Here is a 141,274-nt window from a genome sequence, read left to right as displayed (position 1 = left end):
TGGAAGTACTTAAGCCGGCGCTCGTGGTTAAAGTAGCACTGTCGGCTTAAGTCACACGCGGGCAGAAAAGATTTATCGTGTTATCACCCAAGTAACATTTTTTCCCAGGAGTTCTACAAGAGCTCTTCAAGATAGCTACAGCATAGCAGTTTGGACCGCGGTAGGATAAAATTCTCTTCAAGTACTCTTCCAAACTCCTGAAGAAGTTTTGAAGAGAATTTTATCCTACCGCGGTCCAAACTGCTATGCTGTAGCTATCTTGAAGAGCTCTTGTAGAACTCCTGGGAAAAAATGTTACTTGGGCATTATGGTTTGGGAAAAGGGGAGGTGGAAAAGTGAAAACAAACAGCCTCTTACCGGTGCGGCGCGTAGTCACGTAAACCGTCGGAAGTGGTTATCATCTGGGGCTTAACCGAGATGATAACTTCTTGCTGGAGTGGCACGCGAAAGTACTGCTTGGATACCTGCGGGTACTCGCTGGAAGTATGCAGCAGTACTTTGAAACCCACCACGGGTCCCTTGAAGAAAAAAGAAGCTTACTAAGATTGGTACTCATGGACTACCGCGCCGGATTCACTCATGCCGCCAACGAAGTGTCCCGCTGCCTGGCCTCCACCTCCGGAGTCGACATCAAGCTCGGAACCAAGCTAATGACCCACCTCGGACACCGCCTGAACGATCTGGACAAAGTTAGCCCGCTGTCCGTCCAGTGCGAACAGAACCTCCAGAGCCCGCCGATCTCGCCCTTCTCCAGCTCATCCTCGTCCGCTTCCGCTGCCGATCTGCAGTCCTACCAGATGCCTCTGACCCCGCAGTCGTTCCGTTCCGGCAGTGGCAACCCCAACAGCCCGTCGCCCAACCCCAGCGAGTGCTCGTCCACCGGCAGCGAGTCCCAACAATCCCTGCTCAAGATTCAGGAATCCGTCTGGAGGCCGTGGTAAATCTGAAACTCCACCGTGAAACCGGTACCAGTGAAGCAAGACTTATCACTCAACGCAACCAAATTCCTCAATCCAGAGATCTCAAGAGACAACAAGACAACAAATCAACTTTTTAAACAAAAAATCAACACAATATATCAATCGTATCGTATGGGTATAGCTTTAATAGCAAGTAGGACACTTTTGCACGCGCACTTCAAATGTGCGCGCTAGAGAGTTTGTGATATTAAACGTTCTTTAGGGAATAGGCCTTAAGCATTTTTGTTAGTACTTTTTCGCGCGCTGAAAAAGCCTTTTTATTTCTGCATTTAGCTCAGAAAATTTTAGCCTCTAAGAAACCTAGATGTTTGTTCGAATAAGACTTAAGATTGTTTACAAATTGCGCAGTTTGCGCAATTTCTGTGATTATATAAGCAAAAAAGACAAAACAAAATCAAAAAATCACTTGAAAATACAATCAAACATTTCATAAAACAAAAAACCTTCCTCTCTTATCATTCTCACGATCCGAAACAATTTCCCCCTTGACCTTGAGCATTCTCCACCCAACTCTTCACTTTGCTCTTGAAAAAAGCTCCTCGGCGATCCTCGAAACAAAAAAAAAAAAAAGATCGGTAGCGAAAATGTTGTTTTTCCGCCCAATCTCCTCCGCGCACTCACCAAACGTCAAAAAATCGCGAAAAAAGAGCATTCGCAAAAAACCGGCAGCTGTTATTAATTCCAATTAGAACGCTGGAGGGCGCACATGCTACAAAACTCCCAACCAACCCTCTTCACGCGTTTCGCGCTCCACGAAGCCCCTTTCCGGCTACACATACACACACACACACACACATAGTAGGCCGAGAGCGGTAATGGCAGCAAGCTGTTCGCATTTTTCGAAACCATGAGAAAAATATTTTTTCCCACGATCCGAGCCAAAGCAAGCTGCGCGCCGAGCTGGAACCCGTAAGTCCTGCTTTTATGCTTCTTTCTCTTCGCCTTCTTCGTCTTCTTCTTCGTGTCTGTGTGCTTCTGGCTTCGGATTGTGCTTCGATTGCGCGTTTGGGTTCGCCGGGGAGAGATAGGGGAAAGAGAGAGAGTCAGCCTACTGTGACGCGCGTGTGTGAGAGTGTGTGCGCCGTAATTGAAGACACACATCAAATCGTGTCGTTTGGCGGTCGGTCGGTGGTCGTCGGGTCACAGCGAAAAAAAAAATGCCTAAAAAGACGCGATTGGACTGGAATCAAACCCATGCCATTTGTTGGGAAAATCGCGTGCGCTAGCAGGATGTGCTATACGCGCATTTTAAACGTTTCTCATTTTATAAGTCATTTAAAAGTTTTTAAAACTCACAATTTTTAACAGTGCCGTAGGGCACGGTCGGGCGCACATAATAGTCGCATGCATGTCGCATGGTCGGCAACCGACATAGGGGTGTGGGTCCACGTGAGGTCGCCAAAGACCCTCCTGAGTGCAGTGTAATAATGGGAAGAAGCATCAGAGCCGCGCGCGTCAACAGTTTGAACGGCGGGAATAAATATGTATGAAGAGTTAGGAGAGGGGGACAACAAGACCACAACCTCCAAGAAGCCTCGAAGAAAAACGTGAGAGGACTGATTTATATTGCGCACAAAAATAACAAGTACAGAAGAAATTGAAAAAAGTAAAACGGGAGAATCGAGCAAGAATGCGGGTTATTTTTTCTTGAACGATTGTTAAAAGTTTTTTTTCTGGCTCGACCTTCTTCGGACCCTCGGCGAGGGGAAGAATTCTGGGATCACTCTCTATTTTTTTTTGTTTCGATATGACCGGATGTGCCATTTTCATCGTGGTCGTGATCGAGACAAGAGCCGTAAGTCACGGCTAACGTGATTAGGGGATTCGAGCAAGAGGAAACAACAAAAAAAGGGATGATGTGACAAGTTGGTAACGGCTGACGATGTTCTGGACGTTGTTGGCAGCGTATCGGAATGAATCATCCATCGTAGGAGGCCGCCTTGGCGGTTGGAGATTGCGACGATGCTGGGTGCGAAATTTGACCGGCGGGGAATTTTTCGTTGTCGGGTTTTGTGTTTGAGAGATTTGGATGCTGTGCGAGGAGGGAACCGGTGACAGCCGGAAGTGATTAACGGTTATGAATCATTAACATGAAGTAACGTCATGATTCGAATTCCCGGACGCTTCGAAACCCGGACACTTCATCTTGTTTTATCAATTATTAGGATATAAGTTCACATTATGAATTTCAAAACTGTGTTATATGATGAATTCCAACATCAACTTTTATTTAAAGTTTATTTGAACGCTGTAGTTAATGCAAAAACAATAAAATACAATAAAATTATAAGTTTACCAAAAATGCGAAACATTTCACTTGAAATATTTCATAGGCGTTCGTTGCACCGGGAAGGCAAAGCAGAAATTTATGGTTTCGATTTTCTTAAATTCTAGCAAATTTTTATATAAAATATCAATTGTTTTGATGTTAACAACTTATTTGAGACCTAAAGAATGCCTTTCACTAACATTTCAGGCCAAATTTGTGCGATTCATAAGTAAAATCGAGTGTCCGGAATTCGAAGCAAAAGTGTCCGGATTTCGAATCAGCTTTTATCAGTGTCCGGGATTCGAAGCACAACAAGTCATTTTAATTTTAAAATTCTGATGAAAAATTGTTAGAAAAGACATATTTTGCATGCATTTTCTTGAAAGTGACTGTTTCTACTACATCCTGATGATATTTCTACATTTCCAACTTATTACATGATTTTTTGCCAGCTATAACAAAAATGATATGCTACTAAGTGTCCGGATTTCGAATCATGACGTTATATGGTTGATCAATATTGTTTTTTTAGATGTTCTAGTTTGTTTTCTGTATTAATTTAAATGACCCTTAATGATATTTGTTAAATGTCGAATTAAAGATTTTTTGTTTGCAAATTTTAAATACTTTGTGAAGCAAAAATCAACATTTAGATATTTTTTTCAGAAATTAACTTAACTTGCAAAATCAATTTAATAGTAAAAATATTTTTTTTCATAATTGTTTATTGTCACTTAGCGATTCAACAGCAAAGCAGAATGTAAATTGCCATATCAACTCGAAACGAAACGAAACTATTGGCACTACGCCCCCCGGGGCATGGCCTTCCTCTAACGTGGGATTTCTGCTCCAGCGCCTCTGACGAGACAGGAGAAACCGGGACCGACGTTTTACTTCACCATCCGATAGAAGCTCAGTGGATAAGGCGGGAATCGAACCCGCGTCTCATAGCATCATCGGGATCGGCAGCCGAAGCCGCTACCCCTGCGCCACGAGACCCACATATCAACTCAAATTTGGTAAATAAATTAACTTGAAGGTACATGTTAATCATGCATAATTAAATTTGATGTGTCATTTGTGGAGACGCATGGTACTCTAGGATAGTTTGAAAACTTAAGTTCATATGGACAAGAAATATAGATAATCACTTAAATATTAGACCTTCCTACATTTTGTCAATTTTATTTTGTGTATACATTTTATTTTACCTTTGACCTGAAGGCACAAGAAAAACTGTTTTGGAATGATATTTTTTTTAAATTTTGTATAGATCAAGCTTTTATAATAATACAAAATAAAAGCTTTCATTTGATCGAAAAATAACTCATGCTGGTATCAAAAAATATTACAAGAAATCCAATAACAAAGAAAAAAATGTTCCTGCTCTTGATATTGCTTTTGATTATTACATATTAGCTCACTATATTTACTTAAATATTTACTAAATTTATTACTACATTTTTTCGAATGCTGGACAAAATCAGTAAACAATGGAAGACTGCTTACAAACTTTTTTCATCATTTGAAAAATGTACAATTTAAAAGAAAGCAGACAAGTAAATCAAAATTGTAAATTTAAAATACATTTAATTTTTCCCAAAATTTTATCATTATAAAAAATAATTTTCGAACAAAATATTGAAAAACTTGAAGGGTATAACAATGACACAAAAAAATCAGCTTTGATTTTTTTATGAAAGTATAATTTTAGGTTCTTAAGACCAAATTATATGGCCAAAATAATGCCCATGGAAAAAAAATTCCATAGTTCCAGTCATGCCTTTCAGAATTTAAAATAAATATAACAAATCGGATTACGGATACTTAGAATCAATCAATCTTATCAATCAACGGATGCTTAGAATCTTCAATCAATAATTAAAAAAAAAACTTTAAAATTTTATTAAGGTTACGTTTATAGACCACGTGGCCACATTTATGTTCTTGACAAAATTGGTCAAAACTGTCCAATAGTTTTTCCCATATTTACCTAAATAAAAACCCGATTTAATATCACCAGAGGTGAAATAGAACCTTTCTTACAAAATGATGAAACTCCGAAAAATATATTGGTGCAATTAATTTTTCAGAAATATAATGATACCACACAGTGAGAATTTCACCTTAAGCTTCGAATCTTTTTATCTCCCGGGAATTCCCGGGAAATTTGAAATTTAACCAACATTATTCTGATCCTGTTTCTGATCAATATTTTGCAACGCAATTGTATAGAACAGCAACCTTAATGTTAATGGTCAAAATAGGTCAAAATAAGTGTGATGATCAATTAATGGCTTGAATGCTTGTAAAAAAACATCCAACTTTTAGAAAATATAAAAAAAATATGCTGACTTTAAATCGTAGTAAATAAAAAAAAATAGTATTTGTTTAATCAAAGTGTCTGAACAGTGTAAATCTATGCTCCACAACCATAAAAGTGTTTTAAATTTGTCTTAGTGACCATAAAGTTAAACGAAAAAAAAAATCTTGCAGAAATAATATCATGGCAAATCATTAAATTTGCCTTAAAACTCTAATTTGCAGCGCTTTTTTACTTGAAACACTATTCAATGAAATCACAACTCAAAATATATGAAGCGAGTTTTTGAAATATGGTTGCATTCTTTGGGTAAATTTCATATTATACGAAGTTGTTTTCTAACGATTTTCATGGTTTCATTTATGATATGATTTTAGGTATATTAAATATTTTCAAAGTGTAGAAGTGGTTGAAAATACACAATATTTTTTTCATATATAACCCTCTTACGCCCTTGGTAGCTCACGTGCTTCATAAATCTATAACTTCAAACTGTACTTTTGAACTTTTTTTAAGTTTCATTATATCAATGCAATTTCGATCCATTTTGGTTAAGGTAATCAAAATTGTTGAACAAATATCAAATTTAATCTTGGCCGGAAAAGGTAACTATCTTATTTTAAAATTATATAACAAGAAAATCGTTTAAATAGGTTGTCAAAAATAAAATAGTTAATATTCATTTCATAATATCGTATGTTTTGTTGCCCAACATGTAAGCAAACAGTATTCCTAGTTGCGAATGCTCCAAAATAAATAATATCTGAATCAAACCTTGATATGCAATTTATAGACAAGCTTATTAGTTCATTATGAATAGTCGATTGAAATTAATAAAATCAAATAAGGTTCTCTCATTAATTTTTCTTGTATATTTTCAAAATATTGGTGCCAAAAAGTTAGGAAAATGTATACTTCCGCTTGAATTTCGGGAATTCCCGGGAAATTTACAAATTTCCCGGGAAACGGGAAATATTTTTTTCCGGGAAATCCCGGGAATTCCCGGGAAATTTTTTCCCGGGACGGGAAATTGGACGCTCTATATTTAATTCAGATTTTATTTTTTATTCACATTATTAGAAAAAAAATAAAGGGTACTCAGTCTTTAATGTTAGTCTATGATTAACTTTAAAAAATATGTATCGATATTGCACTTTGTCGATCTAATATGAGAAGCTAGAAATAACACTTTCCGCGCAGCGTAAAACGCGCAAGCGTAAATGTGCTGGCGTTTATGCTTCGACTTGACGACTTGTCAATCTTTCTAGTGAAAACGAGCCGGGACTTTGAATTTGATGTTCAGAATATGATTTTGTATAAAACCAAAAATTTAATGGGAAAAATAGGGTAAAAATAAGACGAAAAACACTAATATGGCTACATCTATGGAAATACATTTTGGAAAAGCTTCAAATTTTGGGCCCAAGCAGTTTATGGCGCATGTTTTCGAATGGATTTTTGTTTGAAACTGAATTCTTTCAATTTGACAGTGTTATCTGTAAAATAGTCCAAAAAATACCTCTAAAAATGGCTTTGACCACATTTACTGGTCAAAAATTGTGAATCGAAAAATAAAATGTTCGTCTCCGACCCCACGGCTACAGATCTGAAATATAAAAATTGTGGGTTTTACGAGCGGTTTTTCAGTGATGGAAGACACAAATTTTTAAGAGCGGATACAGACATCGCTCAAGTATTTCAGAAAAAGAGCTCTCAAAAATCAGACCAAAATTCAATCGAAAGAGCGCATCTAAACCTTCAAATTAGACATAGGATTTTTTTCTGGGACGACCCCTCACCGTGCACGATTTTTTTTAAAGATTTCTGAGAAAAGCGTTTTTCCAAAAGCAAACCTTAAACCTTTCTTTTGTAAGAAAGGCAAAAGTAATAACAAATTGGGTTGCAGACACCTAGAAAATGTTCGGAAAATTAAACGAATTTAACTATTATTTTTTTTACAGATTTCCCAAGTGCCGTAACTTGAGTTTTCATTGCCTACTATTTTGAATTCTGTTATACATAAGATGCTGCTCAATAACAATTTTTAGCTCATGTTTTGGGGATGTTGTTATTTTTTCATCTTAATACCGATGAACATGATTTTCTAACAACAAGATCAGAATTTTTTACAGAACTTGCTACTGAAATGACTTCTGTTTTGTTATTACCACCTGTCCGGAAAGAACCGTTTCGTTACCAACTGATGCTAATTTTATGTTTTTATTTCAATGGTATTTTTTCTAGCTAGACTTTGCTACAGTTCTACTACATGATTTCGCTTAAAATAATTTGTAATTATGATAAATTGTAACGGTGTTCTGTTTATTTACCTGATAAGAACATATTTTGCCAAAAATAATCTAATGTTTCATAATGAGGCTTGTTTGGGAATGAGTTTTTTTTATGGTTCATAAGTTTTCAAATTATTTTATTTTAAAGCTAACGCATGTAGGTTATTAGAGGGCTCTTTAGAAAAAAAGTACTTGTAAAATTTGATTCATGATCATATAATATTCAACTTTTTCAAAACATGTTATTCCATGAACTCAAAATAACTACTACCTTTAAAAAGTTTAAATTAACAATCGCCATAATTCATGATAAACTACCCATCGGCAAATGCATGTCTAATTTTATATATTTGGTGATAAACACAAAAATTCGTTTTTTGTGCTCGAGTTGGTATGAAAACCAGATTTTTATATAGTTTGTTATAGTTAATAAATTTAATCTATGGATTAATTTTCCAAAAAATATCCCGTTGGACATAATTAATTATCGTTGAACTTTTCTCTATCAATTAATCACACTATAGCAGATGATTTATAGCCGAGGACATCGCACATCCCAAAGCGTGCGCGCGTGCTCCTGCTGATGTAACCCAGGGAATTCCAACAAAGCAAGCCGCATAAAACGCACCCACCCTTGGAATCCCGTCAATGAACTTCCATTGCTGGGCGGCGGTTGCTGCGACGCCTTTGACGTCTCTGGTGATTAGCGATTTGATGGGTTAATTAAATTAGCTGTACCAAAATTTGATGACCTTCTGTATACACTGAATTGAAATTGTTGATTTTTGTTAAAATTAACATAACTATTTTAAAGTAAGGATATGAAAGGAAAATAACGATCGAATTTTTGATCTTTCTGGAAAGCAGTTTGACGGAAACTTTGTTAGTTTTTATGAGTGTACTAACAGACATGCAAATTACTGGGTTTACCACGTTCACCTGTGGGGAATTTACACACTCGTTACATTTCGGTGAGACGTCCCGTGGCGCGTGCTTACGGATAAAAAGAGAGTCCTTTCGCCGACCTCAGTTGGTGCGTTCGCGGCACCGCCAGTGGACGCAAAATGTTCAACGTTACGCCCCAGCACGGCACGGATTCGCGCTCGGTGAGCAACTTTGAGCTGAAGGCGATCAACGCGATCGACAATCGGAAGATCTGCCGTGGGTTCAAGAGTTTGTTCCTGGAGTACTGCTCGAACAGTACGATCCACGGGATCAAGTATTTTGGCTGCAAGCGACGAACCCTTTACGAGAAGTATGGGCAGGTGTGTTTTGTTGGGTGGATAGTGGATTTATGGACTTTGAAATCTTTGCAGAATTTGGTGGATTGTGGTGTTCTTACTGTCGGTTTACGGTTGTGGTCGATTGATTCAGAATATCTACCGAAAATGGGACCAAACGCCGGTGATTGTGAGCTTCAACGAGAAGAGCACTCCGGTGTGGCAGATTCCGTTTCCGGCGGTGACGATCTGTCCGGAGACGAAGATGAAGTTACAGTATTTGAACTTTACCGCATCGTATCATATGCTGTTGAACGACACGGATGACGAAGCCATGGATGAGGATAGGTGATTTTATGAAGATATTTTTAAAATTTAATTTTTGGAGTTTCATTTGAACGTTTACAGTTTTAATCGACTTCGGGCGGTGGCCCAGGTTTGTGATGCGCACGTTCTTCAAGGAATTCCGTTGAATCAAACGTACGACAGTGCGTGTGTAGATTATCTCCGGAATATGTCGGTATCGCTGGACGAGATGCTAATGTATTGCAAGTGGCGAAACGATATGGACTTTTGTAACAACATTTTTACGGAGACTCTGACGGAAGAAGGACTTTGCTTTACGTTCAATGGGATAGCCGCGGATGACATGTTGAGGAAGGAGGAGTTGCACAAGGATTATGCTTACACGACGGAAAATAGGTCATCTATCCAGTGGACTCTGGAGAGTGGTTATCGGGAGGATGCAGCAATTGATACATATCCGTTGAGGGTTCTGGGAGCTGGGGCCAGGGCTGGGTTGAATATTTTGCTTCGATTGTACGAATACGATTTGGACTACTTGTGCAGGGTGAGTTAAGCCATCAAGTAGTCCATGAGTACCAATCTTAGTAAGCTTCTTTTTTCTTCAAGGGACCCGTGGTGGGTTTCAAAGTACTGCTGCATACTTCCAGCGAGTACCCGCAGGTATCCAAGCAGTACTTTCGCGTGCCACTCCAGCAAGAAGTTATCATCTCGGTTAAGCCCCAGATGATAACCACTTCCGACGGTTTACGTGACTACGCGCCGCACCGGTAAGAGGCTGTTTGTTTTCACTTTTCCACCTCCCCTTTTCCCAAACCATAATGCCCAAGTAACATTTTTTCCCAGGAGTTCTACAAGAGCTCTTCAAGATAGCTACAGCATAGCAGTTTGGACCGCGGTAGGATAAAATTCTCTTCAAGTACTCTTCCAAACTCCTGAAGAAGTTTTGAAGAGAATTTTATCCTACCGCGGTCCAAACTGCTATGCTGTAGCTATCTTGAAGAGCTCTTGTAGAACTCCTGGGAAAAAATGTTACTTGGGCATTATGGTTTGGGAAAAGGGGAGGTGGAAAAGTGAAAACAAACAGCCTCTTACCGGTGCGGCGCGTAGTCACGTAAACCGTCGGAAGTGGTTATCATCTGGGGCTTAACCGAGATGATAACTTCTTGCTGGAGTGGCACGCGAAAGTACTGCTTGGATACCTGCGGGTACTCGCTGGAAGTATGCAGCAGTACTTTGAAACCCACCACGGGTCCCTTGAAGAAAAAAGAAGCTTACTAAGATTGGTACTCATGGACTACTTGATGGCTTAACTCACCCTGCACAAGTAGTCCAAATCGTATTCGTACAATCGAAGCAAAATATTCAACCCGGCCCTGGCCCCAGCTCCCAGAACCCTCAACGGATATGTATCAATTGCTGCATCCTCCCGATAACCACTCTCCAGAGTCCACTGGATAGATGACCTATTTTCCGTCGTGTAAGCATAATCCTTGTGCAACTCCTCCTTCCTCAACATGTCATCCGCGGCTATCCCATTGAACGTAAAGCAAAGTCCTTCTTCCGTCAGAGTCTCCGTAAAAATGTTGTTACAAAAGTCCATATCGTTTCGCCACTTGCAATACATTAGCATCTCGTCCAGCGATACCGACATATTCCGGAGATAATCTACACACGCACTGTCGTACGTTTGATTCAACGGAATTCCTTGAAGAACGTGCGCATCACAAACCTGGGCCACCGCCCGAAGTCGATTAAAACTGTAAAAACGTTCAAATGAAACTCCAAAAATTAAATTTTAAAAATATCTTCATAAAATCACCTATCCTCATCCATGGCTTCGTCATCCGTGTCGTTCAACAGCATATGATACGATGCGGTAAAGTTCAAATACTGTAACTTCATCTTCGTCTCCGGACAGATCGTCACCGCCGGAAACGGAATCTGCCACACCGGAGTGCTCTTCTCGTTGAAGCTCACAATCACCGGCGTTTGGTCCCATTTTCGGTAGATATTCTGAATCAATCGACCACAACCGTAAACTGACAGTAAGAACACCACAATCCACCAAATTCTGCAAAGATTTCAAAGTCCATAATTCCACCTTCCATCATAGAATCACACCTGCCCATACTTCTCGTAAAGGGTTCGTCGCTTGCAGCCAAAATACTTGATCCCGTGGATCGTACTGTTCGAGCAGTACTCCAGGAACAAACTCTTGAACCCACGGCAGAGCTTCCGATTGTCGATCGCGTTGATCGCCTTCAGCTCAAAGTTGCTCACCGAGCGCGAATCCGTGCCGTGCTGGGGCGTAACGTTGAACATTTTGCGTCCACTGGCGGTGTCGCGAACGCACCAACTGAGGTCGGCGAAAGGACTCTCTTTTTATCCGTAAGCACGCGCCACGGGACGTCTCACCGAAATGTAACGGGTGTGTAAATTCCTCACAGGTAAACGTGGTAAACCCAGTAATTTGTATATCTGTTATTACACTCATAAAATCTAACAAAGTTTTTGTCCAACTGCTTTCCAGAAAGATCAAAAATTCAGTCGTTATTTTCCTTTCATATCCTTACTTTAAAATAGTTATGTTAATTTTAACAAAAATCAACAATTTCAATTAAGTGTGTACAGAAGGTCATCATATTTTGGTACAGCTAATTTAATTAACCCATCAAATCGCTAATCACCAGAGACGTCAAAGGCGTCGCAGCAACCGCCGCCCAGCAATGGAAGTTCATTGACGGGATTCCAAGGGTGGGTGCGTTTTATGTGGCTTGCTTTGTTGGAATTCCCTGGGTTACATCAGCAGGAGCACGCGCGCACGCTTTGGGATGTGCGATGTCCTCGGCTATAAATCATCTGCTATAGTGTGATTAATTGATAGAGAAATGTTGAACGATGACAAATTATGTCCAACGGGATATTTTTTGGAAAATTAATCCATAGATTAAATTTATTAACTATAACAAACTATATAAAAATCTGGTTTTCATACCAACTCGAGCACAAAAAACGAATTTTTGTGTTTATCACCAAATATATAAAATTAGACATGCATTTGCCGATGGGTAGTTTATCATGAATTATGGCGATTGTTAATTTAAACTTTTTAAAGGTAGTAGTTATTTTGAGTTCATGGAATAACATGTTTTGAAAAAGTTGAATATTATATGATCATGAATCAAATTTTACAAGTACTTTTTTTCTAAAGAGCCCTCTAATAACCTACATGCGTTAGCTTTAAAATAAAATAATTTGAAAACTTATGAACCATAAAAAAAACTCATTCCCAAACAAGCCTCATTATGAAACATTAGATTATTTTTGGCAAAATATGTTCTTATCAGGTAAATAAACAGAACACCGTTACAATTTATCATAATTACAAATTATTTTAAGCGAAATCATGTAGTAGAACTGTAGCAAAGTCTAGCTAGAAAAAATACCATTGAAATAAAAACATAAAATTAGCATCAGTTGGTAACGAAACGGTTCTTTCCGGACAGGTGGTAATAACAAAACAGAAGTCATTTCAGTAGCAAGTTCTGTAAAAAATTCTGATCTTGTTGTTAGAAAATCATGTTCATCGGTATTAAGATGAAAAAATAACAACATCCCCAAAACATGAGCTAAAAATTGTTATTGAGCAGCATCTTATGTATAACAGAATTCAAAATAGTAGGCAATGAAAACTCAAGTTACGGCACTTGGGAAATCTGTAAAAAAAATAATAGTTAAATTCGTTTAATTTTCCGAACATTTTCTAGGTGTCTGCAACCCAATTTGTTATTACTTTTGCCTTTCTTACAAAAGAAAGGTTTAAGGTTTGCTTTTGGAAAAACGCTTTTCTCAGAAATCTTTAAAAAAAATCGTGCACGGTGAGGGGTCGTCCCAGAAAAAAATCCTATGTCTAATTTGAAGGTTTAGATGCGCTCTTTCGATTGAATTTTGGTCTGATTTTTGAGAGCTCTTTTTCTGAAATACTTGAGCGATGTCTGTATCCGCTCTTAAAAATTTGTGTCTTCCATCACTGAAAAACCGCTCGTAAAACCCACAATTTTTATATTTCAGATCTGTAGCCGTGGGGTCGGAGACGAACATTTTATTTTTCGATTCACAATTTTTGACCAGTAAATGTGGTCAAAGCCATTTTTAGAGGTATTTTTTGGACTATTTTACAGATAACACTGTCAAATTGAAAGAATTCAGTTTCAAACAAAAATCCATTCGAAAACATGCGCCATAAACTGCTTGGGCCCAAAATTTGAAGCTTTTCCAAAATGTATTTCCATAGATGTAGCCATATTAGTGTTTTTCGTCTTATTTTTACCCTATTTTTCCCATTAAATTTTTGGTTTTATACAAAATCATATTCTGAACATCAAATTCAAAGTCCCGGCTCGTTTTCACTAGAAAGATTGACAAGTCGTCAAGTCGAAGCATAAACGCCAGCACATTTACGCTTGCGCGTTTTACGCTGCGCGGAAAGTGTTATTTCTAGCTTCTCATATTAGATCGACAAAGTGCAATATCGATACATATTTTTTAAAGTTAATCATAGACTAACATTAAAGACTGAGTACCCTTTATTTTTTTTCTAATAATGTGAATAAAAAATAAAATCTGAATTAAATATAGAGCGTCCAATTTCCCGTCCCGGGAAAAAATTTCCCGGGAATTCCCGGGATTTCCCGGAAAAAAATATTTCCCGTTTCCCGGGAAATTTGTAAATTTCCCGGGAATTCCCGAAATTCAAGCGGAAGTATACATTTTCCTAACTTTTTGGCACCAATATTTTGAAAATATACAAGAAAAATTAATGAGAGAACCTTATTTGATTTTATTCATTTCAATCGACTGTTCATAATGAACTAATAAGCTTGTCTATAAATTGCATATCAAGGTTTGATTCAGATATTATTTATTTTGGAGCATTCGCAACTAGGAATACTGTTTGCTTACATGTTGGGCAACAAAACATACGATATTATGAAATGAATATTAACTATTTTATTTTTGACAACCTATTTAAACGATTTTCTTGTTATATAATTTTAAAATAAGATAGTTACCTTTTCCGGCCAAGATTAAATTTGATATTTGTTCAACAATTTTGATTACCTTAACCAAAATGGATCGAAATTGCATTGATATAATGAAACTTAAAAAAAGTTCAAAAGTACAGTTTGAAGTTATAGATTTATGAAGCACGTGAGCTACCAAGGGCGTAAGAGGGTTATATATGAAAAAAATATTGTGTATTTTCAACCACTTCTACACTTTGAAAATATTTAATATACCTAAAATCATATCATAAATGAAACCATGAAAATCGTTAGAAAACAACTTCGTATAATATGAAATTTACCCAAAGAATGCAACCATATTTCAAAAACTCGCTTCATATATTTTGAGTTGTGATTTCATTGAATAGTGTTTCAAGTAAAAAAGCGCTGCAAATTAGAGTTTTAAGGCAAATTTAATGATTTGCCATGATATTATTTCTGCAAGATTTTTTTTTTCGTTTAACTTTATGGTCACTAAGACAAATTTAAAACACTTTTATGGTTGTGGAGCATAGATTTACACTGTTCAGACACTTTGATTAAACAAATACTATTTTTTTTTATTTACTACGATTTAAAGTCAGCATATTTTTTTTATATTTTCTAAAAGTTGGATGTTTTTTTACAAGCATTCAAGCCATTAATTGATCATCACACTTATTTTGACCTATTTTGACCATTAACATTAAGGTTGCTGTTCTATACAATTGCGTTGCAAAATATTGATCAGAAACAGGATCAGAATAATGTTGGTTAAATTTCAAATTTCCCGGGAATTCCCGGGAGATAAAAAGATTCGAAGCTTAAGGTGAAATTCTCACTGTGTGGTATCATTATATTTCTGAAAAATTAATTGCACCAATATATTTTTCGGAGTTTCATCATTTTGTAAGAAAGGTTCTATTTCACCTCTGGTGATATTAAATCGGGTTTTTATTTAGGTAAATATGGGAAAAACTATTGGACAGTTTTGACCAATTTTGTCAAGAACATAAATGTGGCCACGTGGTCTATAAACGTAACCTTAATAAAATTTTAAAGTTTTTTTTTTAATTATTGATTGAAGATTCTAAGCATCCGTTGATTGATAAGATTGATTGATTCTAAGTATCCGTAATCCGATTTGTTATATTTATTTTAAATTCTGAAAGGCATGACTGGAACTATGGAATTTTTTTTCCATGGGCATTATTTTGGCCATATAATTTGGTCTTAAGAACCTAAAATTATACTTTCATAAAAAAATCAAAGCTGATTTTTTTGTGTCATTGTTATACCCTTCAAGTTTTTCAATATTTTGTTCGAAAATTATTTTTTATAATGATAAAATTTTGGGAAAAATTAAATGTATTTTAAATTTACAATTTTGATTTACTTGTCTGCTTTCTTTTAAATTGTACATTTTTCAAATGATGAAAAAAGTTTGTAAGCAGTCTTCCATTGTTTACTGATTTTGTCCAGCATTCGAAAAAATGTAGTAATAAATTTAGTAAATATTTAAGTAAATATAGTGAGCTAATATGTAATAATCAAAAGCAATATCAAGAGCAGGAACATTTTTTTCTTTGTTATTGGATTTCTTGTAATATTTTTTGATACCAGCATGAGTTATTTTTCGATCAAATGAAAGCTTTTATTTTGTATTATTATAAAAACTTGATCTATACATAGTTAAAAAAAAATATCATTCCAAAAAAGTTTGTCTTGTGCCTTCAGGTCAAAGGTAAAATAAAATGTATACAAAAAATGAAATTGACAAAATGTGGGAAGGTCTAATATTTAAGTGATTATTTATAGTCTTGACTTTATGAACTTTAGTTTTGAAACTATCCTAGAGTACCATGCGTCTCCACAAATGACACATCAAATTTAATTATGCATGATTAACATGTACCTTCAAGTTAATTTATTTACCAAATTTGAGTTGATATGTGGGTCTCGTGGCGCAGGGGTAGCGGCTTCGGCTGCCGATCCCGATGATGCTATGAGACGCGGGTTCGATTCCCGCCTTATCCACTGAGCTTCTATCGGATGGTGAAGTAAAACGTCGGTCCCGGTTTCTCCTGTCTCGTCAGAGGCGCTGGAGCAGAAATCCCACGTTAGAGGAAGGCCATGCCCCGGGGGGCGTAGTGCCAATAGTTTCGTTTCGTTTCGAGTTGATATGGCAATTTACATTCTGCTTTGCTGTTGAATCGCTGAGTGACAATGAACAATTATGAAAAAAAAATATTTTTACTATTAAATTGATTTTGCAAGTTAAGTTAATTTCTGAAAAAATAAATATCTTAATGTTGATTTTTGCTGCACAAAGTTTTTAAAATTTGCAAACAAAAAAATTCGACATTTAACAAATATCATTAAGGGTCATTTAAATTAATACAGAAAACGAACTAGAACATCTAAAAAAAAATATTGATCAACCATATAACGTCATGATTCGAAATCCGGACACTTAGTAGCATATCATTTTTGTTATAGCTGGCAAAAAATCATGTAATAAGTTGGAAATGTAGAAATATCATCAGGATGTAGTAGAAACAGTCACTTTCAAGAAAATGCATGCAAAATATGTCTTTTCTAACAATTTTTCATCAGAATTTTAAAATTAAAATGACTTGTTGTGCTTCGAATCCCGGACACTGATAAAAGCTGATTCGAAATCCGGACACTTTTGCTTCGAATTCCGGACACTCGATTTTACTTATGAATCGCACAAATTTGGCCTGAAATGTTAGTGAAAGGCATTCTTTAGGTCTCAAATAAGTTGTTAACATCAAAACAATTGATATTTTATATAAAAATTTGCTAGAATTTAAGAAAATCGAAACCATAAATTTCTGCTTTGCCTTCCCGGTGCATCGAACGCCTATGAAATATTTCAAGTGAAATGTTTCGCATTTTTGGTAAACTTATAATTTTATTGTATTTTATTGTTTTTGCATTAACTACAGCGTTCAAATAAACTTTAAATAAAAGTTGATGTTGGAATTCATCATATAACACAGTTTTGAAATTCATAATGTGAACTTATATCCTAATAATTGATAAAACAAGATGAAGTGTCCGGGTTTCGAAGCGTCCGGGAATTCGAATCATGACGTTACTTCATGTTAATGATTCATAACCGTTAATCACTTCCGGCTGTCACCGGTTCGCTCCTCGCACAGCATCCAAATCTCCCAAACACAAAACCCGACACCAAAAAAATCCCCGCCGGTCAAATTTCGCACCCAGCATCGTCGCAATCTCCAACCGCCAAGGCGGCCTCCTACGATGGATGATTCATTCCGATACGCTGCCAACAACGTCCAGAACATCGTCAGCCGTTACCAACTTGTCACATCATCCCTTTTTTTGTTGTTTCCTCTTGCTCGAATCCCCTAATCACGTTAGCCGTGACTTACGGCTCTTGTCTCGATCACGACCACGATGAAAATGGCACATCCGGTCATATCGAAACAAAAAAAAATAGAGAGTGATCCCAGAATTCTTCCCCTCGCCGAGGGTCCGAAGAAGGTCGAGCCAGAAAAAAAAACTTTTAACAATCGTTCAAAAAAAAAATAACCCGCATTCTTGCTCGATTCTCCCGTTTTACTTTTTTCAATTTCTTCTGTACTTGTTGTTTTTGTGCGCAATATAAATCAGTCCTCTCACGTTTTTCTTCGAGGCTTCTTGGAGGTCGTTGTCTTGTTGTCCCCCTCCTCTAACTCTTCATACATATTTATTCCCGCCGTTCAAACTGTTGACGCGCGCGGCTCTGATGCTTCTTCCCATTATTACACTGCACACATGAGGGTCTTTGGCGACCTCACGTGGACCCACACCCCTATGTCGGTTGCCGACCATGCGACATGCATGCGACTATGTGCGCCCGACCGTGCCCTACGGCACTGTTAAAAATTGTGAGTTTTAAAAACTTTTAAATGACTTATAAAATGAGAAACGTTTAAAATGCGCGCATAGCTCATCCTGCAAGCGCGCGCGATTTTCCCAACAAATGGCAAGGGTTTGTTTCCAGTCCAATCGCAACTTTTTTGCCATTTTTTTTCGCTGTGACCCGACGACCACCGACCGACCGCCAAACGACACGATTTGATGTGTGTCTTCAATTACGGCGCACACACTCTCTCATACACGCGCGTCACAGTAGGCTGACTCTCTCTCTTTCCCCTATCTCTCCCCGCCGAACCCAAACGCGCAATCGAAGCACAATCCGAAGCCAGAAGCACACAGACACGAAGAAGAAGACGAAGAAGGCGAAGAGAAAGAAGCATAAAAGCAGGACTTACGGGTTCCAGCTCGGCGCGCAGCTTGCTTTGGCTCGGATCGTGGGAAAAAATATTTTTCTCATGGTTTCGAAAAATGCGAACAGCTTGCTGCCATTACCGCTCTCGGCCTACTATATGTGTGTGTGTATGTGTAGCCGGAAAGGGGCTTCGTGGAGCGCGAAGCGCGGAGAGGGTTGGTTGGGAGCATTTTGTAGCATGTGCGCTCGCCAGCGTTCTAATTGGAATTAATAACAGCTGCCGGTTTTTTGCGAATGCTCTTTTTTTCGCGATTTTTTGACGTTTGGTGAGTGCGCGGAGGAGATTGGGCGGAAAAACAACATTTTCGCTACCGATCTTTTTTTTTTGTTTCGAGGATCGCCGAGGAGCTTTTTTCAAGAGCAAAGTGAAGAGTTGGGGGGAGAACGCTCAAGGTCAAGGGGGAAATTGTTTCGGATCGTGAGAATGATAAGAGAGGAAGGTTTTTTGTTTTATGAAATGTTTGATTGTATTTTCAAGTGATTTTTTGATTTTGTTTTGTCTTTTTTGCTTATATAATCACAGAAATTGCGCAAACTGCGCAATTTGTAAACAATCTTAAGTCTTATTCGAACAAACATCTAGGTTTCTTAGAGGCTAAAATTTTCTGAGCTAAATGCAGAAATAAAAAGGCTTTTTCAGCGCGCGAAAAAGTACTAACAAAAATGCTTAAGGCCTATTCCCTAAAGAACGTTTAATATCACAAACTCTCTAGCGCGCACATTTGAAGTGCGCGTGCAAAAGTGTCCTACTTGCTATTAAAGCTATACCCATACGATACGATTGATATATTGTGTTGATTTTTTGTTTAAAAAGTTGATTTGTTGTCTTGTTGTCTCTTGAGATCTCTGGATTGAGGAATTTGGTTGCGTTGAGTGATAAGTCTTGCTTCACTGGTACCGGTTTCACGGTGGAGTTTCAGATTTACCACGGCCTCCAGACGGATTCCTGAATCTTGAGCAGGGATTGTTGGGACTCGCTGCCGGTGGACGAGCACTCGCTGGGGTTGGGCGACGGGCTGTTGGGGTTGCCACTGCCGGAACGGAACGACTGCGGGGTCAGAGGCATCTGGTAGGACTGCAGATCGGCAGCGGAAGCAGACGAGGACGAGCTGGAGAAGGGCGAGATCGGCGGGCTCTGGAGGTTCTGTTCGCACTGGACGGACAGCGGGCTAACTTTGTCCAGATCGTTCAGGCGGTGTCCGAGGTGGGTCATGAGCTTGGTTCCGAGCTTGATGTCGACTCCGGAGGTGGAGGCCAGGCAGCGGGACACTTCGTTGGCGGCGTGAGTGAATCCGGCGCGGAAGCGGTCGGCATCGATGACTGGGTTGACGGCGAGTCTCTGCTGGCGGCGGAGCTTGTGCAAGTGGCGCACGGTCAGCTCCAGGATGTCGGCCTTCTCCAACTTGGACACATTTTCACCCTCATTCTGCAGGGCAGACACCATCAGCTCCTTCAGCTCATCCAGGCAACGGTTGATCCGGGCACGACGCTTGCGCTCCAGCATCGGCTTCATCACTTTGCGGTACTGGTATGTCCGCGACACCGGTTCCAGCGAACTGGGCTGTGCAATTTTGCCACCCATCACCGGCTCAGCAATCATATTTCCGTAAACCATTGTGTTGTGTTGTGGTTTGTTTTGGTTCGTCACTTGAACTGTTCGTTTTTGGCTTTCGCACACGTGCTTGTTATCACTTCACTCTTCCTTCACGAGGAACGTCCTTTTTTGTTTTGCTTTCTTAAAATCTCACTCTCACTGATCTTCGTGTTTTTCTCCAATGTGTACTCCTTCAGCGAACTTCACTGAACTGATACGACAATGTTGACGATGTTGATATTCCGAAAAGACGAGTGCGTCTTGTACGAAACGAACGAAACTGAGCGTACGTTGTGAACGGTACGAGAACAAGATGTGTAATGATACCAAAAATCACCCCAACTCCGGCTTTTATACTCCGGCCAGCTCCGAGCGAGTCGTGGGAACCTAAACTCAACTGTATTTCCCACACGAGTTTACCACCTGCAAATGTATATACGAGATCGTAACCATCTGTCGCTTTTATGTTTTCTCTCTCTCATGCGCTCTCTTCGTATTCTCCTCGTCGTCGTCGTCGCTTCGTCGTTCCTGTGTGCGCGTTTCGTTCTACCCTCGTCGTCCCTCTCTCGCCCGGCCTACTACGTGCGGCTGGCTACCACACACTTTCCCCCTTCGCGTCCTCCTCCCTCCTCTTCTCTTCCCGGGTCCTCGTCATGGCCTACTGGGCGATAGCTCGAGCCGGGAACGAGGCCCGTGGTACGTGTGTGTGTCGATGCGCCCAGCACCATCCAAGCAGGCCCCGGTATAACGATATTTTTTGTTTAACTTCTTTATTATATGAAAATATCAGTTTAACTTTTTTCGTTCCTTCGAGCCTCTTCCCTTCTGGTTTAATACGACTAGTTTTTAACACATTGAAGAGCGAGAGAAGCCTCTAGGATCGATAGGGCACCATTAGCAGCGCTGGGCCAGTAGCCTCGGCGCGCGGAGGAGCGGTGGAAGCAGGAAGGAAAGAGAGCATTGTAATCTCGTTCGGAAAACAAATGCCCGCGCGCTTAGCACACGTTATTTTTTCCGAAACTTTCTCACGCTCGGGCTCCGGCTGCGGCTGGCCGACGATCTATTTGGCCAGAGTTGTTGATTTTTATTCACTTCTCTCTCGCTCTGTTGTGTGCGCGCTCTTCCGAGGCCTGCTTGATGGGCTGATTTGACGCGCGCGCGAGCGAACGATCGTGGCAAGCGGCGACGCGGATCACACTTTTGCCACGAGCAGCTTTTTCGGACCCGACTGCGTGGTGCTGGGCGCGCGAGATGGCATTAGGACGGGCATTATGAGCTTCATTGATATATCAATAAATGACGGAGGCTGGGCACGAGACATATTCAAATGAGCCCGTTGGGAGACTTTGTGGGGTTTGTGGGGATGTCACGACTGCTAATTTTTTAAACAGCAAAAAATCTTACGAAGTTGAATAATTTATAAATTGACTAAGTTTGACATCACATTGTTGCTCAATTTGTCCAAACTACAAATTTCAGATTGTTCCAGAAAACCTCGATAAGTTAAAATTCTTGAACTATAACATTTCCAAAGTTGTCACCCCTGCCCCCACTGAACTAAGCCGCCCCGCAACTAATTGAATACACAAAGTCCCACCAAAACGGGTTTCGCGCGCCCTCGTCATCCCGGCCAACTTCCCCACTTTGGAGTTTCTCGCAACTCCGAGAGCAACTCCGAGTGGTCCGCGCAGCAGGCCACGAAAGGAAAGATAATCGTGGCCGCAGTCCCGCCAACGGATTGAGCAAGAGTCAATTTGGCACGAGCTAAGCACACTTCGAGCTACTCGGCCGCGGCGATCATCGGAGGGGGACCGGTTATCTTGGAGGGAGCTTGCTTGGGGACCGGATACTCGATCACGACGACGTCGCCGCACGCGCACCAACTCTAAGCAGGCGTGGACTGTGATTGTGATAAACGGACTCTGGCCTGGCCCGGGACGGAGTGTGGGAAAATTTCTGCGGTTTAGGCCAACTGGGATTGAGCGTTATCATGGCGTTGGAGTGCACACTGAAAAACTTTCTTTAAGTTGATTTGAAAATAAGAATAATTCGTTACATTTAAGTCATATTGCTGGCAATTAGTAGATTTTGCACCCAAAATTTTCGAATTTTTATCAGTGCCAAAATTAACAAGTAGCAACTACTGCCCGGGAGAAGTGCTAATAAAGTGAGTGATAAAGTGACGAGCTGACGGGTGGATGTGGCCGGGTGGTTTTGTTGATAAATAATGTGAACTCGGCGTTTGAATCGGGATTGAAGCGGTAGTGGTTTGCGCAGAAGTGGTATCAGTACAAGTACTAACCATAAATGGGAGAGCTATTTTCTGATTACAGCAGCCTACTTGGACAAATGAATAAGTGTTGCAATCAACGCCCCAGCTTGGGTGATATCCTTTGTTCAAACGTGTGTGGTTATTCAATTCGTTATTTATAAACATTTCAATTTTGATATAATCAGTCACTTTTCTATGTTACCTAACTTAATCAAGATTTTCAGAAGCTCATGCTCCCTGAAAACTCACAATGTTTGTTTGGAAAATATCAATTCCGTCATGCCACATAATTGGAAAAGCCAAAAATTTGAAACACTTTTGTGGCTATTTGTTAAAAGGATGCAAAATGCAACTTTTCTTTCGATCCTTGTATTTTTAGGACCTTTTTTATGTCATTCTCTTGATATTTGACTAGAAAAAGTTGATTATTTCAAACAAAATACAAAACAAAATATTTCATAAAGAGCAGAAAAACGCTGCTTCCAATTTGGCTGTTTCTTTATTGTGAGATGTTGTTGTACCTCCCACAAATACGAAACACCTCATTTGAACTGACAATTCCACAATGAAATTATCAGACTCTTAATAAAACCATAGTTTACCTTAGAATTTGTTGGTATTAGCGTTTGTTGTGATAACGTTGTTGAAAATATGCACTTCTGGAGAAAACCCAAGTTTGTTTACATCCTACAAACAATACAAACAAAATCGAAAAAAACGAATTTCAATTTCAAAAATTTTAGATGCAGTTATATATACAAAATGGACTTCTTAACAGAAGACTGTTAACCTGACTGTTAACCAAACACTTTTTTTAAACACTCTTCAAATTATTATTTCTTAAATTAGTAGAACATCTCATTCATATTTGGAATTCAGCAATTCCAAAAATACTTTTATATCCGTGGAATAAAATTTTATGTTCAACAAAAACGCCTCAATCATCACATTTAAAAGCAGAGAAAAGACTAAAATATCAATCAATCTAACTCTTTCTACAATTTGGTAAAGTTAGAGTTTTGAAATTAACAAATGTAATCACTTGACCCCATTCTACATTTACCTTTTTTTTAGAGTCAGATTTGCCGAATTTTTCAGTTGACGTAGTTATATCAAATTCAGAAACAAAACCCATTGATTTACACAAATATTTCATATTTTCGCATCGAGATTTAATCCGGCAACCTCTGGCTTGTTAGTGTAGTACGCCTTCCGGTAAATCAACACAGGAAAACATCCTCAAGCGACCTGTATCTAAATAATTAGTAAGTTTGTTTAAAGAACCTATATGGAGAGGCGAAATGTTATTTTGGAGGTTCCAATTGAGCTGTCAAATCAGGGTTTCAATCAAGCGACAAGACCTTTCAAGAACAAGGTTGGAATCAATTTAAAATACTGTTGAGCAACTCTCTACGAAATCGGCCGATTTCGACCATTTTTATTTTTTGTATTTTTTTATTTGACTCAAACTTTGTGGGGGTCTTCCCTATGACCAAATAAGCTATTTTGTGTCATTGTTTCACCCATACAAGTCTCCATACAATTTTGGCTGCTGTCCATACAAAAATGGTATGTAAATATTCAAACAGCTGTAACTTTTGAGTGAATTTTCTGATCAATTTGGTGTCTTCGGCAAAGTTGTAGGTATTGTTGAGGACTTTTGAGAAAAAAATAGGTACACGGAAAAAAAATTTGCAGATTTTTTTATCAACTTTATTTTCACTAAAACTCAATTTCCCTAAATATGTATTTTTTGATTTTCGAGATTTTTTTATATGTTTTAGGGGACTAAAATCCGCAACTTTTGAGCTATAGAGAAACATGGTCAAAAAATCTGCCGCCAAGTTATGAATTTTTGAAAAAATAGTGATTTTTGGAAAAAATCGAAATTTCATGCAAAAACAAATTTGAAGTTATTTTTTAATGCAAAATTGAATTTGCAATCGAAAACTACTTTACAATTTTTTTGATAAAGGGCTTCGAATTACTCTGTTGATAAAAAACGAGATTTTGAAAATTGAAAATTTAATTATTATTAGTTTTATTAAAGACACTTTACCATTGCTATGGCATTCGTGTCGTAATGAAAATTTAAAGAAACTGTTGTTTTTAATTATTTTTTTCTGGAATGGAATGTATAATTTGACAGCTCGATTGGAACCACAAAAGTAAGTTTGAAGGTACGTTAAATGTATACCAAATTTCATTTCAAAGCAAACTGGCAATTTATTACTTTGTGCTCATTCAAATGTTTAAAAATAATGATTCAGCTTTTTGCAGATTGTGAGCCATTAAAAAGCCATTAAAATTTTAAGGTTAAAAATTTACAATATTACGAAACAGCGACAAAATATTAAACCTACTTTAAGTTTATGTCAAAAATAAGATTGAAATATCAAATGACTATCAGTTTTATTATTGCCTGAGCTGTTTGAAACCATTTACTGGCCATAAATGCACTGTTGTCTCATGTAGAATTTTCAAATTTTATGGTTATTAGACCAATTTACTTCATGTATCATAAAGTTTTGATTAAAACCTTCAGAATTGTCCTATTATTTTATAGATTCCAAAATTAAATATTGAGATAATGTCGCCAAATCATTCCAAGCTAAAGTTGCATTGCATACAGTTTTGAAAGTGGGACAAGTACGCGTTTAAATAAATTATTAGCTGATTTGCTTATAAATGCCCATTTTACAGATATGTTCTCCTGAAATAAAATGCATGAAAACACTTGTAACATAACAGTAAGAACTGATAGTAACTTTATTAGGCCCCTAGAAATGGTATTTGAGGAAAAAAGATGTTTGATATTGATGATACAGAAGATTTCAAAATCGCACCAAATGCAACTGAGTAAAATTGTCCAATGAAATTGTGCAACAGCTGCAACTATATCTTCGAACCATCAAATTTTTCAAACATACAACTTTTAAAGTGTGCCCAACACGTCCAAATCTTGGCATCTGCCAAGTTCCTTATGGATTGGCCACGGGTCCCCTATGTAAAACCGACCCCTCGTGCCTTAGACTTGTGTCGCAATTCCGGCACGAGATTCCCCTGCAGCGGACTCTATTTCTTTCTAATAGTTAAAAGTGCACCCCAGCCCAGCCACCAAATTTGCAACTAGTTTTTCCCTTCAAAGTAAATGACGCTAAGACTTAAGACATAGGGGTTCGCTTCAAGAAAAATGCGTCACAATCTTCCCAATTCTTCCCGATTAGAGGGATAAAATAATGGAAATTACCCTCATGTGGCACGCTCGAAGCTTACTTTCAGAACAATACAGAAAGGGTCCTAGGCGCGCGAGCGCGCGATCGAAATAAATCGAAAGAAAAGGGCAGGGAGGACCCTCTGGCAAGGAAGAAGGAAGCCAAGGGACAGCAGCAGAAGAAGAAGCAAAAAAACATGTTGACTTCCAGCTGAGCCCCGAGTGCGTCGTCGTCGGGCGATGAAGACCGTGGGAACGCACGTTGCAAAGCAGCAGACACGACACGACGATGTGTGATGTGTGTGCATCAGTAAATTGAAGGGTCCCAGGGAAGCAACAAAAAAAATATATGAAAGAAAGGAGGGTTGCACAAGGAGCAAGAAGTAGGGCAGGGGCGCGGGACCATTAGGGCAGGAAAGGAGGAACATATGACGACAAAACGCACGCGGACACGAGGTTTGAAAATAAGACTGGGTTTTGGCGGTAAATGTTGGTCCTATTGGAATTTTGATATTTTTTTGTTGTTTACCAAGAAGGGTTGTGCAATGGCTTTGCTGCAATTCAGTAACAACATTTCAAAAGGGCGAAACCTACGATCCTGCCGTTTCGGGAAAATCAACATTCAAAATTTTGCAATTTCGATCAATTCCTATTTCCACAAAAAAAGCATGAAAACCATCAATTTTGTCAAAACGTAATAGAAAATAGCAATAATTTCATCATAGAGAGCAATTTGAAATTAATTAAGGTGTTTTTGCTATTAAAAATTGAGAAAAAGAAATTACGCCTTTTTGAAGAGCGTGCCTACATTTTCGCCCCACCGTATTCGCCACCCACTCAACCAAAACAACGGATTAGCCCGTCAGGTTACGCCACAAAGCAGAAGTAAACAACAGATTCGCCCTTTTGTTTTTTGTTCATTTTTCGGGTTTTTAAAGAAAAAAGTGGTGAAACAACTATTTTATCATTGTGAAACATTAAAGTCAGTGATAATACAGTGATATTTGCAACCTCAGTGATAAAAAATTGGTCTAGAAAGCGATCATAAGGAGTCCGATTCAGGCCAAGACTCGTTGAGCCAGTAAGTAGCAAGTTGGTTTGACGATGTGGTCTATATTGAAGTGACGTTCCTTGGGGTGTCCCCGCCGGAAGTGGGGGACATTGCACCTGACGACTAGGCCACCCCGGTGCCTTCTCAATCTTTGCATAGCTTCAATGGTTACGGAGGCGATGATTTTGTACGGCATTCCTCCTAAACCTCCCTACACGAACTTTTTGTCCTGCAATTGCTCGACCCAGAATCCCCGGATGTTCCAAGAACCGTTAAATTATGGACCTTCATATTTAGATTGTGAATCCAGACCAGATCCGATACTACAATAATTGAAATTAAAAAATTATGTATTAAGGATCATTCAAATCTGCGTTTGTTGTGGAATTGTGGTTAGAGACATCAGAAACATACATTTTTATCCATTTTGAGGATTTTCAGGTTAAAATTCATTATATTATAACGAAAATTTAGTGTTTCAAAATATACGTCGGAACTTGCAGAAAACTCTACATTCGCCCCTCGTGATTGGGTGAAAACACAAGGGCGGAAACTCAATTTGGTTTGTTTTGATTGATGTTGTTGATTAGCCCTTTTGTTTTTTGCTTGTAAAAATACGTATTTTCGAAATTTTGAGATGATGGAGGGTGTTTTAGAATCAGTTTTGTTCGCTTTATATGATTCTGACAAAAACTCAGTTTGTTTACATCTGAGGGTTTCGCCCTTTTGAAAAGTTGTTACTGAATTGATAGCAATTTCAGTTATTCTTCAGAACTGTGTAATGTTACTAGCTTTTATATTGATTTCTCTAGAAAAAATGTTACAAAAAAGAAGGCTCGTTTCAAATTTTAAACAGATTTCAAAACACACATTCTATTGGTGCTCATTCAAATTCAAAAATTCATTATGGTTTCTAAAATATTGTTTTCTCTAACATGCTCTGTATTTAGTATAATTTTACGAATTTTTGTACAAAAATGAATCAGCGTATGCCGGTTGTACCCTTCTTGAAGGCACTGACATAATTTTTGATTTAAACCAAATGTGTTTCAAAAGTTGATTCCCAGGTTGACAACCATTGAATAATGATGATTTTCATATCTTACCAAGGAAAAGTAAAATCGTTACCAAAAACTATTCTTAACAACTTGTAGAAGGAATTTGGTGAAAATAGTGTAAACCAAGCAAAATTTATATCGTCTAACAAAAAATCATGGCAAGTCAACACCTTATATTGTAATATATTATATTTATAATTAATGTAAAATTTGTCATAATTGCCATCAATATTTTTTTGCAATTATTCCAAAAGTGAATGATTTTCTAAACAAAATAAAAAAACTCTTCATTGCACAACTGGTCGTACAGATACATAAAAAACGAAACTATTGGCACTACGCCCCCCGGGGCATGGCCTTCCTCTAACGTGGGATTTCTGCTCCAGCGCCTCTGACGAGACAGGAGAAACCGGGACCGACGTTTTACTTCACCATCCGATAGAAGCTCAGTGGATAAGGCGGGAATCGAACCCGCGTCTCATAGCATCATCGGGATCGGCAGCCGGAGCCGCTACCCCTGCGTCACGAGACCCACACAGATACATAATTGTACATTAGAAAAAAAATCAAAAAACTACCATGAGATCTTGGAAACAAATTAAATCCTCTTGCCATTTTGGCATTTATAGACTTTATTAACATTCCAACGCCCAAGGCTCCAAAAAAGTTGGAACGGTAACTTCAACTCAATGGATCTCGGGCATAACTCAACCAATCAAGATGATTCTTCTTTTCAGTGATTTGTTAGGATGTCTAGATGATTCTAGAACTTTGCAGAACTTAATTTGATCAAATCTGTAATTTTTGCGACTAAAAACATCGTTCCAACTTTTTTTTTCGCGTACAAAAAAAAATTCGCCAAAAATTCCGCGGAGGTAGTCGTTTTGAAAAAAGGTGGAACGATGTTTTCGGTCGCAGAAATTACAGATTTGATCAAATTAAGTTCTGCAAAGTTCTAGGATCATCTAGACATTCTTACAAATTACTGGAAACAAGAATCGTCCCGATTGGTTGAGTTATGCCCGAGAACCAGCGAGTTGAAGTTACCGTTCCAACTTTTTTGGGAGGCTTGGGCGTCCGTGTAAGTTGGACATGCGTTGGGCGTTCCAGTGTTAATTAAATCAGAATGTAGAAAAAAAATCGAATTTTCAAGCGAATCTTCTCGGTTTTAGTCAGTTTTTTTTTCAAATAATTCATAAAAGCTTTATTTAAAAAAAAACATAAAAAACACAACATTCTTTTAAAAAGCCCTTTTCAACAAAATTTTGAAAAAGACAAAAAGAGCCGTTCAAAAGAGCCGCTCATTTTAAAAGCGAGTCCACGAGCAAAGTATACCCATCTCGTAACGACCTTACCAATCTGTCTGAAATTTTCAGGGGTTGTTTGTACATATAAAACTAGCATCTGGCCAAAATATGAGCACTCTAGGTAAACGGGAAGTTGGGCAAATCGGGACACAAAGTTTGAAGGTTTAAAAACGTCAAAATTTTTAAAAAATACTGTAACTTAGTCAAAATTCAATTTAATTTCAAAATTCAAAATGCATCTGAAAAGGCTAAAAAAACGCAACAAAGTGCAGGGTGATGCATTCCAATTGGTTAAATCTAAAGGGAGTTATTGGCATTTTAGTGAAAAAAATAGCAACATTTCAATCTCAAATAAAAAAGTGTTCAATCGAGCGCGAGCGAAAATGAGCGGCAACAAAAAAAGGGGATTTGCCCATATAAATTTACAGAACCAAATAGAAATTTAAATTTTTCGGTGACCAAGTGCTCCAATTTGTAAGATATTTTGAGTTTTAAGAGCAAAAAAGCCGTTCAAAAGAGTCGATCATTTGAATGAGCGAGCATAAATGAGCGGCCAAAATATAACATTTTTGGCTATTCCAAAAAACTTCATTTGAATTGATTTTTCCAATGAAACATGTTTACTTACAATAACTTTAAACCAAAAAATCACTATGTTAATCCTCAACATGAAAGAAATAATCATTATACTTGTCAAAATTATTTTTATATGATCCAAATTTCAAACCTTCAGAAAATTAAAAATCCATCGCACTGAAAAGTAACAGTATGAATTTCTCCAAAATTTGCAATACGTATTTTTTTCGATCATTTTTAGAATATGTAATATGTAAAAATAATGACATCTTTCAATTTTTCAACAAACAATTTAATTAGGAAAAATGCAATGCAAATCTAAATTACCGTCCATCTCCTTCCAATGATGATATTTGAAACCATTTGATGGAGGCGCATGGCTGTTTAATCGAATTGTTTTCAAATATTACTTTACCTATTTAGTTTTTAAAAGAGCAACTTCACAAACTATAATTTCAACTGATTGAAAATAGTAGTTTATGCAACAAGTTGCAAAAAGAGGATTTTTTCAGCACGAGTCGTACATTTATCCAACGAGGTTCACCGAGTTGGATAAATACGACGAGTGCTGAAAAAATCAAGTTTTGCAACGAGTTCCATACAACATTTTTTGTAATTTCGAAAACACCCATCGAGTGAAATTTTAAGTTGAATTTTCATGTATTTTGTCAATAAATCGTTTAAATCAAAAAAATGTTGAAAAGTGTTACTTTTCGAAACAAGTGCTGAAAAGTTCAACTTTTCAGCACCCATTTCAGTGCTGAAAAGTAGAACTTTTCAGCATTTATTTTGAAAAGTGTTGTTATTCGATTCTGTTATTTTTGGTACAGAAAAGTAGGCTATTTCGTCGTTCAAGAATGACAGAAAAGTAAGTAGTTTCATGACGGAATTGCAAAAATGTATTTTGTCATTAAAGTATAGACTCGATTATCCGATGTTCTCAGGAAATTTCACTTTATGCAATTGAATCAGAAAATAATTTTCGTCGTACTGCTCTGTGTCGTTGATCATAATTATGACCCAAAATATGCTCTAATGTGATTAGGATATTGAAAATCTGAGATCGTGCACAGAAAAAAAATGATGGTAATATTCACCAGGAAAGGGTGACAGATTTTCCAAATTTTCAACATTCCAAAACTCAACTTTTTTTTCTGTGTGGTTTGGTTATAAATTATTGCGATTTTTTTTTGAAATGTATCAGGCAACCAACAACTCAAATTTTAGTTTAATGTGGTCGCAGAACTTGAATTTGATATTAAAAGTGAGTAAATAAAAAAATATATTGTTATGTCCCTGATTCGATTATTCGAAATTCCTACACAGAAAAAAAAATGATGGTAATATTCATCAGGAAATGGTGACAGATTTTGTGGCAAAATAAATGATAAATTTTACCCCAGAAAATGATGAATTTTCATCAGTTTTTGATGAATATTCATCAGGTTCACATTTTTACATATTTTTTATGTAATATTACACAAATAAAGAGGTAATATTCAACCTACCAAATTTTCAACATTCCAAAATTCAACTTTTTTTTCTGTGTAGGAAACCACGGGATAATCGAGATTGGAATGAATTCAATTTTTTGTTATAATATCAGAAAAACATTAAATTTCTATAATTTTTAAGCTAATAAAAAAGTTGGTTCGGTGCTTCTTAGATAAATGTATGAAAATAAAGAAACAAAATGAATCTATTCCTAGAATTCCTTAACAGAATCAACTGAAGTGACGAAATGCATATTGCGCAAATTCTTCCACAAAAGCCCATTTAAAAACTCGTAAAACTCTTCCTCACCCAACAAGTCAGGTTCACGAGTTCAGCAACCGCCAATTTCGTTTCCCCCAGAAGATTTTCGCACCCTTCCGTTGAACCGGCAACCCAAGACCCGACCGACCGTGATGGCCATTGTTCCGCTTCCCCAGTCAAATGAGTCGTCGTCGTCGGGTCGGCCACATTTCTGTCACACGCTCCGGAGGCACGTTCAACAACACGAGAAGAACCCGAGCCGGGCACGCACATCGCAGTAGGCCTCCTCCTAGACTTCACTCGTTCATTCATTCATTCTTGCCTTGCTCCCTTCGTGTGCTAATCGCGCGCCACACACACGCACTCTCGCCGGTCTGAGTAGGCTGGTGCCGCCGTCTTCCTGTTTCCCACAGTCTGGGAGAGCGGAGGAATGTTGTTGGTGTTGTTGTTGGTATTCTTGGGCGCACTAGTCATCATCATAGTTGAAGCGATTGCTCGGCTTGCTGCGATCACGCTTCCCGAATAAATTTTGAGTGGAAAAACGAAACGAAGCAAAACGAGGAGCAAAAAAAGAAGTGCCCCTTTTTGGTGAGAAACAACCACCGCGCGCGCAGCACGGGTAAAAAGTATGAAACGATTCTCATTAATAATTCTGCTACTCTTCCATTTTCATCACATTGGCTCGGTCCGAACTGTGGTCATTTTTCCGGAGGTCCCTCCGAGCTCCCGAACCGTATTCCGGTGCAAAATAACCCTTCAATTATTGCGCTGCTCTGCGCCGCGTGTGCGTGCGTGTGTCAGTCAGTGTGTGCTGCTACTTCTTGGAGATGACTCCTCACTCGCGCAGACCCCCCGAAGCTCCTTCTTCCAAGATCAGCAGCACGGGTTCGTCCAGATCATGGGAAAAAAGTAAAGCTGCAGCGCACGAGAAAACAACTTTTCTCAATGAACCACCTCGCGCGCGCGCTCCACACCATCACCACCCCCCAGGGAGGGCAGCATCTACCACTACACAACATAACAAAAAACAACAGATCGAGAGCGAGAGAGAAGGAGCAACGAGAAGAGCAAAGAGCGAGCTCGCGCGTGTTTATTATGATTCATATTCATGTTACTGTACATATATTTTCTGCCCGTGTGCTGATGATGTGGTGAGGAGAAGCTCGCGCGACCGACCGGCCAACCAACAACAGTAGCTCGCGCTCATCGCAGTAGGCTGCTCTCGCTCGCTTTGTTGTTGTTGGCCAAGCTTGTTGATGGGAAGTTGTGGAAGAGGCGACTCGGCGGCGTCGGACTCCGGTCGGGGTCTCGCTCTCCATATATCCAAATTGGTGCGGGTGCACTATGGGATGATGGAATTTTTGTGGTTAAAATTAAGAGAATTTCTCTAGAACGATTAGTCAAAATGATTCAAGTTCATAACAATATCATGGATTACAAATTAAAATATTTCGATTCCTGATAGTAAATGTTCTTAATGTCAAAAACTTCTCATCAGAATTTTTGAAAAGCTGAAAAGCAATCATAAAATTTATTGCATTTCCATTAAACTATTCAAATCTATAAGTAATACAATTTTACAAATCATCTCTTATTTATTACAAAATTAAAAGAAAAAATGCTAATTGTAAACCATGAAACCATTTCAACAATAAATTTCTTTCCATTAGAATTAAAAAAGTGAGCAATGCAACTAATTGTAATCTGCAAACATAAATTTGCATTGATCAAAATATGCATATCACTCAGACAAATTCACCATGAGCCTCCATGGAAGAAACTGGAATATGTATAACTGCCCTGCACCTCCATAAGCTGAATATCAATAGACTGCAATTGCAAATAAAAAATGTACTTAAAGGAACTTGTTGAAAATCTGAAAAAATATGAGAAAAGCAACAAATATTGAGCAATTTTTAAAAAGCCGTGCGTCTCCTTCAAAGAATATGAGCCTTAACCACAAATATGGAGGCGCATAACCCATGTAAATTGTGTAAATCTTGTGACATAGACCATTTTGGTAGAAAATGAGTTGAGGATGACGTTTTGCTATACTTGACAAACACTACAAGATGCTTTAATCCGATTTTGGGAACTCGCTTCCGTTTCCCGGATATCGCAATACACACTTGTGACACGTCATACATTTTGTTGGAAAATGTGGAAAAGTTTTCTTGTTTTTCACAAATTTAAATCGATTTTCTCGAATAGTACTAAATGGTCGTTGTCACAAGATAGCACACAACAGACGATCTCTTAAGCTTGGGGGTCCATCTTTAACTTTTTTTTACTATTCTCAAATAATTAAAAGCTTCAATATTGAAATAATTAATTATTATATTCTAATATATTTTAATAAACAAAACTAGAGCTTTTTTAAGGTTCTTTAAACATATGAAATACGATAGTTTATATAGGGCCTTTTCAATAAAAGACTCAAGAAATGTTTTTTTGGATTTTGTCCTCGGGGCCTACTCGTATCGTTTCAGAGAGTAGATGGTAGATTACAGTTAAACCTCGCATAGTGCCCAGGCGTTACGCTTTGTATTTCGTCGATTTCTCATACAAGGCATCATATTTTTGCAATCTTTTTGAAGCAATTTGTTCGTCTTGTTCCAATCTACAATTAGCTTTAAACGGTTTGCAAAAGATGATGTCGTTTTAGAGAAATCGAATAAATAAAAAGCGTAACGCCTGCGCACTATGCGAGGTTTAACTGTACTTTAATGGTAACGTCAGTGGGGTGAAATTGGGTCCTAGGAGATGAGATTGGGTCAAAAAAAGTGGATTGGGTTAGAAAAAGTAACCAATTTCTTAGAATATAACACTTTTTTCAGGGAAAATATTACATGAGCTTGATTTTAGACACGATTTATTAAATAAAAAGTAAATCCATGATTTGCACTATTATACAGTGAATCCAGATCAATAGTGATCCGATTTGGCTCAAATTTGGCCTGGAAGTTTCTTGGCCAAAATAATTAGACCGGTTTTGACTATTTTGTTTGATGATTAGGGGCCTATACGAAATAGGGTTGTCCAAAAAATAGTTATAGAAGATTTTTGAAAAAACACTCTTTCAAAAATCATTTTTCCGGAATGGCTGAGCCAATTTTAGCTCTACACGCCTCAAAAGATAAGTGATTAGTTTAGCTTTCAATGAAAAATACAAGTCATACTTTCAGGATTCTGAGACATGATTTGTAAATATATTATCGAATTTCGGTATTCAAATCAAACTCAAAGTGCCATACTTCTAGATCGACATGAGTTTTTTTTTACATTTCGCTGGAGACGCTTGGTGCTTTATATTAAGTATCTTAGAATCCTGTAATTATTAGTTTAAACTCATTATTCGATTCAATGAATAGAAGTTAGATAAATCTTGAAGCTACTTTTAATCAGGTAAAAAATCGTACGAAAACTTACTGAATGTTTGATTGATTAATGCTTCATCCTTCATTAATGGTTGTCCCGCCCTTGTGGATCAATCGGACCGCGCACTGGACTCACAATCCAGAGGTCGCCGGTTCGAATCCCGCGGAGGGCGCTCTAAAATTCTTTGTGTAAATATGGGTATTCGGCGCCGTCGCTCCGTGCCATACTTTCATACACTTAGGAGCCCAGGGCGGCGAAGTCCTTGTAGAGAAAAAGGAAGACACTAGTGGTTGGTACTAGCAATGGTGGCCGACAGCTGTAAAGTCAACTTCGTTTTTTCATTAATGGTTTTTACAATAGCTTCGAATGCTTGTTGAGTTTTGACATTTTATTGAATTTTTGTCTAGTAACAGCGATTTTCAGATTTCGGCCAATTTTTTGATTAACTTGTTTCTAGACCTGTTCATTCTAGTTAACATTGACCTAGAATACCTAACTTAAGATTCTCAACATTTTCATATTTTTTGTAATCTAGAGTAGCATTTTTTGAAATCATGGAAATTTCTCGGAGAAAATTGTTGCTCTGTAAAAAAATAACATGTAACATTTTTTTTCAATTGAGTGCCGAGAAATGCCAGTGGTTTTTTAAATATTTATATTTTTTGTGAAGAGTACGTTTGTTGTAGTTTTGAGCACGCAATCAAACCGAGCGTCTATTTTTACCTAAAAGTTTTTTTGGCACCAAATTTTCACATCTTCACCATTTCAGACTGCAGATTATTGAAAAACACCTCTTTTGAGTGTTCAATATTGAAAGGTGTCAAGATATCGAAAAATGGACCTCGGATTCGTGATCAGACACCAACATTTCCTCTTGAGACAAAGTTTCACGCAAATCGAAAAGGGGTCGGGACAACCTTCTCTGATTTCGTGTGAGTTGGCAGAAAAACTCACACTGAATAACCTTTTTCATATTTCGGTATCACCCTAGTAACATATTTCTGATTTTAAAGACTCCAACTAGATCCTACAAGCGACGAACCCCATAAATTCAAACCAAACATCATTTTTGACCATCACATCCACCTCCTTCCCGCTGTCCACACGTGCACGGAATCGCGCCGAACACGCTCAACCTTTTCTTCACTGTTTTTTCTGTGTTTTCTTTCTCCTGCTCCTTCTTATGCTCGCTTCTCGCACGATTCCTCCTCTCCCTCCTCCTCCTCCTCCACCACCCCGACACGGTCCACATTAGCAGTCATTTCAATCATATATATTTCCTGTCCGACTCGTGGGAATAAAAGGCAGGTGCAAGCTAAGAGATTTTTCGCTAATGCTTGTTTTATTATTTATTATTATACGATTTTTAAGTGAAACAAGGCAGGCCAGCATCGACCATGGCAGAGCATACTGCGATTGTGGTGGTGCGTGGAGTCGATTTGCGTGAGAGCCGCCACCGCCGCCGTCTTGGATGCTGGAGGAGGCTCCAGGCTTCTTGTGCACACTGCTGTTTGGTTCTCTCGTTGGTGCTTCCCCTCTTGTTCCTTCTCTTCCTTTCGCTCGCTCTCCCGCGGGGGCTTTTAGCATGCGCGAACCGGACGACGCGACCGTGAGATCGTTGCTCGTTTTGTTGCCTCCGGAGCTTCTTCGTGGATTGCTCCAATGTTGCTGATTTTGCGGTGTTTTCTTTTTCGCCGTTTTGCTCGAGTTTTTTTTTTTCGCAAATGCTGCAAATGTTGAGGCTGAAAGAAGGCTGAAAAAAAAACGAAGCAGGCGAACGGACACGATGGCGCGCGATATACAGCGAATGTGTGTGTGTGTGCTTTTTGTGTTTTATTATTGCTATTATGGGTTGCTTGGATGTTTGCCTGGCAGTCAGTGGTTGTTGTGTTTTATTATCGGCCACGGAATCGACGCCGCGCGCCAGCACGTGCTCCGGGGTTATATTTCCATCGTCATGCGCAAACAACGACCGTGGTCCCGGGGTTCGGTTAGACGACAGACAATGACCACCGTTTGACACCGACTGGTGGAATGCGCTCCAGCCATGTGACACTCGTGTATGTGTTTTATTAGAATATGGTTATTTTAGTACCAAGCGGATTAAGACCACCGTTGGTTGACTGCCCGGTAAGGTTAGCTTCACGTGGTGGAGTCATCACCGGACGAGGGGGGAAGGCAATAAAAGAGACATTGTATACGAATAAGTTGTTTTCTCCCCACATTTTATGGCCACGCGCGCGCGGCCAACTCAACGGCTCAATTGACTCATACGAACAGTCCGCACCGGAATGAGATATTTGAATAAATGTCTTTATTTATGAGCCGGGGTGAGAGGGTTCGAACTCCGAAGAGAAGTATAATTGATTCCTGAGAAGTGTGTTTACTGCACGCGTTGTTAGGTAAACTGTGACTAGTCGGGATTGGATTGATGAGAATAATTCTTGGTGTTTATACCGCTTATAAAACCACATTTGAATAAAAGACTTCCTTGCGTATTATTCAGATCAACTTAAACGTTCAATACACTGCGTCTTATATAAACAAAACAAATCGGACCAATAACACCAAACGATCTTGAAGTACCACATGACTCCATCGAACTACTGTTTCTCTTTTGTATTTCGTGGAGGCGCATGATACTTTATCATCCGTTATTATCAACCTAAGTAATATTTAAAGGTTTTCTGGAGATTCTGAAGACCTCCATACAGCTTAAATAAGCTTTGATGGCCTTGAAACCTGAAATGTTGCTAAAAAACTGTTCTCTGTCTTAAATATAAGTTTAAAAGTAAGCCAAATTAACGGTGATTTTTATGTGATCGATTCTAAAAAAACACCAACGGAAATTTCGATACGCAATGAAGCAAAGCATAATATTTGAATGTTGAGGAAGGATCAAGGGTCATTCATTAATCATTACTATAAAATGCTCCGTTTTTAATTCAATTTAACACTTATCTGATTTTTGGTTAAATATAAATTCACGAATTGTTTACGTTCCAAAAAATCGGTAGCCTAAATATCATAAGAAACTTTTAAATTTAGTTAAAACTTAAATAGAATTTAATTATATGAATGTGTAAATATATCAAACATTTTAAACAAATATTAATGAAATCGTGAATAAAAACCACATCTACACTTTTGATAAGGTTATGGGATTTCCTATGTTTCAATGACCTTTTCAAAAAAAACTCTACTATACACTATTTATACTTTAATTACCTTTAAAATTCTGTAAGTTTTTATTTTACCTTTCAAAAGTTTTTAATAAAAATTAAGAAACAAAAATATAAATTGTAACAATACCCAAAAAAGTAGTTTATGCAACAAGTTGCAAAAAAGAAGTTTTTTTCAGCACGAGTCGTACATTTAACTAGGTTCATCGAGTTGGATAAATACAATGAGTGCTGAAAAAAAATCAAGTCAAAGAACATTTTTTGCAATTCCAGAAAACATCTTTTGAGTGGAATTATAAGTGAAATGTTCATGTATCTTGTCAATTAACCGTTAAAATCAAAAAAAAAATTTAATAGTATTACTTTTCGAAACAAGTTCAACTTTTCAGCATCCATTCCAGTGCAGAAAAGTAGAACTTTTCAGCATTTAGTTTGAAAAGTGTTACTATTACTATTTGTTTTTGTAATTTTTGGAACAGAAAAGTAGGCTTTTTCATCGTTCATGAATGACAGGAAAAGTAAGTAGGGTCACGACAGCATTACGGAATTAAACATATAAATTAAACATGTAGATGAAACATAACTATCATAAAGCTAAAATTTATAGAAATTTAAATTCTGATTGGTGTAGGATAACTCTACCCTTTGCATTTTGTGAACTATTGATATTTTCGAAAATATTTTCTTTTTAATTAACTTAGGCTGTTGCAAATATTTTTCAAATTTAATATCGTAGTCCTGTGATTAATCAATTTTCAAAATACAAAAAAAATATTGTCAAAACGCTAGGAAAGCGTTTCAAAACGAAATCCGTTAATTATTCTGTTATTTTTATTTTTATGACCCTGACATTTTTTTTTTACTCGAGACTCCAGTGCTTCGTTTGTTAATAATTATTAATAATTAATAATTAACTATGCGTAAATCCCGATCATTGAAATGAAATGGGACTTGAAAGTGTATTTTATCTATTTATCCGGAAATGACACATTTTAGCAAATTCGTGAAGAGGCATTTTTGAAAAGTGGTCTAACATTCGAGAAATCTGGATTCCCGCTTAAAGGTGCATATTACCATGCATCTTGATCATATCAAAAGCATACAATTTCAATCCATAATAGTGAGAAGTGCAAACATTCCAACAAGAACTAATGCCGATCTTATATGATTTTAAAACTTGACAGTAAACTCTCATAACATGCATATTTTGCCAAAAAATTATTGATTTTTATAATAAGAGATGATTTTTCGAATCATAAAGAGAAATTTTATCTGATGTTTAAAAAAACTAATTTGCTCCACCTGAACGAAAACATCCGACATACAGCGAATTGACTGTAGGGAAACGAAGAAAGAAAAATCCTCCTTCCAATTGTCCTACTCTACAGTAATCAGTAAATTGCGATTAGTCCCAATTTAGCACCACTTTGCCGTCAGTCAGACAGTCAGTACGTACCCGCCAAGAAGCGTCCGCAGCCCCATTCAAAACGGTAATTCAAGAACCAATTACGGTAGGCGTTGAGCACTATAAACCATCATCATGCATCACCACCATCCAAGTAGGCACCTTCCACCACTTTCGTTCGGCCGTGTGAAAACCTCACCAGCAGAAAGCAAAAACAAACAATCCAAGCAGGCTCGGCATCATTATTAGGTGGGTGCCCCCCACCACCAATCCAGACCCCACGCGTGTGCCGTCGTCATCATCATCATCATCTTCATCACCCGCGGGAATCGCAGGCAATCGAGCGTACTACACCGTGTAGTATCTTCCAGTAGTCAATGGGGGTATAATATGAACCATTAATACCGTTCCGGCGCACTTGCCCACCGCCACCAGCAGAACTGAGGAAGAACTTCCAAGAAGAAGCACAAGCACCGATTTCGCCATCATCATCCACTTGTCTAGGTTATGTTTTATGCTGGCCGGAGATCGACGACGACGTAACAAATAGGCAATCTAGGCAGGCCTTGGGGTGTAACGGAATGCGTTGGTCGTTGAGTCGAGACGACGAGGGTTGTTGTTCTGGAATATGATCGTGGGAAAGTGTGGTTCGTTTTTCGTTCTTCGAGGGAGTGCAGGAACAAAATAGACCATCCTGCAAGCAGAAGCAGGTACTTTTTTTTCTTTCTTTCAAATCCAAGTGTGCGCCGCTGTTATGCAAGGTTGCTGCTGTTGAGGGGGAACAAATCTCCGAGGAGGCCTCAGTAATCTGGGCTGCTACGATGATGATTGCTTTGTTATGGCACTTTGCTGCGTGGAACCGAAAACAAAATTAGGCCTGGAGGGGTCTGACTGGCTGGGTGATGGAATTTGTCACCTCGTTGGATGATAAATGTTTATGGTTATTTGAGCTCGATTAGTTTTGGAAAATCATTAGAAAATGTTCATGGATTCATAAAATTAAAATTCTGTCATTTTGTCAGGGCATATGAATGCACAGTCGAGGCTATTCATCCTCATGAACCAAATTTACGTTTGATCAATAAATGAGTCTCTGTTTGCATTTACAATAAAAAAAAACGTTACAATAAATCTTTTTTTTTATTTTTTGTTCGCCCTTCCTAATACTTTTTCCAAATGAAATTCCATTAAAGTGCATTTGTAAAGCGTTGTGAAACGTACTACTCATATTTTCATTTAACTAAGTCTTCAAAAGTACAGCCATTCCACATATTCAGAACACTCACAAACTCGTAACACTTTTGTGGTGATTTGTTAACAAGATAATAACAATTTTTTTTTTAAATCATAGTTGACTATAGAATGTGTTGATTTTATCGTTTATCGCTATTATTTTGTTGAAAATATGCACCTCTGGAGATAACTCAAGTTTGTTTAAATCTGTTAGAGAAAAAAAAGTTCCGGATTTGGAAATTTCTTGAGTCAATGTTTTCTTCAATTTGTTTATTTTGAACATTAACATGTGCAGGTCATCGGTAAAAGCAAATAATTATATTCAGTTAACGATTTTATATGATTTTTAATCATTGGGCGATCTGTAATTTTTTAAGAATATTACTGTACCTTGGTTAACAAAATGATCCCAAAATGGTAAAATCTCAAAACGTTGTCAAATCACAGAGGAAAAGCTCTGGCAAATCATTTATAAGATTTGAAATTGTTCTTGTTCCGATGATTTCTTGAAAAACCAGTTTTGTAATTTAATTGTTGCGAGCCAATTTTGAAAAAAAAATTAAGAAAATCGTGACGATACAACAAGAATCTGCGCAATACTGAGTAAACCAAAATTCTTTGAAATTTCAGCAAATTATTACCAGTTCTACGCAAGTTTCAAAATGCTTTAAACAAATTAACAGAAGCGAAAAAAAGAGAAGGTCTTCAACAAATTGTAGTTACAGCACTATCATCAAACATTTTAAATGACGCATTTTGGGGAATTCAAAGCATTTTTGAATTTGGAAATTCTTAAATTGATTAAGAACCGAGCAAAAAACGGCTTTGTTTACAACTGGCGCTTAGGACCATTTGAAAACAAATCCGAGAACTGTTTGGTTATACAAGCAGTAAAACTAATGTTTAAATCGATCATAACGACGTAAATTTTAAAAACAAATTTTTTAAACCATTTTACCTTTGACATAACAAATGACTTTAAAATCATTCCCACGCAATTCGTAACCAATTCTGTACCTTTCTGCCCCGTAACCGTCCCTCGATCAATACCGGCACCGATCGTTCAGCCAAATGACAAAAGCATCCACCCCTCGGCATTCAAACCGAAAAACCCTCTCCTCATTAACTTCCCTGAAAGCAGACCATACATGTGAGTCTACGACGACGATTCCTACACGCTCCCTAACTCACGCAAGGTCGATCGAACCCCGCTGCTGACCCTCCTTAATTTAACATTTCACCGTACTTACCCGCACTTGATCGTACCTCTCACCTCGTGTACGTTTGTGAGGGGTGCCATAAACATAAACATTGGGTTGTTTTTGTTAGAACGGGGGCTCCCTTTTCTACCTGTTTGCTTGCAGGTTGGGATCTTTGAAAAAATCTTTGAAAACCATTCCCACGCTCTCAGTGACCTACTTTGAGGAATTTGGAGGTCGCTCTAATTAAATTGAACCCCGCAAAAAAAACCAGAAGGTTCTAATTAAACCAAACATCCCCCTTTCTAACGCCCCAACTCCCAATTTCAACTGGTGTTGGCCAATCGCCGATTCGCCCTTTTCCCCGTCCGTTTCAAATTCAAACTGCTGCTCCTCGTGTTGGGGTCCACGTTTTGCGCGCGCGCGCGCTCCTCAACTACCGTATTTTGTCCGTTTCTCTTTGCTGGCCGAGCGCGCGCGTTCGAAGGCGCGTGAATATCTCGCGCCCTGCACGTGGGGTATCAACGAACGAACGGTGTGGGCATATAAAAAATGTAAACAAACCCCGCAGTGAGCGGTACCGGCTTGATAGCGGCAGCATGCCATGAGATTGTTTTTTATCCGTATCACGTGTTGGGCTTGCTTTGATTTTTTTGTTTTGCTCGTTGAGCTGTGAAGGAATTGAGGCAGAAAGGGTTTTTTTTCTGTGGGATGGAATTTTTCTTATCGGACTAACGTTTTTTGGGATGACGATGGGATCTGGTAATTGCGCTAACGCGCAACGGTCACCAGAATTTTCCCAGGGTTTGATCCCACGCACAATGTCGAAGGAGGCTGTGGGTGCGAAGAGGTCCTTAGAGGTTCAAAACCAATTAAGCATACCCTTAATTGTCTCCTTTTTAGTGGGTCGACAACGGTTTTCCAGAAGATGTACAAAAAGCGTAAACATGCTGCAAGATGCGAGAAAAAATCGTGGGACGAGGAACTTTCTCACGATCCCACAAGGATCCCGAACAAAAGGTGTAGGATACATATTGCAACAGCATCCCAGCAGAGCAGAGCAGCAGTTGAAAAACGAACGGGGATTAATTGATTATGAATGAAGAGCATCCTATAACATACAGAGAGAAAAAAAAACAGGACACAATGTGGAACCTCTTGCAGTTTTATGTTTCTCTTAACAGTTTCCCATGCTCTGAATACACAAACAGGAGTGGATATTTTTTCCTTCCTTGGTCCACCACACCACACCACCGCAGTGCTCTCATATGAGGGCCATATCGCCTCCTTTTTATCCTGCGAGGCAGCGTATACACTTACTCACCGAAAATATAATCACCCTCGCTAACCATCTGCCCTTTTTTTCGGGCCTTCCAAACTGTGGGAAAAGATTTCAGTTTCCCACGATTTCGAAAATTCTGCTTTTCCTATACCACGCTGTTGTTTATTAAATTACGCTCCTTTTTTTCCTTGCTGAAGCTGCGAGTCCGTGTTCCAACTTGCTATCCTTTTTCGTCCCACGCCGCACCATGCCCCAGCAAGTGTCCCTGTCTCAGGTTTCTCTGATTACTCTCGGTCCCACGGATCGGTCCGGGTCGAGAACGGAACACCTGCCCCTAAACTCGAGCCCTGATTCGCCGAGAGCGCTCGTTCAGGCTCGACTTTTTTTTGTGTGTGTCCGTCCATAGCCTGCTTCGTTTCCATTCCCTTTTGCCTCTGGCTTCTCTCCACCCCTGCTCTTCGCCTACTCAGACCTGTGCCGCTATGATCCTTTTTTCGTCATCGCTTTGGTCGCATCTTCCGTCTCGCCGGTGCGTACGGACTGGCGGTGCAGCGGTGCGAGTGAGAGGGGTTGCGTTTTTTGGAAATTTACCCCTCAGATAAGACCGGTCCCGGGTATAAAAGGGGCCGTCGGTGCGTTCGAAAATCATACTCAGTTCAACACTCGATCTGTTCACACATAAGTGCATTCACTTAGCCAAGAACGCTCAGTTTTCCTTCAAAACTCAAACGCTCTCGAAGCAAAAATAACGTTAAAGTGCCTCGTGTAAAGTGCCACAAGCAAAACAAAAATCAGTGAAGATGCATTCCCACGGATACAACGTTGCCCACAGCAACAACAGCATCAACGAAAACAAGTACAACAACGAGAAGCTGATGAAGTCTTCGCCAGTGTACAAGCTCAAGAAGATCCTGAAGCCGATCGCCGCTCTGCTCAAGAGCAAGAAGCAGTCCAAGAAGCAGGAGCAGTCCTACTACATCCCGGAACCGTCCTTCGTCCCGGATTACGAGTACGACAACAGTGAAAACGAGCGCCTCGAGTCTCAGCTCCTCGCCGAGATCTCCGAGTGCCACACCAACGCTGCCATCTACGTCTACGAGGATCAACAGGTCCAGATCCTCCCGGTGCAGCCCGAAGAACAGTTTGTTCCGGTTCACTTTGCCCGCACCGAGGCCGGTACCTTCTTCTGGACCACCGTCTCCCGTGAAGCCGACAGCGATCTCGTCCAGCCGTGCCAGTGCTACTCCGACCACCAGCTCCCCCAGCAGGAGTTCTGCGATCGTTGGGCTCAGGCTTAAGCCGGCTACACTCGGATTAACCCACACCCCCGCCACACAACAAAATCATGATCTCTTCCAACATCGTTAGTGCTTAAGGAAATCGGAACAAGCTTTAATAGTTCTCTAAGTTGCCAGCTTTAATTTTAATTGTGATATTAGAAATTTAAGGCTAATGTGATCCATCGTCTTCCATTGTTTATTTTTTGAAAATACAAAAAACAAAACAACAAAAATTCACCCAACCTTCTCAATCAACCAAAAATATCACACTCACCCACCTTCCCCCTAAAAATCGCTCGTGACATTCCGCTTCGCTTGTTTACAAAAATTTCGCCGTTTGTTTACCTCACTCTACAAAAGCCGGTTCTGCGAGTGTGGGAAAACGCATCAGGTGTGCTGCGGTGCGATTCACCCCACTCATCATCAAGGTAGGCGCGCAGTTGTTTCGCGTGCGCGTGTGGTGTAATTAAAGCCGTTTAACGCACCATGTGCGCGCGGATCGTTACCGGTGCGGCGCCAGCCAAGTAGGCCATCGCGCGAATTACGTAAGCTTTCGTTCTGCTGGATAATTGTAAACACATCTTCCGGAACCGTTTAAGCGGAGCAATGTTTGGGGTGAGGGAGCACTCGCGAACATATGGGCTGGTTACCTTTGAGACAATGTTGGTTTGTTTGGTGGTGGTCGAAGCAACCAGTGGGTTTCCCGTTGAGTCGGAAGATCTAGATGGAATTCTTCCGAGATTACTTTGATGGAATTCAGGTCACACAGCAAAAATTTTCATTTCAAAATTCAGATTTTGAAATTTTACTAAAAAATCTAGATTTTCAGATTCAAAGCATTTTATACTAACCTAACAATTTAATTTGAAATTATAAATTAACTGTGTATGTCAAGGAGTTTCCAAACAATCAAACATACAAACATCTTCAATTCAAATAAAAAACAAATTTTAAATTTAAAGAAATTGAAACGAGAGTCATTGGAATCGAAACTATTAGAGAACCCTATGTCAGAATCGGAATCGGAATCTGTGTCGGAATCGGCATATATTCTGAGAGGAATCCTGTATTGGAGTTAATGATGACTAATGTCGGGACGGACTCAAAGTCAAAGGAGTTCAAAGTTCCTAAAATTATCAAACTCTATAGACCTGGTGGTTTCAATCTTGCAAATCAAATATTTTTGTAAGATTCTGAAGTTTTAAGCATGAATTTCAAATAAAATATTAGACAAATTCTTCAAATCAGGACTTTTCAATTGGAATCGAAATTAGAGCCAAATTCAGTGGATATGACCATTTTGAAGACCCGGAATCAGAGTCCAACTCGACAAATTAAGAACAATTCGAGTCGTTGTGAGGGTCAGAATACATAGTATAAATGGAGCCTAACATTTCAAAAGGGCACATAACTTTTGTAAACAATAGTGTATCCCTTTCACTCGAATGAAGGTTCACATAAGGTGTGAAAGGGACACACTCTTGTCTAAAAAAATTATGTGCCCTAATGAAATGGCAAGCACGAAATGTTATGCATGGTTGAAGTCGATCGAGTTGCGGATGTTCAGAAACTAAACGGATTTCATTAACAGGAATCTTGAGCAACGAGATTTAAATATCATCCAAACTACGGAAAATATCAAAATATTTTTTGACCAAGCCTTAAAGTATTGTTTACAAATGGATTTACAACAAAGTTAGACTATTTTTACGTTCTAATTGTTTTAATCTGAGAATAATTTGGGTGGCTTGTTTGAACATAAATTTCAACCTTAGAAACTTTATAAGAGAGATCTAATTTTTTCGAGTAACCCATTTCCTGGACCCAAATGAACACGTTTGCTCAAGTTTGATCAAGAAGTTTCAAGTTTGTTCCCGTCCCAGAACATCTTGACTCTGCAGCCGTTCCATTCAGTCTCGACAAAAAAGTCAATCAAAGAGCCAACCTCCAAGGACCTTCTCCCATCCCACCAATGAAAAGCCAACGGACTACCAAATAGCCTCTGTAATTTCTAAAGAAGTACCTTCAAATGGCTGCGCAACAGCATTTCCTTCCCAATAATTTATCGATAAATCTAAACCGTTGAAAACGTGTACGGGAAATGGGCAGCGCTGGACGCGAAAAACCCCGGCTTTGTCCACGCACAATCCGTAATTATTTATGTCCATTCGACAATAATGAGTCACACTAGGTTCGCCTACGCACCGAGGATAGGTTCGAACAAGTCGAAACACGTCCGTTCCCAAGAAATGCCCCTTAAGCCGGACGTTTTTTGTTCGAGCGCTAAAGAATAACATTTCGTCCCAGGATCTCTTTCCCAAGCCAAGATTCCTTTTCAAAAAGTTCTAGCCAATTTTGTTTCTCTTTTTACGAAACTCTCGGTTTTTTCTTTGGAAACGACCAACCTCGTGTTTACATTTTATCTTCACTTTTCGTTCCAGAGGTTGTTCTCCGGGGTTGGGAGGACCTTTGAGCCCATGAATGCGTTCGATTGTTTGGGACAGTTTTCCTCACTTAAGTATGACGAATAGCTACGCAACGCAACGAGTCGAGTTTTGTTGACTTTTTCGATACGGACTCGTTTTATCAGGTCATATCCTGTTCGAAACGTGCTTATCAAACGCTTGGTAAATACCAGTGGCGTCCCGGCAAGCCATGTTTACCTTTCTCACGGTACGCGAAGTAGGCCGCGAGCGTCCTGTCAAACGAGTTTGATAGCATTCTGAGAGGATCAAAGCAGGCACAGGTTGAATCATAAACTTGTGGAGGTTTCCTGTAATCTTGACGCAGCGATTAGATAGCCCAAATCGTCTTAATTATGACCAAATTAGACGGAATTAAAACCATTCAAGCAGTGGAGCATGCGAGTTATCCGTCGCAGTAGAACCGGAATCAAATTATCCCTTTTCTACCATCTCGAACAATGAGCGGTCCAAACCGGTTTTAAAATCCTAACACCCATTTAGACCACACCAAAATCCAACCCCGTAATTGACCTATTCCCTATTATGCACCACGTTTCTGACCGGCTATAATTAAAAACTCGAAAAAAAAGTTTAAAGATCCGGTCCGGTCCAAATCCCTTGCTTCCTCCACGTTCGTCCGTTTCTGGAAGAAAAGAAACCGTCCGATTGACTCAACAACTGACCAAACAACTCAGCATCACTCGAAGCATCGCACACGAAGTGAAAAAAAAACAAAAATCACAAACAAGTGTCAAACAGTACGTGAGCAAGTGACTTTTCCCCCTGCATTTGTTCGAATCACGTGCGCCATTGACCATCGACGTCGCAGTTGGCCTTGCGGGATAACCCTACGTGTCCTCGGTCCTGCAAGGCAAATTTTCCCACCGATTGCTGCGTTTCCGCACAAATGGCGATCACAGCTGTCAACATTTTTTTTTCTGTTTCCAACGCTTGCTTTGATTGCGTTGTTTATCGAAGGGATTAGGGTGCGGAATTTGCATGAATAGGGTGTGGAAGGGTTCACCGTAAGGTGTGAGGGTGCAGGAAACTTTGGGGGTTGAACTTTCCCACATTTCCTTCTAGATCCTTATTTATGGTTAATTTGCATTTCCGACGACTGTAAAGTGTAGAACGGCAAGTATCACTACCTGATTTTGGAATATTTTATGAATCTGACGAAAAACTGACATTTGCATTTTAAAATTCTCACACTTTCCACCAAAAGGAACTTGCACCTTAATAACCTGAAATTTTCGCCCAAATGAACCTGAACGTTACTGCAGGTTTGGGTCCAAACAAGTTTATTTCAATATTCATGAATATTTTCACCTTCTGCAATGAATAAATTATATTATATTTTCTGCAAAGTGTGAGAATTTTCCAAAACTAGACATCAACTTGCAGTTTGTACCTGCCTTTATGACGCTTAAAGATTTGTGTTTAAAAATTAACATTTTCATGAGAAAGCTAGCAAGTTCTCAACCGAAAATCAATTTCGAAATTTATTGGGCACCTTGTTTAGCATTTGAAAGCGCACAAGTTTGGCATTTTGTTCGCAAACAACCTTGAGCAGTTCCTGATTTGAAATGCTAATGCCTCACTCGAGCACTTTGGGACTCTTCCCGGGGGCTTATCTCGTCTTGCTGGCGGGGCATAATTGCTTCAGGACTTCCTCTTCAGCCAGATAAGGCCCGCTCTCTTTGCGAACTGACCTCTCCCTGCTTGACAGGTACAGGACCCCGGCCTACTGCGGTGCTCGAAACGGAAAAATCGTTAATTTTTTACTATCCACAAAATCTCGCGCTGTGGAGGTCCCTTGCAGGTTCCATAAATCTCTAGGTCTAGAAATTACCTGTTGCCGCCAAGTTGTCGGACCCCGGAAGGTTCGTCGTCGCTGCCGCCAGGAAGGATCGAGCAGGTAGTTTGGGATGCACTTTGAGCGCGTTTTTGTGGGACCCCTCTCTGTGGATATTTGTAAATTTTTACCTTTCGATGTAGATACAGATAATGGCTTGCTGGGGGAACGAGGGGTCCACATTGTGAAAATATTTTAATTGAACAAAAATTATTTTTAAAGCAATGATTTTATGATGGAAAATACATTTTAGATTTTATTTTATAAATAAATGTTAAAATATTGAACGATTGAGGCACCCCTCGTAAAAAAACTAAAAGGGTAGGGACAAGCCAACACTAAATCGAGGGGTCCAATTTTGTAAAAATGCAAAATTTATAAAAGAGATCTAATTTTTTGAAAGTTTAAAAAGTTTAGGATAAAGAATTTTGCTTGTTTTAATTATGACTTTTTTAAAAGATGACTTGAATGTGCAATTGGACGACCCCTCGTCGCGCAGCAAAAGCGGTAGGAACAAAACGACGATAAACCACCCCTGGAAGCAACGGTAGAAAATCACAAAAAAAAATCAACGCACCAGAAATCATTTTAGCGTTATATTTAGTTTTCCGTCCGTTTTCTCGCAACGTTCGCGATGCTTTTTTTTCGAGATTTTTTTCCGATCAAAAAAAAAACGAAGGATCCTTTTTCTATTGTCCCAGCTTCTCACCTCATCAGGCGCTCTTTTCAAGCGTATCGTGGGAGAGGGAAAATATTTTCATTGCCGTTTTGATGGAAAACGTCAAATCGTCGGCTCGAATTGACCTGCCAACATTGTTGGAAGCTGGGATCTTTTCTTTTCGAAAACGAACCTCATTTCACTCTCATCAAAGGTAGGGATTTTGTGTGCTAATCTGAAACCTAAGCAACCGAACCGAAATTCGTCTTAAGGTTTTCTTAAGGTAATGCGGTGTGCGGTTATCCAAGCAAGCCGCGCTTTGTAAGGGGCGGCCGGAAATGAAGATTGAACTGTCGGCTGTTTATTTTTGTTCCTTCAATTATGTGATACTTTGCTGTGAGGATATTATTTAATTTAGCACTTGCGTAGGACAACATAACTCGGGGTTTTCAATTGAAACCGTCCCGGGTATTGTGTGACGTAAACGATATTTCGTGATTTGTTTGCTTACAAAAATAGCGCAACAAGAATAGTAGGGCTGATCACATTATTATCTACTGATGAGATCAATTACAGAATGTTATTACAGTTGAGGAAAATCAGCTTCGCTTGTCAACTGACATCCTTAGAATTTTTAAATTTCGAAGCTGCAGTCTGGTCTCAAATATACAAGGTTTTTATTGTTCGAAGTTTGATTATTCGAATAATTTCAGATAAACGAATAATGAAAATATATATCTTTATTTTTGATCGTTGGACTCTAATACGATTCTAAGCCTGCTACAAATTCTACTAAGTGGGAATATTTAATCCAAAATGGCAGCCTATATGGCGAATACAGGATATTAGTGAAGGTTCATACAATTTTCTGTGGTATTCGGTTTAACTTGCCTAACAAGCAATGTTCACTTTGATGCATTGAAGCAGAGATCATATTCGAGTCCAGCGAACCCAAATGTATTTCATGTTTGAAAAGTTGATTGTAGCCTAAACCCCCGGTAGTTGGTCATTTTTTCGTTTAACACTATTTTAATTTTTGTACCCAAAACAAATCAAACGTTTTATAGTGTGTGTGAACTCGGTGTAAAAGGGATGTCAAACTATAAAGTGACCCCGTTCGTTTGACAACAGTTAGTGTCAAACCATCGGGGTTTGAGTGTAATATAATACATATTGACTCTCATTCTTGCAGTGAGGATATGCATTTTTCTAATCAAATTACCCTTAAAATTTTCAAACAAGAAAATTAAAAATGATGTCAAAAATTGATTTTTTGGAAGGACTCTGGATAAAAGAATCTGGACTGTAAATTAAAACTTTGCACATTTAGCTGATGATTCCAGTTGGCAGCATAAGGTTTGCATAAGGTTGAAGTTCCAAATTCTATAATTTATCGACCGTGACATGAGCAAATTCCACCTGCCTCACTACATATTTCAAAATGCTATAAAAAGTTTCTAAAATCTACACATTTTATCTACCCAAACTCTTGTCGGAACTGGTCATTTTCCACACCCTCCAGCGATTAGGCAACTGCTCAATCACCCAACGGCACCTCCTCCCACGGATGACCATCCCGAGAAGAAGATCCTTCCGAGCCGACAATTTCTACGAATCCAAACCGCAAGGCCTACTGCGCTTTGCTTTGATGTTGACCCGCACGCTGCGAAAATCTTCGTGTTCCACCTGACCTGCAGCAACACTGCACTGCTGGGAGGTCGTCGAAGGAGGAGGCGTCTCAGGATCTAGTAGGCCTAAGCTGACGATGCATGGCTGACTTGTGTTGGGGGAGTGTCAAACCTGTTGCGAGGGCTCGTCGCTTGCTTTGTCGGTCTTTTGTACCACCACCAACATTGTGAGGGAAGTCATTACCGCACGTGTTCTAGAGGTTGCTGCGATCACTTGATGCGTGGAAAATGCGAAAATTGCCGGATCCTACTAAATCTAATCGCTTTTCTTTGGAACCAAGTTTGATGGTTCAATACGGTTACGAGACATGTAAACTACATTTTTAATGAATTTTTAACTGATATAGCCCATGAGCCACGAGCATCTGCAGCTTTATCTATTTTGTCCCTCGAAACCCCTTTTCATAAACAACGCCCTTACAGTAAATCATATCGCGCGTACCAAAGCATGCCATGAACTTGAAAAATCTCCCGCCTGAGCTGTCGATCGGCGCCACCAGCCGTTTTCCCAACGTGCCAACTGCGATGACCTAAACCCGACCAAGTTATTGCATGTTAGAGCATCTCACAGATCAACTTTTCACAACTTTTATCCAGATTCGGATTCGGGTACCTTATGAAGACTCAAAGTTGGCAAATTTTCCCCAAATTTGTATGGGAGTTGATGTTAAAGTCAAAGTTAGCTGGAGCCGGAATTGCTTAATCTGTACAAGCTGGATACGGAATCGTTGATTTAGCTACCCAATAATTTTCAATTATAATATTTGGAAATATGGTTCGACAACTATAGATTACGTAATAAATTGAGTTAAAGCCATTATAATTGGCAGAGTGCAGATGACTTCAATCCTTATAATTTCTAAGAATTCACTGAATGTCTTTAGAATCGAAACCAATCACAAAGGACCCATCTGGAACAGAAATTAATTGCCTTCTGAAGAGTCCTCCACATCTGCCGAGAGCATTACAAACATTTGCGCTCAAATATTGATCTAATCGGTCTGCCCAGAAAAAATCCAACGACAATGGTCAAACACATTTATTTCCCAATGACAAAAAAGCAGCTCACAAAAACCGTTCAAAAAACGGCCATCTGACCATGTCATCGTTGTCACCAGCATAATAAAAAAAACATCCAACTCATAAGGCATTCAATAAAAATCGAACCCAAATTGTATGGCGATCATATAATTGTCCCTAAAAGCAACACAATCAGCCCAGGATCAACCCTCGAAGGAATCCTTCCTTTCATCGCTGAACACGTGCGAAATTTGCTCGATCCTCGACCCCGAGATCCTCGCCTTCGATGGCCTGCCTATTTGCCCTGGCAAATTCCTCTAAATCGATTATTCGCCACCCGAAAAACTAACCGAAAACCCGGGGCCTGGCCGGGATTCGCCTCGAGGTTATACACTTTGATGATATTGTTATAACTTTCCAATTGTTTGGCCAGAGCCCGGTCCAGCAAAATGCAACATCTCACTGCTTACTTTTTTTTCTTTCTCCGGGGTCCAGGAAGCCAAATCCCTCTTCTTTGGCTGAATAGAATTGGCAGCCTCGGAGACAATGCAGATCAGGGACCTTAGAACTTTCAATTTGGCTTTTGTCCACCGTGTAACAAAAACTGCCTCAGCAGCTCGAGAAAAAAATGAAAACTGTAAAATAAAAATAAAACTTTTGGTATTGTTCGACCCGAAAACTATCCCACGAAATAAGCCCTGCAGAAAGGTCTCTTTAGGGTCTTAACGTTTTTTTTTCTTCTCTCTGCAGTGTTTTGTCCGATCGTCGAACCAATAGAACACACACAAAAAAAGATCGGGAATAAAATTTCAACGATAAATAATAGGCTGCCGGGCCCTCCCACTATAGAACACAAAAAAAATCCTTATTGGAGAAGGAGTGTAGGAGGAGGTGAAAAAAGGACTCGAAAACCTTTTAGTCACACTTTGTTTTCAGGAATCGTCAGAAACGACACGTAATTTGCTGGCATAGATCCCTCTTTTGCTGGAGGAAAGATTACTATCATTTTTCGATCTAATATGGTTGCGCACGGTTGACTGCCTAGCAGGGTGGGTTCGGGCTTTCTTGTATTATTATTAAATTTTTTTAATAATATTTGACAAATTTATTTTCATATTGAGACAGCTGTCCTTGAATAACTATTGTCTTATGAAACTTTTATAGAAATGCAAAATTGATGATATCAAAAAAAGTGAAAATAATGTTACAAAATAATTCTTATTTGTGAGCTTTTTTTTCAATCAGAATACCAACAGTTTCATCAAATCCATCAAAAAGAATCCCATTTTCAGCATTCCTCTTAATGTTATCCTTCTTTATGGTTCATAGAATTTCAAGCGGACCTAAAAATTCAACTTTCCCATGGCTAGTGAACAAGTGTCCTTATTTCTCGCCCGAGATGCAACCTTTCCCTCCTCGTCCTCCTCAACCCCTGCAGGTCCTTCTTCCCTGAAAAGTCGTATATCCGTGCGTACATACATTCTGTCAGTATGGGGTAATTTTAGACATTTCCTTCATCATCATTCTTTTTATGATGTTTGCTTACTTTAAATACACCCTAACGTTGGCCTGTCCTTTGGCCTCCCTCCTCGTCCACCTCCTCCGCTCAGCTCATCTTACAGCTCAAGGAAGGAGAGCCCTTTCATGCTCGAAAAGAAAAACCCAAAGAATACGAAGAAAACTCGACCATCTCATCAAGCCGTGTCGGGCCGAACCGGCCGAGAATGGAGGAATGGAAGGAAAAACATAAATAAAAAAAATCAAGTGACTGAGTTTCGAGATATTTTCCCACACTTTCATTGAACACGTGCACTCTGTAAAAGCAAAACACAAAAACAACCCAAAACCACTGCGGAGCCGGCGGCGGCGACGCGGCAAAGTAGGCGCGCACAGGGTGTGCCGGAATTTTGTCGCCGGGTTGGTAGCGATGGAACGTGGTAGGCTGTGTGACGATATTTGGACGGGTTTTGGGCTATTTGGTCAACTTTAAAATAAATAATTGTGAGTTAAGCTCCATGCGTTCGGACCCCTGGCGGGGTCACCCTGTAAACCAATTTTTCCAGCAATTTGACTCAAAACATGTACAAGCACGCAAGCTTCGGGGACCGATCGGGCCGGGGAGGCGAGGAACCCGGCGATAAAAATAACGAAGGAATATTCTTCTTTTTTTATGTTCGGTTAGGACCCTGACCATCATTTTCGGGATGCACGTGTTCAAATTGAACAGTGTTTCGGTCCTTTCTCCTCCCGTTTCCCCGCGGGCTTCTCCTGGTCGGGTCCGATCCGATGGCCTCCTTAAATTACTGGCGGATCGTTAATGGCCTCTGGGCCCGGGGGCGCAGGATTCGTTTTTTATGAGTTCTGGTTTTTTTGTTGTGTTACGTTCAGGAATGGGTTTTCGTTACTGTTCTTGAGGAGTCGGTTGAGAGGTTGAAGATTGTGGTGCTGTTGCTGCAAGTGTGGCGGACAATTTGGAGTGGTGCAATTGTGAGGGAAAGAGATGAGCCACAAATGACCTTCAATTACGCACATTTGCTGGTACATTTCGTAATTGTTGGTTGGATTGGCGAACTGGTGGCGAGGAAAAAAATCAATGATGAGGCAAAGAACCTGCGATTGTTTTTGTCGGGGTTTCGTGTTCCAATTTGCCCGAACAACACTTAAATATTATTTCAATTTTACAGTTTGAGGTGCAATTTTTCAGGAAGAATTGCTTCGTATTTTTTTTGAATGCATTTAAATCATTCAAGTCTTCGGGGACTCTGACTCTGACTCTGACTCTGACTCTGACTCTGACTCTGACTCTGACTCTGACTCTGACTCTGACTCTGACTGAAACTCACTGACTCTGACTCAGCCGTCCATTGACAGCTCTCAAAAGAAAAAGATTTGGAAGATTTTTTCAAGGGGATAAGTGAAATTCTCCACCGAATTCCCAAATAAGACGCTTCGAGTTCGAGAAGGTAAAATTACTATGACGCGATTTGGAAGCAACGTATAAAACCTGCTAGTTGAATTGCTCCCGAACCAACTTATCTCGAACCATCCATCCACATCCACGCCCATATTCCACCGTCCTCGACGTTCGCGTCGTTTTCGTCGCATACTTATCGGAACATCTCGCTGCATAGAACTTTCTACTTATTTTTCTTGTTCTTGTTTTCCCCTCTTCTGTGTGTGTTTCCAAATCCCGCGTCCAAACATTTTCGGTTAGATATATTTGAAACATTAGAAGCCGATGATGCATACGATGCGCCCACCAAAGGATCCGTTCGTTAGCGGTCCTTCAAATTGTTATGTGATGATTTTTTCCTCCATCCTTCAATTCCTAGTTTTCTGGGTTCTTTTTTTTGTCGCTCCATGTTTCGTTTCGACCTGGCGATATTTACCAAACATCAATTTTCAAAATGCCTATTAGACATTCCAATAGGGTTTCTTTTCTAATGGTTTTCCTGATCGACCGAGGGTGGCGCGGGCATCGCAGTAGGCCGTGTCAAGTGCCGCGAGCTGTTCGGGCGCTCAAGTGCATACAGATGAGTGCACATTTGCATCGTAATTGGACACTGCCGGAGCGACCCTAGAGAACTCGTTGATGGTGTTCGGCTTGTCACCATAACAAATGGAGAGATTTTTTGCTTCCTCCTCAAGTGGAAATTCGGGGCTTTTCTGTGGAAAAACAAATGATGCGGCGGCGTAGTTCTAATCTTCGGGACTAATCCCCTGCAGCCAGCGATAAACCTCGGGTGGTAATTGATCTGTGAGATGTTACACTAAACTATACACAAGCATGCGATTACTAGGGTGCGGGTCGGGTTAACGTCATCGCAGTTGGCGCGTTGAGAAAGCGGGTGGTGGCGCCGATCGACAGCTCAGGCGGGAGATTTTTCAAGTTCATGGCATGCTTTGGTACGCGCAATATGATTTACTGTGAGGGCGTTGTTTATGAAAAGGGGTTTCGAGGGACAAAATAGATAAAGCTGCAGATGCTCGTGACACATGGACTATTTCAGTAAAATGCTCATTAAAAATGTAGTTTACATGTCTCGTAACCGTATTGAACCATCAAACTTGGTTCCAAAGAAAAACGATTCGATTTAGTCGGATCCGGCAATTTTCGCATTTTCCACGCATCAAGTGATCGCAGCAACCACAGCCTCTAGAACACGTGCGGTAATGACTTCCCTCACCGTGAGCTGGTGGTGGTACAAAAGACCGACAAAGCAAGCGACGAGCCCTCGCAACAGGTTTGACACTCCCCCAACCCAAGTCAGCCTACTAGATCCTGAGACGCCTCCTCCTTCGACGACCTCCCAGCAGTCAGTGCAGTGTTGCTGCAGGTCAGGTGGAACACGAAGATTTTCGCAGCGTGCGGGTCAACATCAAAGCAAAGCGCAGTAGGCCTTGCGGTTTGGATTCGTAGAAATTGTCGGCTCCGAAGGATCTTATTTCGGGATGGTCATCCGTGGGAGGTGCCGTTGGATGATTGAGCAGTGGCATAATCGCTGGAGGGTGTGGAAAATGACCAGTTCCGACAAGAGTTTTGGTAGATAAAATGTGTAGATTTTTGAGAGTTTTTATAGCATTTTAAAATATGCGATGAGGCAGGTGGAATTTGCTCTTGTCACGGTCGATAAATTATAGATTTTGGAACTTCAACCTTATGCTAGTCTGAGTTAAGAATCTTTCCGTCATCTCATCATCACCGCCTAGTCATCAACCTGCCAGTTCTGCAAATTGCCCATCTGTTAGAACGTGGATTAACCCCTCTCGAAGATCACTAAACGATCTGGCTAAGCTTGCATTAGGCTCCCCGGCCAAATTCGCGATAAAATCAACCATATGCTCCGACATTTCGCGGTTACTTCTTCCTCCAGCAGTTCTACCGAACATTGCCCAGCTTCTAATCTCTCAAAATCAATCTCCACCGAAAATTGCTCGTTACCATCGCGCTCAAATTACCCTGCGCAGAAGCTGCCACGGAACCACGTGTTTGCGAAAATCTGTGCGCCGCCACTTCTGACGCCACCAGAATCGATTCGCGCATCTCTTTCTCATCCGTCCGCGTTTTCCTCCCCATCACACAGCCACACCTGCTACTGCAGCAGCTACCGGATCAATCCGCAACGTATCCTTAATTGCAGCAAAAGCAACAACCCCGAACAGGCTTCGATCACGTCGAGTCGAGTCCGGTCCGAGTAGTAGTGGATCCGTGGGAAAAAGAGCCATCTGTAACACTGGCCGCGGCCACTCTCTGCGCAGTAGCCGTGTTATTTTCGGGGTGCACTTGCAGCAGCAAAAAAATAAGCAATTTAAAAAAACGCAGGCGGACAAGGCAAAAACAAAAACAACGTCAAAAAGACATTTTCATAACATTTTTCTTGTGGACGCAGTAGGCCAGAGGAGAGGGGGGGGGGCGGACGGACCCGCGGGAGCCAAAACAAAAAAGAAGACTACTACGATTAAGACCCCAGCCCAGAAGACGACGACGACAGCAAAGTTCGAAAATTGCTACCAGGTGCACGAGCTACGGTGAGCTGCTTTTTCCTGTTGCTGGTTGTCGCCACGACCGCGGAGAGGCCCCCCGAAAAAAAAAGCTGAAGAAAAAACAACAAACGTGTGTGTTGTTTGTCCGCAGCGTGTGTGTACACGAAAATAAGAGTGGGGGAGTAAATCACCTAAAAGGTGGAGAAAGTTTTGTTTAAATTTACAAAGTGGTTCTTTAAAAACTTATAAATAACTTGTTGATCCCAATTTCTATCATATTATTTACATCATTATATTTTAGGTAATGCAATAGAATAACTCTAAGAAACCAATCGCCTCCATTGAATCTTATTTTTTGAGGATTAATCTGTGCAGACGCCTGGCATCTTAAAAAAGCACCGCACAAAACATACCCAAAATTTGATTTAGTAAAATATTTAGTAAAATATGATTCTGTATTTTGCAATGTGTTTAGATAGTATAGCCTAGAACTCGACGAGAACAGATAGAAAATAAATTATTTTAACAATGCTTTAGAACGGCGAATTCTGTGGAAGTTCGGTAGAAAATTCTAAATAAGCAAAGTAGAAATAATTCCTTCATAATCATTAAATAGTGCTTGAATTTAGATGGCATTGAGCATTCAATAATTTATTTTGACATTTGAAATATGAAAAACTAAATACTACTAATGCTTTTTCTTAAATTGCATGACTTCCCGGAAAATTAACAGAAAAAAACCCTAGGAATATTCGTTTACAAGAATTCAAAGATAGCAAATTAAATATATTTGGCTAAATGAACTAGTTTTTTAACCATTGATACCTATCTGTTTTCATTTTTGATGGTAGAATTCTTTAGTTTTTTTCGGGATTGAAAATATTTTCAAAAAAAGCACATTTTTTAAGATCAAGGTAGATTTTGCTCTGTTTTTTCTAGAGGTCTTATCGAAGTTCACTCATTTGGATGAAACTGTCAGTGTTTGTTTGTCTATACATAAAGAACTTATTTGTAACATAAGCCCTCTACGACAATAGAAAGTGGGGTAAAACGGGCAATGAAGTTTGAGGTCCTAAAAAACCATTTTTACATTTTTAAAAATAGCTCGCATTTTTGTTCAACTTGATAAATCCCAAGGATGGTTGCATTAAAAGTACAAAATATACCATAAACATCCGATATCGGTTAGGCTTTTTCTGAAAGCTTTTTTCAAATTACTGTAAAAAATAAATATAAAAATGTATAAATTTTTTTGCCAATCGAAGTTTTTCACAGAATTTTATGATTTTTCTATGGATAATTCTCCGCCTACTCACACGAAATCGGAAAAAGTTTCCCCGACCCCTCTTCGATTTCCAAGAAACTTTATCCTAAGGGGAAATGTTGGTCCCTGAAACACGTTTTTCAATGATTGGTGGCTCAAAACCATAAAGAGATAGAAATTTGGTGTCAAACGACGCCCGATTTGATGGCGTACTCAAATTTTCGAAAAAAACGTGTTTTTCATTAAAAAAAAAGTTCAGAAATAGTTTTGTGTGGTATCGAAAAGTTAATCCATTTTTTTATTAGAATGACCCTTTGGCTAGTGCATTGCTAGAATAAGGGTTTTTTATCAATCAAAAAGTGAACAAATTCAAAATCTGGAATAATAATTTTTTAAATTATAACTCAAATAAATTTAACAGCAAAAGGACTTTTTGACTTTTTCAATTAATCACAGTTTATTGTTGTCTATTCAGGTCGACAAAATTAACTGCGCAAGGCAACTGATATGTTGTAGATTTAAATTCAATCTACAAATCATATAAATTCCGATATTTTGTGCAGAAACACTCAAAGCATAAATAAATATAAAATTTGGCACCATACAAAAACCTTTTTTTTTGTATGGACATTGGACAATGATCCACATGGGAGAAAGAATGGAAAAGGTGTCTGGAACTATAAAAAAATGTATATGTGGTTAAGGCTTCATCCATAAAGTACGTCACGCTAAAATCGGCCAAAATTTACCCCCCCCCCCCTCCCCCCCCCTTTGTCACGCTTTTCCTATACTTATAACATGCAATGTCACACTTGCTCAGACCCCCCCTCCCCCCCTAGAGCGTGACATACTTTATGGATGACGCCTAATGGATGGTCCCATAATAGCTTGATTTTGTTACCGATCAATCATGCGTCTCCATGAAATGACTAAAATTGAATATTTCCAGAGGAGACGCACGGTACATTATTTGGTCTACTAGTCCATTTAGTTAAAACCAGTTTAAAAAGGGGAAACTTTCTGATTTTTGAATTCGGTGTTTTTCCAAACATTTGATTGAAACATGCTTTTTAACTTTCTAGTTAGCTAGTATCAACGTACTATTAAGTCAACATCAGGTGCCCGATAGAAAATCAGGCTCCTCCCCTAATCTAATACAAAAAATAACACTCCAAGGCTTCTGATTTCAACACCCAGTCCCAAAACTGTCACCGAAGTACTAAATTGACAATTTCACCTGTTTTCCTCTTTCTCCAAACGCAACACCCGAAGCACCTTATGTGAGTCAGTGGTCCGTGTGTGTATGTGCGCCGAAGAGGAGCGATCGACCGAAAAAAATCTCTTTTTACAAGCGTGAGAACCTTGCTTACTTCACAGTTCTCACAAAATAAATAATAATAGTGATAAAATAAAGAGGTTGCGCGATACACCTGCTTTATTAAATAAGAATATATTCTTTCTCAGGCCACAAGGAGCTGCTGCTGGTTGTTTTTGGGGTAGCGTTTGGAGTGGTGTGGCGTGGCGTTGGAAGTGGCCATAAGTGGCCAAGCCACAAAATGATATACGCGCATCGAACCCGAAGCTTTGGGGGCTTTTCCAACTCTTTCTCCGACATTTCCCACAATGTGTTTTTGTCGTTCCTCGTTCCTCCTTTGTTTCTTTCACTTCTCTTATCGCGACGTTATTCGGGGTTTGTGCTCGACACGCGGATGACGCGAGCGACCGAAGCAGGCGCTGAGCACACGCAGCAGAAGTGGCGACCATGAAAATAACACGACGACGATTGGATTGCTGCGATGATTGCGATGAAGAAAGAGAGAAAGAAATTAAGCGCGGCAATCGAGCGACGGTGCGGCGCTTGCTGCGATCGGGTGCTAATAGGTGTCGTGTGTTGCACTAATTGGTCCTGCCGATCGGGGTCTATTTGGCGGCGGCGCGGTGAGCGGTTCGGTTGGGGGCTAATTGTGCGGTTCAGGGTCATCGTATTTGAACTAGATTTGAGGGGAGTCGTTGGAGAGTGTGTTTATGGGTCAGTTGAGGTGCCCGAAAATCTGTAAATTGAACGATTTGAGATTCAAATTATATATCCCTCTATTTTGATTGAATTAATTCAAAATCGATTCTATGAAATAAGTAATTCTCCGTCAACTCACACAGCTGTAACTTCGACCCCTCTTAGATTTGTATGAAACTTTGTCTTAAGGGGTAACTTTTGTCCCTGATCACGAATCTAAGCTCCATTTTACATTACACTTCAAAAATAGTTCCGAATATTGCGCCATTCTTCGTTACTCGACTGTAAACAAATTTGGGATATGTCATTCTGTGGGCAATTTAATGTACATGTTAATGTGTAAATTTCTCATAGAATGACAATTCCCAAAAAAATGTATAGTCAAGTAACGAAAAATGGCACAATTTTTGAAACTGGTTTTGAGTATATATTTTTTTCGATGAAAAATACGTTTTTTCGGAATTCTGAGTACGCCATCAAATCGGGCGTAGTTAATGAACTCAACATATCAGTTAGAAAAATAAAAAAAAATGTAATTAAAAAATTAATAATTACTGAAAAAATACTGCGCATCGACAATTAGAATAATTTATTTTGGTATTTGGTATTTTGAACTAAAAATTTTGATAGTTAAAATATTTGAGAAACATTGCTTAATTCGTGATTAAAATTGTTTTGCAATTCTAATCCAAAATACAGAAGCTCAATATTCGTATACTTTTAAATTGATTCATTTGTATGTTTAAACAATAATCTTTATTTACAACTGGTCATATTCTAGACCTTCAGTGAAAAAACAAAATATACCTACTTTTCAATAAATTAGGTTACATGAAAAAGTGTGTTTTGTCTTCTTTCTGTACAATCGCAACCAAAGAAAGAATTGATTCGTCCGCCAATTATTCCAAAGTGACTTCTCAAATAAAATTCTCAATTTTCACCTTCCGAAAAATTGCATCGTTTGCACGTGCATCTTAGCAGCTGCAGCTGCTCGGCCGAACCAGCCAAACCCGATACCCGACAGTTTCATGTTTGTTTAGTTTAATTTTGCTCCCAAACACAATCGATGTTTTGTAACAGATCCGTACAATATTGATGCATTCATCGGCCCGGGGACCCCTAAGAATGTTGCGAAAAGATTTCCGGTCAAAGGCGGCGGCGACGGCGGCATCTTCGGCCAATCGATACCACTGCCATTGCCGCCAACTTTTGGTTTGCTTTGATGGCCACAACTCCGAGGGATTCTGTGGGCTTTGTCGAGCTGAAATCCCAAGGCTTCCCTCGATTCCTTCGGTCGTCGTTCGTGCGGAGCAAACAAAAACTAAACGTCTCCTTTGATGGCAAACAAACGTAAAATATTGACGGTACAACTTCTTTTCTTATCCCTCTGGAGATGAACACAAAAAAGTTGACGTCTCACTACGGGACGTCGTCCGGGATTTTTATTCAATTTTACGCCCAATTGTTTGTCGAGACGATTTTTTCGTTGGAAATTCGGCGTTGAGGTGAGGAAGATGCTGCGTTTGTTATCCCGATAAAGGTTGCGAACGAGGTTCGGTTCCTGCTGGTTATGGCAAAGCTTTGTTGAAACTACGTTTGACAACAAAAAACATTGCAATTCTGCAAAAAAAAAGAATCTTTGAGCATTGCCGAAAGGCTGTTTGCTATACATCAGTTTTCTATAACTTTCTGTGGCAGCCAAAATAAAAAAAAAGATTCAGACATCTTAAAGTTGATTTTTTCTGGAGAAAATGTTACGCATTTTTAAAATAATCCTTCTTTCCTAATTGAACGTTTCATGAAACAAAATAATTGCACAAAATAATCTTTTTTTTTTAATTCTATTTTTTAGCTATGTTTTAGATGACAAAAATGCTACAGTAAAATTGCGTCCAATTTTCAATGTCAAAAAATAAAATTATCGTGAAATTTTTCGATCTATCAAATAATAATCAATATTTGATAAGGTTGAAAATAAGTGTTTTCAGGCCTTTTTAAATATTAGGGTAAAAGTAGGGTGTACAATTTTCCCGGGTTTTGAATTTTCCGGGAAACGAGAAATTTTTTATTAAAATTGTCAATAAAAATAAAATAAATTTATTATTATTGAAAAAAGTTATTTAATAAATAAATTAATATCGAAAAACTCTTGACGTAGAATTGTTTTTGGATAGTTTACTAACATTTTCTCAAAATATATTGGAATTTGTTGAAATCTACCTTAGATAAAAATCGTTAGAAAATTGGCCCATTCTCCCACTTAGTGGGGGTGACATTGGGTCAAATGAAACTAATATGATGTTCTAATACAAAGAGACGGTCAAAACTCATTAAAACTATATCAAATAGGTACTTTTCGAGTAATTAAGAAGAAAATATATTCAAAGATTGATTTAGAGGCCAATTTTGTCCAAAAACGTACTTCTACTTTAGACAGTTGCCAAAATGACAGGATTTATTTCTAGAAACGAGATTTTTTCAACAATGTTTTTTATGATGTCCCCTACACAACCTTTTAAACAGAATTAAGTTTCATTGATAAGAACCTGAGAAATTGCAAAATCCGTAAACAAATCACATTGATCCAATCTCATCCCTTAGACACAATGATTTGTTTTTTAAATTTATTTTTATTTGACAAGAAAAGCTAAAAATTTATATGTTTTGATATTTTTGATAATGTTAAAAAAGAGAATACAATAAAGTTTCAACAATTTTCCATAATAAACACATTTTTTTGTTTATATATGCTTTAATTTTTTTCCATTGCTACGTATTAAATTGTTGCACTATGATCACTACCAAATCCGGAAAAACATTTAAAAATTCCCGGGATTCAAGAATTTCCGTTTATGGAAAATTTCTTGGAATTCTGTTCCGGGAAATCCCGGGATGGACGCACTAGTCAGTATATGTAAGTTTTGTCATCTTAAACATATTCAAAAATAAGAAATTTCCAAAAACAATGATTTCACGCCATTTTTGTTGTGTGAAAAGTCCAATTAAAATAATAAAATTTTAAAAATATCAATACACAAATTTTTGGATATTTTAAAAGCCTTTTGTATGGACAATTACCAATATTGAAAGAAGACATGAAAGGACGAACCAATGATGCAAAATAACTTCTTTGGTCTTAGGAAAAGTACACACACATTTTTTATCTAAATAGAAATAGTAAAAAAAAATCATTGTTTTAAAAAAATCTCTCGAGAGAATTAATCTCAATGCAAGATCATTTGAAAGGCGAATTGTAGTACACTTAATTCAAAAATCAAATTGCAAAAAACTCATTTTTAAGCACATTAATGGATATCTTGTGCAACATTTTCTTTCAATTAAATTTAATATTTTTAAATTGTTGTTGTATCGATATCATTTTTATTCAAACCCTAATAAAAATAACTTTTTTCATGTTTATGTAAAGGCATTTTTAAAGTACCTGATTTAATTAATTTTCATCTGCAAACATGTTTAGTATTTGTTTGTTTAAAATGTAAAAATTTAAAGTAAATGAAAAAATGCTTAAATTTAATTTCTATTGTGAAAACTTGTACAATTTATTGATTACTAACTATTTCGAATACAGTTAAACCTCGCATAGTGCGCAGGCGTTACGCTTCGTATTTCGTTGAATTTTCAGACACGGCATAATATTTTGGCAATCTTATTGAAGCTAATTGTAAATTGGAACAAAACAAACAAATTGCTTCAAAAAGATTGCAAAAATATTATGCCGTGTCTGAGAAATCGACGAAATACAAAGCGTAACGCCTGCGCACTATGCGTGGTTTAACTGTACTTTGCATGTCGTGTATTTTTGCAGTTTAAATAAAATAAGGCGCTTTAGGCTTTTTGACAACTTTCTCATTTTAATCCTTAGAACTATTGTCTAATTATAACCCAAAATTATAGACCACTTTTTTTGATTGGTGGCAAATATTGTTTTATGCACAAAAGTTTTTTTAAATTTTTGTTTTGCCAAGCTAATTTCGAAACATCTCTTTTAAAATTCCACATGAATTAAGATAAAAGTCAAGGCTATATGATTAAAAAATAAATAATGTTCAGGGAGCATCAGAACCAAAAAAATGCTTTGAAATTTAATTATATTCCACGTAAAAAAGTGAAAGATATCGGGAGACTTTAATTTTAATGTTTACTGATACAATGTGAGGCAGCTGTAACCTAAGAAGATAAAATTAGAGACAAATCCATGTTACTTTTGGAAACAAGGCTGGTTCTCCAATTTCACGATCGTCAAAACAATCAATTTGTAACGCTTTACTCTGTCATTCATCGTTACGGTTTTCTGAAGTTAAGTTCATTGATTTCATTTTTCCTGAAAAAACAAGAAATCCATTCGAATATGATCCTATTCAACGTTCCAGCTTGAATTTCAATACGGTTTAAGTGCACAATTGTATTTCCAGGACGAAAACCTTGAAATTTCCTGCATGCGACAATTGACCTACCGCCACGCTTGATTTTAAAAATCTTGCCCTTGCACAAGATTTCCTCAAAAGACACTAATTCAAACAATACCTCGCAAGCGATCCAGCTCATTGAAGCATGGCACTTTTCTTCCAAATTTTCTAAAGCACTCCAAGTGGGCTCTTCACCTTGTCTTTTCTTGCTGCACGACGCGCAGAATAATTGCTCGATTCTTCGCCAAAGGTAGACAGAAGAGACACTTCACTTCACGTGGATCAACAGGAAGTGCTTTGAATGGCGAGAAGGATCAGGCCTGTGAGTGTCCCGCGGAGCGGTGTCGAGAGGATCGTGACTCCCCGAGGGGTCAGGGTCTTTTTGCTCTGTGTCCAAATCCTATTGTTTCCAGTTGGATGCTGGGCCTGGAAACCTATTTGAATGCCCTGAGAAGAGAAATTGGAGAACTTCGAGAGGATGTGCACACCGTTACGCTTGTTTAGCATGCAATTGAGCCAATTTATAGTCTTGTCTTTTCGGCTGCTTTCTTCTCAATGAAGTCCACAGGGATTCTCCGAAGAAGTTTAAGAATCCTTCCAAGAATCGGTACTCCATCCAAGTGTGCTGTGCGGGTACAACTCGCGCACGTGACACTTCGGCCGACCTACTTTGATGAGTCCGCCGACACTCGAGGGGCTCGAGTAATGCGGTTAGTTGGTGAAGTGACTTCCATGGCCTGCTTTGGGCTGGGAAAATCAACACCTCATTTTGAGGGGTATCAACAAAAGTTTATGATTTTCCTCTCTAGACAAGTCAGCTAATTGCCGTGGGTTTGGAGGTGGTGACATAACCTGCCCAAATTAAAAGCCTAAAACGAACTCACTTAAGGTTGAACGGACATACATTACCCTAACTAGATAAAATTGAGCTATCTTTCGGGTGTGGACTCCACTCACTTACAGCTGTAGCCGTTTTGTCTGATTCAAAATAATTAAACTGACCAATTAAAAGACGCAAGTACTCGCCGGCAGTGACTGTGACGCAACCCCTCATTAGACCATTACTAATGTTATTCAATGAGGGGCTATCAAATTTCACGCCCCAACCATTAACAGGCCCATCTCGTGGTGATGGCCGGGAAGAATGGAGAACAAACCGGCCGAAAAGCGCGGGCAACACCTCCGGCTATATTGCCTAAATAAAATAGCGACGAAGGGATCATAAAAAAGCGTCGAACGTTAATTAATTTGATTCGAATAAACAGAGAAGGAACTGAAAGAGGAGAAAAGTGTAGACATAAATTGATCTACTTTGAGTCAGGAAGTGTCTTCTTTGGCAGCTCGTTCTATGGATTCAACGAAACGCAGCTGATTTTTAATTATGCGAATGGTCAGAATTGGTTCTCTAAAAAATAGGACTTAAGTTACCGTCATCAGGGGTGACATTGAGTCTGGGGGGTGAGATCGGGTCATACAAATTTCAGCATTTTTGTATGACCCAATCTCACCCTCCAGACCCAATGTCACCCCTGATGATGGTATTTAAAAAATACCTACAAAACATAACGATTTTTCCAACACAGTCCAGACTCGATTGTCCGAAGCCTCGATTATCCGGAGGTTTGTTTGGGACTTCGGAAAAAAATATTTTCTTATTTTTAACATGAAATTCGACCCCAATTCAATCAAATTTTAATAGTTGATTGCCAATTAAATAAAAATTAATTATATTGCGCAATTCTCACTAACTTGGACTTCGCACTAATTTATTGCTATCGATCGCACTATTGCGACTTGTCAAACTGGCTTGGGAAATTTAAATTTTCTCAAAAAATGATCAAAGCGAGCCGATGTTGCTCACCTGTCAATCGCAATTTTAAAGTGCGAATGTCCAGTTTGGTGGAAACTGCGACTGGAAATGTAAATAAACAACTGCTGGTTGCCTAGGTTTTGGTAATTTTGTTGTCAAAAGTACGAGAGAAAAGTGCGGGCCAAATCCAAGTTACAGTGCAAGGGTCAATATTATTTTTAATATTTAATCCCCACCATTTTGGCCGCCATCTTGGATTTACAAATTCTAAGTCACTTGCGTAGTTTTGAGGATCGAAAAAAAAATCCTGTTTCGATTATCCGAAGAAATTTTATTTTCCGAGGCCTTCGGATAATCGAGTCTGGACTGTATTGTTATAAAATAATTGAAACCGATAATTATAAATATTATATATTAATCAACAGACACAAATTTAAACAACATATCATGGAAATTGATAAAAGCTTTAAAAAAAATTGGAATTACAGTCCAGACTCGATCACCCGAAGTTTAGATTATCAGAAGTTTCGATTATCCGAAGTTCGATTATCCGAAGGTTTGTATGAAACTTCGGATAATCGAATCACAAACAAAGACAAATTAAATTCGAGTTCTGCGACCCAATTTTAGTCGGATTTCAATAGTTGATTGCCTATTAAATAACAAATGCATTTTTTTCAATATTTGGAGCCTGACATTTCAAAAGGGCACAAAACTTTTGTAACCAATAGTGTATCCCTTTCACTCAAATGACAGTTTGTATAAGGTGTGAGAGGGATACACTCTTGTTTACACAAGTAGTGTGCCCTAATGAAATGGAAAGCACGATTTCATCACCTTAATTTGAAGTTTGCCCTTGAGATATTTTAAAATGCTGGAAGATAAAAACTGTGTTAAAATATTTTTAGTAACTTAATCAAGCTCAAATAGGTGATGCTAAATTTATAATATTATTCATTTCTCAAAAAATAGAAAAGGAAGTTTACCAAAGTATCATTCTTGTTTTTAATCAAAATTTAGGCCGTTGCAGATATTTTTCAAAGTTTCAATTTTTAAATTAAATTTGTTCACAAATTTTGTTAATAATGTTAATTGTATTTTTAAACTTTATGCTAATGTTTCAAAAAATGTTTTTCATTCAACTAAGCAAAATTCATATTCCAGCATGCGCCATGATGATTTCTCAATCATCTAAAAAAACCTCCCAAATCTGCCCAACTGCCGCCCAACTCTCAGCATCATCAGCCCGGCTCATCTCAGCACCGGAAGAGCCCATCTCCGCGGCGATAGTGACTTGAGATCCCCCAACACAGAAAAAAAACATGACTCAAAAAGAAGCTCATGAAAATGGCCAATAGCACGCTACATATTTGCTACCTCCACCAACAACACGATCAAAAGCCAGCAAAAAAAAAACAAATTCTCAGCCCCAAGACTTGAACCGGCGACGACGACGACGCGGGGCTTCTTCTCCTCTCTCGGCTAATACCTTGTGTGCTACCAGTTAAGCCTCATTTTCGTGTATCTCTGCTTGCTCGCCTTTTTTTTTGCTCGGCTCGCAAACTGCTCCCGCTCCTCGTGCTCCCTCACCCCATCAAACCTTCTCCTTTTAGCTTGTGCGGATGTTCGTATACATTATAGTTTTATTAAGCTAAATTGGCTCGAGCTCAACACGTGATACAAAGAGCACCAATCTACCATCAAACAGCGTCGAAAAAGGCAAAAGTGGTGTGTGGATCTCCACTGCTCGCAAAGAGAGCGAGAGACGAGGCACAGGCCAATGAATGAGAGTTGCTCGGGACTGCTCACTCTTTCAGGCTGGTGATGTTCGCCGTCTCGCTTTTGCTAACTGATTTGTTAACCGTTAAAGAATTATATGTATAATGTATAATGCTTCCCTTTTATAAAACATGTTTCTCTCTTATTGGGCTTGCCGAGTGGCAACCGGGTCTGTGCTCGCCGGAACGCAGTAAGCGACGATTTTGAACAAGTGAGGAGGTTCGTGGACATGGAGGCGCTTGGTGGATAGTGAGGAGAATTAAAAACTTTTTTACAGATACCTTTTTTGAATATTAATAAATGTTATAACAAGATTAAACTTCTATAACTTACATTGCACACATAATAACTTCATTTAAAAAAAATGATTCTATACAGTCATCCCACATATTCGGAACACCCACAAATTTGGAAAACTTTTGTGATAATTTGTCAATAGCATGCCAAATGCAGCTTTTCTCTCGACCCTACTATTTTTAGGACCTTTATTTGGACATTTTCTTGCTATTTCACTACTAAAAGTAGTATTTTTGACAAAAAACTTCACTTCAAGACTATTTTATCCAGAGCAGCAAAACACTGCCTCCAAATTGCCTGTTCCATGATTGTGGGATGTTATTGTGCCTCCCACAATTGTGAAACACCTGAATTTAACTGATATTTTCACAAAAAAAGTTATCAGACCATGGATAAAACATCACTAAGCTTGAGTTTCACTGGTTGCAGTGTGTGAAGTCATTATTTTGTTACAAATATGTACTCCTGGAGGGATCCAAAGTTTGTTTACATCCGTAAGAAAAAAGTGTTCCGAATTTGTGGATTTCAAGGGTCAAAGTTTTTCTTCAAAAACTTGATATAAAAGTAAAAATTTGCAGTTGTTCGATACAGCATTCGAAAGATCGCATGAAAAGCTTTCAAATGAAGGTAAAAGCGAATCATTAAGTTCAATTACCGATTTGCTATGATTTTTGAACATTGGCCGATCTGCAAACTGTAAAAATATAAAAAATTAAAACTTTTCGCCAATTTTTAGTCTTGTGATCATTTGTCAAACGTGCGCATTTAAAAAAAAAATTGTAGGTGTTTTCTACACAGAAAAAAATGATGGTAATATTCATCAGGAAATGGTGACAGATTTTGTGGCAAAATAAATGATAAATTTTACCCCAGAAAATGATTAATTTTCATCAGTTTTTGATGAATATTCATCAGGTTCACATTTTTACACATTTTTTATGTTATATTACACAAATAAAGAGGTAATATTCAACCTACCAAATTTTCAACATTCCAAAATTCAACTTTTTTTTTCTGTGTAAGAAAAATGTCTGAAATTTTTTTGGCTTAGGACGTGTCACAAGATGGCACACAAGTGACGAAATTTTGTCTGATTGAAATTATATTTTTCTGGCTCTAAAATGTTGTTGCCAATCATAATCTAAAACAAAAATTTGAAGAAAACTAAATGTTCTTTTTTTAATTATCTATATGCTCTCTAGACCAATTCTTTAAAATGAAAAACTATCCAAATTTCAATTATGTTTAAAAATTTTTGGTTCTATTTTTACTCAAAAAAATCATCAGTTTTGATCTTAAAATTAATCTAAACCAACTTTACTGAAACTTTGACAAAGGTCGTATTTTGGCCCCTCAATTCATTTACTTAATAAACAATTGAAAACTTGTATATCGGCTTTTTTGTATCCAACATTTGCCATCACATGTTCAAATCGTTTCGAGAAATATATTTCTAATCGCAAATAAAAAAATAATAAGAAGATAAATACCACAATTTGATGAGAAACGAAAAAACAATTGGAGGAATATTCACTAATTTAGCAAGACTGAAATTTGTGAAACTTTGGCCATGCATTCGCAGTGTCAAAAGATGCCACTGAAAAAAAATCATATCTCCGGAACGGCTGAACCAATTTTAGCTTGCCTCGTTGCAAAAGAAAGTTGATCATTGAATGTAAAGTACTAACTTCATTTGTTGATTTGAAGGTTTCAAGAGCTCAAAAAGTTCACAGCTAAAAATACTTGCTTTATGCGTTTTCAGAAAATTTCATATCCAAAAATGGTGAATATCCATTAAAGGATTCTGAGAAATGGTTCTTTGAAAAAAAAATTATCGGGTTCCGGATAATCAATCGAACTAAAAGTAACATGCTTCTCCATCAAAATGAGCTCCCAGTACATTTTACTGGGGACGCATGGTGTTTGGTGTACCGAATTCCGATATTTTTTCAGATAATCATGTCTCAGTATGTTATATATGTATCATGTATGTTATGTAAATCATCTTAAAAATAATAGAAAAAAATTTCAACTCAGAGCTCCTTCAAATTTGGTTCAAATCAGCAAAGATAATTTTAATTTAATCTTTAAGAGTATTTAAGTATGTTTATAAAATGTGATTATATTTTTCCACAGAAGCTTACTTAACTTATCACAGTATTACCAATCTTTTGCAACGTGGAATTTGTTCAGCCGTTTCTGTTTTTTTTTTTTTTTATTTGCTTTTTGCAAAAAACGTCAAAAACCGCTTTTTTACCAACCCATTTCTCCTGTTTGACGTGGAGTCGCTGTATTTAGAAATACAAAAATCTGTATCTTGAGACTAGATTTTTTTGATCAAGTTAATGGCTTGATCAACGATTTAAATATTTTCGAAGAGCTGCGTAAATTTCCAACATTTTTCATTTTTGAACTCAGTTTATTTATTGTTTATATTTTTGCCCCCCCTCGACTTTGACCAGAGTCGGGGGACATAAACTTCAAAAGATATTTGCAACGGCCTAAGATTTATTGAATTGTACATAAGCTGTAAACACCTGGAACAATCCATTGATAAATTCATATAAATAAACCATTTATTTATGTTGCTTTAAAATTGTTAAACTTTAATATTTTTTATCGATGGAGACGCCCATTCCCTATTCAAAATTCCCCCTCTCAGAAGAAATCCATCGCTTACTGCGTTCGCGTGCCGCCACAGCCCGCACCTCGTCTGTGTGTGTAAGTCACCATCTGTTTATGTGTTTTTTCTCTCTCTCCTGCTGCTGCTGTTTCGCCCTCCCCCCATTTCACACCCACCCCCGTTCTGCCACCCCTTTTCGCCCGACTGTGTATGATAATGTGTGGCTCGACTCGTGGGAAAATAATTTTTAACTCGAAATTCCCACACTGTTTTTTATGCTTTTTCCTTCCTTACATAGGCCACAGAGGGGAGGGGAGTCTGGTGGGGGGAGCTCTTTGCGGTCGTCGCCGCTGGAGTTGTTGTTGTTTAGTGTTATAGCGGAGCGCACGTGGTCGGTCGTCGCGCCGTGCCCCAGAGGAGAAAAAAAGGGTCGATGGTGGCGGCGAGGGGCGGCCTACTGCGACTGCTGACTACCGAGCCAAGCCGGGTAAGGGAGCGTTCTTTTATTACGTAACGCGAAAAATCGGACTTTTAGACCCCCTCCCCCCCTCGTAACAAAATTTCCATACAAATTTTAAAAATTTTGTATGGAGCGTAACACGGCCTCCGACCCCCCCTCCCCCCCTACTGCGTTACGTAATAAAAGAACGCTCCCTAAGGTGAGGGTGAAAGGGGGGGGCGGTGGACGTGTCGGATCGCGCTCGAAGCATGCTGGCTATCAGGCACCGATCAAAGCAACCAGAGAAAGAGCTTTTTGGATGGCTTGTTGTTGCGATGGTGGGTGACGGGGGAGGTGGAGGGAGGCGAGAAGTTTGACGTGCTTACTTCGATGAGTGGCAATCGGTGGTGCTGGTTTAGACCAAATCGCGCACACAGTGCACGTTCCTTCTATTAAGAAGGGGGAGGGATCTGTTTTGGTCTCTGAATATTTGGACATGACTAGATTACTTTACCAAAAGGTCCTATTAGCATGCATAGCTCCTTTTGAAAAAGTACTCTTGTTTTAGTTTTTAGTTTTTAGTTTTTAGTTTTTAGTTTTTAGTTTTTAGTTTTTAGTTTTTAGTTTTTAGTTTTTAGTTTTTAGCTTTTAGTTTTTAGTTTTTAGTTTTTAGTTTTTAGTTTTTAGTTTTTAGTTTTTAGTTTTTAGTTTTTAGTTTTTAGTTTTTAGTTTTTAGTTTTTAGTTTTTAGTTTTTAGTTTTTAGTTTTTAGTTTTTAGTTTTTAGTTTTTAGTTTTTAGTTTTTAGTTTTTAGTTTTTATTTTTTAGTTTTTAGTTTTTAGTTTTTAGTTTTTAGTTTTTAGTTTTTAGTTTTTAGTTTTTAGTTTTTAGTTTTTAGTTTTTAGTTTTTAGTTTTTAGTTTTTAGTTTTTAGTTTTTAGTTTTTAGTTTTTAGTTTTTAGTTTTTAGTTTTTAGTTTTTAGTTTTTAGTTTTTAGTTTTTAGTTTTTAGTTTTTAGTTTTTAGCTTTTAGTTTTTAGTTTTTAGTTTTTAGTTTTTAGTTTTTAGTTTTTAGTTTTTAGTTTTTAGTTTTTAGTTTTTAGTTTTTAGTTTTTAGTTTTTAGTTTTTAGTTTTTAGTTTTTAGTTTTTAGTTTTTAGTTTTTAGTTTTTTAGTTTTTAGTTTTTAGTTTTTAGTTTTTAGTTTTTAGTTTTTAGTTTTTAGTTTTTAGTTTTTAGTTTTTAGTTTTTAGTTTTTAGTTTTTAGTTTTTAGTTTTTAGTTTTTAGTTTTTAGTTTTTAGTTTTTAGTTTTTAGTTTTTAGTTTTTAGTTTTTAGTTTTTAGTTTTTAGTTTTTAGTTTTTAGTTTTTAGTTTTTAGTTTTTAGTTTTTAGTTTTTAGTTTTTAGTTTTTAGTTTTTAGTTTTTAGTTTTTAGTTTTTAGTTTTTAGTTTTTAGTTTTAGTTTTTAGTTTTTAGTTTTTAGTTTTTAGTTTTTAGTTTTTAGTTTTTAGTTTTTAGTTTTTAGTTTTTAGTTTTTAGTTTTTAGTTTTTAGTTTTTAGTTTTTAGTTTTTAGTTTTTAGTTTTTAGTTTTTTGTTTTTAGTTTTTAGTTTTTAGTTTTTAGTTTTTAGTTTTTAGTTTTTAGTTTTTAGTTTTTAGTTTTTAGTTTTTAGTTTTTAGTTTTTAGTTTTTAGTTTTTAGTTTTTAGTTTTTAGTTCTTTTTCTTCTTTCATCTCGCTGGTCAAAAATACGCCCACTTACCCTAAACTGTCATGATAGGGGCGCGACACCGAACAAACACACATAAAAATGGGTTCGCTTTTCATTGAAGAAGCATGCCCCAGCTTAATTATTATTTTATGTTGTGATATTTAAAACCAACTGACAGTTTTCGATTCACACGGGGCCGAAAGAGAGGTGCCTGAGATATGCAAATTGGACCATGGGCTCGGTTCGGCCTCGGAACGGTTACAAATTAGGTTCCACGCCGAGGGGGAGCACACACACATTTGAAATGCTAATTTTGGTGGGGGACCCACTACCGTGTTGGTTGGATGAAAACCAGTCAGCGTGTGATGATCGGAGGACAGTAATTATGATTAGCTATGGGCGCGCGTTCGCGATCATCCCCACGAGTATCATAAATAGATTGTTGGGAAGCATGCGATGTCGCTGGAACTGGCTTTCTAAGGCAAATGAGTGTCCAATTACTGTGAAGAGGAATCGTTAAAACGAACTGACCGCGATGACCAGGTAAATGAGCTAATGACACAATTACTCAGGAATATGATATTACAAGATTATTTGCAGTAACAATGTTGTAGTGAAGGAAATTTGTTTAAAATAATTCAAACCACAAAAAAATCAAATCATTTAAAAAATTAACACCTCCAAATAAATGTCCCTAATGGGGTCCCAAACTGTGATTCAGCTCAATTATTCAAAATCGCGAACCAATCGCACCTTTTGTCGTTTCTTGTTTTTTATTACTCGCTTCGACTCGTAGTCGTGAGGTGAGTTTTTGAGTACCTTTTGTGTCTCGCGTCCATTTACATATTTAACTTCTTCTTCTTCGTCGCTCAATCTGTGGTGGCTTATCTGGCCATAAAAAGAAGAAGGCACGCTCCAAACTCGAGAGCTTCTGACTGTGGGAAACTTCTCCGACTTGGACTCCACAACTCCACAAGTCTCGAGATCCGATATGGTTGTCTCATCGATCGGTCGTGAAGTGGAGCCATGTTACAGAGCGAAAAAACAACGGAGCAGCAAGGGAGGAGGGGTAACATATTTATTGGAAGCGTGTTTGGCATGCTTTTTAGCTCCATAACATCTCATCGCCGTCGTCATCCACAAGCTTGGGTCTAAGTTGGCCGCGCCGAGTTGGTGCGCGAAGCGTGAGACAGAACGGGCGCGTTGCGTAGCAGGCGGATAACGATTTAGCGAGCAGGACAGTGCGGTGGGGGAGGTTTGGAACGTACACATTTTTTTCTGAATAAATAATTATTAACCGATAAACCGATGATTTACAACTTGAACACTTCAAACTTACGTGGAATTTCCCGAGGATTCCTAATATGTCAAAATTGAGCTCAAAATTAAGATTTGATCAAGTTAAACGAAAATGCGAGCAATTTAATGATCAAACATCAGTTAGATCCCTTTGTCGTAGGTGGCTCAATTTTTAAATAAGTTCATTTCATGTATAGACAAACAGACGCTGAAAGTTTCATCCAAATCCGTGCACCTCGATACGACTTCAAGAACAAACCGAGCAAAATTTACAAAAACTGCTTCTTGAGCAGTAAAAAAAGCCAAATTTTGATTTTTAATGTACAAACAAAATTCCACACAAATTAACCACAAAATTGATTTGACAATCTTCATTCTCTCTTTCGCCGGCCGCAAAGCAATATTCGTGAAGGTGCGCACTCGTTGTTGCGCTCTAAACTCTTATTTATGAAGGGTATCAATCTTATAATAAATACTCCTTTAATAATTTATTACATATTCAATCTTGCAACCCATAACCCCTACACCCCTCTGCCACAAAACTTTGTAGAACATTGTTACACTAAAAAAAAAACCTGCAAAAATTACAAAAAAATACGAAATTATAAAATGAAATTTCCATATCATCACAATTGGGTCCTAAAATTAAGCTTAAATTTGTGATATTATTGTTCACAACGATAAAGCTAATTTTTCTGAGTACAATGACCCATTGAACGACCGCTAAGGATTTAAAATTGATTCTTAATTCAATTTTTAAAAATTAACTTCACGGCCCTTCTTGACAGAAAATGTCCTACTTGACAGCTCGTTCCAAGGGGACCAAGTTGATCCATCGAAAAATGTTGTCTTGTCAACTTTTTTTTTGCGTTAAAATGAAAAAAGTGATAAGAAATGGTTTTTAATCGTGTTTTTTACCGTTGGCTGCAAATTATTGAAAAACACGTAATTTTTTGCATGTTCAAAAACGGAAGTGGCCGTACCGCCCCTCCGTCACTTTTTTTTTTTTTCTCCAAATAAAATGAATTTATTTGCTTACTCAGTTCGTCGACCCGATTCACAAAAAAATATGCTCAGAGAGGAGAGAATCCAACAAAATGACAGCGCCGTGCTATTTTGATGTCAAATATGGCTTTGATGTTGTGTAAACAACAACATTTCAAAATATTGCTGATAAAGTTGTCTCTTTGAGCCATTTGTTATACTACCCGATGGGAGTGAGCGGGAGAGTAAAAGAGAGAGTTTCCAGTAGTGATTAATGTGGAAGTGAAAAACGGTAGGAACAAATCAGAGCAGTTTAGGTCGCGTTGCACTCACGAAACTTGGTTGTCAGCTAATTCATTGAAATTTTTTGCAATTCCGTCGTGAAACTACATACTTTTCCTGTCATTCTCGAACGACGAAAGAGCCTACCTTTCTGTACCATAAATAACAGAATCGAATAGTAACACTTTTTAAAATAAATGTTGAAAAGTTCTACTTTTCAGCACTGAAATGGATGTTGAAAAGTTGAACTTTTTAGCACTTATTTCGAAAAGAATTACCTTTCAATATTTTTTTTTAATTTAAATGATTGATTGACAAAACACATAAACTCTGACTTATAATTCCACTCGTAGGGTGTTTTTCGGAATTACAAAAAAAAAAGTTGTATTGAACGCGTTGAAAAACTTGGTATTTATTCAATGCGGTGAACCTTGTTGGATCTTCTTTCTGCGACTTGTTGCATAAACTACTATTTTTGCCTGAAACAACTTGGAAAAATGTTTGCAATAGCCTAAAGCCAAAAAGATGCTTACTGATTTTCCTAGACAACTATTAAAAGTACAAAACATAAAATCCACTGTAACAAAAATTCAATCGTAAAGAACATTTTGTATTTTTTCATAGGTCATTTAAAAATTTAGTGATTTTTTAAGATCGAAAGTTTTCTTTTATGGCCAAATAATTACAAAAAATATGAAGGTAAATCTTGAACTAAAAATATTTCGAAATAACATTTCATTTAACAATTGTGTAACTTGTTAAAATTGAAAATATGTGCTTGATTAGTCCTGATTATAACTCACACCTTTGACAAAGGCTTGGTTGATTAGAAAATACTCACAAACAGAAACCCCCCTTCAAAATCGGTCCGAAAAATCAGAAGGCAAACATATATTTTTACAAAAAACCTAAAAATTTTAAAGAAATTTTGAGTGCAATCAGCTGAAAATATTTTAATATGCATTTGCCTGTATTTATTAACAATTTTAAATCTCTATATATTTTATTTTTTGAGAAATTCCGTTGTACAGTCGGCGAACAAAAATTCCTCAATACTGAGATATTTTGAAAACTAATGATGGCAAAACAATAGCCAGGTGAAAAATGCATTTTTAAAAAAAAATTTCATTCAAATGTTAGTACCATGCACAGAAAAAAAAAGTTGAATTTTGGAATGTTGAAAATTTGGTAGGTTGAATATTACCTCTTTTTTTGAGTAATATTACATAAAAAATTTGTAAAAATGTGAACCTGATGAATATTCATCAAAAACTGATGAAAATTCATCATTTTCAGAGGTAAAATTAATCATTTTTTTTGCCACAAAATCTGTCACCATTTCCTGATGAATATTACCATCATTTTTTTTTCTGTGTGGCTTGTGATTTCATTTTTTTACTTATTTTATTTTTTGTCCCCCTTCGACTTTGGGCAACCTCAACAAATATTTGCAACGGCCTTATTTGGACATGAGGAAACATCAGAAAAAGATTCACCTAAATAAAAAGTACTATAACAAAAATCCAGAAATAAAATCGCGATCTACACAGAACTATTTATGCAAAAAATTTAATTGTGAGTGAAAATCATCGCGTCATGATCAAGAATCATGTTGAAATCAATGCGTCTCCATCCGATCAACTCATTTCGATCGCAGTAACCATCTCCCACCATTCAACGGTAGCCCGCCGCCACAAAAGGAGCACGATAAACCATGCTCCATGGGTGACTAGATGGGTGCCACCAGGGGGATGACAGCTGGGGATTTCAGCCTACCTCACATCATTTCAATATGGCGTCGTTTGTTTATAAACAGTGGGCGTTTGTTTATAACAGCGATAAAAGTAAAGATGCGAAAAAGCAACAAAATTATGTCGTTTCTTATCAATAGTCAATCAAATTAATCAAATCTTCCACGAGGTAGGTGTAAAGAGAGCAGTGCTACAATGATCTTTTAATAAAATATGAATCTCCACCTCCCCCAGTGCAGTCGCAAAGTGAACCCAACAACAAAACCCACGGCGTGGTTCATGGACATCCGGGGGCTTCATCTACATTGTGTTCGGCTCGAAGGAGATAGCGCTTGCAATGAACGAAACGCTGTGCCGGAATTGCCACACCAAGGTCAACCGAAAGCGCACCAACCAGGCCGCTTTGAGCACCCCCAAACGATTCTCGCTTGACGCAGACTCCGAACCATCACTGAGAACGACCAAACCAAACTGAAATGTACCCGGAATGATGTCCACGATCGCAGAAGGAATCAACCGGCTGTTTCCCAAAACTGACGGAACTGACCGACGTCAACGTGCTGCAGAATCTTCCAGTATGCGAATTATGGGTGTCTTGTCCTATCAATTGGTTTTTGGACACGGCTGCCACCTCATGGAGCAAACGGTCCAGCACCGGCTGAATCCGGAAGGAGATCAACAGACATATTACAAAATAAATAAATGAAGCTTTGCCCTGTTGCCTGCCCCGAACGGCCGCGTGTTTCGATCTATTCCTGCCTGTCCTAGTCTCGTGCTCCTTTTGCCCCAAAACTTTCCTCTGGTCGCGGTTTTCGATTAATTGTTTCTCGTGCACTTTCGCCACCTGTCGAATCCTCTCCCGCTTGGCTTTGGCCTCCTCGGGCGTTTGAATAACTATAACCGGCGCGGGATTTGTTGAACATTCGCATCAACTTGACCCGTTCCTCCTCGATCTGTTCTCGTCATTCCGGTTCCCCCGGCGGAAACGGAGCAGTGTTTGTTTGCGTTTTGAGCAGCAGCAATTTGGTGCTGTACTGAGCTGACCAAGCATCGTCAGGTCAGCAGATCGGCGACTGACTAAAAAAATTACATGAAAACATCCAAAACCCAAGCCAACACCTTTGAATTTATTTATACTGTTTGTGGCAATAAGAAAACGACAAAAAATAGTTTAAAACCTCTCAGAAATTTAATTTCCATAAATAGGTAAGATTGATGATTGACATTTTACCCGAATGAAAACCAAGTTGTGCGATATTAGGGTAATTCATCAGTACCAAAATTGACACTTCTCACTTGTCAAAGTACCAAAACATGTCAAAGTACCAAAAGATCTCAAAAGATGAGAGGTAGGCTCACACTGTATGGAGTTTGACAGGTCGTCTACTCCCTGGGTGCCACTGCGCCGCTGGTGCCTCGTGCTCAGTGTCACCGCGCCGCCCTCCCTCCGTACCTGGTTCTCCAACTCTGCGGGGACCACGCTGATGACCGCGAGATATCCGCACCCCACCAGCCAACCCAGCTGATGGGAGGCACGCGAGAAGCCGCGGATTGGGCACGGGTCAAACCTCTTGCACTGGGCGAGCATTTATCATCCTAAGCAAGCAAGCCGCGGAGTTGATGTGTGGTTCCCATGGTAGCCGGGGCAGTAGCAAAACTTGTCCAATAAGTAGGTATAGTTGGGTATGCCTACTCTAGACGACTAGGAGTGGCTGTTGGCAGGCTGATGGTGGGTTGCTATGATTATTATGAATAGAGACTCGATGTTTCGCACGCGTGCGCGCTCGCGCCGTTTTTTGAACTTTAAACTGCGAGGAGAGGAGATGTTGATGGTTGAGATGGTGAAGATGAGATCGCGTATTTGCGGTAGCACCGAGAGCTAAGCCATGTGGTTAACCGCGTGTTTGGTTGATATCTTTGTTCAGGGGTGGGGGGAGTTGCCATGCTTGACTTGAAGGAGCTTAGCGCGTGTTCCATCTCGGCATAATTAGCGCATTTGCTAGTCAATGTGTTTTTTTTTTTTTATTGCTTTGCTTCATTTTTTGAGAAGTTCAACAAACGCCTTGTTGAAAAACTGATCTCTCTGCTCATCCGTAAAGGGGGAAATTCGCTATCATGTTACGAATTTGCATATTTTTCCCCGCAAAATTCATCCCACACGAACCAAACTTTAGCCGGGCACGTTCGCCGCTAAAATTTCGTCGAACTGAAAAGCAACAATGAAGGAGGTGTTAAATTTCACTTTGTCATAACCCCACTCTGCTTGCGAGTTACGAGAAAACCCTTAAGTCGAGGGACGGGACGAATGTGATACTTTGCTGAGGTTTTTCGTTACCAGATATCTGCGCGCCATCAGGGCAAAATGTGACAATCTTGCGTTTATTACTCAGAGACTAAATTAACACTAAGGGCCAGGGTAGCGAAAGCAACTTAAATTCAATAAACAAACTTTTTTAAACAACCAAAAAACAAACATCAAACACATAATTTCGCTACCCTGTATTACAAAATGCAAATGATCCGAAATAATGTTGCGATTCTAAGTTCCTCGACCCGACGTAACCGGTTGGCAATTATCGGTCGCGGCGGCTTCTGGAAATTGCTGATCCGGGAAGAATATCGCTGCCTCGGTGAGGAACGATGCCAGGGAATCTGGAAGGAAGATTTGAGAAAGAAAGAAAAACGTCAACTAAATGACACACCGCTACTTAAGAAGATAATGACCGTTTATTTGGCGCATTGGAAATTCTGCAAACACTGGCGCAATTTGTGGTTACTTTGTAGTAGAATACCCAAGTAACATTTTTTTCCAAGAGTTCTACAAGAGCTCTTCAAGATAGCTACAGCATAGCAGTTTGGACCGCGGTAGGATAAAATTCTCTTCAAAACTTCTTCAGGAGTTTGGAAGAGTACTTGAAGAGAGTTTTATCCTACCGCGGTCCAAACTGCTATGCTGTAGCTATCTTGAAGAGCTCTTGTAGAACTCCTGGAAAAAATATTACTTGGGTAAGGTAAAAAGTTGAAGAAAATGAACTGTCATAGTGCTATAAGAAAAAAAAATTCTAAAATTCAACTAATATGATCAAATTTCTAGAAAATAAGAAGATTTCCAAAAAGGAATGGAAATTATGTTTGAAGCTATCAATATTTTTTTATTTATTCCCCAAAGTACTATCAGATTGTTGCAAGATTGGGTCCGCAAGTTTTAATTAAGAAGATAACAACTTCCTTGGTTGCTGTGCACCCTTGAACATTTTGAAAATTTCAATAATGAACTAGTTTCCTTAACAATGATTATCAAAAATTCGAATTATAAAATTTTAAAATTTAAAGTTTTTGCATTTCAACAGGAGGCTAAACCAAATTTTTATTTTGAAATTCATGAAATAGTTGCACATTCTTTTCGTTTAACAAATTATTAAAATTAAAATATTCTAAAACATATGTTCAAAAATTCAAAAATGTTACAAACAGAAATTCAATGCAATAAAATAAAATACAGTAAAAAATTCATACTACCTGTATACGAAATTCAAAATTCTAAAATACTATAATTTCAAAATTCTGAAATTCTTAGCTTTGAAAATTTGTTTTTTTATGTTTGTATTTTTGATTTTATAAGATTCCAAATTAATAAATAATTAAAATTTCATTTATTTTTGCTTTTTTGATTTCTGAACTTTTGAATTTAATTTTTTTAGTTTGATTTTTTAGTTTTTTTTTTTAATATTTGTATTGTGAATTTTGCTATTCCCAAATTTTTAAATTTCTTAACTTTTTGATTCATTATTTTAAATGTTTTGATACACGCAAATAAAAATATCATAATCCCATTAATATTTGTGTTGTTGAATTTATAAGTTTCAGGAATATTGGAAAAAAAATAAATATTCGATAGAAGGGAATGGAATATTCGAAATTTTCAATTTTTTATGACCGTGATTAGGTGTGGATTGGGTCATACAAAAATGCTGACATTTGTATGACTCAATCTCTTCCATTTTTTCCTGGCCTAGGTCATCCTATCGCGCCGCCATCGAGATTGTTAGTTTTTGATTTTTTCCTGATCTAGGTACACAATTTCATCACTTTTTAGTCCTACCGGGGTCAAGCAGACCCTAAAAAAGCTAAAAGCAGGGTGCCCACTCAAATCCCAGAAATTCAATTAATTGCCATTACTTATCTGAAGGATTATTTCAAACAAAAACTCAAAAAAAAGTAAACATCATCCATCAAAAAGAAAAAAATCTAAAAGATTTATAAAAAAAATCAAGCTATTGACAATTTTCGTAAAAGAAGAAACTTAGCAACAAATTCTCAAAAAAAAATACTTCAAAAATTAAAGCAAATACACAATAAGTCTTTGAAAAATAACAGGATGCTTAACAATACTTAAAATATTAATGTTTATTTTTGAGATTGGCAAACGTATAGTTTCTTCTACTTTTAACAGGAAATGGCAAAAAGTTAAAGACTAATGAATTTAAAATGTTATTTCTCATTTATTTTTTAGTCAAAGAACGCTCAAAACATGACCAATGTTATTATTTTTTTAAAGAATTTAGAAAAAAAAAACAGGAAATCGATAAAAAGTTTTTGAAAGATCTTATTTTAATTAGTATTTTATTACTTTATTTTGTTCAATCTCAATATATAATTTCATGAGATTCAATGTTTTACCACTAATAAAAAATGTTTGGAGAGGCTAATTCTTTAATCACATTTTCAATAAATATGAATAAAAATTTTGGAATTATTTTTTCAGCAATTTAATTTTTTTTTTTCATTCTTTCAAAACGAAAATCTGATTTTACATTTTTTCATTCAGAACTAACAACGTTGGGGTTGTATTCAATATTTAAGTTTTTCGATAACTGAAAATCATACTTACAAAAAAGTTCAAGGGAAATATTTGGAAAAAAATTTAAATGACTTAATGAATGTAGTTACACAAATAAACATATCTGCCAAAAAAAAAACTTATAGCTAAATTCAAATTTGAATCTTTTTCCTACTAATCAGAAACACAGTGAAAAAGAATCATAACTTTACGCTGGTCATATATATTGAAATTAGACTCTGCTTTTGTTTTAGTTTTTTAACTTTATTGTTGTTTTATGTTAAATGTTACCTCTTATTTGATAAACTAAAATTGATTCATAAAAAAATATTAAGAAAGTTTGTGTCAAATGCATCCAATATTTATTAGGATTTTTAATGTCTTGAATAACCTTTTAGTTCTCAATTAGATTGACAAATCGAAAATAATCTCAAATTTAAAGTAAGTTACGGAAGAAGAAAAAAAATTATTTAGTGAATTTAATTTGCAAATTATTCAAAATATTACTAAATTATTAATTTTTTTTTATTTCAATATTGAAAATAATTTTCAAAAAAGTATGCTTAGGATTCCCGAGCTTTTGCCCAAATTTTCGATTTTTCCCGATTTTTGGTGGATTTTGGCGAATTCCCGGCTTTTTCCTGGCTTTCCCGATTTCCCAACTAGGGTGGCCACCCTGGCTAAAAGTGGATTATTCTCGCGTCCACAATTTATGACCCTTACGCCCAAGTTAGTGTGTGCACCGTGCACATATGTAAGGTCCACTCGGTAAACTCGAAAAACCAAACATAAACACATTTCGTCAACTGCACACAGAATGCTTACACTAGCATTTCTGCGCAACATTCCAAGCCGTTGTGTCGATTGAACCGGATGGCTCACTTGAGACTTTGAAGTTGTGGGTGAAGTTGAAGGTTTTTTTGAGTTTCATTTAGTTCAGTGTACTTTAAGGAAGTTACGGTAAGTTTGTTTAAAATTTAAAATTTGACCGAATTTTTACTGAGAATCTATACAAATTTGATATTCCTAAATTGCGATTGCATATATCCAAATAATTAAGTTTATTTGATTTTTATTTTAATCATATGTTTATGGTTGATTTTATTTAAAAACCAGTTATAGTAACAGGTCCATTAGTTGTAGATTTTTCTTTGACTTTGATTATATTCATTATTTCAGATATCTTTCCATCTAAAATGAGTTTCTTCTACGACGATAACGACGACGAGGACATTCTGTTTGGCTGGGAGTTTGATAGTAAGTAATTGTGGTGCTTTTCAACCAAATTCAACATTTCTAATAACTAACCATTCCCAGCTTATAAAGGTTGTTACGTGCGCTCGGGCCGATTTTGCGCCCCTTTCCCGAGACCTACACTCTCCCGGTTCCAGCAGGTCGACGTTCGTCCCCTGTACGTCCGGAACCTTCCCGGAAACGTCGATGAGTACGGCCTGGAAGGCATGTTTTCTCCGTTTGGAAAAATCGTCAGGACCAGGGTCGTCCAAGATCGGTACGGAAACTCGAAGGAGTATGGATTTGTGTGGTTCTCAAGCGATGATGAGGCCGACGAGGCGTTGTACTGGATGAACGGCCGCTGGATTGAGGACTGTGAGCTGTACGTTGCCCCGGCCGAGTACCGGGAAGATCGTCAGGCGCGCTGGGAAGCGGAATTGGAACAGGACGTCGACGATGACGACATCTTGTACGGGTGGGATTATGATGGTGAGTTGCAGACGAGGTGTTATGTTTTCAAAATAATAAGAAATGTTTGTTTTTTAGTTCACGAAAAGATGTATGTTCGCATCTTTCCGCCACGTGACTGTGCTCCATTTCCGAGCCCGTTGAAATCGGCTGGTCCTGCACAGCACAATGTGCGACCACTGTACGTAGGCAACTTAAGCTGGAAAATAGACGACAACGACCTGTACAACCTGTTTAGCCCGTTTGGCCGTGTGACCAACACGGAACTCGCTACGGATAAGCGCGGCGCTTCGAGAAGGTTCGGATTCGTGACGTTCGCAACCGACGAAGAAACGGACTACGCCATGTACTGGATGAACGGACGGTGCATCGAAGACTACTGTTTGGACGTTGAGCTGGCCAATAACTGGTAGATGCTGAAGATAACTCAGCTTAACTTAATGTAAACATAGAAAAAACTTATTTTAACTAAATAAACTTTTGATATCATTAACCAATCAGACTAATTTAGAAGTGAATTTTTATTTCGGTGTACTTCGATTCATCTGACAGTTTCCACCTTTTTAAAAAAATATCTGGAATGACGTCACACGTCACAACAAAAGAAAAGCGCGCGCTTCATACGTTTCAAAGCTCAAAGCTTGCTGTGTTCAATTTGCCGGAAACAACCGAAACGTGAAGGTGCGAAAATGAGCTTCTTCTACAATGACGCTCCCGAAGAGGACGACATCCTGTACGGCTGGGAGTTTGACTGTAAGTATCCGATTCGTTCCGCTGGCGGACATTTCTCATGTTCCTTAACCCCCACCAGCCTCCGACGGAAGATACTACCGGATTTACTCGAGGCGCCACTGCGCTCCTTTTCCGCGGCCTGCGCCGTCCTGCCCCCAATCGGGCCACGTCCGTCCCTTATACGTCAAGTATCTGGAAGATCACATCGACGAGTTCCTGCTGGAATGTATGTTTGCGCCGTTCGGGACCGTAACCGGAACGAAGATCTTTCTGGACCGGCACGGCTACTCGAAAGGCTTTGGGTTTGTTTGGTTCGCCAACGATGGGGAGGCGGCCGACGCACGCTACTGGATGGATGGCCGACCCATCGAGGGCACCGAACTGTACGTGGCCCCGGCGGAATATTGGGAGGATCGACAAGCTCGACTGGCCGAGGAGAGTGGTCAGTACGATGACGATGATGACTATTACGAAGAAGATGACTACTACGATGACGACGACGATTCAATGGATCAAGCCTACTACGATGATCGTAATTATCACGGAAATAACCAACCAATTCAGCAAGCTCCGTCAGTAGTCAACGCCTACTACAACTACGAAGGAAACCACGCAAATTACCAACCGCCACCAGTGCCAAAACAACTGGAACCTGTGCCAATGCCAGTCCGCCAACAGCATACCACTGTCACCCCGGGTGTCATTGTCACGGAACCACGAGGACCTCCTCCAGCGGCCACCCCTTGCTCCTGTGGAACGCCAGACACCCCGTCCCAAAAGCTGAAACTTGCTCCGGCCGGATGTGCCGCGGCTTAACAGTTTGCATCGATTTCCAGAACCATTTTTGTTTGTTAAATTACATTTATAATAATCTCTGTTACAAATCTTATAAGCAAAAAGTATAAAATTTTATACAATTCAAGCTATCGGAACTTTCAAAGCAATAAATTCGATTCGATTCTGTCGTTCCATCGGAGTTTTACTGTGTTTTCTTAAATTAACTTTTCGCAGCCCTGCTTCAAAGCGTAAACGTCATCTACGAATGACCCCCTGTCCGACATTTTGTTCAAAGTCGACATTGCGTTTTCTTTTGTGCTTGCTTCCGATTGATTTTCGTTTTGCTGCTCGAGAATTTTTCCACCGCCTACTACGTAAGTTAGATAAAAAGTGAAAAACTTGAGAAATTTAACTGATTTCGAATAATTCAAGCTCTGCACCATGTCGCGTCCAGTCGGATTGATCTTGGCCACCTTCACGGATGATGGCCTCGTGCGCATGACCGCTCTAACCGCCGGAATCCGTCGTGGCGCTCCGACTTGCTGCCGGGAGGCTCCTGCTCCGGTTGCCAGACCCGCTGCTGCAAAGGTCAAGGCCCCGAAAGAATCCACCAAGGGCAAGGTCCTGTTCGTGGGAAATCTGAAGCGGTCCATCAACATCCAGCAGCTGGCGGCGGAATTCGCTCCGTTCGGCACCGTTACGGCGCTCCGCCTGGTGATGGACAAGGAGACGGGCCGCTCCAAGGGTTTCGGTTACGTGCAGTTCGTGGAGGCGGCCGATGCCGCCAAGGCCATGGCCCAGATGAACGGTCGGCTCGTGGAGGGACAGAAGCTGAAGGTGACGATGGCGCACCAGCCAAACTTTATGGAATTCTGAGATTTCCATTTTTGTCATTTCAAAGTTCACAATAATTACGACATGTTACGGATTTGTAATCAAAACGCACGAAAATAAAGAAACTGAACTTTATTAAACATTCCAAACTCATTCATTTTTGCTAGAAAATCCTCAAAACGGAAACATCGAATTGCCGAACGTGACCTCCATCGGGCGCCCACGGAACAGCCGCCCATTGGCTTCGTTCCGCGCCTTGGCCGCTGACGTCGCGTCGAAGAAGGCCACGATTCCGTGGTGCAGGTGCGTGCCCGTGCGGTCCATCGATTGGGCGAGCGCCGTCGAACGGATCGCCCCGTAGCGGATAAACTCGTGGTACAGGTCCATGTCCGTGGTGGCCTGGTCCAGGTTGTTGATGTAAAGCACCGTTTCGGCCATAATGACTGCAAATATTGAAAAAATGTGTTATTACAGGAAAATTTCTGAAATCTAGATTAAATTTTCAAAACAGCCTATCCCTCATGGGTTTCCTATGCAGATAGGACCTTTTGAAAATTTAATCGAGAAATTATCTTCAGTTTCAAACTCACCTCCACTCAAAAAAATATTCCCATTGAAGTTACGTGAAAAGCTATGTGGTATTTTTCCACTAGAGTTTTCACGTAACTTCTACGAGGTGACGCTAGTAGAAATGAAATTTGTTTGGCCAGATCATTTCACGTTGTTTCTACGTGTTTCACACGTAAAAGCTAAATGAATCAACCTATGATTTGTACATGTTTGTTGTAGTAAACGTTATATGATTTGTTTTAGTTTTAGAAGGTTATTTCCGAGGTTATTTCATTCTTTTTTCGAATATAAATAAAAAGAAAGTACACTTCTGTTTTAAATTATGTTATTCAAACTTATTATATTTATCAAAACATCATTTATTTCTGAACAATCTCACCGATGCAACACAGATCACTTCTTATATTATGCTTCCAAACAAGAAATACCACGACGATGGGCTTGACCTTGGCCTTCTCACCGTTGATCTACGATTGGTGGAGTCCTTGGCCTTGTGGACTACGTTTAACTGCTGCTCCTGCTCTTTAGCGTCACACGCGAGGGCATCAAACTTGTCATGGCCGGCATGAAGGTGACCGCAAAGCACCCGGTGTAGATTATCAGATTTAAGACGACACACTCGGCGATACCACGTCCGTGGCAGTTCCGGTGGTGTCACCACGGTAGCACAGACCTTGATGGCCATTCCTTCTGAAGAAACCGGGGTTGCCTTTTAGGAGTCCTTCAGGTCGATAATGTTGGCACCGGACCGAATTCCAGAGGCCACAGGGAAAGGAAATTGTTCTACCGGTTTCTGAAATAACATCAATTATTCAAAAAAGAACCAAATTAAACATAATATTACTTACCAACTTTTACATTTTTAAAGAAAATTTACTGGAACAGTCCGGCAGGAGGTCTTCACCGTACGCCGTCAATTTTCATACTAAAATAATCACGTAGAAATTTGGCGCACTCGAGTGGGTTCGTTGGAGTTACATTTCAAAACACATCAAAGCTACATGAATAAACCTAGTGGAAAAATACTATAGGGTTTTTCACGTAGCATCAACGTGAAGTATTTTTTTTTTGCCGGTACACATTCACATTATTTTTACGTGTGTCACGTAAAACAGACCTATGGAGGGGAAAATTGGGGTTACGTGATTTTTCACGTAGCATCTACGTGTGGATTTTTTTGAGTGTCAGTAGGCAGTGAAAAATTGCAGTGGCAAAAAACAACGAACCTGTTCCGGAATGAAAAGTCGAATGAAGGTCGAGCGAGGATTTCAGATCAAGTCGAAACACGGTTTGTCGACCTTCGGAACTGATTTTGTCGAATTTATAACGGCTGTTTTCGCAGGGGTGAGTTTAATAATTTTATAGATTTCTAGAGTTTTATTTGAAAAGGTCCTATCCAGGTTTTTAAGCGAAGATGGCGTTCGAATATTAAACGTCCGAAATGTCAATATCGCGCAGTAGCACCAACATTTAAAAAACGCGGCTGTCATGCCATGGCACACTTTTTTCGTAATGTTGGTACCACTGCGTTATTTTGACATTTCGGGCGTTCACCATTCGAACGCCATTTTCGCTTAAAAAGCTGGATAAAGAAATTCAAAAGAGCGATGTGAGATTCGGAACGATTATAAAAATCGGTGGTTGAAACTTAAACTTCAAAAGTTACTTGCAATCTCCTTATTTGAAATTTTAAGTAAAGAGCATTTTTCGAATGGAACTGCATTCGAATGAGCGATTCCAAATTTGCTAATTGGAACGACTGACAACTTTCAAAAGCTTGAAACCACGTGCTCGGAAATTTTCGAACAATGGGATTGAAACGTCAGCATCAGTTTGACAACTGGTTTTGAAGGTTGAGTGATTTTGACGTAGCGAGCAATCGAAATAATGGACATTCGAAATAGAGAAACTATTTATTAATTTAAATATAAAGATTTTTAATTCTTTGAATTTAAAAAAATATTTTATCATATTTTTGGATTAATTATAATTTTTGTTTAAAAAATTCAAAAATTCGAATGAATGACGTCGGAAAGTCCGACAAGAGGAACAATAGGGTCTTATGACAATTTTTATGTACGATTAAACACACATTGACACCGTGTTGACACCGTGGTTGACACCCATTTCTGATTACTTTTTTTTCATTTTAATGCAAACAAATAAATTGACAAGACAACACATTTTTTCGATGGATCAACTATGGTCCTTTTGGAACCAGCTGTCAAGTAGAAACTTTTGTGTCAAGAAATTCAAAAATATTTGAATTTTTATGTTTTATTTTTGTTTAATTCTTTGAATATTTTAAAATTTATCTGAATTCTTGATTTTTTTCAAAATTTTAAATAGGTAGTTTTCAAGTTTTGTTTGATCGAAATGATTGAACTTTTTTTATTTTCTTGAATTTGTCTTAATTAAATTTTCTTTTTTTTTATTATTCAATTTTTTATATTTTTTATCCTAAAAATGCTTTTTTTAAAATTTTATAATTGTTCAATGTTCAAAATTATTAAATATTTGATTTTTGAAAAATTCTATAAATTTTTAAATTACCATCGGGGTTGTTGGTTCAGTTACCATTTTTTTTTGCGTTCCTCACCTTACTGAGGTTATAAAATCACTCGAAAAATGAACGTCTTATTTACACCTCGTAGACCCACCTTCACGTATACCCATCGACTCAGAATCAAATTCTGAACAAATGTATGTGCAAGTGCCTGGAGGTGAGTCCGTGCACCGAAAAATTTGCACACGATTATATCTGGACTGGCTGAACCGATTTGGATCGTTTTGGCCTCACTCGACCCTAGTTAATATTATGAAGTTTAGAAAAGTAGTTCAAAAGTTTTGCTTAAAAAACTATTTTAACAACAGTCCGGAAGATTGAAAAAAGGGTGGTTTTTGTAAGAAAAACCATCATGTTATACATTTTTAGAAAGGTATTTGAAAGACCTTTCTAATGAGCCAAACACATCAAAGATTTGACAAACCTATCATAAGTTATTAGCACTTACGTGTTACTGATAAACAACTCTGAATATATCCTATCGAGATATTAAAAGTGCAACATGGAGTTAAACTTAAACATAACAGCAGCGAAAGTTTTACTCCAGGTTCACACCTCGCTTTTCTAATTTCACGATAACCAAAATCAAACAGAACCAAATTAGGATCTTTTCGATTGCTTGTCTAGCAATTCTATGTCGACCAATGAAACCGTGCTTTAAAATCCGTTGAATCCGTTAGACTGACTAGTCGGCATAAAATCTAGAGTGCCTTGCGCTTGCCTGATCATTCAATCATTACGAAAGTTTCTGTCGCGTTCTCCGGAAGCATTTTTGATTTGCCGCCTTGCACCGCCTACTCTGCCAAGTTCGGAAGCCCTTTGGAGGTTTTGGATTGATTACCGTTGAAAATTTTAGATTCTAATTATCATTGTTTCATCAACAGCAACATCCAAGATGGATTTTGATGATAGTGAATGGTTGAACTTTGACGTAAACGAAGAAGGTTGTGACGATGATTGGTTGGAGTGTTACGAAGTCGAAAATTACGAAGACGTGTTTGATTGGTACGAGTTGTGCGACCTGAACGACGAGGAAAGCGATTTAGTATGGGAGCACCCGCAACAGTTTTTTTCTTGCAAATCAACCAAGAACCCACCTTCCCAGGGTGACACACTATTTGTCCGGAACCTGGCCAAGTCAGTCGACGTGCAACAGCTGAGCACCCTTTTCGCTCCCTTCGGAACCATCGCGCGCGTCAACATCGTCAAGGACGCGCTTGGAACCTCCAAGAGATTCGGGTTCGTACACTTCACCAACGCGTCGGATGCTGCCAAGGCTTTGGCCAAAATGAATGGCCATCTGCTGGCGGGACGGAAGCTGCACGTGGCCATGGCTCACCCGCCAAAACGGGGAACGAAGAAGTGATTTGTCCACCACAAGTTCTTACAATTATTAGAGGATTATAATGCATTGAATTTGAAATTAATTCTAAATAAAAGACTTTGTTGAATTCTAAACGTAGTAGGCTTTGACTCACCTGAACCGTGGCTGGCGTTCCGCGTGTCCGACAACCCGTACAAACTTCGGACGCAGTCCGGGTTCGTGTAGACCGCCTTGAACACCTTGGTCGGTCCCATCAGCGCTCGCCACCGGCTGATCACGTTCTCCCCGGACAGAACTAGCACTTCGAGCGGTCCGCTCGTCATCAGACTAATCAACCTCCCGTAGAAGAACTTGCCCTCGTGGTCGCGGTAAAACTGTTTGGCTTGCCGCTCCGTCAGGCTGAGCTTCCTGCGCGACACGATCCGGATGCCGCTGGCTGCGATCAGCTGCTCCGTCGCGCAGTAGGCCACGGGATTCTTCAGCAGGTGCGGCTTGAAGATGGCCAACGTAAACGCACTCGCAGCCATGGTTTCATTCACTTTTTCGCGAGATTTCGGCGGGGAACACTTTACGCAACGATTTTTGTTTTCATTCTTAGTCCAGACTGTATTAAATGGGTCTTTCGAGAATTACGTCATTAATTAAAATATTACATTTATGTTAGAAAAATACAGAAACTAAATTTCAATCGAAGCAATCGAATAAAATTCAAATTTGAAGTTATTCAAATTTGCACCCCGTTCATCGCAGCAACCATGAATGACCCCCTCAAAACGGCAACCAAAACAGAGAGAGGGAAAACGAAACAAGCGCGAGAGAAATGATTCTCTCGCGAGCACGTGCTCAGCGCCTACTGAGTGCGAAGCAGCGTTGCCACATGTACAGATTTATCTGTCATGGTACAGATTTTCAGCAAAGATTTGAGTACAGAATCTGTACGTACAGATAACAGATATTTGGGTCACCGTACTGATTTGTACAGATTTTCAGATAAAACAGATTCTTTCTCAAAATGATATTATTGAATAGTTAAGTTATTGCAATTATCTCAACATTTAAAAACTTTTCATTGATTAAATCTAGTTTAACTTTTGAAACATTTAGAAATGGATCAAGCTTATATTTTTTAACGATCTTAGATCCATTTATGCTAGAATATTTTCTCTTAATACTAACCCCCAGTACGCCGCGGGTAATTGGCTCCCTCCCACTAACATTTACACACAAGATCCTCTGTAGTTTTAGGTTTTTCTTAGGTTTAAGAAAACTGCATTTACAAAAGCAGACTCATTGCTAACCAGGTTTCAGTACCGACAAGGACCTAACAAAAATAATGTATAGCATTTCGTTCTAATAAAGTTATAACATAATTTCCAGCATTTCCCATTCTTCTCAAAAATGATTTTAAAATGAAGGAGAACACAGGTAAAATAAAATCTAAAATACTTTAAAAATTTAATAAAAGTTGAACTGAATCATACAGAAAATAATGAGTCATAAAGTTTATTGTATTTTTTTTTAATTAATTTGAGTATATTTTTAAATTACATGAAAACAACATGATTTTTTTATATTCATAATCTTGCTATTGCATTTAAAGCATTTTTTGCAAAAAAAGTTTAATAATAAAAATTATCTTTTTAGCATGCCATACTTTACATGCACTAAATTTTAAACATATTTACAACCGCCTTGTATTTGCCTGAATATTAAAAAAATTAATCCTCGTTTTTCAAAACATTATTATTTGTTTCTTGAAAGGTAACGCCATTATGTCACATTAAACTATTTAATAAATGGAATCTGGTCAAAGTAAATTTTATTGAAAGTTTTCGAAAAATCATGTTTTGCACCATCAACTGGGTCAATCGGGACTGCTGTCTGTATGAATATGGATTACAGTCTAACTTAGATTATTTAATTCTTAAATTCCTGAATTCTTAAATTCTGAAATTCTGAAATTCTTAAATTCTGAAATTCTGAAATTCTGAAATTCTGAAATTCTGAAATTCTAAAATTCTGAAATTCTGAAATTCTGCAATTCTGCAATTCTAAAATTCTAAAATTCTAAAATTCTGAAATTCTGCAATTCTAAAATTCTAAAATTCTAAAATTCTAAAATTCTAAAATTCTTAAATTCTTAAATTCTTAAATTCTTAAATTCTTAAATTCTTAAATTCTTAAATTCTTAAATTCTTAAATTCTTAAATTCTTAAATTCTTAAATTCTTAAATTCTTAAATTCTTAAATTCTTAAATTCTTAAATTCTTAAATTCTTAAATTCTTAAATTCTTAAATTCTTAAATTCTTAAATTCTTAAATTCTTAAATTCTTAAATTCTTAAATTCTTAAATTCTTAAATTCTTAAATTCTTAAATTCTTAAATTCTTAAATTCTTAAATTCTTAAATTCTTAAATTCTTAAATTCTTAAATTCTTAAATTCTTAAATTCTTAAATTCTTAAATTCTTAAATTCTTAAATTCTTAAATTCTTAAATTCTTAAATTCTTAAATTCTTAAATTCTTAAATTCTTAAATTCTTAAATTCTTAAATTCTTAAATTCTTAAATTCTTAAATTCTTAAATTCTTAAATTCTTAAATTCTTAAATTCTTAAATTCTTAAATTCTTAAATTCTTAAATTCTTAAATTCTTAAATTCTTAAATTCTTAAATTCTTAAATTCTTAAATTCTTAAATTCTTAAATTCTTAAATTCTTAAATTCTTAAATTCTTAAATTCTTAATTTCTTAAATTCTTAAATTCTTAAATTCTTAAATTCTTAAATTCTTAAATTCTTAAATTCTTAAATTCTTAAATTCTTAAATTCTTAAATTCTTAAATTCTTAAATTCTTAAATTCTTAAATTCTTAAATTCTTAAATTCTTGAATTCTTGAATTCTTAAATTTTTAAATTCCTAAATTCTTAAATTCTTAAATTCTCTTAAATTCTCTTAAATTCTTAAATTCATAAATGCTTTAATTCTTGAATTCTTAAATTCTTTGATATTTTTTAAATTTTAAATCTGGGTATGATTTGAAATTCTAGATTTTAATTTAGAATTTTAAATTTTTTGGATTATAATTTTGAATTTGAAGGATTTTGAATATATGAATTATTGAATTATATTATTTTAATTTTATTAATTTTTAACTATTAGAATTTTAAAGCTTTGAATTTGTTATTTTAAATTTTGTTTTGTATATATATTTCTTTTTATTTTTTTTAATCTTAGATTTTTTTAGTTTTAATATTTGTATTTTTGAATCTGTGTGTTTATGGATTTTCTCTTTGGTTTACTTCTTTTCAAGCAAAATACAAAATCCTTCCTTTTAATTTCAAGATTCTGCTTTGTGAGATTCGGCATCAAAAGGCAATTCGGAATTTTCAATATTATAATATCGATTACAAAATTATTGATACATTTATGACTCTCAGTTGCAATAAAATAAACAAATTCTGAATATTTAAGTTTTTTCACTAGAACTTTTGCAAACAAACATCGCGCGAAGTAACGTCACGCGAAGAAACGTCTTTCCTTGGCCGTTTCTTGGGTGTTTTTTATATGGAGTTTTGCGTTCCTTCCGAGCTGCATATCAGCGTTTAGTGTTGTCATAAGATTGTTCAAAATGCATGTTAAAAAAAAGTTTTTTACAAAAAATATACCGTACAGATAATGGTACAGATAATCGCCATGCTTGGTGCAGATAAGACAGATTTTTGGACCCTCTGATACAGACGAGCATGTGGTAACACTGGTGCGAAGGAGGAATTTCTTTCAAGTTCAAGTCGAGACAAACTGAATGTTTTTATGCTGCATTTTTATACATTAATAACTTTAAAAGTTTGTTCCGGGTTTATTTTGTTCACCTTTTACAATTTAATTTAAATTAAATAGTACTCATTTCTGTTTTCTGTGTCGCTTGCCTTTAATCATTTTGCCTTCCTCACTGAGGTAAGGCTATAATCCTGCTCTAAAATTAACTTTTGAAAAACAGGTCAAAGACCTATATTCATGTATACCTATCGACTCAGAATCGAAAACTGAACAAATGTCTGTGTGTGTGTGTGTATGTGTGTGCGTATTCCCCTTGGTACTCAAAATTCTTGCCAAGTTTTCTCGGCACTGGCTGATTCGATTTGTGTAAAACAAGTTGCATTCGATCCGGTTTGGTGCCCCATACTGCACTATTGAATTGTTTGAAGATCCGATAAGTAGTTCAAAAGTTACGTTTAAAAAAGTGTCAGAGTTGCGAATCGAGTGCTGGAATTTTGATGCCGGATCTCACTTATCTATATGAAAACTATGTCCGGATTCAACACCCAACCCATCGTTGGTTAGGTAATCGAAAGACCTTTCCAATGAGTCCAACACATTGAAGATCTGGCAACCCTGTCTCGAGATATGACCACTTAAGTGATAATTATGATCTTTTTTGAAGCCGGATCTCACTTAAATGTATGTAAACTATGTCCGGATCCATTATCCGACCCATCGTTGGTTAGGTTATCAAAAGACCTTTCAAATGAATACAAAACATTGAAGATCTGGCAACCCTGTCTCAAATTATGACCACTTAAGTGATAATTATGATCTTTTTTGAAGCCGGATCTCACTTAAATGTATGTAAACTATGTCCGGATCCATTATCCGACCCATCGTTGGTTAGGTAATCAAAAGACCTTTCAAATGAATACAAAACATGTCTCAAGTTATGACCACTTAAGTGATAATTATGATCTTTTTTGAAGCCGGATCTCACTTAAATGTATGTAAACTATGTCCGGATCCATTATCCGACCCATCGTTGGTTAGGTAATCAAAAGACCTTTCAAATGAATACAAAACATTGAAGATCTGGCAACCCTGTCTCAAGTTATGACCACTTAAGTGATAATTATGATCTTTTTTGAAGCCGGATCTCACTTAAATGTATGTAAACTATGTCCGGATCCATCATCCGACCCATCGTTGGTTAGGTAATCGAAAGACCTTTCCAATGAGTCCAAAACATTGAAGATCTGGCAACCCTGTCTCAAGTTATGACCACTTAAGTGATAATTATGATCTTTTTTGAAGCCGGATCTCACTTAAATGTATGTAAACTATGTCCGGATCCATCATCCGACCCATCGTTGGTTAGGTAATCAAAAGACCTTTCAAATGAATACAAAACATTGAAGATCTGGCAACCCTGTCTCAAGTTATGACCACTTAAGTGATAATTATGATCTTTTTTGAAGCCGGATCTCACTTAAATGTATGTAAACTATGTCCGGATCCATCATCCGACCCATCGTTGTTTAGGTAATCGAAAGACCTTTCCAATGAGTCCAAAGCATTGAAGATCTGGCAACGCTCAGTTTCAAGTTTTGACCGCTTAAGTGACATTTGTGACATTTGTGACATTGACATTTGTGACATTTGTGACATTGACATTTGTGACATTGAGAAATAGATAGAATTTGTGTCCAAACCCATCATATCACCAAATGTTGGTAAAAAGTGAGGAAGGCACCAACCACATAGGTGGATTAAGTTAGTTTTTTTTGTTAGTTCTGTCCAGAATTTCGTCACTTTCTCTTTTCATTCCAAAGATGGTTATTAAATCACTTTTAGCTTTAAACATTGTTTATTTCTTTTCCAAATAACCTTTTGTGTTGCCGCTTGCTCGACAAGATACAATAATTCGAAACTAGAAAGATTAGAGAGTGTGTTGTGTTGGTTGTTTGCTTGCCTAGCTTTGTATGATTCTTGGTTTAATTTTACTATTTGTGTTATGTACGTGTTGTTGTTGATTTTAACTTTGTTCACTCTTACACTTTACTTCGTTTGTTGTGTTTCAACTGTTTTGCGTGTGCCCATTCGCACACTTTTTTTCTCTCTTTTTGACGGACGATCTCGTCTACTTTTTGAAAAACTCCATCAGCTCGCGGCCAGACTGCGGCGAGAGTTCCTCCCCGTCCAGATATTCCTCCAGTACCCGACCCCGCAGGTAGCTCTTCTCGAAGGTGCTGCAACGAACAACAAAAACTCAAATTAATCTTCAAAATAGAGTTGACAAAAGCTTAAATTTTTACCTCAACGCCTCAAACGACACCGTACTCCGCGCAAACAGGTTCAGGTGGGCCCGGTTCGCGACCATCGTGAGCCGCCCGGCCCCGTAAAAGCATTTGCTTTGTGATATGTGGAAAAACAGGGTCATGTTGAGATTCGGCGATTTCTGTGGGTGAAAGAAACGATTAGAACCCGAATCAGCTAACAAACTTTCGAACCCACCCTCAACAGCTTCGTCAGCTTGGGCTGCCAGTTCCATCCGTCCTGCGAGTCAGCCGCCTGCTGAACAGCCTCAACGGACGCCGCGTGCACAACAAAGAATCGCTGCTTAGCCTCGGATTTGCGGTTGTTGTTGTTGTTGCCAGCGTTGCTGTTGTTGCTGTTGTGCTGATGTTTGCCACCTCCTCCATGGTACTGCTGCTGCTGTTTGTGGTGCTGCTGGCGGTTGTTGTTGTTGTTGTGGCCGCCGCCGACGCCTCCGCCGCCACCACCGCGCAGATCGGACCCAAAGGAAAAGTTGAAGCCGTTGCTGGCGGCCGCATTCTGGTGCGTCTGTATCACAGGACGGGGCTTCTGGCCAATGTTGTTGTGGCCGGCAAAGCCCAGGTGGCGGTCCTCCTCCTCGAGCAGCCGGGCCACCGTGTTCAACAGGTACTGGTCGTTTGCGTTCGGTTGATATGACCGCGGGTTGCTGATAAACTTGAGAAACAGCGCGCTCAGCTTGTGCCGGAAGTGGAACACGGACGTGCCAAAGTCACTGTCCACGGCAAAGTTGATCCAATCGTCGACGATGAGTTTGCTCTTGTCGGACATGTCGTGCTCGTCGTTGTCGGAGTTGCACTCGTCCAGCTCCTTCCACGGGATGAGCGATTCTTCCTCGTTGAGGAAGAGTGGCCCGCAGAACATGGCCACCGTCGCCGGCGTCACAACCGTATTGCACTTGATCAGGCAGTGAATGCCGGCCCGCGTCTTCTCCTCGAACACGATCCACTCCGACGGCAGCGACAGGATGCTTTCCTTGTTCTTCTTCAGCGACTTGTCCCGGATGACCGAGCTCGGGTGCGGGCTGATCTTCTTGTCGATGCGCGTCTTGATCGTGGCGTTTTCCTTGTCCACGCGGCAAACGTTCGGGTACAACCCGGCCACCAGGCACGCCTTCACCACGGCCCAGCTGTCCGAGTACTGGTTCAGATCCTGGATGTTCCCCGCGCCGTAACTCTTCACCAGCCCGATCGATCGCAAATGGCCCAGAATCTTCGTTCGCAAGCTGCCGATCGTGTCCATCGTGCCCGAGTTCAGGAAGAAGCGATTGCAAAACTGCCGTTCCTTCGTCGACGGCCGAACGTCGTTCCACTTTTGGAACGCCCGCAGCAAACACAGACAGTCGCTGTACGAGTCTTCGGCCATGTCCCGCTTGGATTTCGACGCCCGGTCCTTGTCCGCGGCGTTCGTCGGCAGCACAAACGGGTCGTTCACGCTGAGCGCACTCACGATGGTCAGCACCGGATCGAGACACTTGAGGAAGATCCCGTACAGCAGGATCTTGCCGAGTCGCGCGTCCACGGGCAAATCCGCCAGGATCAAGCCCAGCTCGGTCAGGTTTTCGTCGTCGTCCAGCGCGCCCAGCTTCTGCAGCAGTTTGATGCTCTGCTTGATGCTCATCGTGGACGGTGGCTGGATGGCTTTGCTGAGAAAGTTCAGAATCGACGTGTGGCTCGCGATGATCGACGTCTGGAGGCAGATCTCCGTCAGCGGGACGCGCAGAATCTCCGGCAGCGTAAACTTGTCCATCGCTTCGAACCGTTGGCGGGAAAACAGGCGGAAGCACATGCCCGGCTTGGTACGACCGGCGCGGCCACTTCGCTGCGTGGCGCAGGCCTGCGAAATCCAGGTCGCCGTCAGGGAAGTCGTGGACGTTACGGAATCGTAGTGCTTCTGCTTCACCTTTCCGCTGTCGATGACGAAAACGACGTCGTCGATGGTGATCGAAGTCTCGGCAATGTTTGTGGACAGAATGATCTTGCGGGTGCCGTGCGGAACCGACTTGAACACGGCGTTCTGATCGTTGGTCTGCATGTTGCTGTGCAGCATGTAAATGCGGAAGCTTCCGTTGGCCAGCGAGCGGCTTCCGCTCAGCAGTTCGTACTGTTCCAGGATGTCGTCGTACCCGGGCAGGAAGACGAGGATGCCGCCGGGGCCGAGCTGGGCGCAGATGTAGCTGATGACGTCGAAGATGAGCCGGTGGTCGATTTTGTCGTCGTTGGTCGTACTTTGGTACACGTCCAGCAGGATTTTGGCCAGATGTTTGGGCGGCGATTGCATTTGCTGCTGTGCGAGCAGTGCCGACGAGGAGCAGGAAGAGGACGATGCTGCGGCGAGTGCCTGCGATTGCTGGGAGGCCATTTCCAGCAGCTGCGAGCATCCGTTGTACCCGTTGATGCTGACGGACCAGTCCAGCGCGGTAAAGTTGTGTTTGCCCTTGACAGACGGATCGGCGCCCATGTCCAGCAGGCGCTTGACCACGTTCACGTAACCCTTGGCCGCGGCGATCATCAGCGCCGTCATCTTAGTTTCCGTGTGCTGGAAATTGATCGGATTGTTCTCGTCCTCGACCAGATAGAAAAAGTGGTTAAAGTCGTCCGGACTGTTTTCGATCCAGCACAGCTCCAAGATGTCGTTCATCAGCAGGATCGTTTCGTCGTCCATGTTTGCGGTGCTGGCCACGTCCGACGGCAACCGGAGCAGCTGCTGCTGCCCGCCTAACGCCCTGGCAAAGTCCGGCGTGCCTTTGTACTGGCGGCGGACGTCGTTGATTTTGGAATTGTACGAATCCACCCGGTACAGGATGTCCTCGAGGAAGAAACTCTCGATCGGGAACAACCGGCCGGGAATCTCAATCAGGGGAGCATTGTTGAAGTAGCGCGAAAACGTGTTCGATTCGATGGTGGCCGACATAAGAATAATCTTGATCTTCGTGTGCTGCAGGACTTTCTCCCGGAGCGAAATCAGCAAAAAGTCCGAATACTGATCGCGCTCGTGCACTTCGTCCACGATGATGTGCGTCAGGTCGTTCAGAATACTGTTGGCATTCTTGCCCATCAGACAGCGCAGCAAAACGCCGTTTGTACAAAAGATCAGATTCGTCAACGGGCTGAGCCGACTCTCCAACCGGATCTGATAACCCACCGTCTGGCCCAGGCTTTCGTTGCGCTCGTAACTAACCCGATCCGCCACCGTAATCGCCGACAGCCGTCGGGGCTGGGTGCAAATGATCTGACACGGTTCCCCCCGCAGCGTGCTCGACTCCAGAATGTACTGCGGAATCTGCGTCGTCTTGCCCGAACCCGTACTGCCCGAAATGATCGTCACCTGGTTCTGGTTCAGACAGTTCATGATCGTGTCCCGATACGGCGAGATCGGCAACCGGTGCCGTTCCTGCAGCACCGCCATGCTCGCATTCGTCGGCGGTGGCACACATTTCCCGCAATTGTTCGGCGAACCCAAATTCAGCGTGTACGCCGTCAACGACGGAAACAACTTCCGGTTCGCGTACGAATCGGCAATCTCCTTCTGGAAGCCACCCTGCTTGTTCAGCACCTGCTGGATGTACTTTTGCGACGTGTCACTCAACTCCAGGCTCGCATCGTCGTGAATCAGCGACAAAATGTTCGACTTGTAGATCGTCAGGTAGCGTTGGTTGCCTAAAAATAACAAAAAAAATCCAGCTCGTAAAATTGCCCAAACTTGCGCAATTTCCCTCACCCTTTCCATGCGAGCGCGACTTGAGCGATTTGTTCTTGACGTAGTCGTGGATGTACGCCCGGTGTTCCCGCGTGAACGACACCGGAAAGTCAAACTCGTTCAGCTTCTCGTCCTGCACGAACTTGTCAATCATGTAGTGGATCGCGATCCGGACATCCTCCTCAATGTTTATGTTCGGTTTTCCTCCTCCTCCTTTACTGCCGGCCATGTTGGAGCTGCTGCTGGCTTCTCACAAGCTGATGGAAGAGAGAAACACCCCGAAAGAAAAGAAAAAATCGCGCAATCAATCGAGACTTTCTCCGGGGGAAAAAGGGATTAATTCGCACACCACCACGTACCTCCACACCGGAATCGTGCTCGGTAGACACCGGGGAACCGATTGTGAGCCCCCAGGGCGCGGGCCAATGGCTTCGAATGGGCGATTTGGGACGATTTTTCCGAGCGCACCAAAAGGAGGAACTTTTTCGACGTTCGCAGTCGCTGACCTGTCAGAGGTTTTTTTTTTGTATCGCTCCTTTTCCTCGGATTGCTGCGATGGCGTCAAAGCAGAGGGAACTCACGAGGGGGTGCTCATTTGGTAGGGTGATCGCATAGAGAGTAATGTAAAATAAAATTGATAATAAACAAGCTTTTCCCGGCAAACTTCGTCCTGCCCTTTTTTGGTTTCTTGACGTTTTATGTTTGTTTGCTTATTCAGCCTCCTGTGATCAAAATTTTATTTTACCTTAGGCAGTGGTTCAAACTAATTTTTGGCTTAAATTTAAATTACCATAAATAAAAAATAAATAAATAAAACTGAATTAAAAAAAAAATATCAGCAGAAAAAAAACACATTATAAAAAATCGTTAAATGTATATACCGATTAACAAATCAAACTTTTCTGCAACTTTTCTACTTTTGGAAATTTTTTGCCATCAAAATATATTTGAAATTTAAAATAAAATCCTAAAATTCAAAAAATAAAAAACCTTAAAATTGTGAAATCCTGAATTTCAAAACCCAATAATAATTTTAACTTTAATAATTCTAAAATTATAAAATTCTAGAGCAAAAATGAGAAAACTTAATACTTCAACAAATCTACGTTTGAAATAAGAATGTTAGAAAATTGAATTTGTTTTTAATTTTATGGGTTTTTGGAAAATCAAAAATTCTAAAATTTAAAATTTTGGAGTTTTTCTGTAAGTTTTTTGAAAACTTTTTCTTACTCTTGTCTATTCCATAGTTATAAGTAATAATTTTTCGATTGAATTACGATGTAAAACACGGCTGAAAGGAACACCAAAACTCTGTTGTGTACCTAAATGAACTCATTGTAACTTGATTATTCACAAATAAAACCGAATTGAAATTGAAAATTGAAATTTTGGAGTAAAAAAAATCCTAAAATTCAAAAATTCCAAGTGATTTAACTTCAAAAAATCCAATAGCAGACAAAAATAATTAGAAATTTCAAAATCTTCAAATTCTTTAATTTTGACTTTTATACTTTTAACATTTTTTCAAATTCAGAAATTCACTGTAAAAAGTAGAATTTTATTATATTTGATATAATAGAATTTACAATTTTTGGAAATTAAAAATTTAAATAACACTACACTTCTAAAATTATTAAATTAAAAAAATATAAGGCTATGGTATCCTAAAATTCTTAAATTGCTTTTTCTTTTTAAATCCTGAACTTGAAAAAATAAGATAGCCTGAAATCGTAAAATTCGAAAATTTGATTTAAAAAAAATCTACAATTCAGCTGCAAATATTAGGAATTAAGACAATTTTAAATTTGCTTATTAATTTCTATTAATTAAGTTGAATTTTGAATTTACGTTTATTGAAAATTAAAAAAATCAATACCACTGAACTCACGACTGAACTTATAAAATCTTGGTTAATTCTTAAATTTCTTAAACGTTTAAAATCATAAAATCCCGAAATACTTGAACACTTCCAAAATTTCAAATACTGCAATTCATTCAAAAAAATATTTGTAAATTAAAAAAACAATAATCCAAAATCAAAAAAAATTAAAAAGTTTTGAAATCTTTAATTTTTAGATATTTTTTATAAATTTCTGAATTTTCTATTGTAAATGTTAGAATTTTAGAAAACTTATTTTGTAAGAACTTAGAAATTATATTTTTTATAATTCAAAAGCTCTCAATTTCTAGAATTCTATAATTAAAAATCATTGAATTTCTAAAATTATGAAGTATTAAATATAAATTCAAATTTAAACAAAAAGATAAATTAAATAATTGAAATTTTTTTCGCAGGTTCAAAAATTCAAAAACCAAAAAAAAAATTACTGTAAAATTAAAAAAAACTAAGATCTAAATTTTTAAAAAGTTTAGGAATTAAGAATATTGTAGCTAAATAAATAAATATGTTAGTTTTTAACTTTAATAAAGATAATAATATATTTTTTTTTTCAATACTTTAAAATAATTGAAAACATTGAACAAATAGTTATAATGACAAAACATGTACATTTTTACAGAAAATCACCGTTTGAAAAATAAAACCCAAACTTTATTGATCGAAACGAAAACGTAGTCCAACGTCACCGGAACTCACCGTGAGTGCCGCAATGTCAAACAACCTCAAAACAAAAACAAGATTCGATTTTCCTCATGCAATTTTCATAGTCCGGGCGCGATTATTCAACAAATTTAAAAAAAAATGTTAAAACGTAACATAAATCCGATTCTTTACCGGTCGCTGTTTACGACGGTCCGGTGGCGCAACCGGGACGACATGCAGGACCCCAAGCTGGCCCACATCAAGGAGAAGATCGAGGCGGACAAGCAGCGGCTCCGGTGGCGAACTCCGTACTCGGACCGTCCGGAGGAGTTTCAGAGCACGTTCAAGCTGTTTTCCTCCAGCAACCGGAACTCGGAGCTGGTCGAGCTGATGCAGCAACCGGTCGATTTGTCCCCGTCGGCGATTAAAAACTGGTGGACGCGGAGGCGATCTGGGATTGAGGCGCACATGCAAAAGTTTATTCCGGAGCGGCACGCGACGTTGGGGGATGATCTGGCCGCGGCACATTTTGTAGTCCATCGGGGTGGTTCCGTGCGGTATGGTGTCCTGTTTGTGATGGAACTAAAATGATTAATTTGAATTCTTTTTAACAGCTTTCGCGGCCAACAAAAATGGATCAAAATGGACGAAGAGGAAAATTACGAACTCCCCACGAATTACGTGCCCAATCTGGTGCTGGAAGAGGTCAAGTGTGACAATATGGTTCTTTTCTACGAGGGTCTCGAAAACATCCGCCGGCTGCGGCATTTAACGCACCTGTCCTTTGAGAATGTGGCCAAGTTTGACGATTGGTGCCTGGATCGGGTTTCCGGGTCTTATTTTCCCGCGCTTGAGGTGTTAAATTTGAAGGGAACCGTCGTGACGGAGCGCGGTTTGAACAGCCTGTACCGGTTGCCAAGCTTGAAGACCGTTCTCGTCGATAGTCCGGAGAAAAATATCTCGTGGAAGTTGACCATTGCGCTGCTGGAAGAGTGGAATCCGAAGCTGGAGGTTAAAAATGTTTGAAATTGGTTCTAGTCGAAATGAATTGTGATTAAACATCTTTAGAAAAGAATAAAAAGTTATCAATTATTTTTTTTTTTTTTTCAAATATTTAATTCTATATCTTTTTTTAAGGCTAGTATATGGACCTCAGAATGAACACAAAACTCCATACAAAAATGTGCACAATAAATAAAAAATCTAAAATTCAAAATTTTAAAATAAGCAAAATTTTAATTTATAAATATAAAAAAAAGGCAGTAGGTCTTGTAGGTTCGAGTGATAGACAACGAATGATCAAATTTATTAGTAGCTCCTAAGTCATAGACTACTATAACTAATTATAATTCTACGGTTGCTTCTCCAACATCCCCCCTCAACCGAGAATTCCGAGAGCCTTCCGTGCTTCAAGAAATTTCGAAACAGCTACCGGCTTCGTGAACACGTCCGCCTTCTGCGCCTCCGTTGCGACGTGCTCCAGCTTGATCAGCTTCTCCTCGACGTTCTCGCGCACAAAGTGGTGCCGAATATCGATGTGCTTGCTTCGGGGCGAGTAGCCGATCTCCTTCTCCGCCAGGTGCACCGCGCTCATGTTGTCACAGTGGATCGTGACCGGTTGAGCGACACCAAACAGCTCCTTCAGCAGTCCGCGCCACCACAGTGCCTCTTGAGTTGCAGCTGAGACGGCCATGTACTCCGCTTCCATCGTCGACAGCGCCACCGTGGTTTGCTTCCTGCAGCTCCATGAGATCGAACCACCAGCCTCCATGTAGACGTAGCCAGTGATCGATCGACGGGTCTCGGGATCGTTTCCCCAGTCCGCATCGCTGTATCCGACGAAGCCCTGGTCTCCGTGCTTCGAGTAGGTCAGCTTCATCGTTTTGGTCCCCTTCAGGTACCGCAGCACTCGCTTGGCCGCAATCCAGTGTGCCTTCCCTGGGTTGCTGCTGAACTGGCTGACCGCGTTCACCGCGTAGCAGATATCTGGCCGGGTTGATAGCGCCAAATACTGCAGTCCGCCTACCAGTTCACGGAACGGAACTTTCGCCATCTGCTCCCGTTCCTCGACAGTGCTCGGGCACATCTCCTTGGTCAGCTTCTGAGTCGGATCAGCAGGCGTCGAGACGGCATTACACTCGGCCACGTTGAATCGCTGCGGCAACTCGTTGATGTACTGCTCCTGGTCCAACATCACCTTGCCATCGACTCTGGTCACTCCCATGCAAAGAACTTTGCTCGCCATGCCCAAGTCTTTCATCCGGAATCGCGCCATCAGGTCCTTCTTCAGCTTGGTCACCCACTGCTGGTTGTTCGAGAACACCAACAAATCATCCACGTAAACGGCAACAATAAGGACCGTGTTGCCCTCCAGCTTGAAGTAGACGCACGTGTCGTACGCCGAACGCTTCAGCCCAGTTCGCTTCAGCTCGGCATCCAGCTTCTGGTTCCATACCCGGCTGGCTTGTTTCAGACCGTACAGCGCCTTTCGCAGCTTGCAGACTTTCGTGGGGGTACCTGATTCCGTGATGCGAATAGCCCTTGATCACCAAGCGGGCTTTGTAGCGCTCGACAGATCCATCCGAGTTCGTCTTGAGTTTGTAGACCCACCTGCAGCGTAGAGCTTTCCTCCCCTTCGGCAGATCGGTTAGTTCCCACGTCCGATTCTCCACCAGCGCTCCGAACTCCGCTTCCATCGCACGTTTCCACTGGTCGCTGTCGTCTCGAGCAATCGCCTCACGGAACGTGTCAGGCTCGACCATCATCGGGGTGGAACGGTTCTGTCTGGGTTGGGAATCTTTTTCAGGAAGGGTACTGCACACATAATCTTTATACTTGCCTGGGGGCACGTGCTCCCTACCACTACGCCTTACCAACACTTGTGGGTCCTCTGGTTGTGGAGGGAGCACCAACGGTTCTTCCTCCGCCTCAACCAGCGAATCGGCATCGCCTTCGACCGACTCGTAATCGCTGAAGTCCGACTCGTCTTCTTCGAGCTCAGCTTCCTCTTCAGCAGCTGGACCGACCTCGATCGGAATACTTGGCACGATCAGCTCCATTTCTTCATCTCGGACCGCAGGCTCCGTCAAAGCAACGTCGGTCCCGGTCGACTTCTCGTCCAGAAAGATGACATCTCGGCTTGTCACGACGGACTTCGTCCTCTGGCTGTAGACCCTGTACGCCTTCGAGTTGTCGCTGTACCCGACGAAAATGCAAGGTTCCGACTTCTTGTCCCACTTAAAGAGGTTTCGGGGAGGCCGGAATAAAACACGCGGTTTAAGATTAGCGAAAAGAAAAATAAAGCGTGTAAATTCTTTGAACTTTGTCACAGACTGGTAGCGGAAGTGCAGCTGTCAAACAGCAGCAGCCCGCGTGTGCCCAGTGGGCTTGAGCGTCGTAGGGGCGAACAGAGTGCGGTGGTTGCCAACTTATCACCCCTGCTCAATCACAGCACGTCTCCTCCAATCCCAGCTTGGCGCGAAGATCCTTGAAGACAGCTGCCGGTAGACCTTTGGTCATGATGTCCGCTTGTTGCTCCGCCGAGCGCACGAACTTGATCTCGATCGTCCTCTGCTGCACCAGCTCTCGCAGGAAGTGGAACTTGGTGTCCACGTGCTTCAGGCGCTTGCAGTCTCGAGAATCCTCGGCAATCCTGATCGTGGACTGGTTGTCCTCGAACATCGGTACGGGACCGTCCACTGGCTTGCCCAGATCGTCCAGCACGCGTATCGTCCACAGGGTGTGACACGCTGCCGTGCAGAGTGCCGCGAGCTCCGCCTCCGTCGACGACAGAGAAACCGTCTGCTGCTTCCTCGTTAGCCAGCCGACCGTACATCTCGAACTCCTCGGTTAGCTTCTGCTTGACCGCTTCCAGCACTTTCAACGACGTTCCGGCCAGGAGGATGTCGTCTACGTACAGTACCAAGATCAGCTTCTTGTCTCCAGCTCCTCGGGTGTAGGTACACATGTCGTTGGCGCTCCGGACGAATCCGAGTTTGCTGATGAAGCCATGGAATCGGTCGTTCCACGCCCGGGACGCTTGCTTCAACCCGTAGATGGAACGGTTCAGCTTGCAGACCAGACCATTCCCCTGCTGAAACTCTTCCGGCTGGGTCATGTAGATCTCTTCAGCTAACTCACCGTTCAGGAACGCGGTCTTCACGTCCATCTGGTGCACGAACATCCGATTCTCGTTGGCCAGCGCCAACACCGCCCGCAGCGTGTCCAACTTCGCCACCGGAGAGTAGGTCTCGGTGTAGTCGAACCCGGGCTTCTGCGTGAAGCCTCTGGCGACCAGTCTCGCCTTGAACCGGTCCGGTTTCTCAGCGTCGCCCCGCTTCACCTTGAACACCCACTTGCAGGTAACGGCTTTGCGTCCTGCAGGTAACTTCACCAGCGTCCAGGCGTTGTTGCGCTTCATGGAGTTCATCTCGTCTTGCATCGCAGCTCTCCACTCGTGCCAATCGTCCCGCTTTTTCAGTTCAGGGACCGAACTCGGGATGTCCTCGATGAAGTTCATCGCGTTGAGTGCAAAACTGGCGTACTCAACCTCGAAATCCTTGTGCCAAGCGGGAGGGTTCTTCCGTCTTTGAGGTCGGCCGCTGCCATCAGCTTCCTCAGCTTCGGGTTCATCGGCAGCACTGCTGAACTCGTCTTCCGAAGTCTCGTCTCCATCGTCGGCACAGCTCGCGTCATCGACGCAGCTCTCTTCATCGGATTCAAGTGGCACAAACTGCGAGTCGGGTTGCGCGACGTGCTGCTGCACCGCGACAGACTCCACGAAGTCCACGTCGCGCGCCGTGACGACCGTCCGTTTCTTGGGGTCCCAAACTCGATACCCGTTGTGTGAGTACCCGACGAGCGTTCCTTTCCACGCCTTGTTATCCAGCTTTCGGCGCAACTCCTTCGGGACGTGGACGAACACATCGCTGCCAAAAACACGAATGTTCGACACGTCCGGCCTCTTGGACTCCCACAACTCGTACGGCGTTTTCTTCATCTCGAGAGCAGCGGTCGGGCTTCGGTTCGTCAGGTAGGCCGCCGTCAGCATGGCTTCCCCCCAGAACTTCTTGTCGACGCCAGCATCAGCAAGCATCGCCCGCGCCTTCTCGACTAGCGTCCGGTTCATGCGTTCGCTCAACGGGTTCATCTCCGGCGTGTAGGGGACAGTAGGCTCCATCCGGATCCCCTTTTTCTTGCAGAACCCCTCGAAGCGCTTGTTCCGGTACTCGCCGCCGTTGTCGCACTTCAGCCGAGAGATCGGCCGCTCGAACTTCGCCGTCACCAAGGCCTCGTACTCCTCGAAACACTCCATGACCTCGTCCTTCGAGCGAATCAGGTACACCATCACGAAATGGGTCCAGTCGTCGATGAACGTCACAAAATATTTCATCCCGTCGAGTCCCTCCGGCGATACGGGACCACACACGTCGGTGTGTACCAATTCGAGCACTCGCGACGATCGACGACCTTCACGCGGTGGATGAGGCTTCCGCGTTTGCTTGCCGACAACGCACGATTCACACACGACGGTATCGTCAGTCCCGGCGGTACTGAGGTCGAGTCCGGATACCATCTCCTTCTGCACCAGACACTTGAGGCTTTGCTCGTTCAAATGTCCAAAACGACGGTGCCAGAGCACGAACCCCTTCCGCACGCGACCGCACGTCAACAGCGAAGAATCGTCCGTACCGTGCCGAGCCAGAAAGTTCATTTCGTACAGCTTGTTCTGCACAGTAGCACACGCGACGATTTCGGAACCACTGTACACTGTCGCTTTCCCGTCATCGAACACGACGCGCATCCCGGCTTGTTCAACGCGCAGCACCGAAAACAAATTGCAGCGCAGCTTCGGCACGTACAACGCGTCTTTGATCGTACAGTTCACTCTCTTACCGTTCACGACCGCAACCACCTTCACCGTGCCGGAGTGCTCCGCCTGGATCGTTTCACCGTCCTTGGCCACCGCGATCTCGATGGGCTTCTTCAGACGATGCAGCTCACAGAACAGCTCCTTGTCCCGCACTAGATGATCCGTCGCACCGGAATCGATGAACCAGCGCGTCCGCGCCTGCTGGGGGTTTGCTTCGCTCACGAAGCAAACTTTCTTCCGGTTGCTGCCGGAATCCGCTACGTTCGCCTTCGACTTCTGCTTCCTCTTGCTCTGCTGCGGCTTCTTCTTCTCCGGACAGTCGGCCACCCGGTGGCCCTCCTTGTTGCAGCCGAAACACTTTTGCTTCTTCTGCGGCTTCGCCCCGTGAAACGCAGCATCGCTCTGGGACGGGGTGGGCGATTCGATGCCCTTCTTCGTCTCTTCGTCCAAGAGCCGGTTCTTGACGAAATCGAGCTTGAGGTCCTCCTGCGACATGGTTTCCAGCGCCGTCACAGCACCGGAGAACGCCGATCCCAACGAGATAAACAGGTGGCAAATCACGTCGATCTCCTCCAGCTTCGCGCCGGCAGACCGATACTCCCGGATCAACTTTTCGAACTGCAAGAAGTGCTGCTGCAGCTTTCCCCCATCGTAGCGCATCGTCACGATCTGCCGTTGGATCCGCATCCGGCTCGCGACGCTCTTCCGCGCGTGGATGTTGTGCAGCTTGTCCCAGATGTCCTTCGGGGACATGTCCTCCTCCAGGTGGTCCATCTGCGCATCGCTGATCCGCGCCATCAACTGCGAACGGCAGTGACGGTCCTTCCTGATGCGCTTGTCCAGCAGCTTCATCCGGGCCGTCTTTTCCTCCGGCTTTTCTCCCGCTTTCTCCTTCAGTTCCGCCACGTCGCCTACGTCCGACCGCACACATTCCAAGAGCTCGTGCTCCTCCAGGAACGATAACATGCGGAGACGCCACGGGTTGAAGTTGGACTCGTCCAACATCGGCACCTGCACCGGAGCGGGTTTTGCGTCCGTCATGACGCCCGACGATTCCGCGCACTTTTCCCGTTTGACCGAAACGCGACTTGGGCCCACAACCTAAAGAGGTTTCGGGGAGGCCGGAATAAAACACGCGGTTTAAGATTAGCGAAAAGAAAAATAAAGCGTGTAATCTCTTTGAACTTTGTCACAGACTGGTAGCAGAAGTGCAGCTGTCAAACAGCAGCAGCCCGCGTGTGCCCAGTGGGCTTGAGCGTCGTAGGGGCGAACAGAGTGCGGTGGTTGCCAACTTATCACCACTTTCGTCGTCGCTCCTTCGGTACATTTTTTTTTTTTTTTTGTTGCCCAATGGGCATTGGGTTAAGTTCACTGCGACCACCTGAGAAGGCTATCTTTTGTGATGTACCCTGGTTACTGTCCATACTACAAATTACTCGTATCCATTGGATCGGAAGACGAGGGGTTATTTTGCAGACATGGTTTATCCCAATTCGGCGCAATACAGTCGATGAACTGTATGACCTTCTTGGGATGGGTGTGGTGCCATACATCGTACGGCGTAAGAAGGTGCGATCCAAAGAACCGCAGCCTTCGAGACACAAGTGCTCCGCAGAAGCAGAGTAAATGTGCCGAGCTTTCCAGCTCAGTTAAACAAAAACGACAGAGGTTGTTAGGCCACCTGCCGATTTTGTGCAGGTGATATCTGGCAGGACAATGTCCTGTTAGAAGCCCTGCGAGTATTCGTAGTTCCCTACGGTTTAAGCCAAGAAGTTTCCTGGCAATTGAAGGACTTGGAGTGATAAAAGTTTTAGCTTGTCTCAATCCTCGCATCTCGCCCCAGATTGAAGCGATTTGCGATTGTCCCCAATTAGTTATTTCTTGCTTCACGGCACTTTTTGAGATTCCAAGGAACGGCTCGGGACCCACGAAGATGTTTGATGAGCCTTGTCTGGCAAGTTCATCAGCCATTTCGTTGCCTTCAATGCCGCAGTGCCCTGGGACCCAAAACAACATGACTCTGTTATGCCGAGAAGCAAGTTCCCTGAGGGAAGCGACGCACTCCCAAACAAGTTTGGATTCGCATTTAGAGGATTTTAATGCCAATAGTGCAGCTTGGCTATCCGAGAAAATACCGATTTTTGCGTGTCTATAATTTCTCATAATACACGTCCTCGCACAGATGTGTATGGCATACACTTCTGCTTGAAAAACGGTAGGCCACTTTCCCATAGATATGGTTTCCCTGGTTCGAGGACCGAAGACTCCAGCTCCAGTAGAAGTGCCCATTTTTGAACCATCCGTAAAGAAACGAATAGTTCCTTCTGGAAGTGTAGGTCCTCCATTACTCCACATTTGGCGATTTGTTTCAATCACCTCATATGGAATGTCCATGTTGGGCCTCACCTCCATGCAGTCCGAGACTGAAGTTGCAAGGGGGGAAATGTCAAAAGCCTTCACGATCCGCGAGTGACCCGTTCCATCTCCTTCCACCCAGTTGTTACACCGTTGTAGTCGTAGAGCGCCAAGCGCTGCCTCCTGCTTCACATGTAAATGTAAAGGCAGAATGCATAGCATGGCTTCCATGGCCGCGGTGGGGGTTGTTTTCATTGCACTCGTTACAGAGAGACATGCCAGTCGTTGGAGCTTGGTCAGCTTCGACTGACATGTCTTCTGTTCAGTCTTCGGCCACCAAACGGTCGACGCATAGGTTACCCTAGGTCGAGCGATGGTGGTGTAAGACCAGAATGCAAGTTTCGGTTTAAGTCCCCAGGTTTTGCCGAGCATTTTGTTGCACGCCCAGATAGCAGTAGTTGCCTTCTTTACCGCATAGTCCAGATGTGCATTCCAGTTCAGCTTTTTGTCAAGGATTACTCCTAAATATTTGACCTCAGAACTGAAGGTCAGTTGGGTTCCTTTCAAGGTAGGCGGCCTAAGGTCGTGTTTCCTCCTGTTAGTAAACGGGATTATCACGGTTTTGTTGGGGTTTATTGTCAGCCCTTCCTGCTCACACCACGACATGGTGCAGTTTAGAGCTGACTGTAGACGGTCCGATAACGTTCCGTCGTACTTCCCCCGGATGATTAAGACTACGTCGTCAGCATATCCAATGACTTCGTAGCCGAGTAGTGTAAGTTTTCTTAGAAGACTATCTACCACCAGCAGCCAAAGCAAAGGAGAGAGTACTCCCCCTTGCGGACAGCCTTTGGCTGCCGTTATTGTGATGGATGTGTCTCCTAGCGATGCTGAAATCTCTCTGCTCGTAAGCATAGCATGAATCCAGCTCGCAGTTGTGCCATCTACGTTCCTCGACCGGAGCGCTTCATTGATGGCTGTGTACGAAGTGTTATCGAAAGCGCCCTGAATATCAAGAAAAGCACAAAGTGCAGATTCTTTATATTTCAGTGCGTTCTCGATACGTGACACTAACGCGTGTAGGGCAGTTTCGGTCGATTTGCCCGCTTGGTATGCATATTGGTGTTTATGCAAAGGGAAGTCCTTCAAGAACTCCGCCCGGATGTGGTTATCCGTGATTTTCTCCATAAGCTTGAGCAGCGTCACTGTCAGACTTATGGGTCTGAAGGCTTTTGGCATCGTGGGGTCACTTCTGCCGTCCTTAGGTATGAAGATCACCTTAACTTTGCGCCAGCTTCGAGGGATGTAACCCAGGGTGAAGCTGGCTCGAAGTAAGTTGATCAACTCAGCCATTATGGTGTCGGCTGCTTTTTGGAGAAAGATTGGAAGGATGCCATCGGGTCCTGCAGCCTTCAGTGGTTCAAATGTGCCGAGGGCCCATCTGATTGAAGACTGGTTGAACATTCGACGGGCTAGGTGGACTGACTCTCTTGATGGTCGACACCATACGCCATCTGCAGTCCGGGTACTAGCTGCACCCTCCTCTCTTTCAGTTGATTCTGGAAAGTGCGTACTCATGAGTACTTGCAGTGTTTCCTTGTTTGTGACAGTGAGAGTGCCTTGCTCGTCTCTCACCTGTCCTAGACCGTTGGAATGGTCTTTTGACAACGCCTTTTGGAGTCGGGTTGCTTCAGACATCGAGCTTATGTCCTCACAGAAATTAGCCAGGCTAGTTTTTTTGGCTCTCCTCAACTCCGCGTTATACTTCGTTAGGGCTGCTTTGTAGGCATCCCATTCGGAAGTGAGCTTAGCTCTGTTGAAAAGCCTTCTAGCCTCCTTGCGGAGACTGCTCAGGCTTTCGCTCCACCACGGTACGTCCCGACAGATTTCCCTCACCTTCTTAGGGCAGCTTGCCTGGTAGGCTGCCGTGATCCTGCGTTGAAGAGTATTCGCTGCAGTATCCAATTCTTCGGGGGTTCGTATTCGTGAAGGAGCGTCTTGTTTGGACCGGCAAAGGTGACCTCGAAAGGCGTTCCAGTCCGTGTCATTTGGGTCACGAAACGTTTCCCTTTTCAGTTGACTGGCTTCAATGTCAAAGACAATCTGTCTGTGATCAGATAGACTAGCTTCTTCAGAGACATGCCAGTTTTTTATTTTGTCTGCAAAAGCAGCACTACACAGAGTGAGGTCCAAGACCTCCTGTCTTGCGACAGTAACAAAAGTAGGTTCATTGCCCTTATTGCATACATTGACGTTGTTAGACGTCAAGTATTCAAGAAGGCGCTCACCTCTATCGTTAACATCCGTGCTTCCCCATATCGTATGGTGGGCGTTCGCGTCACAACCGATGAGGAACGGTTTATTGACAGCCCTACAGTATCGCACAAGTGCGGCCACTTCTGGCGGTGGAACATCGTCCTTGTCACCAGGAAAGTAAGCAGATGCAACAACCATCTCCTGCTTTCCCTTGGTGGTCGGGACGACATTTTCAGAATGTTCAGCTGTACCGGTGCTATATTCGCAAAGAAGCGAAAATATGCATGTGGTTGCCTAGTTTTCTTCAAACTGTTGCGTAACCTTACCATCTCTCGCGGAATTGCTCCGAAGAACAACAGAAGGTTCTCGTTTGGTACTGGATAACTCTCCTACTTCCTTCCACATGTGAACCTTCCTGTGCATGTCTCTCATGCGTTCCGACACCGCAAACTGCACTCTACAGTTTTCCGCCGACTCTTCTCTTCTAGTGGTGTCCTCTCTTCCGGCGGATTTCATGCTTCTTCTTCCTTTCTTCCGCGTTGGTTCCAGCTGAGGGAAGCAGCTGGCACTTGGGTTTTGGTTTTGATCAGTTTCCATGTTGATAAACCTTGTTTTCAGGACTCCTACAAACTTCAACTGTGACTCGGGCCTGCAAAGACACAGAGGAGACTACATACTGCGTGGGGCGTCTTGGTACCACGCAGGCTCCGTTCAGACCTGGATACTTCTTGCTCCCCTCCAGACATACATCCCTTGGCACGGGTCGCTTGACACTGTAGATTGGGGATTGGGATTTGGGAAAGGGATTGGGGATGGGGAATGGGACGCGGTTCTCTGTATGGCTTTTTGCGAGATGAGAGCAGAGGACAACAATCATCTCAACGTTTCCACTTTACCCGGGCTAACGACCGGCAGTTCCAGTTCACGATGATTTCCCTTCATATGTTAAAAAAAACCACTTATGATTTTGGAACATATTCCGTTTGTCAGCGTTTCCTGTCATTACTGGCGGGAAAAATCTACGTGGAATCAGCTGTGCAGACCTCATGTGTGACAGGAATGCAGGTTGAGCGACTCCTACGCTACTCCTTCGGTACATGCGCCATGCACTTGGTCCCGAACACACGGAGATGCGACAGATCCGGTCGCTTGCCCGTGAACTTCTCCTCCGGTGTCACCGACAGTCCCTTCGCCGGTGATCGGTTGATCACGTGCGACGCAGTTGCCACTGCTTCCGCCCAAAATCTCTTGTCCAGGCCAGCGTCGAACAGCATGCTTCTCGCTCTCTCAACGTACGTGCGGTTGCGTCTCTCAGCCAGACCATTCTGTTCCGGATTATACGGAACGGTCTTCTCGTGGTAGATACCAGACTTGCGCAGGAACTCTTCCATCTCGCGGTTCACGTACTCACGACCGTTGTCGGTACGAATCCGCTTGATCCGCTCACCTGTCTGGTTCTCCGCAAACGCTTTGAAGTTTTGAAATGCTTCCAGCACATCAGTCTTTAACTTCAGAAAGCAAACGACGGTCTTGCGGCTGGCATCATCAATGAAGGTCAGAAAGTAACGTCTGCCTCCGATCGACTCCGTCTCCATCGGACCGCACAGGTCCGAGTGGACTGTTGAGTACCCCTCGTTTGAGTGCTAGTCAAATGACAGCACAAATACATGTAACGCGTGTTTTTCTATCTGACCTTAAATAAACGAGCTTGTGCTCTATTCGGCCTCTTTTTACGCTGAATCTCCAACTGATAACAGCTCGTCTTTTTCCTGCTCCGCAACCAGACTTTGAACGTCTTTCCCCGGTTATATTAAGTGGCGACGGGGATAAAGGTGTAATTTTTTTTTTACTACGTGCAGTGAAAAACGCGCTTAGGCGTTGAAAATTTAAGCGACCATTTTGTGGCTCGTTCTGTGGGGAGCGTTCGTTGAAGTAAGCGGAAATATCCGGCGGATTTGTGGTTCCGAGAGTGAGGCGAAAAATCAGCAGCACGCGGCAAGCATTCGACATCGACGGAACAAATCGGGCGGCCATCGTGCGGTGAATTGCCGTGGGAATTTTTTCTCTGGTTTCGGTGGTGTTTGGTGCTGGAATTGGTGCGCTATTTTGTGGTGATTCGGACGGCCATTGTGCGCAGCAAGCAACTCCGTGGTTCGACGGCATTCCAGAGCACAACGCTGACGGTGGATTCGGTGTGCTAATCTCGGGCGGAACCGGCAGGAGAACAAAAGAGGGCAGAAAGGCGGTCGCTGGCGGAAATTTTTGGATCAAGTTCAAGGTCGGGACGCCATTTTGGACGCCGGCTGGTCGACGACGCGGCGCGCGTTGGTCTTCTTTTGTTCGTTGGGTGCTGCATCACAAGGTAAGGGCGATTGGGGCCAAATAAGCTCTTTTTGCCATTTATATTTCTAAAAAAAAAAGTGAAATTCCTAGGCAGTATCACCAAGGAATTTTTGTATCGACATTTGGTGTACTAATATTTTAACATTTTGCCGTGTGACCGTAAGTGTGAATGATTCTTTTGTTCGTGAAGAACAAAAGGTCTAAATTTCATTCAGATTTTAAGAGAGTTTTCTTCTTTATTTCATTAGTGGGCCGAATTACCAAGGTGGAGTTTCTGGGCGAGTTTTGCAGCGAAGGTTGAGTTATTTTCGCTGGCAAAGGCCGGGACGGAGATCGGTGAGTGAAAAACTATTTTATTTTGATCCCTGGATTTTGCAGTAATTGAGATTTTTTGTGTGTTTTTCTTTTATTTTGTTTTCTTTGGGAAATTTGAATTTTGATTTTATTCGTGATTTTTTTTTAAGACATGGGTTCGAACGGGATTTCTACCTCTATTGAGATGTTTAGGAAGGATACGTCATTTACGGATTGGTCCGATCGACTAGCCTATACCTTTCACGCAAATCAAGTGCCGGATGATCGTCAGAAATCGCATTTCATGACGATCTGTGGTCCATTTCTCTTTTCTCAATTAAAATTGCACTACAGCAAAGATGAGCTGGATAAGGCCTCTTATGCTGACATTGTGTTGAAACTGAAACAAAAATTGGACAAAACAGAGCCGGACTTAGTCCAGCGCTTTCGTTTTAGTCAACGAAACCAGCAACATGATGAATCCAATGAGGATTTCGTGCAGGCGGTCAAGCTGCAGGCGGAATTCTGTGGTTTTGGGGCGTTTAAGGACGTGGCCATCATGGACAGGGTTCTGGCGGGTCTTCTTGACGGGAATCTCAAAGAGAATTTGCTGAAGGAGGAAGGTTTGACTTTAGACAAGATGGACAAGTTCATCACAACATGGAACATAGCAAAACAAAACGTTGACGCATTAAACAATCAACCTGGAGGATCTCAATTGGGACAGTACAGTTACTTTACACCAGAACAAATTCATTACATTCAAAAGACAACAACACAAAGACAAGGTTCTTCACGGTACAGAAATTACAAACAAAATGATGGGTTGCAAGGACAAAATTATCAAGAAAGGCGAAACAATTCCAGATTTCAGCCTTATAAAAACTACAATTCTGATTCTCAAGTTTACACTAACCGAAAGTTCAATAACCAAACACAACAACAAAGGTATTTTGACAAAAGCTATGATAGGAGATATCCTCAGACTAGAATTTCGTGTGATTTTTGTGGGAAAATGGGTCATTCTAAGCAAAATTGCTTCAAACTTGATTACTTTAACAGACAATTTGTGAATTTCATGGGTGAGAGTACTGCAGATGATTATTCCTGCAATGAAGGTGGTGAAATTGAGTACGCAAATGCGGAAATGTTCAACCAATTAGAAAACTTGTAACCTGCCTGCTGCAGTTTACCATCGCAACAGTAGAAGTCTGCGAATAACAAGAAGAGTGCCCTAAGCCATCCCGATCAGGGCAAAATTTGATCTTTTGTCTGCTAGAATTTTTATAAAACCACTACACTTACAACACAAACAAGAAGCCAAGAACCATCATCATCATCATCGATCGCGGCTTCCCAGCAGCCGATCGATGCTGATTGCGCGTTGACTCTCGCGAGCGCGTAATCTCCTAGCGAACTGCACGCACATTTGGAACACATGCACATGATATTGGGCAATTTTAAAATCGAAGGCCGATCATTGATTGATTACCCTAGCACGTGAGCACATTTAGCACAGACCTGTAATCATGTCTCAGGTAAAACCACATTTACATACCGGATCAGCATAATCCATGCCAGCACCAAACCAATTTCCCGAGGGGGAAATCAAGCCGAGCAGTTTGAGCCACCCTAGCGACGCCCCGGTACTCACTCTCCAATCTCTTATCGGCCGACGTCAACCAGAGCCGTGAGAGATAACACGCGGCGCGATCGGCCAACCAATATAGCCGATCGTCGCCCGCAGATCATCATCAGTCACTGGTTCAGCATCAAAGAGACCGCCTCGATCGTCGACCCGTCAAGTGTTCCGCCAGACGATTGGCCAGCAGAAGTTTCGCTTATTGTGTTTTCTTGTGGTGAAAACCGTCTCACCAGTGTAATTTCGCGGAGTTTGTGGTTTTGAGACAGATTTGTAATTTTTGTTGTTTCGCCTAGGATAAGGATATCGGCGTGGAAAATTAACCGCACTGGAGTGCGAGGTGCCGCGATACCGAAAATTGGTCGCGGTGGAGAGTGAGGTGGCGTCTACTATCAGCATGGAAAACATGGCCATGCTGGAGTAGTTGGATAACTTGAGATCGGCCTTCATTTCCTGTTTCACAAGCTGAATTCCATCATGGCTGGAGCCGTGGTGTGGAGCAGTGCGCTGCTGTGCATTCCTGCCGACTGGACGGCGGGGCTAATGCACCGGATGGCCGGCGTTCTCGCCGGTGACCAAGCTGGGTTCTGCCCGGGCAGCAACGTTGTTCCGGATCGTCGAGGGATACACGGGGGTCACACACACACACAGGTTTACACCCGCAACTCTAGTTTTAAGGACGCCAACTAGGTTTAATTCGTCAATATAGATGTAAGTACGCTAAAATCCCCTCTTTTATTTCTGTGTAGGTTGAATTTATCCTTGTCTTGGGAGGGCTGGTTGATTATCTGGGATTCTGTTGGAATTCGACCCATTTTTATTGTTTGCTGTGTTCTTTTGCATCTGTGCAGGAAATAGTACTCCTGCTATTCAATAGTCCTCCATCTTGTCTCATGCTCGCACTTTCCCTGGAAATGGGAGGTGACAAAATGGCGCCCAACGTTAATAAAAGTACAGCAGAATCAATTACCAGTGTCTTCTGAACAATCAGCCATTTTGAAAAGGATTTTTCAGCGTTGCTTTTTGTGAAATAAAAGAAGATTTTGTACATTTAGTTTGTAATCTTCTAACTCTTCGCTGTTGTAAATAATTTTCCCATTTTTTGGACTTTTGTAAATAATTTCCCTAGTTTTAGAAACTTGTAAATAATACACTTATTTAAGAATTTTGTAAATAATATACTAATATTTAGTTATAATTGTAAATAATTTTCAATTGGAATTGTAAATAACCCTGAACGTGGAAAATTTTGTAAATTTTGTACATAATTTTGAACTAATCATATATTTTCTCCTGATTCTGATTTTCTAGGATTATGTGATCAATTCAAGAGATCGCCAACGATGGAATAGTGTACACACACAAGAATTGATGAAAAGTGATAAATTTGAAACATAAAACTGTAAATAGATCGTTTTGATTGGGATTAATTTGATTTTCTCCCAGATGTAGTTGAGGTTGAAGTGATCATGAGAATTTTTGTAAATATTTTCAATACGAGAAGTGATGGGAGGAAATTTTGTATATTTTGTACATTTGTATATATGATTTTTTGGCTGTAAATAAATGATGAATTTGAACTTGCATGAATTTTAACTATTTTAAGAAGAAAACATAAAAAAGAAGAAGTTTTGCAGGATGAAACCGGCCTCGCTGGAGACTTGAGTCCAAGACGATGACGGTCAGTAATAGGATCTTGATTGGATCTCGAATTCGGTCTTGATAACCTGGAAACAGCGCTGAGTCACTGACGATGACGCCCTATGACCCCGAGGAGTAACGATTTATCGGAGGTTGATTCTTGTCTGACTGATTCTTACCAAAAAACATTAGAACTTTTAGAATTTTGCATGAATATTTATTATTTTAATTCTAGTAAATGGTGGATTTGGAAATGAAGCAGGATGAAGGCCGATTCTCAAAGTATCGTTCATGTAAACAGTTTTTGTTGGAAAAGTTTAATTTTTTGTGTGAGTGATTTGGAAATCTATTCAATCATTTTTATCTTATTTATTTATTTATTTTTTTAAATTGTGCTTGTGAAAGATTAAGTGAAAAAGGACACTATGGCTGAAGAAGGAGAGGAAATTTTCTTGACCTCATCTGAGACCAGTGCTACGGAATCATCGGGTAGTGAGAGCGAAACTGAAAGTAGTGATAGTACGGGTGAAAGTGTTAAAAGTTCTAGTCCGGTGATGAGTATTAAAAAAATGAACACGAAGCAGATCAAAAGGTTGACAATTTCACCGAGATTTATGAGGAAGTTATCTGAAGTTTATGCAAGCAAATCACAAGAGCAGAAGAAAAGGTGCGAAAAAGATGATCCTGCAAAGAAGAAGAGTCCCATCCCTGATCCTCCCCCGCCGCCACCAAAACCTAAACCAGACTCCCCAAAATCCGATCCCCCAAAACCTGATCCTCAAAAACCCGAATCATCAAAATCAAAAACATCTAAAGATAAGAAGAACAAGAAGAAGGAAGATGAGTCAGGGAAGAAGAATAAGAAGAAATCGAAATCTAAAGATGATAAGGGAGGTGCACCTGATTTGGATCTTGATAAGCAACCTAATTTAGATGATGTTAAGCCGGTTGACTCTGAAAAACTTTTGCCACCTGGATTTAACATAAAATCAGCTTCTTTTGATAATGTTAATTTTTCCGTTGTTCCGTTGTTTTACAACATGAACACTTCTGGTAGGGCGAATAAGAAGACTTTGCCAATTTCGCAGTGGCCTATCAAATACAGTGGCACAGACAATGGTATTGGGTTAAATTTGTTTTTGCGCAGAGTAGAATTTTTTGCTCATTCTGAGCGGGTGACTAAATCAGAGCTTTTTGAGTCAGCACATTTGTTACTGGTTGGGCCAGCTCAGGATTGGTTTGTCTCGAAGTGGCCGACTTTTAGGAATGAAGATTGGGATTTTTTCATTCATGCTTTGAGACATCAATACCTACCGAACAACATTGATCATTACATCAAAGTGAGATCGTTTTCTATGTCACAAAACAAAAATGAAACTTTTTCAAACTTTTTGGTCAGGATGGAGCAGTTCTTTTTGTGCCGAACTACACCACTAGCTGAAGAGGACAAATTTGATATTATTTGGCACACCATGAAGTGGCACTACAGGGACAGGTTAGCGCTAATCAAGAGAAAGGGAATGAGCATCAATGAGCTGGAAGATCTGTGTGGCAGAATTGATAATTGTAATGAAGGGTTGATGAATCGTCTTGTACAGTCGTTTGATAACCAAAATATTCACGAAATCATTACGGAAGGACCATCTACGAGTTACAAACCGCAAGAACCTCATGAGCGTAGGAATAATCAACAAAATCAGAGCCAGGTAGTTAATCAAAATCGTGAGAATAGTCATGTAGGTCAATCAACAACAAGAAATAATCAAACAAATCAACAAAATAGTAACCGATACAATCAAACAAACCAAAATGCAACAAGAACTAGTCAGTTTAACCAAAATCAACCAAATACAGGTCAGTCAAGTTCATACAATCAAAACAACTATAGAAACAACCAGCAACAACAACAAAATTACCAGAATACAAACAGAAATCAAAGTACTCAAGAAAGAGGAAGAACGCAAGAAGAGTTCTATCCAGAGAATGGTTGGAGATCGTTGAATAGGGAACAAATTTTGCACTATTACAAACAACCTGATGGTCGTATTTGTTTAAATTGTCGTAAGTTTGGACATCATTTTAGTACTTGTTATTCTCGTCGCAATGTTTTTTGTTGTATTTGTGGTTTGCCTGAATTTCATTATGAGGCGAAGGGAAAATTGAAGGAGGTGGTTTTCCCCTCCCCCGCAAATCCTCCAGTTTGTAGAACTGAACCGATGATAGATTTATTTCAGCAAATAGCAGATGAAGTTGATGTGGGTGGAGAGTGTGCATCTGATTCAGAGCATTCTGATAGGGAATATGAAAGGACATTTGAAAGTGTGAATGAAGTTTGTGTTGATTTTAGTGGCGATCAGCGATATTTTCTAAAATTCAATGTTTTAGGGTTGCAACTGCATGGATTGTTAGACAGTGGTAGTAATGTGTCAATTGTAGGAGACAATTTTGGAAATCTTACTAGCTTTTTGGAGATTCAACCGTTAGAGAATGAGATTTCAATTTCGACAGCGAGTGGTGATCCGATGGAAGTTTTAGGTTTTGTTGATGTACCTTTTAATGTGGATAGAGTTACTAAAATTTTACCTTGTTTAGTTGTACCAGAGTTAGACAACAGGTGCATACTTGGGATGGATTTTTTTAAATTGTTTAATATAACTTTGTCATTTTCTGGTTGTGATCGTAATAATGTGTGTTGTATTGAGCAGTCAACTTATTTTGTTAACAATACTGAATCTAGTCAAAATCTTAATCCCGATTCCCATGTGCTCACTGCTGAACAAGTAGAGGAAATGAAAGTAATCTCTGATTCATTTAAGGTGTCAAAACCAGGGACTTTAGAAACGTGTAATGTAATGGAACACACAATTGAACTTAGTGATAGCACTCCAATTCATCTTAATCCACACCCATTTTCACCTGCGATTCAAAAGAAAGTTTATACAGAAATTGATCGTTTACTTAAGATGGAAATTATAGAGCCTTCAAGATCTGACTGGGCTTTGCATGTTGTTCCAGTTCAGAAAGAAAGTGGTGAAATGAGGCTGTGTCTTGATGCTAGAAAGTTAAATGCGAAAACAATTAGAGATGCTTATCCATTGGCTAGTACGATGAGAATAATCAGTAATCTAAGCAAAAACAAATACTTTTCTGTGATAGATTTGAAGGAGTCGTTTCTGCAAGTGATGTTGTCTGAGGAGTCTAGGAGATTGTGTAGCTTTAAAATAATAGGAAGAGGTTTATACCAATACAAACGATTACCATTTGGACTAATAAATAGTAGTGCAACTTTGTCCAGGATTTTAGATAAAGTTTTGAAAGAGGGAATGTTTGAGCCATATATTTTTTCCTATCTCGATGACATCATTGTTGCGACAGAGACTTTTGAAGATCATGTGAAGTATTTAAAAATTGTGTCCGAGTGTTTACGTGAAGCAAATCTGTCTGTGAATATTGATAAATGTAAATTCTGTCTGCGTAAAATCAAATATTTAGGTTTCATTCTTTCTGAAGAGGGCTATCAACCCAACCCTGAGAGAGTAGCAGCGATCTCCAAGTTTGTTAGACCACAAACTCCAAAGGAGATTCGCAGATTTTTGGGGATGGCAGGATATTATCGTAGTTTTATTCCAAATTTTGGCGGGATTGCAGCCCCAATCTCAGATTTGCTCAAAGGTAAACCCAAGAAGGTTCAGTGGAACGATCAGGCTGAACATGCTTTTATTAAACTAAAAGAATGTCTCATGTCTGAACCTGTTCTCGCTAATCCCGATTGGTCGAAAGAATTTAAAATTCAAACTGATGCAAGTGATCTTGCCATTGCAGGTATTTTAACGCAAGAGGTTGAGGGGAAGGAACATATTATTGCCTATTTTTCCAGGAAGTTGAGGTCGTGTGAGAAAAAATATGCTGCGACAGAAAAGGAAGGATTAGCTGCACTTGAATCAATTGATCATTTTAGAACATATGTTGAGGGTTCACATTTTGAATTAATTACAGACTGCTCAGCGGTAACATACATTCGAGATTCTAAGTGGAGGCCAGGGTCACGGTTGTCTCGCTGGTCAGTGCAACTGCAAGGCCATGCGATGACCATTAAGCATAGGAAAGGGAAAGAGAATATTGTCTGTGATACTTTGAGCCGAGCCGTATGTGCTATCTTCACTGATTCCACGTCAGCTTGGTTCACAAATTTGGAACAAAAAGTAACTAGCAACCCCGAAGACTACCCGAATTTCAAAATTGAGAATGGAGATTTACACAAATTCATTGCGGCAAAATCAGACTTTGAAGGTAGCCGGTTTGAGTGGAAGTTAGTTGTTCCACCAGACAAAGTCACACAGTTAGTCATAGAACAACATGAGCAACTAATGCACCTAGGAACTGATAAAACGTTAGAAAGAATCAAATTAAAATATTACTGGCCAAAAATGAAATCAGATGTGAAACGAATTTTGTCTAAATGTGCTAAATGTAAACAAGCAAAATATCCAACTGTTGCAACTGTACCGCCGATGGGGGAGCATAAAAATGCTACTCGTCCTTTTCAAATGATCGCGTTAGATTACATAAGTGGTTTTGTTCGGAGTAAACATGGTAATATGGATTTGTTAGTTTGTTTAGATGTTTTTACAAAGTTTGTCAGATTATTTCCTGTGAGAAAGATAAGTGTTGAGAGTTTAACTGAAATTATAGAAAAAGAGTGGTTTTTAAAATACGGTTCTCCGCAAGTTGTGATATCGGATAATGCTGTGACGTTTCTAGGCAACAAATTTCAAGATTTATTACAAAAATATCATGTTCATCATTTTAAAAATAGTCGAAGACATTGTCAAAACAACCCTGTAGAACGCGTCAACAGAGTTATATTAGCTTGTATTAGAACGTACTGCCAGGAAGATCACCGAGTGTGGGATAGTCGCTTATCAGAAATAGAATTTGCAATTAACAATACAAAACATTATTCAACCGGATTTACACCTTTCTTCTTAGCGCATGGTTTTGAGTCGGTTCTAGATGGGAGAGATCATCATCAAGGTGGTCAAACTTCTGACCCATCACCTGACCGATTTGTCCAGCAGAGAAGGGCAGTGCTTGGTCCGTTGTATGAAAAAGTGATTGAAAATAACAGAAAACAATTTGATAAATACAAAAAGAGTTATGATAGCAAACATAAAACTGTACCGCAGGGATTTAGTGTTGGTCAAAAAGTGTATAAGAAGAACTTCAAAATTTCAAGTGCCCCAGATAATTATGCAGCTAAATTGGGCCCAGTTTATGTTCCATGTAAAGTGATTGGGAGAAAAGGCGCTTCATCTTATGAGCTAGCCGATGAAGAAGGAAGAAATATTGGTATTTTTGCTGCTCAGGATTTAATACCCGCATAGATTCGTACTAACTGATTAGGTTTCAATTTTAGTGTGTTGTGATTATTTATTTAAGTGAAATTAGTGTGATGTAGGATGATTGATAGTATAAATGAGGGTTGGCCACCCAATTAATGAGTGAGATTGTTTGATAGTGAGAGTGAATGAATAAAAATGATTGAAGTGATTTAGTGTGGATTTAAAGTGTGTGAAAGTTTAATTTATTATTTTAAAGTGTTGCATGAACGACTTTGAATGAATGGGATGAATTCAATTTTACCTAGGAATTTTTGAAAGAGTGTGTGTACCAAGAATGTATTTATCGAAACCTAATTGAATGTACTGAATCAAGAATCCAATTTATGATCAATGAACAAATGGACTATCAAAAAGAAAAGAACGGTATCATAATAAGACACTGGGATTGTTTTAACTGTGAGTTTATTAAATTGGATTCCGCTTGTCTGTTGTGGGAGAGTGGGTTACGAGGAGTGTCTAGCGACCACAGCAATACTGGTCTTAGATATCTTCCTTTGGTTGATACTAATCCCATATTTCTGTCTGGTGTGGGGGTATTGTAACCTGCCTGCTGCAGTTTACCATCGCAACAGTAGAAGTCTGCGAATAACAAGAAGAGTGCCCTAAGCCATCCCGATCAGGGCAAAATTTGATCTTTTGTCTGCTAGAATTTTTATAAAACCACTACACTTACAACACAAACAAGAAGCCAAGAACCATCATCATCATCATCGATCGCGGCTTCCCAGCAGCCGATCGATGCTGATTGCGCGTTGACTCTCGCGAGCGCGTAATCTCCTAGCGAACTGCACGCACATTTGGAACACATGCACATGATATTGGGCAATTTTAAAATCGAAGGCCGATCATTGATTGATTACCCTAGCACGTGAGCACATTTAGCACAGACCTGTAATCATGTCTCAGGTAAAACCACATTTACATACCGGATCAGCATAATCCATGCCAGCACCAAACCAATTTCCCGAGGGGGAAATCAAGCCGAGCAGTTTGAGCCACCCTAGCGACGCCCCGGTACTCACTCTCCAATCTCTTATCGGCCGACGTCAACCAGAGCCGTGAGAGATAACACGCGGCGCGATCGGCCAACCAATATAGCCGATCGTCGCCCGCAGATCATCATCAGTCACTGGTTCAGCATCAAAGAGACCGCCTCGATCGTCGACCCGTCAAGTGTTCCGCCAGACGATTGGCCAGCAGAAGTTTCGCTTATTGTGTTTTCTTGTGGTGAAAACCGTCTCACCAGTGTAATTTCGCGGAGTTTGTGGTTTTGAGACAGATTTGTAATTTTTGTTGTTTCGCCTAGGATAAGGATATCGGCGTGGAAAATTAACCGCACTGGAGTGCGAGGTGCCGCGATACCGAAAATTGGTCGCGGTGGAGAGGTAGAGTGACGACCCTCCCTCGTGTGTTTAATTTGTGCTAATTGGTGTTTTTTGTACCGTTTTCCGTGTCTAGTGAGGTGGCGTCTACTATCAGCATGGAAAGCATGGCCATGCTGGAGTAGTTGGATAACTTGAGATCGGTAAGGCTCAGCTGTGAAATCGTCTCTAAAATAAGTCCCAAAATGTGCTTTTGATCGTCGAATGTGTTCTAATTGTTCTGTCTGCCATTGTGCAGGCCTTCATTTCCTGTTTCACAAGCTGAATTCCATCATGGCTGGAGCCGTGGTGTGGAGCAGTGCGCTGCTGTGCATTCCTGCCGACTGGACGGCGGGGCTAATGCACCGGATGGCCGGCGTTCTCGCCGGTGACCAAGCTGGGTTCTGCCCGGGCAGCAACGTTGTTCCGGATCGTCGAGGGATACACGGGGGTCACACACACACACAGGTTTACACCCGCAACTCTAGTTTTAAGGACGCCAACTAGGTTTAGTTCGTCAATATAGATGTAAGTACGCTAAAATCCCCTCTTTTATTTCTGTGTAGGTTGAATTTATCCTTGTCTTGGGAGGGCTGGTTGATTATCTGGGATTCTGTTGGAATTCGACCCATTTTTATTGTTTGCTGTGTTCTTTTGCATCTGTGCAGGAAATAGTACTCCTGCTATTCAATAGTCCTCCATCTTGTCTCATGCTCGCACTTTCCCTGGAAATGGGAGGTGACAAACTTTCAAGATAATAACGACCAATGCATGAAAATTTTTACCGTTTTGAACACAACTTATGTTAAGCTGGATGAAACACAAATAGAGGACCAAATGGTTGATTTTGAAGTTGATGATAGTTGCTTGTTGAATGACAGCACATTTTCTATACCAATTGATGATGATAGTTATGTTGACATTGAATTGAAAAGTTTGTTTACCCCGAATTGGGAGGATGATTCGATTTTGGATTTAAACGGTTTGTTTGATAAAACTTGTTATAATATTGATGAAAATTGTGATGATGCCCCAAATTGGGATGAAAATTTGTTTTGTGGTTTTGGATTTTTACATGATGAAAACATGGAAGGTGGTGAATGTAAGAATGTAGGTTTTAATGAACTTTTGGCAGATGTCAGCGTGAGTTTTGAAGGTGCCCCAAATTGGGAAGAAAATGTTGTGTGTGGTTTGAATAACTTATTTTTGTATGACGATGTTTTGGATATGAAACAAGATGTGATGTTGGAAAATAACGTGGGTTCGATTGAACATAATTTTGACAACAAAGGGAATATTTCAAGCAATGCAATAGCAGTAAATTTAAATTTTACCTCAAATTGGGATGACAGTGAAAATTTTGATTTGGAATGTTTATTTACCACTAATGTTAACTCAAATCAAGCAAATCTTGATAACTGTGAGAGTTCGGACAAAAAGCTGCTGATTGGCAATGATGGTTGTGGAATTGAGTGTTGTATTGATGATGTTCAGAATTTGATTTTAACCCCAATTTGGGGAATGTTTCAAGAAAGTTCGGAAAGTGTTTGTTTTGAAAAAGTATTATTTGACGAAGTTTCTGAGATGTCAGTGCGAAAAGGTAGTAGTTTGAGTTTAAAGCTATGTGAATCTAATTTGAAAAACGAGTATGATATGCAAAACATTGAATTGATGATAATATTTTTGATTATGATTGCTGAAATTGTTTGCCAAAATGGGTTTAAAGCTATACAAAATTCGTTGTTTCTGTACGAACTGATGACTGAAATTTTGACGAGCATTGCAAATTTGCAATTTATTTTGATTTTGAGTGAAGGATGTGCTAAAAAGTTAGACAATCGCTTTGTTGACAATTTTTGTGGTCGGCATGATCAAAAATTTGTGGACGATTGCTGGTTGTTAAATGACAAAGTTGGCAAACCGCTATATTTACAAAGCGGGAAATTGAAATGTTTACAAGTCATCTATGCCAAATCATTAAATCTGTTTTTGGAAAGTCATATTTGGTACACAATTGAGAAACAACAAATGTTGGACAGGAATCTTATTAAAAGCATCAAACCAAAGCTGTTGGTTTGTTTGCTTGAATGTAATTGTTTGCTGGACAGTTTGGCAATAGTCATTGTGTTATTCATATTTTTGAGATTAGTTTTCTCAATTTGTTTGCTAAGAAATCTTATTCGCGGGCTGACGAAAGTGACGAATGGAGAATTCCATAATTTTAGTTTGTTGGTCATTTGTTCAATTCAGTTCATTAATTTTATTCAAGACGATGATTGTCTGTCATGGAAATTTAGTTTAATTTCAAATAGTTGTGTGTGCAATGGTACATTGAATGAAAAACAAATTATAAACAAGTTAAACTATAGCATACCTAAAACTAAAACTTTTCAAGAAAAGTGTTTGACAGATGATCAGATAGTAGATGTGGAAACTCAATGGTTTCAATGGAAACTTTTTGAAAGGGTGGTGAATGAGGTAGTCTCTTTAACTTGGGACATACCTAGCATATATTTTCATAAAATAGATCAAAATATCTTGATTCCATGCATTGTTTGCATTAATTCTCAATCGAAAATCCACAATAGTGATGAATTACTTGTTGTTTCAAGGTCCATTAGGTCCATACTTGTTGTTTCAAGGTCCATGAGGTCCATCCATGTTCACAGGCTGATATGCTGGATTTCTGTCCTGAGTTTTAGAGTTGTTATTATAGTTTTCATTATAAATTTCCTAAAACAATTTTATTTGTATTTTAAACAGATACTCATTCAACACGGTTCCCAGTGTAGCGAAGACAAGAAAGCGCGATGGCGGCTAGTAGCACGAACCGTCGTGTTGTGGACTCGAAGGAGATGTGCTGTTCGTGGTGACTGGCAATCAAAGAGGTTGCTGGTGGAGTGCAGCAAACGAAATGACCTTCTACTGAAGACGAAATGCGAAACGACATGGAGATTTCGAACGAGGACACGTGTGGTGCTGGATGCGGCAGATACCGTCCGTTTAGGGGTGTCTCTGAACGGAAAGGAACAAAACGTAAAAAACGCAAAAAGTGACTATTTTAAATTCCTGAACAATATTTTCATTCGAATAGTACAAAAAGTTGTATTAGATTTTTGGTTGATTCATAACCTTGCTTTATATACATTACTTTGTTATCATTTCATTAATGAGTTCGATTAACTTTAGTATTAAGCAAAGGGGGAAGGACTGTTGAGTACCCCTCGTTTGAGTGCTAGTCAAATGACAGCACAAATACATGTAACGCGCGTTCTCTAACTTACCTTAAATAAACGAGCTTGTGCTCTATTCGGCCTCTTTTTACGCTGAAACTCCAACTGATAACAGCTCGTCTTTTTACTGCTCCGCAACCAGACTTTGAACGCTTTCCCCGGTTATATTATGGACCAGTTCCAGGACTCGCTCCGCTCTCTGCCCTCGCGCGTTGAACGGTTGACGCTGGTGCTTGCCCTCGATGCACGGTACACACTGCAGCCCGTCCTTCACGTCGAACTGGGCGCCGGTCGTCATCTCTCGTAATCGCTTCATTCCGCTAGCAGAAAGATGTCCCATCCGGCGATGCCACAGCTCGAACTGGTCGTCTGCTTGCACCAGATTCGCACGAGATCGCTTGGTTTCGGTGAGCTTGTAGAGACCGTCCGTCTCTCGACCAATCGCTACCACCGTGTCACTCGCGTCCAGCACCGCACACGCGTCCTTCGTGAACTCCACACGAAAACCTTTCTTGCACACTTTACTTACAGAAAGCAGGTTAATCGCCAGGTCCGGAACGCACATCACGTCGGTCATCGTCAGGTCCCGGATTTCTCCATCACAGTCAGCTTCCAGCTTGACGGAACCCTTTGCGACGACGGCGACCTCCGCGTTGTTGGCCACATTGATCTTGGCCGACACACTCGATGGGTCCTGCAGGATCGCTTCGTTCCGGCACATGTGGGTTGTCGCTCCGGAATCGATGATCCAGTCACCACCGGCTCCTGCCGGTGACTCCACCGCGTTGAACGCAGCAAAGAACGAAATCGCATTCCCCTTGTGGTTGCCAGACTTCTCCTTGCTCTTCGCGCTCGTCCCGTTCGTGCACTCCGACGCGTAGTGTCCCATCTTCTTGCAACGGAAACACTTGACGTCAGACTTCTCGACGGGTTTCTTGAACTTCTGCTGCCGCTGCTTGCTGTAGAAGGCGCCCTCGCTCTCGCTCGATCCAGCCTCGACCTTCACCTCCTGCATGATCGTGGCCTTCACCTTCTCCGCCGTCAGCTTGACCCCGGACGACTCCAGTCCGAGAATCATCGGCGCGTACTTCTTGGGCAGGCCTTTCAGCAGCAAACTTGACACCCAATCATCGTCGACCTTAAAGCCGACTTCCGCCAGCTGGTTGCAGGTCACCATGACCTCGCTCACATACTCCTGGGTCGACTGGCAGATGATCTCCTCCACCTTCTCAGCTCCCACCAACCGAATCCCGGTCAGTTTTCTCAGGAGACCGATCCTCCGGGTGGAACCGCTGTCCTCGAACGTGTTGCGCAAGATGTCCCAAGCCTCGCGCGCCGTTGCCGCATTCTGGACCATGCCGCGTAGGCCCCGGTCCATGCTGAGGCAGATAGTCGCCAGTGCTTGCTCCGAGGTATCCGCGTCCACTTCCGGTTCTCCTTCTACAGGATCCCGTACGGTGCGTCAGGACCGTTCCTTGATCAGGACCATCTTCGTGGCAAACGCCCAGGAGTTGTAGTTCTCCGAACCACGCAGCACCTCCTTCACCGGCAGCGAAACGGAACTTCCGGGTAGCCTTGGACCGCCAGGTTGAACCGCCGCCACGCCTCGTCCAGCGCCAGGAACTCGGACTTCATCTTCAGCCATCGTTTCAGGACAAACTTCTTCCAAAATCTCTTTGAACTTCTTGAGTGCAAATTTTCTTGAAATTGTTATTTTCTCCAAACAGCCGTTGCTACGGAACTGTCCTGGGCCCATAACCTAAAGGCAGTAGGTCTTGTAGGTTCGAGTGATAGACAACGAATAATCAAATTTATTAGTAGCTCCTAAGTCATAGACTACTATAACTAATTATAATTCTACCACAGACAAACAGACGTGACTCTCCATACAAATTATTTTTGAAATCCATCGTCCTTCATCACATCACCAAATCACGGCGACGCCAGCGCTGCCTGGTGAGCTGATGCCGAAGCGCAGCCCAAACATACCAATACAAACCCATTACCACAGACAAACAGACGTGACTCTCCATACAAATTATTTTTGAAATCCATCGTCCTTCATCACATCACCAAATCACGGCGACGCCAGCGCTGCCTGGTGAGCTGATGCCGAAGCGCAGCCCAAACATACCAATACAAACCCATTACTGTCATGTGCCACGTCAGTGTATGCGTGAGACAATCAAGCCTAACAATTGAAAACATCAACAGCTGATCGAAATAATTTTGTTGTTGCTACTCGATGAAAAGAATAAAAATCAACACCGAAGGCCGAAGATGACGGTAGGCCGGTTCCGTTTTCACCAGCAGCACCAGCAAAGACGCACCACAAGCGCAATGACAGAAACCAAATCACTGTTCCTCCCAGTTGCTACCAAGTTCTGTCGAAGATTTCTCCTCCACCGAAACCTCGAAACATTACACCTGACACCATCATCAACAAGATACCCCTGGTCACGAAAACACTAGTAGTGGCCGTCGAAATAGATAAATCCAATTCAAACCTACCGGAATTGATCCCCACGATGGGCGGTTCGAAAATTTCCACGGGGAACGTGTCCACGGCGCGTCAAACAACAAAAGCAAAAAGTGGCAAAGATTCTAAAAAACGCAGTCCACGAAGGTTGCTCCGAAAGAGATGACTCCACCACAGGAGCCGGCTTCCTCCGCAGTAGCCGGCGCCTCAGCAGCAACCTCGACATCGGCAAGCAGTTGAACAGGCCTACCGGGTTATAGTGGGGCAAGAGGCTACGGCCAAGACTGCCCCAATTTTGTCCTGGAAAGCCTGGATTGTGATTCACGGTTAGAATTCCAGAATTCCATAAATATTTGTGCTCTTATTTGCTGCTTCGCCCGTGCTCAACTGAAAAACAAAAACACGTTTCACACACACTGAGAATAGACGGGGACCGGCGAGCTGTCACGACAGCAGCGCCATCAGCGCCGGGTGAGTGGATGCCGAAACAAAATTGCATTTGAAATAACCGTTTTTGGAGGACGATGGTTCGGCACTCGAGTGTCCCGTCTGTTTGTCTGTGCCATTACTGTCATGTGCCACGTCAGTGTATGCGTGAGACAATCAAGCCTAACAATTGAAAACATCAACAGCTGATCGAAATAATTTTGTTGTTGCTACTCGATGAAAAGAATAAAAATCAACACCGAAGGCCGAAGATGACGGTGGGCCGGTTCCGTTTTCACCAGCAGCACCAGCAAAGACGCACCACAAGCGCAATGACAGAAACCAAATCACTGTTCCTCCCAGTTGCTACCAAGTTCTGTCGAAGATTTCTCCTCCACCGAAACCTCGAAACATTACACCTGACACCATCATCAACAAGATACCCCTGGTCACGAAAACACTAGTAGTGGCCGTCGAAATAGATAAATCCAATTCAAACCTACCGGAATTGATCCCCACGATGGGCGGTTCGAAAATTTCCACGGGGAACGTGTCCACGGCGCGTCAAACAACAAAAGCAAAAAGTGGCAAAGATTCTAAAAAACGCAGTCCACGAAGGTTGCTCCGAAAGAGATGACTCCACCACAGGAGCCGGCTTCCTCCGCAGTAGCCGGCGCCTCAGCAGCAACCTCGACATCGGCAAGCAGTTGAACAGGCCTACCGGGTTATAGTGGGGCAAGAGGCTACGGCCAAGACTGCCCCAATTTTGTCCTGGAAAGCCTGGATTGTGATTCACGGTTAGAATTCCAGAATTCCATAAATATTTGTGCTCTTATTTGCTGCTTCGCCCGTGCTCAACTGAAAAACAAAAACACGTTTCACACACACTGAGAATAGACGGGGACCGGCGAGCTGTCACGACAGCAGCGCCATCAGCGCCGGGTGAGTGGATGCCGAAACAAAATTGCATTTGAAATAACCGTTTTTGGAGGACGATGGTTCGGCACTCGAGTGTCCCGTCTGTTTGTCTGTGCCATTACTGTCATGTGCCACGTCAGTGTATGCGTGAGACAATCAAGCCTAACAATTGAAAACATCAACAGCTGATCGAAATAATTTTGTTGTTGCTACTCGATGAAAAGAATAAAAATCAACACCGAAGGCCGAAGATGACGGTGGGCCGGTTCCGTTTTCACCAGCAGCACCAGCAAAGACGCACCACAAGCGCAATGACAGAAACCAAATCACTGTTCCTCCCAGTTGCTACCAAGTTCTGTCGAAGATTTCTCCTCCACCGAAACCTCGAAACATTACACCTGACACCATCATCAACAAGATACCCCTGGTCACGAAAACACTAGTAGTGGCCGTCGAAATAGATAAATCCAATTCAAACCTACCGGAATTGATCCCCACGATGGGCGGTTCGAAAATTTCCACGGGGAACGTGTCCACGGCGCGTCAAACAACAAAAGCAAAAAGTGGCAAAGATTCTAAAAAACGCAGTCCACGAAGGTTGCTCCGAAAGAGATGACTCCACCACAGGAGCCGGCTTCCTCCGCAGTAGCCGGCGCCTCAGCAGCAACCTCGACATCGGCAAGCAGTTGAACAGGCCTACCGGGTTATAGTGGGGCAAGAGGCTACGGCCAAGACTGCCCCAATTTTGTCCTGGAAAGCCTGGATTGTGATTCACGGTTAGAATTCCAGAATTCCATAAATATTTGTGCTCTTATTTGCTGCTTCGCCCGTGCTCAACTGAAAAACAAAAACACGTTTCACACACACTGAGAATAGACGGGGACCGGCGAGCTGTCACGACAGCAGCGCCATCAGCGCCGGGTGAGTGGATGCCGAAACAAAATTGCATTTGAAATAACCGTTTTTGGAGGACGATGGTTCGGCACTCGAGTGTCCCGTCTGTTTGTCTGTGATTCTACGGTTGCTTCTCCAACAAAAAATATTTTGAAGTATTTAAAAATTGCATAGATTTTAATTGCCAAATTTAAAATGTGCAAAATTCATAAAAACTAATGTTAAAACTTAAAAATCATACATTTCAAAAAATCAAAACATGAAAAATTAAAACATACAAGTACAAATTCCAAAAAAAAATCAACATGCGTTATTGTAACTTCCATAAATTTTATAAAAATCAAAACTAAAAACATATTTTTTTTTAATTTTATTTTTATTTTATGTGATTTTTTTAATAACTTATAACACAGACAACTTATAAACAAACCATACTCGAATATCCTCGTCAAAATTTTACTCCAGAATTTAACAATTTAATTATTGAAGCAGTTGAGAAATTGAGAATTTAGGAATTTGAATTAGAATTTTCAGAAATGAAAGATATCTGCCTCGATATCTGCAGTTTTTTTTGAAAAGGTCCAATAAACCAGATTTCCATTTTTTGCTTTTTGGGTGTTTTTGAAAACGACTTGAGCCAGGGGTATCAAAAACACCCAAAAAGCAAAAACTGAAAATTTGTAGTTTATTGAACCTTTAAAAAAAAACTCCAGATATGTAATGTTTCGATATTTTTTTAAATTTAATTGTTTACTCTCATGCTCAGGATTTTTGTAAATTTTAATTCCAGAATAAAAAAAAATATTTTTTTATGATTTCAGTCTATCTTTTATTCAAGTTCAGGATAAAAAAAAAAATAGAAATTTAAGAATTTCTTCATTTAATAATCTTATGATTTTCAAAATAATAATAAATAATTTTAGAAATAATTAAAAATTTGAATTTCCAAAAATTAAAAATTCTAAATCTAATTTAATAAAATTCTACTCTTTACAGTGAAATTTCTTGATTTGAAAAAATAGAAAATAAATAAAAGTTAAAAGTATAAAAGTTAAAATTAAAGAATTTGAAGATTTTTATGTTTTAAAATCTATAGATTATTGTTGTCGAAAAAAAAAAACTAATATTAAAATAGCCGTCAACTGATATGATAAAGTCAAAAATAGTTTTAAAACAATCGCAAAGAAAGCAAAAGATAAAAATAATTCAATTTATTACATTTCTCCATTTTTAAACGATAGTCGAGTTTTCAAACCTGACCCGGCGACCTCTACTGTAAAGTAACTCACCAATTTTCAAACGACACTCAAATTTTGACATCGCTGTCAAATCATCGCAAAACGTTTTGTCCGCGAACCGCGCATCAAACTTTTTTTTAAACAAAAACAGCTTTAATTTTAATTTTGTGGTGCAAATAGTGCGCATTTATGCAACTTTTCGGCGTTTAAAGTGATAATGAGTGTTAGCGATCAGAGCGAGGACGGCCAGGTTATCAGTCCGGGCGGAATGAGGTTAGTTAAATTGCGTCATTTTTTGTTGTTGACATCAATCCGGATCGCTTCCGTGTTTTGTCATTTTCAGTGGCGGCGAGGAGGAAACGACCGATTCGCTGGACATTAAGCCGCCGCAGGCGTCTTCAGGGAGTTACTACGGCAAGCGCAAGGAGAAAAAGTCGAAGCATTCGCGGGGGGAGCATCACCGGCATTCCGGGACATCTGGTGATCGGGACCATCACTATTCGTCGGGTTCGTCTTCGCGGAGGGGGGAGTACCGGAGTGGGCACCGGGAGCGGTATCAGAAGGGAAGTGGGAGCGGGAGTAGCAGGTCCGGGAGGGATGGACGGGAGAAGGAGGGGCGGTATCACTCGGGGTCGGCGCCGGCTGGGGGACATCACTCGCGGTTCGAGATGAATCCGTTTTACGGGGAGTTGCGGGAGACGTATCAGAGCAAGAAGGAGCGGGATTATGAGAAGGAGAGGGAGCGCGGTGGAAGGAATAAGGAGGTGGAGAAGCCGGACGCGGAAAAGTTGCTGGAGGATTTGCGGACGCGGCTGCTGCACAAGAAGAGCAAGCACGATTCGACGCGGCAGCAGCAGGATCAGGGAGGGGTGGTTGAGTTGGTGGAGGGGAGGAAGGAGAAGCGGCACCATCATCATAGGCATCGCGACCGGAAGCAGACGGTGGAGCCAGAAACCGTCGAGATTATGGACGATGAGAGCGAGCAGCAGCCGCTGGATGTGGAAGAGGAGGATGATCAGATGAAGGTCGTGGACCGGGAGCATGACGCGAGGCGGGCTCGGCTGTTGGAGGCGGAACGGCAGATGGCGCACCGGAAGGAAGTGGCTAGGAATGAGCTTGAGACGCGGAGGCAGATGAGGAAGGAGCGCAAGGAGGCGTCTCCGGATTCACCGGAAGTTGAGGACGAGGAAATGGAGAGCGTCGAGGAGAAGAAGAAAAAGAAAAAGAGGAAAAAGTCCAAGAAGCGGGTTGAGTCCGAGGAAGAAGCGAGCGACGATTCCGATCAGACGGAAGAGGACACCGACTCGGACAGTTCGAGTTCGAGCAGCGATTCGGAAGATTCGCAAGAAGGCTCCGAGGACGGGAAGCCTCCGGAGAGCCCACTTTCGGTGGGTGATTTGGCCAAGTCGGAGCGACGCCGTCGGAGTGATTCGAGGTCGGACTCGCGGTCCCGTTCGACGCGCTCTCGCACGTATTCGCATTCCAGCCGGAGTCGTTCGCGGAGTCCGCACCGGCGTCGGCAGCACGGCAGCAGCCGGAGTGCGTCGCCGAGATCGGACCAAGAGGGCGGCAGGAGAAGCCGGGAGAGGGAGGAACCGGCTAAACCGCCGGTGGCCGCGACAGCATCAGAGCCGATTGCCGTTGAAGATGTGGAGGAACTTCCGCCGTACTTCCCCGGCATTCAGGGCTGTAGATCGGTTGAAGAGTTCCAGTGTTTGAACCGGATCGAGGAGGGAACCTACGGCGTGGTGTACCGGGCCAAGGACAAACGGACGGAGGAAATTGTGGCGTTGAAGCGATTGAAGATGGAAAAGGAGAAGGAAGGCTTCCCGATCACTTCCCTGCGGGAAATCAACACCCTGCTCAAAGGTCAACATCCGAACATTGTGACCGTGCGGGAGATTGTCGTCGGAAGCAACATGGACAAGATCTTCATCGTGATGGATTACGTCGAGCACGACTTGAAATCGCTGATGGAAACGATGAAGCACAAAAAGCAGGTCTTCCTGCCCGGCGAGGTCAAGTGTCTGACGCAGCAGCTGCTCCGGGCCGTGGCCCACCTCCACGACAACTGGATTCTCCACCGGGACTTGAAAACGTCCAACCTGTTGCTCTCCCACAAGGGCATCCTAAAAGTGGGCGATTTCGGTCTCGCCCGTGAGTACGGCTCCCCCCTCAAAGCGTACACCTCGATCGTGGTCACCCTCTGGTACCGAGCCCCGGAACTCCTCCTCTGCTGCAAGGAGTACTCAACCCCGATCGACATCTGGTCCGTCGGCTGCATCTTCGCCGAGTTCCTCTCGATGGGCGCCCTCTTCCCGGGCAAAACCGAAATCGACCAGCTCAACCGCATCTTCAAAGAGCTCGGCACGCCCAACGAAAAGATCTGGCCCGGCTACAACCAGCTGCCCGCCGTCCAGAAGATGACCTTCACCGAGTACCCCGTGTCCAACCTGCGCAAACGGTTCGCCCACCAAACCAGCGAGCTCGGAATCTCCCTCCTGCAAGGCCTGCTCACCTTCGACCCGAAACAGAGACTTACAGCGGACGCCGCCCTCAAAAACAACTACTTCAAGGAGCTGCCCCTTCCAATCGACCCGGCCATGTTCCCCACGTGGCCCGCCAAGAGCGAACTTGGCCTCAAGAAGGCACTCGCTTCGAGTCCGAAGCCGCCGAGCGGCGGCGGCGAGTTCAAGAAGTTGGTGAGTTCGACCTTTAAAATTTTCAATTTGAAGAATTCTAATTGATTTTTTTTTTTCAGGGCGACGACGCCGTTCCGGACAATCCGGGCTTTCACCTGGGCGGAACGTACGCCGAGTCGAGACAAATGGCCATGGGGCCGGGCTTTAGTTTGAAGTTTTGATAAAGAAGTGCGAAAAAAAATGATGATTCAATAAAATTGATTAGAATTGGTGGTAAAAACCCGTTTGCGTCACAAAACCATTTCAATCAACCAGCATTTTTTGTGTGGAGATAAAAGAGAAACAAAAAACCATTTGAAAGGAGAAAAAAGTGGTTGTTCGAGTGCATCAGTGTTTATCGTTATCAAGGTAAGCTTATCAAATTAGACAAACAATGTCGACAATTTGCTATCTTTCGGCTGGGATCTGACATTCAAACAATTTGAGCTTTATTGCATTGATTGTCTTTGCCTGCTTGCTTGCATAATGTGGGATCATCTCTAGGGAGCACCTGTTTCCATATTTAGAGTTATGGTGCACGTTTTTGCTCATTAAATACGATTTAATAGTAAAATGATTGAAATCTCGTTAGACTTCTAAACTAAATTCATTTTAAACATTTTGCTTTGCATTTTTTTTCAAAATTATTTCTGGATTTTTGTAGAACGTTTTAATTGGAGAAAATAAGCTTTACACACAAACTACAATTATACTGTCTGTTCTATACAATTACTCGAAATATGACATTTTGAGAAATCTCAGATCCCTCAATTTTTATTTATATTTATCAATTTTTTCGTTTTGAAACTCATAAATTCCAAAAACTACAAATCCTAAAAAGCATCAGATTCAAATTTTTTTTATACTTTTTATTTCAAAATTTAAAAGAATTGATAATTTTAGCAATAAAATTCGAAAAATATATAAAAGAGTTTGAAATATCAACAAAATTACAAATAATCGAAATACTTACAATTTTAAAACATAAACATTTGTAATGTAGGAATTCAAACATCCTTAAAAATCTTAAGCTTTACGATCCAAATGCAAAAATAAAAAATAAAAAAAAAACATACAAAATCGGAGTATATTTTTTAATTACTAAAATTTTAAATGTTAAAAATAATATTACAGACTTAGCAGTTTCGTTTTGCTTTAATTGAAAAACTTACAAATTTAACTATGGAATTCATAAACTAAGAAGTTTGAAAAAAAAAATACTACAAATTAATTGCCAACTCAAAATTTTAAAAATTAAAAGGTTTAAAAAAATATCTTGAAAGAAAAACAATTTAAAAATACTGAAATTTCCAATCACAGAAATTTCGTTATTAACTTATTAATAAAACTATATTTTCAGCGATTGAATTATTAAATTATTCAAAAAATATTGTAAATTTCACCTTTAAAAAAATAAGTTTTGTAATTTATTTATGTTTTAATTGGATATTATTTATTTCATGTATATGTTAGATTTTCATTTTTAAGGCCATTGCAACTGTTTTTCAAAGATTATGCAAAGATATTTGCAACTCCTTTTTTTATTTTTTTAAATTTTGCGCAAGTTTTATCAATAAAAAATATTTTTTAAAATTATTTTTTTTTTGCCTTGGAAAATTTTTGAAGAAGGGAGGGGGACAAAAATGGCAATTTTTGCTATTATACAAAACATCTAAAATTTCCAATACAATATAAAAAATTCCAAAATGTTCAAATTCGAGTTGAAACTTGATAATTACAAAATTTCCAAATGTAAAATAAGAATTTACAATTTCAAAAAAGAATATTAATTAAAGGATGCTTAAACAAATAAACAATAAACATTTTTAACTTTTATATTCAACTAGGGGAAAGTGGGGCAAGACGACCATGTGGGGCAAGAGGAACAATTGCCCGTGAAACCAATGCACACACACGAATTCGTGAATTCTAAAATTCAAAAAAGAAAATAAACATTTAAAAGTTTAACTAATTCGAAAATAAACAAAGAAGAAGTTTATAAAAATGAATTTCAATAAAAATGAAATAGAAAAAAAAAAATATTTTCATAAAATCTGCATAAAATTTCAATGTATTTTTAAGTATTCACCTGCGCTTATGGTCATTTTATGTTTGTTTAAGTTAAGGCAGGTACAAATTTTATTATAAGTTTTACAAATTTTATT

General features: G+C 40.3%; 13 protein-coding genes and 1 long non-coding RNA gene across 15 annotated transcripts in view; 10 read left to right on the top strand and 4 right to left on the bottom strand.

Annotated features, from left to right (window-relative positions):
* LOC120423806 (pickpocket protein 28-like) overlaps positions 1-11,933 on the bottom strand; it is a 12,684-nt gene extending 751 nt beyond the window's left edge. Inside the window, exons 1-5 of the mRNA XM_039587723.2 lie at positions 11,521-11,933; positions 11,209-11,460; positions 10,705-11,146; positions 10,482-10,642; positions 1-45 (exon numbers count right to left, since the gene is read on the bottom strand). The exon at positions 1-45 is cut by the window's left edge and continues 324 nt beyond it. Of these exons, the coding sequence (XP_039443657.1) occupies positions 1-45; positions 10,482-10,642; positions 10,705-11,146; positions 11,209-11,460; positions 11,521-11,711 (1,091 nt within the window). The 5' untranslated portion in view covers positions 11,712-11,933. The remainder of the gene's footprint in view (positions 46-10,481; positions 10,643-10,704; positions 11,147-11,208; positions 11,461-11,520) is intronic.
* Positions 11,934-19,197: 7,264 nt separating this feature from the next.
* On the bottom strand, positions 19,198-20,701 carry LOC120423804 (enhancer of split mbeta protein-like). The gene has a single exon (XM_039587721.2). The coding sequence runs from the start codon at positions 20,374-20,376 to the stop codon at positions 19,684-19,686; it is 693 nt and encodes a 230-aa protein (XP_039443655.1). The 5' UTR covers positions 20,377-20,701; the 3' UTR covers positions 19,198-19,683.
* Positions 20,702-43,912: 23,211 nt separating this feature from the next.
* LOC120423803 (enhancer of split malpha protein-like) lies at positions 43,913-44,780 on the top strand. Its single transcript, XM_039587720.2, has one exon. It carries the CDS (start codon positions 44,068-44,070, stop codon positions 44,563-44,565), a length of 498 nt encoding a protein of 165 aa, XP_039443654.1. The 5' UTR covers positions 43,913-44,067; the 3' UTR covers positions 44,566-44,780.
* A 33,607-nt stretch (positions 44,781-78,387) lies between these two features.
* Positions 78,388-79,122, top strand: LOC128093129 (uncharacterized). The gene is made up of 2 exons (XR_008212258.1): positions 78,388-78,559; positions 78,625-79,122. It is a non-coding gene; the product is annotated as an uncharacterized LOC128093129 (long non-coding RNA).
* A 1,609-nt stretch (positions 79,123-80,731) lies between these two features.
* LOC120423793 (nucleoside diphosphate kinase 6) lies at positions 80,732-92,335 on the bottom strand. The gene is made up of 2 exons (XM_039587712.2): positions 91,889-92,335; positions 80,732-81,042 (listed from the first exon to the last, which is right to left on the bottom strand). The coding sequence occupies exons 1-2, from the start codon at positions 92,259-92,261 to the stop codon at positions 80,930-80,932; spliced, it is 486 nt and encodes a 161-aa protein (XP_039443646.1). The 5' UTR covers positions 92,262-92,335; the 3' UTR covers positions 80,732-80,929.
* LOC120423792 (polyadenylate-binding protein 1-like) lies at positions 84,031-85,433 on the top strand. Its single transcript, XM_039587710.2, has 4 exons — positions 84,031-84,190; positions 84,410-84,487; positions 84,548-84,952; positions 85,010-85,433. The coding sequence occupies exons 2-4, from the start codon at positions 84,427-84,429 to the stop codon at positions 85,342-85,344; spliced, it is 801 nt and encodes a 266-aa protein (XP_039443644.1). The 5' UTR covers positions 84,031-84,190; positions 84,410-84,426; the 3' UTR covers positions 85,345-85,433.
* LOC128093128 (polyadenylate-binding protein 3-like) lies at positions 85,534-86,494 on the top strand. Its single transcript, XM_052708911.1, has 2 exons — positions 85,534-85,684; positions 85,743-86,494. Exons 1-2 carry the CDS (start codon positions 85,621-85,623, stop codon positions 86,477-86,479), a joined length of 801 nt encoding a protein of 266 aa, XP_052564871.1. The 5' UTR covers positions 85,534-85,620; the 3' UTR covers positions 86,480-86,494.
* On the top strand, positions 86,701-87,417 carry LOC120423795 (RNA-binding protein 39-like). Its single transcript, XM_039587714.2, has 2 exons — positions 86,701-86,814; positions 86,873-87,417. Exon 2 carries the CDS (start codon positions 86,882-86,884, stop codon positions 87,314-87,316), a length of 435 nt encoding a protein of 144 aa, XP_039443648.1. The 5' UTR covers positions 86,701-86,814; positions 86,873-86,881; the 3' UTR covers positions 87,317-87,417.
* LOC120423794 (uncharacterized) lies at positions 91,155-91,830 on the top strand. Its single transcript, XM_039587713.2, has 2 exons — positions 91,155-91,235; positions 91,295-91,830. The coding sequence occupies exon 2, from the start codon at positions 91,306-91,308 to the stop codon at positions 91,774-91,776; it is 471 nt and encodes a 156-aa protein (XP_039443647.1). The 5' UTR covers positions 91,155-91,235; positions 91,295-91,305; the 3' UTR covers positions 91,777-91,830.
* A 5,059-nt stretch (positions 92,336-97,394) lies between the features above and the next one.
* Positions 97,395-102,053, bottom strand: LOC120423798 (3'-5' RNA helicase YTHDC2-like). Its single transcript, XM_039587717.2, has 5 exons — positions 101,892-102,053; positions 101,554-101,789; positions 98,014-101,492; positions 97,815-97,957; positions 97,395-97,748 (listed from the first exon to the last, which is right to left on the bottom strand). Exons 2-5 carry the CDS (start codon positions 101,759-101,761, stop codon positions 97,640-97,642), a joined length of 3,939 nt encoding a protein of 1,312 aa, XP_039443651.1. The 5' UTR covers positions 101,762-101,789; positions 101,892-102,053; the 3' UTR covers positions 97,395-97,639.
* A 2,123-nt stretch (positions 102,054-104,176) lies between these two features.
* On the top strand, positions 104,177-105,166 carry LOC120423799 (distal membrane-arm assembly complex protein 2). The gene is made up of 2 exons (XM_039587719.2): positions 104,177-104,631; positions 104,689-105,166. The coding sequence occupies exons 1-2, from the start codon at positions 104,234-104,236 to the stop codon at positions 105,098-105,100; spliced, it is 810 nt and encodes a 269-aa protein (XP_039443653.1). The 5' UTR covers positions 104,177-104,233; the 3' UTR covers positions 105,101-105,166.
* Positions 105,167-118,357: 13,191 nt separating this feature from the next.
* LOC120423800 (uncharacterized) lies at positions 118,358-127,747 on the top strand. Its single transcript, XM_052707101.1, has 4 exons — positions 118,358-119,073; positions 119,133-119,547; positions 120,148-122,679; positions 127,500-127,747. The coding sequence occupies exons 3-4, from the start codon at positions 120,903-120,905 to the stop codon at positions 127,745-127,747; spliced, it is 2,025 nt and encodes a 674-aa protein (XP_052563061.1). The 5' UTR covers positions 118,358-119,073; positions 119,133-119,547; positions 120,148-120,902.
* An 8,782-nt stretch (positions 127,748-136,529) lies between these two features.
* Positions 136,530-139,377, top strand: LOC120423790 (serine/threonine-protein kinase PITSLRE). The gene is made up of 3 exons (XM_039587707.2): positions 136,530-136,701; positions 136,772-139,130; positions 139,190-139,377. Exons 1-3 carry the CDS (start codon positions 136,646-136,648, stop codon positions 139,289-139,291), a joined length of 2,517 nt encoding a protein of 838 aa, XP_039443641.1. The 5' UTR covers positions 136,530-136,645; the 3' UTR covers positions 139,292-139,377.
* Positions 139,378-140,608: 1,231 nt separating this feature from the next.
* Positions 140,609-141,274, top strand: part of LOC120423791 (uncharacterized) — a 2,431-nt gene continuing 1,765 nt past the window's right edge. Inside the window, exon 1 of one of the 2 annotated variants that reach the window (XR_008212257.1) lies at positions 140,609-141,274. This exon is cut by the window's right edge and continues 475 nt beyond it. The gene's annotated coding sequence lies outside the window, so the exon portion shown is untranslated. The other variant, XM_052708912.1, reaches the window with a different exon arrangement.

The sequence above is a fragment of the Culex pipiens genome, chromosome 2 (genome assembly GCF_016801865.2).
Source record: "Culex pipiens pallens isolate TS chromosome 2, TS_CPP_V2, whole genome shotgun sequence".
Taxonomy (NCBI): Eukaryota; Metazoa; Arthropoda; class Insecta; order Diptera; family Culicidae; genus Culex; species Culex pipiens.
The sequence above is the reverse complement of the archived record's forward strand: the minus strand, read 5'-3'. Positions and strand labels throughout refer to the sequence as shown.

What these genes read in the sequence shown, in the direction of transcription:
- LOC120423794 (XM_039587713.2), top strand. Translation starts at nt 91,306, where the DNA reads ATGGATTTTGATGATAGTGAATGGTTGAACTTTGACGTAAACGAAGAA.
- LOC120423803 (XM_039587720.2), top strand. Translation starts at nt 44,068, where the DNA reads ATGCATTCCCACGGATACAACGTTGCCCACAGCAACAACAGCATCAAC.
- LOC120423795 (XM_039587714.2), top strand. Translation starts at nt 86,882, where the DNA reads ATGTCGCGTCCAGTCGGATTGATCTTGGCCACCTTCACGGATGATGGC.
- LOC120423800 (XM_052707101.1), top strand. Translation starts at nt 120,903, where the DNA reads ATGGCTGAAGAAGGAGAGGAAATTTTCTTGACCTCATCTGAGACCAGT. An exon ending in CCCCGCAAATCCTCCAGTTT is followed by an intron (nt 122,680 to 127,499) that starts GTAGAACTGAAC and finishes GCCATTGTGCAG; the next exon opens with GCCTTCATTTCCTGTTTCAC.
- LOC120423792 (XM_039587710.2), top strand. Translation starts at nt 84,427, where the DNA reads ATGAGTTTCTTCTACGACGATAACGACGACGAGGACATTCTGTTTGGC. An exon ending in GTTTGGCTGGGAGTTTGATA is followed by an intron (nt 84,488 to 84,547) that starts GTAAGTAATTGT and finishes AACCATTCCCAG; the next exon opens with CTTATAAAGGTTGTTACGTG. An exon ending in GTACGGGTGGGATTATGATG is followed by an intron (nt 84,953 to 85,009) that starts GTGAGTTGCAGA and finishes TTTGTTTTTTAG; the next exon opens with TTCACGAAAAGATGTATGTT.
- LOC120423798 (XM_039587717.2), bottom strand. Translation starts at nt 101,761, where the DNA reads ATGGCCGGCAGTAAAGGAGGAGGAGGAAAACCGAACATAAACATTGAG. An exon ending in AGCTGACGAAGCTGTTGAGG is followed by an intron (nt 97,958 to 98,013) that starts GTGGGTTCGAAA and finishes TTTCACCCACAG; the next exon opens with AAATCGCCGAATCTCAACAT. An exon ending in GTGTCGTTTGAGGCGTTGAG is followed by an intron (nt 97,749 to 97,814) that starts GTAAAAATTTAA and finishes TGTTCGTTGCAG; the next exon opens with CACCTTCGAGAAGAGCTACC.
- LOC120423790 (XM_039587707.2), top strand. Translation starts at nt 136,646, where the DNA reads ATGAGTGTTAGCGATCAGAGCGAGGACGGCCAGGTTATCAGTCCGGGC. An exon ending in ATCAGTCCGGGCGGAATGAG is followed by an intron (nt 136,702 to 136,771) that starts GTTAGTTAAATT and finishes TGTCATTTTCAG; the next exon opens with TGGCGGCGAGGAGGAAACGA. An exon ending in GCGGCGAGTTCAAGAAGTTG is followed by an intron (nt 139,131 to 139,189) that starts GTGAGTTCGACC and finishes TTTTTTTTTCAG; the next exon opens with GGCGACGACGCCGTTCCGGA.
- LOC120423793 (XM_039587712.2), bottom strand. Translation starts at nt 92,261, where the DNA reads ATGGCTGCGAGTGCGTTTACGTTGGCCATCTTCAAGCCGCACCTGCTG. An exon ending in GAACGCCAGCCACGGTTCAG is followed by an intron (nt 81,043 to 91,888) that starts GTGAGTCAAAGC and finishes TCTTCCTTCCAG; the next exon opens with ATTCCCTGGCATCGTTCCTC.
- LOC120423799 (XM_039587719.2), top strand. Translation starts at nt 104,234, where the DNA reads ATGTTAAAACGTAACATAAATCCGATTCTTTACCGGTCGCTGTTTACG. An exon ending in CATCGGGGTGGTTCCGTGCG is followed by an intron (nt 104,632 to 104,688) that starts GTATGGTGTCCT and finishes TCTTTTTAACAG; the next exon opens with CTTTCGCGGCCAACAAAAAT.
- LOC128093128 (XM_052708911.1), top strand. Translation starts at nt 85,621, where the DNA reads ATGAGCTTCTTCTACAATGACGCTCCCGAAGAGGACGACATCCTGTAC. An exon ending in GTACGGCTGGGAGTTTGACT is followed by an intron (nt 85,685 to 85,742) that starts GTAAGTATCCGA and finishes AACCCCCACCAG; the next exon opens with CCTCCGACGGAAGATACTAC.
- LOC120423804 (XM_039587721.2), bottom strand. Translation starts at nt 20,376, where the DNA reads ATGGTTTACGGAAATATGATTGCTGAGCCGGTGATGGGTGGCAAAATT.